Source organism: Eumetopias jubatus, unplaced genomic scaffold, assembly GCF_037043125.1.
Source record: "Eumetopias jubatus isolate StellerSeaLion01/CBP00866 unplaced genomic scaffold, mEumJub1_p1.0 scaffold_4, whole genome shotgun sequence".
NCBI classification, from domain to species: Eukaryota; Metazoa; Chordata; class Mammalia; order Carnivora; family Otariidae; genus Eumetopias; species Eumetopias jubatus.
The window spans coordinates 3,309,288-3,446,070 of NW_028274810.1; the positions used below are offsets into that span (position 1 = coordinate 3,309,288).

At 40.7% G+C, this 136,783-nt stretch overlaps 2 protein-coding genes, 1 non-coding gene and 1 pseudogene across 6 annotated transcripts; all 4 read right to left on the bottom strand.

Moving 5' to 3' along the window:
- Nucleotides 1-3,141: 3,141 nt before the first annotated feature.
- Nucleotides 3,142-3,572, bottom strand: LOC114197357 (translocon-associated protein subunit gamma pseudogene; annotated as a pseudogene).
- Nucleotides 3,573-10,872: 7,300 nt separating this feature from the next.
- PLEKHO1 (pleckstrin homology domain containing O1) lies at nucleotides 10,873-20,044 on the bottom strand. The gene is made up of 6 exons (XM_028088259.2): nucleotides 19,751-20,044; nucleotides 19,031-19,177; nucleotides 14,121-14,261; nucleotides 13,287-13,391; nucleotides 12,814-12,915; nucleotides 10,873-11,701 (listed from the first exon to the last, which is right to left on the bottom strand). Exons 1-6 carry the CDS (start codon nucleotides 19,778-19,780, stop codon nucleotides 10,997-10,999), a joined length of 1,230 nt encoding a protein of 409 aa, XP_027944060.2. The 5' UTR covers nucleotides 19,781-20,044; the 3' UTR covers nucleotides 10,873-10,996.
- A 5,467-nt stretch (nucleotides 20,045-25,511) lies between these two features.
- Nucleotides 25,512-91,643, bottom strand: VPS45 (vacuolar protein sorting 45 homolog). 4 transcript variants are annotated; one of them, XM_028088291.2, is made up of 15 exons: nucleotides 91,443-91,643; nucleotides 90,686-90,820; nucleotides 87,839-87,899; nucleotides 83,174-83,253; nucleotides 81,796-81,864; nucleotides 81,537-81,602; nucleotides 80,983-81,093; nucleotides 76,974-77,108; nucleotides 76,417-76,530; nucleotides 75,855-76,022; nucleotides 67,584-67,742; nucleotides 67,271-67,378; nucleotides 66,341-66,462; nucleotides 53,765-53,896; nucleotides 25,512-25,872 (listed from the first exon to the last, which is right to left on the bottom strand). In XM_028088291.2, the coding sequence occupies exons 1-15, from the start codon at nucleotides 91,533-91,535 to the stop codon at nucleotides 25,785-25,787; spliced, it is 1,641 nt and encodes a 546-aa protein (XP_027944092.1). In that variant the 5' UTR covers nucleotides 91,536-91,643; the 3' UTR covers nucleotides 25,512-25,784. The 4 variants fall into 4 exon arrangements, with proteins under 4 accessions (XP_027944092.1, XP_027944091.1, XP_027944090.1 ...); XM_028088290.2 differs by having other exon boundaries at nucleotides 80,983-81,090; nucleotides 81,537-81,674; XM_028088289.2 differs by having other exon boundaries at nucleotides 81,537-81,674.
- TRNAK-UUU (transfer RNA lysine (anticodon UUU)) lies at nucleotides 34,054-34,126 on the bottom strand. Its single transcript has one exon. It is a non-coding gene; the product is annotated as a tRNA-Lys (tRNA).
- Nucleotides 91,644-136,783: the final 45,140 nt, after the last annotated feature.

The following is a 136,783-nucleotide window of genomic DNA, read 5'->3' on the forward strand; positions in this document are numbered from 1 at the left end:
TGTACGCTTAGTGGGGCTCCACTGCTTCTTCCTCTCCTTCTCCTTCTGACCCTCCCCCCACTCATGCTCTCTCTCAAATAAACAAATAAAATCTTTAAAAAAACCCACCTTTAATTGTAAGTACAGTGCTTTCCTGGGTTCTGTGAGTAGTTCTAGCAAATTATCTTGAGTAGGTAGTGGGATCCCCAAACTTGTCTCTGGTGACTGAAGTGAGGGCAACCTTGTGAGCACTGTGCCTTTCACCTGTGAACTTTGTCCACCTGTGTCACTGGGGTCAGACATCATTGCATCTCCCAAAACCTGATTTTAGATTTAGATTTTGGCACTTTCTAGCTTGGTTACTTCTGTCAGCCTCAGGGATTTTTTTCCCCCTTAATTTGGGGGTCACCCCTGTTCTATTTTCCTTACAGAGTTAATTCTTAATGTGTGTAAAAGAATACGCTACTTAAAAACTGTGATGGGCCATCAAGATATATTAATATGACCACAGTGGACGTAAATGGTGGGGATGAATGTAGCAGAGGCGTGAGTGAGACAGGCAAGACTTCATTCCATCATTCATTACACAAATAATTGTTGTGTTTCTATACTGTCTGCAGAGTGCTAGGGAGATAAGAGTGAAGAGTCAAGGCCCTGCCCCTGTGGGGCCCATATTCTACTCAGGGAGAGAGAGAATGAGAAGGCAAAAGTGGCAAATGATCAGGCTGTGGTCACTGTTGGAAGCAAAGAGTGATATGGCAGGGCGCGCTTCCACTGGAAGAGACAGAGTGACCAGGAAAGAGCTATCAGAGGAGCTGACATTTGAATAAAGATTTTAAGGCAGAGAACTAGAGTGTTTTTTAGGTGGGAGAATAGCAAGGGCAAAGCGCCTGAGGTGGGAAGGAGGTCGGTGTGTTCGAAGAATAGGAGGTAGGTCTTTGTGGCTGGATTGGGAGAACATAAGGTGGGACATATGCACGGGTCAGATGATGAAGGGCCTTATTTTCCAGGAAAAGGAGTTGGGATTTTTATTTTAAGAGTGATGTGAAGCTAAGTCGATTTTAAGTAGGCAAGTTACATGAATTGCTTTAAGAAGACATTCCAGCTGCGGCCTGGGGAAGAGCTGAAGCAGAGAGAGAGGTCATCAGGAGACCATGCAGTTATTCAGGTGAGGGCCTGGCAGAGGACAGATAGAGAAATGGTCGGATACTAGCTATGTGCTTTTGAAGTAGAGCCAGACGCCTTGCAGGTGGATTAGACGGTGGCGCTGGGGAGGACACGAGGAAGAAAGGTGTGTTGGGTCCTCTGGGAAGCAGATGCCAAGGAGTGGGGAGTGTAAGAGGTATCAGAGGTGGGGTATGTCTATGAAAAGAAAGGGGAGAGGAAGCAGGACTGGTCAGGGAGAGCCTCGGTCTGAAATGCAGGTAAAATCTTGGGCAACCCGTTGGGGAACTTCAGGGCAAAGGTGTCTTGGGAGGGGAGGTTCCATTGGGCAGAAATGTCCGGGCCCTAGTGACCCCTCATGTTGCTCTCAGTCATTGGTGGGGGGCTGCCTGGGAGGAGTTTGCCCCGGCTTAAAAACTGAGACAGATCCTGAAGTTTCTACCAGCTGGAGGCTGACAGCTGACTGCATTTCTTACAGCTGATCAGCAAGCTCTCGCCTGAGGACAGATCCAAGCGGGTCACCGCCATGGCTACCAAAGTCCATCCCTTGTATCATGTGGACCCATCCCCCGGACACATGGTGGGGGGGCGGGTAGCCCTTCCAGAGTCCTAGTGAGCTCTCTTCCTAAAGGGACTTAGGAAAGGATGGTCTGTGGATTAACCGCAGGCTATTGCTGCAGCTGGTCTTGGGGCTGCAACTGATAAATGACTGTCTCCCTGCTCCATTATCCACTCCAAATTCCACTGTCCCTCTCTGCCAGAGATTATTCCCACTCTCATCTCTGCTGGCCTTGATGGCTTGCCTGGTGGAGAAACCCAAGCCCTTATTCTTGAGGCGGTCTGAGACCCCAATAACCTCACCCTTCACTGGCTGTCCTGGGCTTGCCATTCACATCACAGTCAGGCAACGGAGTGCCAAGAGGTGCCCATGGGGATCACCCGAGTTCCATACATATTCCTGCCCCATGTGTTTAGTAGCATTCCATCTCGTTTTGCTGGGCAGGCTCAATATCCCTGTCTCAGTCCCCACTCAAAGCCACCACCTTGCGTGTCACCCAGGATATGGGCTAGAGCAGTACTCCTAGGTATCCAACGTATTGTCTCCAGAACAAAGAGGTCCATGAGGTATTGTGCTTCCTTTGTGGATGCAATATGACGCAGTTTGTCTTTTCTTTATAGGAGATGTCCTAGCATGCCTCTGACCTCTGGATCCCCCAAACTATTGCGGGGGAGGTCCCTAGAATCTTCATAGAGCTTATATCACACCCTCTTGAGTGAGTGTGTCTTACCAAGACTTCCAGGGGCCTTCTTGTTCCTTCTCTCCAATCAGCACAATGCCACTGATGCGGTGGATCAATGTGGTGTTCTCCGGGATGTCCGCATGGTCTAGATCTTTTCTGAATGTATCACGACAGAGATTGGGAGAGTTGTTATAGCCTGGGGGAAAAGCCTAATGAATGTTGCTCAGTCCATGTGAATGCTGCTTCTGATCCTCTTTCCTGATTGGGATACAGAAGAATGTGTATGTTACATCGATGGCCACATGTCATGTATTTGAAGTCATATTTATCTGCTGTAGCAATGAGACCACATCCAGTGTGGTGGCCGCAATCAGGGCTTGAATTGAGCTCACTGTAGTCTACCGTCATTCTCCAGGATCCATCTATTTTCTGTAGGAACCGGAGTGGAGAATTAAACAGAGTTATGATAGAGACCACTATCCCTTGAGATCCTTAAGGGTGGTGCTGATTTCTGTCTTCCTTCCAAAATGGGATATACATATATATAATTTTTTAAATTTATTTTTCCCCTTTCAATTCATTTAATTTCAACAATCTGTCAAAAAAGAGCCAATAAGCAAATATTGAATTACGCTTTGTTGAGTTTTTCAAACCCTCCACTGCAGACTATAAAAACGTCTTGTGCGTCTCTCACCCTGATCACCCTGCTACTTTTCCATATTCCACGGGCCACGCATAGATGCAAAGCCGGCACGGTCTACTTGGAGCCAGTAGACAGGAGGACGAGGAGACCTGATGAAACACTTACGGACAAAATATAGTTCACTGTGGGGTTGAAGTTCGTCAATATAAAGAAGGAAGCAACAATGACCAAGACCAGAAATAGGGTGTTGTTATAGAAGATGGAAAGTGTTGTGGCTTCAGAGTCAGCAACTTCCCTCTTCTTCCACAAGATTCTTTCATCTTTTTCCTTTCGAGACATCTTTCTGTTATCAGCTTCAGAAAGTTTTCAAGTCGCTTCTTTGGCAACAGCATCCTCCCTCTTCTGTGCTACTAGATGGGGATGGTGGACATGATGAAGTCGTTCTTGAGGAAGAGCGTGGAGGACTTGGCTGAGAGGTTGCAGCTGAAATCCTGCAGGAGCAGATCCTCCTCAGATTGCTGCTTGGAGCCACCTTTGGGGGCCATGGTGGAGCTCATATTTTAAATTGAAGTGTAGTTGACACAATGTTACATGAGTTTTAGTATACAACATAGTGATGGGACAACTCTGTATGTACGCTGTGCTCACCACAAGGGTAGCTGCCGTCAGTCACCATACAACACTGTTACAATAGCATTGACTAAATTCCCTGCGCTGTACTTTTCACCCCCATGACTTATCCCATAATTGGAAGCCCATACCAACCCCCCCCAAACACACCCCTTCACCCTTTTTGCCCACCCCTCTAACTCTCCTTCTCTCTGGCAACCACCAGTTTGTTTTGGGATATTGTTTTTTATTTACCACATTGCCTTAGAGGTGTGAGAATGGGGAGAGAGGCACAATTTCAGAAGCTTCCCCACTGTGATAGCTCTTATCGCATACACCAATGACCCAACATAGTGACTTTCCCAACAGCCAAAATCAGTTCCAGTTACACATATAGGAATGGGGCAATGACCACCAGGTGGGGCCATGGACCCGTGGAGCATCTTGCGATGGATTTCAGCCAGGACTCCATTTTGATGGGTCAGGAGTCCATCAGTCTAGTCCACCAAGCAGTCCATGTCCACAATGACAATTTCAGGTCTCTGAATATCAGGATCATTTCAGACCCTATGTCATACTGGATACTCCCCCCTCCTCTGGTTCACAGTTGCCCAAGCAAATGGCTGTTCAGGCCCTTTGCCAGAAGGACTGGTGGAATTATTACAATACATACTTGCAGTAGGGTCCTTCTTCCTGGGGACTCATCCACATTTTCATTCAGTAGATTTCAGGTCTGAAAACAATTTCAGATGTAGGAACTGGGCAAGGGATCATGACATTTTTTTAAGTGTCTTTAAAACATTTTATATTTAACTGTGGTTTAAAGACCTATAATAAAACTTATCATCTTACCGATTTTTAAGTGTGCAATTCAGTAGTGTTAAGCATATCCACGATGTTGGGCAGCCCAGCTCTAGAACTTTCTCATCTGGCAATACGGAAACTCTGTACCCATGAAACAACAACTCCCCGTTTCCCCCTGCTCGCCCCCCAGCCCCTGGAAACCACCATTCTACTTTTTGTTTCTATGAATCTGACTACTTTAGATACCTCATGTAAGTGGAATCATACAGTATTTGTTTTTTGTGTGTGTGTCTGGCTTAGTTCACTTAGTAAAATATCCTCAAGGTTCTTGCGTTGGGCTCCACACCGGGCATGGAGCCTGCTTAAAAAATAAAATAAAATGTCCTCAAGGTTCATTCACGTTGTAGTATATGACAGATTTCCTTCCTTTTTAAGGCTGAATACTATTTCATTATATGTATATATAGCACATTTTGTTTATCCATTCATCCTTTGATGAACACCTGAATTACTTCCGTCTCTGGCCCATTGTGACTAATGCTGCTATGGACATGGGTGAGCGGATATGTCTTCAAGATCTTGCTTTCAATTCTTTTGGGGATATGCTAGGAGTGGGATTGCTGGATCATGTGGTAATTCTGTTTTTATTTTTTTGGAGGAACCACCATATTGTTTTCCATAGTGGATGCACCATTTTACATTGTTACCAACAGTGCTCAGGGGTCTCAATTTCTCCACTTTCTTCTAGCTGGAGACTGTTCCATTCTCTTTATTATTTCTCCCTCAACTTTTGCTTGCAAAAGGATTCCATATTGGTATTGTTAGCATTCTGCTTGGAAATCTCCTTAGCCACCTCCAACAAGTTTATTACATTCATTTTCTATTTTCCAAGTACCACAGGTTTCATAAATTATTCCACTGCTATATAGCAAAGACGACCCTTTCCTCTAAGCATCCAATAGCAATTTCCTCCCTGCTCAGCCAGCTGTACTAATAGTCTTCTTGCTGCCTGCCCTTTTTGCCTCTGTCTGCTCCCTGGGCCCAGTGCTAATGCATGTGTTTTTTTAGGTTTTAATTATGGCCATCTTCCACTTCCACGTACCAATTTCTGCTTCAGTATCTACTGCTGAATTGCAAATCACCCCCAAACTTAGTGGCTTAAGACAACAACGATTTATTCATTTCTCACAATTCTGTGGGTTGATCGGACAGTTTGGTCTTCAGGTCTTGCGTGGTGTGCTGTGTTTCGCCATGTTTGTGTGGAGGCTTGGATGTCGGGATGATTCTATGTGGTTTCAGGACCTCTTCCCCACGTGGTCTCACATCTTCAAGAATGCTCGTCCAAGCTTCTTTTATGCAACTGAATTTTAAGAAGCCCAGGCTTCTTACATGCAGTGAGGGAACTGCAAGACCTTTTAGGGCCTAAACTCTGGAACCTACACAATGGCATGTTCTGTTGCTCAAAGCAAGTTACAAGGCAAACCCAGATTCAAGTGGCAGTTGGAGAAAGAGCAACGCCTCTCGAGCAGAGGACCAGTAAACTCACATTGCAAAAGAGCATGGAAGGAGGCTGGTTCGGCAAGGACCATTATTTAAGGATTTTCCACACTTATTTAAGTTCAAGCCGCCTGTTAGGCACTGAAGTAGAGATGTCAAATGGGCACGTGGCTGTGTGTGCCTTGATCTCCGAGGCGGGCTGGGGCCTGGAAAGTGAATTTGGGAGTCATCTACATATAGACATGATGCTTCCGTGAATTGTCCTGCCCACCCGGTTCCTGGTTGCTGTGTAAGTTTGGACTGTGGATGGGGAAGGGTGCGAGCGGAGTGCAGCTCATTGCAGCCAGAGCTGGGCGGGGCGGGGGAGAAACCTTCTGTTCCGGCGGTGGCTCTGCGTCCTCCTCTCCACTCGGGCAGAGAGCACTTCGCTAGGCTTCTCCTTCCCTTCCCACCTCAGTAGAGCCCCCAGTGCTAGGGATGAGGTTAGGAGAGCTTGCCTGCACGCAGAGGACGGAGGGCAGGGAAGCGTTCTACTGCCCTGCTTTGCCACCTACAGAAAGGAACCCGGGAAACTGAGGACCACGTTGCCCTACTCCGTCTCCTTTCTGTTGTGCCGCTTTCCTGCCAGGTGGGAAAGCTGCACGAGGAACCCGATTCTACCCCTCCTGGCTGTTCTTCTCAGCCTTCATCTAGAAGACAGTAATTGGGCGTCATCACAATACTTGGTTAACCCAAACCTGATCACCTTTATTTTACACTTTTCTGTGTTTCTCGGGAAGAAGGGGGCTCTTCGCTCTCACTGTTTTAATATCTGGAAGAAGGGAAAGCAAGAGTGAGGCTGAATCTAGCATTTCTGAAAGAAGGAGGTGATTTCAGAGTTATTCCAAACCAGCTGGAAAGACAGGGGAGACCACCCCAACTTGTCCAAAGCAGGAAGCAAAGAGGAAGAGGGATTAAGAGTTGGAGACTGGGGTGCAGATCAAGATTCTAGTGCTACCCACTCTTTTAGGAGTTACTCTTCTCCGTAATTGTCCCCCAAGAAAGGGAAAACTGCCTTATGTGCCTCGTTCCCATCACTGCACCAACCTCTACCCTCCTGATAACTTAGGAGGAGCTGGGAATCTGTATTCTTTCCAACCTTAACGCCGTTTTCCGCACATTTGTTAACTCTCCAAGATCCTATTTTTAAACTGGGTCTGCTAATTTTTGTATTCTCCCCCTGCCTGCTTCCAGGGCGGGGTTGGGCTGGGGCTGGGGCTGGGCTGGGGCTGGGGTGAGGCATGTACAAGAGTTTCTGGCTCCATCTCTCATTTCCTGAGCTGAGCTGGGTTGTACTAATTGACCTCAAGGGTCTCAGCTGTGCTAAGCTGGGTGTTTGTTAGATCTCGTTAGGCTCGTGATTAGTGCAGAAAATCTAGGTCAGAGGCAACTGGTTGGAGTGATGGTCTCAGGGGGCGTGAATAAAGGCGGGGAATAGCAAACAGGTTCCTGGTTCTGTGGGTGGGGTGAGCCAGGGACAGGGACCGGGGAGACTGGTGTCATACACACAGACGGAGAGACACAGGGTCACGTGCAGAAAGGCGCTCAAACTCTTGGATGCGCGAGTGTGCTGGAGTGTGTGTGTGTGTGTGTGTGTGTTGTATTTGCTCCCGCGTTTACTCGGGTTTCTTTCCAACCTCTCCTTATATGGTGTGGCTCCAGAGCGGGCTGGGGATTGGCTGCTGTGCTTGGGAGACTGGGAGCTTGGAAGAAAGGAGGAAGAGAACTGTACCGAGCAGGGGCTGGGAGTGAGAAGGGGAGGGGGCTGGAGCCGAGCTCCGAGCTTCGAGCTTCGAGGGAGGGCCGTGGAATGGGGCTGGGTCCCCTGCTTGCCTGTGAGGTGTAGAAAAGGGAGAGATTTTGGGGGGATGGTTTTGGTGGAATATACCGGTGACAGAGGGACTGGGAGCTAGGGTCAGAGTTCCAGGCTCAGCAGGGCATGCTCTCCGAAGGACGGAGCAGGAGTTAGAGAAACTTGCGGGGTTCTCCACTTTTCTTCTCGCCCTGAACAGCCTACAGCTCTGCGAAATCGCATGCACAGGAACCCATGAGCTCTGCAGGTCAACACCGCAGACATTTTCCTCCTGTCTCCCAGACGGCTACTTCACAAGCGAGGGCGGGGGAACAGGCAAAGTTGAGGAAAAGGCCACTGAAATGTGAAATGGCATTTAGTTCTTCACCTCTCTCCACTCCTTACCTCGTTTCAACTCTGCGTCCTGGATTTCCCCATCTCCCCATCCTAGGGCCTCCCAAAAGATTCTCCCTTTTCCAGTTCCTTTGTGTAAGAAAGAAATATAGCCCAATTGATGGGAGAGGGAAGGCAAGGAAGAAAAAATACACATCCTGAAGCAGGTCCGCTGGCAACTGTGTGATAAGCGAGTGGGCTCACAGACCCCCTGCCCAATCTACCCACTTCCCAGAACCCAGCAACTGGGAGGGAGTGGAGGCAATATGGCAGGTGAAGAAACTGGGCTGGTAGAATGCGGGGAGAGAGGTCTGGGCGAGGGGAAGCTGGGCTCCCGGTGCTCTCGTCGTCCCGTCCGCCCACCTTCAGGGTCCCAGGGGCAAGGCTGGCTTGGTGCTGACCCCCGCGGCTCCGGAGGACAGGCGATCTGGCGCCCCGCCCCCCGCGCCCCCCATCTCCAGCCGTAGCCCCGTCCCTGGCGCTGCGTGTCCTTGAAGAAAGGGCGCGGGCACTGCGTGGGGCAGGCGGCCTCAGTCCGCTCCCGCACTACAACAAAGTGGCAGCGATCAACCGCGGGCCCGAGGTCCCCTAGAGCCCTCGCTGTCCCCAGGCCAGCGTGGCGTTGTCGTGGGCACAGCCGCCGCAGGCATTTGCTCAGTGTCCGCGGCAGGCATTTCCCTCCGGCCCCTTTGCCCACCCGGCCGCCCAACAGGAACGCTCCATGTTGCAGATGAGCAAACGGGGCAGTCAGAAAGCTGGTGCCTTGCCCGGGGGCCTCATAAGGAAAAAGTCAGAATCTGAACCCAGATCTGTCTGGTTCCCAAGCTGGGCTCCTTTCGCTCCCCTGCGGCCTGGTTCTGGGGCCTGGGCCTTAGTCCCCGCCCCCCCCCGAAGCCCCCCATCTTTCTTTTCTGCTCCCCTCACCTGTCATTCTCCTCCCAGGGCCTCCCTGTGTCCTCTAGCTCCCCTGGCAGCCACAGGGAATTGGCACCTTGGGACAGACACGTTCTTCCGGCTTTTGTCTTTTTCTTCATTATGTGGGAGCAACCAGGAAGAAAAAGAAGAGGGAAAGTGCTGGTAAAATAAAATTAATACGAAGGTGGACACTTCTACAAGGAAATAGTTTAACCTTGATTTTCATGATTGGACAACAAGGGGGTCTACCGAGCATGTGAGTTTAGCAGAGCGAGGCCTGTTGGGAGCATGGCAAGTCTGCAGACCCAGATTTCCTCACCTGCTACCTCAGGAGACCCTGGGCAGGACATTTAGGTGGCGCTCTGGTGTTCTCTCCCTCACTCAAGTAGGATACATACTCCTCGGGGAAGAGACTTGTTTAAAGAACTACAGGCCAGACCTGGGGAAAACCCTTCAGGATCGCATGGTGCAAGAACCTCTCTTCCATAGAGACTGTTTAACTTGGAGACATCCCCCATCGGGCTTACTTGGGATGCGTAAGTAACATCAGAGCAGGAGATTGGGAATTGAAGGGTCTGCGCTTCCCCCAGGGGATTTTCCTTTTCTCCCTCCTTCCGCATCTTCCTGAATGTCACATTGGGGCAGCCTCACCGCCAGCACCAACAGGCCATCTGTCCCCACGTTCTCCCCTTTCACCCCCAAGAGGAGCGCTAGGTCTTGACTCTTGGAAGCAAGAGGAGAACCTAGGGAAGAGGGTCAAGGGGCTAGCAAGGGGTGCATATACTTCCAAGTGGCTTCTAACCCCTTTAGTTGATTCGTGAGGCTCTCTGTCCCCTTCCTGTCAAAACCCACTCAGCTCTCGCCTTCACAACCCTTCTCTGGCCCCTGTCACTGTTGCTAATCTGATCTTAGGAACTTCAGAGGGAAGAAGCAAACAAAACAGAATGAGTGTGTGAAATCCACCGTTGACAAGAATGCAGGGGGGGCCTGGCCAGGAGGGTGGTGGCGTGAGCACAGAGATGTTTTGCTGAAGTCGGGGCCTGATGAGTGTTGGGAGAGAGGTTTGAGGAAGGAGAAGGAGAGGCTACAGGAAACCTAGCTTGGCCAAAAGAGGAACCTGGCCACACGTTTGGTTTTCCCCTCAATCCTGCCCAGCTTGCATTGCAAATCAGTTTCGTTCTTAGTGCGGTTCTTCTGTGGGGTCAGCCGCCCCTAGTTCCCCTGCACTTCCCCCCACCCCCACTGAAGGACCACACCATTCCAACTGTCCAGCACTGGATCTTCGAGTCGGTGTCGGGAAAGGTGGGGAAACGAAGGGAAGACACATGGCAAACAAGATAGCCAGGCAGCTCGGTCTCATTAGAGGGTATGAGTAAGAAGCTGGTGTGTCTGGTGGGATCCCACAAATCCTACTCAGGGCGGGGACAGATGTCACTTCTGTGTGCACAGTTGGCAGTGGCTTCCGTATCCCCAGGGTTAGAGCTGGACAGCTGAAATCTCACCCTCAGATTGAAAACCTGGAATGGGATGGAACAGAAAAAGGCTCCCCCGCACACTTGGCTTATGCACGTCCTTGGGAGCCGCAGAAGGTTCCCTGCCGTGTCTGAGGGGTGGTGTGTGTAAATGGCCAGACTATGCCTTTATTCCCCCCTCTCTTCATCTAGGTGAGAGCTTCTTAATACTGCTGTAGGGGTCACCTCCTCAAATCCGAGGCAACTGAGATGCCAGAGAAACAGCCACAGATAAGGAAGGAAAGGGGGGTAGGGGGAAGGTTGGGCAGCAGCAAGAGCAACGAGTTTGTGGTTTTTTTTTTTTTTTCCTTTTTTTGACTGAGGTAAATAAAAAAGCTTTATCCTGCAACACTTGGAGATAAGAGTCCGTGTACCCCACCCCCCAAGTTCCAGCCGCCATCCCCCTCGTTCACATCAGGCTCTTCCGGTACTGACTGTGCTGAGTGGCTGGTCTGAGGTGGGAGTCGGGGGTCTGCAGGTCCATCTGTCTATACAGGTCCCTCAGCTCCCTGACTTCCTGCAGCACCCTCTTTGCTTGGCTCCAATTCGACGATGCCTCTCCCAGCAGCCGCTCCGTCTCCAGCAGCCGCTGCTCTGACTCAGAATCAGGAGGGGACCCCGGGGGGTCCTTGGCCTTTCGCTTCCCATCTCCCAGTCCCTGAACCTCTGTCAGCAGCTCCTGAGTCTTCTCCAGTTTCCTGGCGACCAGGTCCTGGATCCGGGACAGCTGCCCCGGGTGGGGTGGAATGAGGCCTGGGGGGTCCCCGGCCCGCAGCTGGAGGGTGCAGGCCGGGGCAGCGTCCCGCTGAGACAGGATCTCCTCCAAGGAGGCACAGCGGCCTTTCTCTGCGGGGCTCAGCTTCTTGGGGGCCTGGGGCGTGTAGGTGGCCCCTTTGTCTGGCTTTTCCCAAGCCCGCGGCAGGCCGCTGGCTCGGTCTGAGGAGGGCTGGATGCGGTCTGAGTCTGCTCTCCGCCGGCTGCTGGCCAGATGGGCCACAGACTTATCCAGGTCCACGCGAAAGCTCTCTGCGCAAGAGGCTGGTTCCTCCGGAGAAGGGTCTTCCTCCTGGATCAGGTCCAAAGTCAGCATCCCGTCCGAGGTAGAAGTGGAAGCCTAGGGAAGGAGAGGGCGGGGGTGAAGGGGTGAACTGCCATCAGTAGGCTGTTCAGGAGTGACTGTCTGAAAGAGGCAAACTGGCCTTCTCCCTCCTCCATCCTGACTGAGCCCTTTGACTTTCTTACTGTTTCTTATTCCTTCGATAGTGATTGGAACTTTTCTCTGACTGTTCTGTGATTTAAAGTAACTTCTCCCGCTCATGTCCCATACTCTCCCTTTTACTATAAACCTCCTGAAGAGTGCCTTTTTTCCTCCGTCTTGGGGACTCTAAGCACCAAATGGGGTTTGACACACACAGGATGCTGGGCACAGCGCAACTGCTGTCCTCTTCCGTCTGTGTCCTCCGGACCCTGCACCTCACCAGCCTCTGCCCTTTAGAGCTCAGAACCGTGCGCCTTAGAGTAAAACTTGTGCGATTTCCAGAACACTACCGTAATAAAAAACAACAGAGGTACTATTCAGCACCTCAGGTGTATCGATGTAGGTGCTGTTTCAGTCATTCATTCCTCACAGCAGCCCTTCAAGGCGGGCATGGTGCCTGCCCCCTTTCCTGCTGAAGACGTGCAGCCTCAGGGAGGGAGTCAGGAGAGAGTAAACTGCAAAGCTAGGTTACAACCTGGTTCTGTCTGACTCCAAAGCCTGTGTTCTTTCTACTATACCCGACTGCCTCTCTCTCTCTAGAGACCGAGAGCTCGGACAGTGAGAGGAACCAGCACTTGGTGTGTTGCGGGGTGGGGGGGGGGGGGGGCGTGTCACGGTGATCCTTCCTCCTGGAAGTGACTGCAGGGCCTGATGCCACCGCTGCGCAGTTAACTTCTACTCCGTGGCACAGCACTCACCTCTTCTATGTTCGCTTTCCTTGTGGGTAGATCTCATTTTCCACCAAGAATGATACATTTATTGAGGGCAAGGACTTTTGAACTCATAGTAGGTGCTAAATAAGTATTTCTGATTTGGAGGAATCAGGCAGGGGGACAGGGTGAAGAGACTTCCTGAGCCTTTGACCTTGGTACCACAAATGCCTCTGGTGGGCTGAACACTCTCGTCTGAGACGGACCCACATGGAGTTGGTCCTTGAACAAGTTTTACTTTCTTACAATCTTACGTACCACGGCCATCAGGTGTCCCCGAGTTGGGGGGCGGCGGGAGTGCTGGATTTTTGCCCTGTCTCGAGTGGGGTGCGCCAGATAGCTGTCCTCCTCAACGGTGACCTGTAGAGATGCATTGTGAGTCATGGGCGCTCTTCAGAGAGTGTAACCAACCCAGCATCCCCCGAACATGCCCGGACTGGGAAATAAACCCACCCCATTGACTGGTTCTGAGACAATCCAAGGGCAAGGCCTTTATTGCATGTGCGGGGGCTCCAAGGCTGGCCCCAGGCACCACGAAGCATGGAAAGAGGAGTTGGCGGAAAGACTCAGAAGGAGGGACAATGGGGTTTTCAGAGGGGGCTAAAGAAGCATAGCTCGGGGTGGGGGGGGAGCAGGTTAAGTGGGGTCCACCCCCAAAGCTCCCCCTTTACATGAGTCATGGGTACTGCCTCTGCCCTGGTGCTCCTCCCCTCCACATGAGCCCCCCTGACCTCATCCAAGATACGGTTCTTGGCTCGGGTGATAGCAGAGTTGAGGGCATTGATCCATGATTCCTTCTCTTCTGGACTCACGGCCAGGAAGATCAGGTTGGGAGCCTGTGAGGGGAAGATTCTTGGTTCAGCCAGCGTTTTAGGGTTGGTGCCTCACTAGGAAGGGTGAAGAAATAAGGAATTATCATCTCATTCTCTTAGACCCAGCTCCTAGAAGGAGAGAGATTCTGCTTCCAGAGTCATCCACAACCTAAGGAAACCAGCCTCTAGTCCTAGAAGATGCCACAGCTTAGGGGTTGTTTTAGAAATGACCAAGGAAGAGCTAGGAAGGGTAATGGATATTACTATGTCACTGGAGATAATTATAGGAGGTTTGACAGTTAATAAAGGACAGGTACTAAAATAAAGATCTTTAATGTTTGAGTAAACAGAAAGTGACAGGAACTTCCCTGAGTCCCCTCAGACAAGAGAAATTAGATTCAGAACTTATCAGGGTACGGGGAAAGTGATTTTCTTCCAAGAGATGTATGATGTATGTGTGCCTGTGTGTGTGTGTGTGTGTGTGAGAGAGAGAGAGAGAGAGAGAGAGAGAGAGAGAGAGAGAGAGAGAGAGAGCTGATCTCTGTGGTTGGATAGTTTAAAGGCTGGCTCGCCTGGAGGGAAGGCAATGGCCACAATATTCTCAGGTTATATAACAAAAGCTGTCAGGAGGGCAAGTGTGGGGCCTCTGGGCCCAGAGTGGGGGGAGAACCTGAAGGGCAAGGGTGTTCTCCTCTGCCCCCGACATGCAAGCCGGCCTGGGTTCCAGGGGCCCAGGAGGCAGGAGAAACCTACCGTGTTGCCGGGCTGTTTGGAGTGGGCAAGAGTAAACTTGCTATGATTTTTCTTGCTCCTGCTCTTGGATTTCCGGAGCTCTTCACACTTCTCATAGTCACTCAGGTCAAACACCTCTTGAACATTTTTCTCATCTTTTACCTAGGGGAGGGTTCGAGGTGAGGTGCTGAGGAGAAGACAACTTCATGCCTTCCCCCAGACTGTTAATTTAGGCCGGTTCTGGGAAACAGGATGAGCCTAAGGAGAGGGGAGGGAGCACAGGGTAGGAGAGCTCTCTGACCCAAGGCCCACACAGGCCTGAGAGTGGGCATGGTCCTGGGGCAGCCCTCAAGCCCCGACTCCTCCTGTGGGTTTCCATGTAAACCCCTTATCCCCTTATCCACACTCTCTTCGGCTAAGCTCCTGTTTCCAGAGCCCCAGGATCTCTCTCTTCACTATGACCCCTGTTATGTCCTTCAAAAGACACGGCTTACGTGGTGGCTAATAGGTTAATCCTATCATCCTGCAGAAAGCAAGACCTGGGAGGCTGTTGATCATCCAGAGGGAGGAGATAAAAGCAGGGTCAGCATCACGGGATGTCTCCAGGCAAATGCTACCTCTGGTCTCCCCCATCTTATTAAATGTTTACACTGTTGCTTTATTTTAATTTTAATTGATTAATTTTTTAAAAAAGATTTTATTGGCTAGAGAGAGAGAGAGCACAAGCAGGGGGAGCGGCAGAGGGAGAGGGAGAAGCAGGCATGCAGGCCTCAATCCCAGGGCCCTGGGATCATGACCTGAGCCGAAGACAGACGCTTAACTGACTCCCTACACTGTCGCTTTTTTTTTTTTAAAGGTTTTATTATTATCATTATTTTTTAAAGATTTGTTTATTTGCAGAGAGAGACACAGCGAGAGAGGGAACACAAGCAGGGTGGGTGGGAGAGGGAGAGGCAGGCTTCCCGTGGAGCAGAGAGCCCGATGCGGGGCTTGATCCCAGGACCCTGGGATCATGACCTGAGCCAAAGGCAGACGCTTAACGACGGAGCCACGCAGGTGCTCCAGGTTTTATTATTTTTTTTAAGTAATCTCTACATCCAACATGGGGCTCGAACTCAGAACCCCAAGATCAAGAGTCGCACGCTCCACTGGCTGAGCCAGCCAGGGTTTCTTACCTGACTCCCTCCTCAAATATATATTATTCTAAAAAGAGTCATCGACCTCCTTCATTTCAGGAGCTTCAGCACCACAGAAACAGTAGTCCCCTGTGTTGAGTTTGTTCAGACAAGCTGAAAAATATACCTGTAGTTCTTACCCTACTCCTGCTCTCCGAGCTACTGAGACAACCCGGCCTAGCCCTTGCAGGCTCTGAGAGCCACTTAAATCAACCACCTCTCCCTAGACAAAGATGCGCTTACACTGTCCCTGGAGGACATTTCAGACTTGTATTCTGCTACTTCTTTCCATGGTTCCAATTTTGAGAGCCTAAGTGCCTTCCTGCCTGGAAGTTCTCCTTTGTGTCTAAACTGAGCCCTTCCTGCTCGTGGTGTCTCTCTTGCACCCTGGTTCTACCCTTCGCAGCGTTAGCCAGCATGTGGCCCTTCACCCTCTTGCTGAACGTCTCATCAGAGACCACAATTCTCTCTCCATCCTCTGACCCCAACCTCTGTGGAGTGCCACAAAGCAAATCCCAGTAATACTTCTGCCGAGGTCTCTTGAAAAATCTCTCCGTTGTTTCTCCTCTCCACTAAGGTGTTCCCCACAGGCCTGAGACTCTGAAGCTGTGGCTCACGGATTGTTCTGGCTTACAAGAGGAGAGGAGAGGGACTTAGTCACTGGCCCAGATGAGCAGCCTGTGATTAGAAAGCCCTTTGTCCCTCTACCATTTGAGCCTGGGATCGGAAGACCCTGGGAACGAGCTGCGTGTTTTCCTGGGATGAGAGAGGAAGAGCGCGAGTGCTTGTCAAAACTAAACAAACAGATAAAAGTAGTCTCCTATCTCCCTTGGAAGACACCCACCCTCCCTGATTGGAACTGTTTCTCAAGCGTGAACTAGGAACTGTGTGCACGCAGGTGACTTCATCTATTCCCCTGGTTCTCAGCAGCCTTGAGGTGGGGGAGTGAGTCTCTCTTCCACTCCCCCGCCCACCTCTGGTCTTGCATCTGCCTGTCCTTCAGACTCACCGCTGGGGCCAGGGGGCTGACACAGAGGCGGAGGGCTCATCACACAGCCTCGCTGGGGTCAATGGCTGCTCATACATCTGCCTGTTTGTGTTGGCCTGGAGTGTCTCCCCCATGGCTTTCCCCTTCCAGGGCTCCCCGGCTTGAGGCTAGTAAGTGACCAGAGGCCCGGGAGGCTTGTGGATGGGAGCAGGGAAGGTGTTGGCAAGGGGTATCTGAGAACAATTCCCAGAAATGTGGGGCAGGGAGGGAGGATGATGCATCAGCCCTGCTGTCCTTCTTCCTCAGTCTTGAGACTATCAGCAGCCGCCAGGACTCAGAGAGGGAAGTGCTGGGTGTGTGTACGGAGCCAGGGGAGGAGAGTTACTTGTTCTGTTTTCCTTTCAGGAAGGGAAGGGAAGGGAGAAGGGAAGGAAAGGGAGGGGGGTATTCTGCCTCAGACACGCTGACAAGGAGCTCCAGGAAGGAGACAGTGACAGAGGTTAGGCCGAGGTAGGAGAAAGGACAAGACAAACGGATTCCAGTCCCACGGCAGATGGACAGCTCCGAGACCCTCGTCCCAAAGTCTCACTTATAATTACCCATCTTCCAAAGCTAGCCCTTCCTTTCCCCTGGGCCCACTGAAAGGGATTTTCCCTTGCCAAAAAAGATGCCCTGAACCCAATTTCCTCTACCAGGAGATCTCCCTAAGAGCTAGTTTCTCTTCCTATACATCAGCCCCATGATCATAAGGTGCCCTTTGAGAATGAGGAAAATGATTAATAACAACAAATACAGAAGGATTTCTTTGATGGAGGTGGTGGTGGGAGACCCCCTTTATGAGGAGAGGTAACAAAAAAAGACTGTTGAAAATTCGAGGGGAGAGGGTTAGGGATATTCTTGCATTAACACATAAATTACAAACATTATACTTTGTATTTTGAAAAAAAACCCTTGAATCTATTAGCTCTGGAGCTTGTGGGAAGTGGACAGAATAGAGCCCAGAGTCCTCTGTCAGCTTCACCCTTAGCCCAGGCCTGCCGTAGCATGGAAACGGGCTCCAAAGAAGAGGAGTAACAGTAGGCTTGTCCCCACTTCTCCTGCACCCTTCTCAGCAGGGGGCCCCATGACCAGTCAGATGCTCCTGACTCAGAGGACACCAAGCCTTGGAGGCTGAGGTCATTCGAGCCTTCCCCCTGTCTCTGTACTCCTTCATCCACAAACAGGGAGCAAGCATGCTCTTTCGCTCCCAGACTCTTTTCTTTGGACAAATACAAACAAGAAAAGATGTCTTGTTCCTTCTACCCTTTCCCTGTTCTCATGGTTCCTCTCTGACGTGTGGGAAGTTCTCCCTGATTGCTCACCAGAGTTTCCTGCCATTATGAAGTTCGGGGAAGACAGGAGATACCCTTTGACACTTGCTTATTATTACTATTTTTTAAACTGGAAAGCCAGCAAAATGTGGAAAAACCTTCTACAGGATTTGGGATTGGGTGGAGGTGGCCCTTAAGAAGAAATCCTGCTGTCAAAGTCTTCTCCCACTGCCCTCCATCACCAAGTTCCCAGCTTGGTGTAAACAGTCAGGTCGAAACACCCAAAAGAGGGATGGCTCGGGCCTGGGCACAGCTTAGCTCTCCCCTACTTGCCTAGGTACATGTTCTGTTCAAATGAAGACTTTCTCTAGGACTGCGCATGTGTCTGTTTCAATACCATATAAGGCTTTATTTACCTAAATATAGTCTACTGCAGAAAGCAGAAGAGGTTAGAACTCAGGGTGGACTTCCCAGTTGGGGGGGGGCACAGGATTAGGGGAGGAAGGGCCACCCAACCAGGGGAGCACAGGACAGTGTCCTAGCCTAATGTGGACATTCTCAGAAGTAGGGGACTGGAATGACTTCCAACTCAGGGAAGGCAATGTCAGTTTCTCAGGTGTTACTGATCTCAAGAAATAGAGATAAAAGGGAGAAGAGTGTGGGTTCAGTGATCTGGGCTCAGGTTCTGAATGCCGACTGTGGTTTTCATTTTAACTACCCAGGGACGGACAGGGGTTCCTGACTCCATTTGTCTCCTTTCTGATACAACTGGGGGAAGTTATGAAGAGGGTGGAGAATGAGTTCCTTGCTGCTGCTGCTGCTGCTTCTTTTAATGGAGTGGGAAGCATACAGGTTAGGAACGTTGGCTTCAACAGAAATAACTGCCACTCATAGATACTCTGCCTGAGGTCATATGAGACTGACCCAGGGTTGTGTATGTGTTTTCTGTGACTGGGGCAGCTGCAGTTGTGATATGACCCGCATATGCCCCCCCTGCTAGAGACAGGACCAAGGAGGTTCGCTGGCTGGGGGCAGGGGCACGGGAAGGGGTGAAGAAGAAGCTGAGCAGAGTTTTTCAGCAGCCGTGGCAAAGAAAAAAAAAAAATCCTACCTCCAGTTAGCTGCCAGGATAGGGTAGGGGGCAGCAGGGGACACTCAGAACTTTTGGGACACCTTGGGGGGGGGTCATCGTCGTTGTCAGAAAGGTGTTTGCCAAGAAAAATCATTAAGTAAAATGCCACGCTCGACTTCGATTTCTAACTCGGGTCTTCTGGAGAAAGGGTGACCTTTCTCTGCAGATCTGACAGGGGTAGAGACCAACCGAATTGCTGAACTTGCTTGTGGAACAAAATGGGGTGGGGGTGAGGGAAGCGGGAGGCGGAGGTAGGTGAGTCCCCTGTGGAGGGACAAAACGGGGAATGTGAGGAAGCAGGGACAGCGGAGGCAGAGGGCACCTACCTCCTTCTCAGAGATGTACAGCTGGTCCCCCTTCAGCACCACATAACGGTTTTTCCAAATCTCCCTGAAAATCCCTTTCCCGCAGAATTTCCGGACCCAGCCGACCTTCTCCGGCGGTGCGGACGGCTGGTTGCCATCCTGAAGCCCCTGCCCCAGGGCAAGAGCAGAACCTTCCGGTTAGGTGGCTATCGCCTTCTCCTCGTCTCATTCCGGCCCTCACGACCCCCCTCGGCTCCCCTCTCGCCGGCTTTCCCGTGACCGCCCCCCACCCCCCCCCAGAGGCTGGACTCAGGGCGCCCCGCGTTCGCTCCCCACTCCTCGGAAGGTTTTCACTCCGGGCAACTCTCTACCCCACCGCTGCCCTCCCGCTTCCCCCACATAAACAACTCCAAGTGCGAGAGGAAGGGGCCGGGGCCCGGCCTGGGCGGAGGGTGGCCTCCGGCTGGCCGCCAGGTCCCCCGCCCCCTCCCGCAGCCTCGGTCCCCGCCGCGCCGGGATTAACGGCATTTTATTTTATTTCTCATTGTCTCGGGGCCGCTGCAGCGCGCACGCAGGCGGCGGCCGGCCGCCCGGGGGAGGGGGCGCCGGGGGCCGGCGGAAAGTGAGCCAAGTCCAAGCCCCCGACCCAAGTCCGCACACAAAAGCCCCCCCCCTCGGCGGCGCCGGGGCCGCGGGGCCGGGGTCCTCGGAGCGGCCGGCGGCGGGCGCGGGCGCACTCACCCTCTTGGTGGAATTGTTCTTCTTCATCATTCCGGGTGGGCGCGGGCGCGGGCGCGGGGGGAAGGGGCCGGCTGGCGGAGCTGCCCCCGGCGCCGCCGCCGCCGCTCCTCCCTCCCTCTCCCGGACTCTCCCCTTCTTTGTAGCTCCGGTTACACTAAAGGCCGGCCTCCCTCGCACTCGCACACACACGCACGCCCGCTCCCCGCCCCTCGGCGCCCTCCATCCCGGCGCCCACGCGGCCCGGGCCCCCGCGCGCCCCCGCCGCCAGGTCCCCGGGCCGGCGCGCTGTGGGCGGCCCGGCCCGCGCCCCGCGGTTCCATCCGCCGGCCCGCTGACGTTGCGAGTTCAGAATAAAGGGCGAATCGCGGAGCCGGAGATGGTGCGCTCCCCCACCCCCCTCCTTTGTTTCTGACTCGCTGAGGGTGAAGAAGACAGACCTAAACCCAGCGGGAGAGCGGCTCCCGGGGCGGGGGACGGGGAGGGGGGCTGGTCCGAGGGACCCACGCTCGCACCTGCGGCCGGAGCCGGGGGTGGAGCCCGAGACAGCGACCCGCTGGACCTGCCCAGACAGCCCGCGGAGGCGGCTGGAACGGATAATGGAGAGAGGTCTAGGAAGACCGAGATAACCTAGATCGAGATCGTCTCCCTCCCAAACACAAAAACAAAAACAAGAGCGGGAGGTGGGAGGGCGCCCGCCTTACCGAGAACCGGCATCTGGAATTCACACTCCCTGGGTGGTAGAGATAGTGGCCTGGGTAGGTCAGGTGCTGGGGAAAAGTTTTATGTTCCCAGAGGACTGGGGTACTGGTTGGTGTGTAGGGGCACGCGGGGGGAGTGGAGTGCATAGTAATCCATATTGCTACCAGTTTACAAAGCCTCAGGCCTTCTTTGAGCCTCCTAAGTATGAAGTGGATATACGTATGAGCTCCATTGCACATAGAAGTGAGACTCAGGATGGCCGAGGGATATGCAGACACACACGCTAAGTACTGGCAGGAGTAGATTTCTCTGTCTCCAAAGCCATTGTCCAGAGTACCATGTGGCTTTAAATATAAGCTCCAGGTGAGGCTTAAACTTCCTATTACCTGGGTATCTCTTCCTGCTGCACTGACCTGGAAACATCCCATCCGAATCCAGTGGAGGGAAGGGCTCCATGCCCAGAGGATGCCCTGACTAGGGGAAACCTCTGCTCATGCCTCCCACACCAGATCTGCCTCAGAGCTTACAGACTTATATTAGGAACTTCATTTTTTTCCAGTACAGATTTAAGGGGAGGTGGGGAGTCAGGAAACCCAGGTTTGGGTACTAGTTTCATCATCACGACTTTGTGGCCTTCGGTCAAGTCACTGAATTTCTTTCTTTTTTAAAAAAATTTTAATTTTAGATTTTATTTATTTATTTAAGAGAGATAGGAGCAGAGGGAGAGGGACAAGCAGACTCTGCACTGACCTCAGAGCCCCAGGCGGGTCTCCATCTTACAACCCTGAGATCGTGACCTGAGCAGAAACTAAAGAGTTGGGGGCTTAACCCACTGAGCCACTCAGGCGCCCCAAGTCACTGAATTTCGTTAGAACTCTGTTCCTCAACATATTAACTGGTGAGGGATGAGCTGCCAATTCCCTCAACAAGGAAAGTTAGTGGGATATAGGAGATGACCTGTCGAAGTCCTGTGAAAATCTGCAAGTATTGTCCTCTAGAGCTAATTATTGAACAATAATAAGCTAACAGACACATTGCCTGGCATATGGTAGACATGCAACGACCAAAAAATGAATACAAATCCCTGGCACACAAGAGCAGGGAAAAGGAAGAACTCTTTTTTTCTGGAGATGTCTCAAGATAAAAGAAAGTATTGACCAATTTTGTGGTTTCAGGAATGGGGTGGTCTTGGCTTTTTCTGGCATCTGTCAAATGAAGGAGGGGCTTTTCTCTTTTCCCAGCCACCCCCTTTCCTCCTCATCCAATAATATTCCTCTTAACCTCTTTCCATTTACCACAGTAATTAATGCCTCTATTTTAGACTGATACAGAAATTTATCATTTCAAAATGCTCTTAGATATAATTTCTTTAAATCTTTAGTGCCACCTTGTGAGGTATGTGGAATAAATATTATTCCCATTTGGAAAATGAGTAAACTGCATGGCAACTCAATCGACTTGGCCATGTTTACAAAGTTACTGGCTAACTGGATTAGAATCCAGGTGTTCTGACTCCAGTCTACTGTTTAGGCTTTGTGTACACACACACACACACACACACACACACACACACACACACACGCCCTCACCCACCTCTCCCCTTCCACCATCTCTATTTCTCACTCTCTGTTTAAAAAGTGCTTTAAAAAGAATGAGAAAATCCAGGGTATCTTCATAAGTAAGGAAGCCAAATGTCCCAGTGTACTGGTGAGGAAAAAGTAGCAGGCATGCTCTTTTGAGGGCTTGCTGGCCAGGCAGATGAGAGCAGTTTGGATTTACAGTTTAAACAGATTCTGGCTTATGGGAGACGAGAGATTCATTTGCCCCATCTTCCTTTCTCCTCCTTTCAAAAGTCAACAAATATCTGAGTGTCTGCTGTATGCAAGGTAGTGGGGTCCTTTGTGCTGGAGCTTTGTGGAACATCAGGCAGAGGGACTGCTAAAAAATCAAAACCCTCCAAAGTAATTTTCAGATTCCAGAACAGATGCATGTGGGCTGGAGAACCTTTCCTGCCTATTTGCTCCGTAAGATGTTACATAAATCTCTGGGTTTTTCTTTCACTAACCTGCACTGCTGCACTGTCTCATCTTACTGTCCTGCCCCTATCCCCCTCACCTTGCCTCCCGGGGTCCTGTTACTCACACCTCTTTCCCTGGGCCATCCTCCTCCCGGGCCTATTCCTCGGCTCACTTCTCTCTCACCAGGTGAGTATCATGGCACCTGAATTGGGATTTTGGATTTAGGACTATTTCCAAATTCCAATTCTTAAGTGAGAATTCTCAGAGTGGGAATTTACGGGTGCTTTTACACATTGTCATAGCACTGTCTCCTCAGTGAGCTTGACACCATCGTACACATGAACCACAAAGATGACTCAAGCCAATTTCTCTCTTTGGTGGAGAGAAGATACTGGGAGAACTCGTGATGGGGTTACCTCCCTAATAGCATCACCATAGGTAAGACACACCTGCCAGCAACTTTATTCTTCAACTGTTTTATAAGCTACTCCAAGTAAGGGAGGAAGGAAGGAGCTATCAGCGATAAGGATTGTGAGTTGCTGCTTGCAAGTTTACCATGCAAAAACTGCTGTCCAAACATTTGGTTAGCTAAAAACAGTGCCTCGGCTTTGTAGAATAAATGGGACATTTGACTAGAGCATTTCAATCTGTGGAAGAGAGGTCATTAAAAGCACATGAGACTTCAGGGAAAATGCTGTTTTTAAAGGGTAAAGATAAAGAGCCACTCATAATGTAATCAGTTCTGTAAATCTTAAATAAAAATGTAAGTCTTTGGGGCATCTGGATGGCTCAGTTGGTTAAGCATTGGACTCTTGACTTTGGCTCAGGTCATGATCTCAGGTCGTGAAATAGTGCCCGAGTTGGGCTCTGCGCTGGCTGTGCAGCCTGTTTGGGATTCTCTCCTCCTCCCTCTGCCCCTCCCCGGCAACTCACACGCGTGCATGCACAGTTTCTCTCTCTCTAAAAAAAAATACTTAAAAAATTATTTAAAAATGTATGTAAGTCTCTGATCCTTAATAAAGAAATGCCAACTTCTGGCATCAAACATCTTGAGGATAAGGCTCACTTTTTATTTTTTATTTATTTATTTTTAAAGATTTTATTTATTTATTTGACAGAGAGAGACACAGCGAGAGAAGGAACACAAGCAGGGGGAGTGGGAGAGGGAGAAGCAGGCTTCCCCCGAGCAGGGAGCCCGACACGGAGCCCGATCCCAGGACCTTGGGATCATGACCTGAGCTCAAGGCAGACGCTTAACGACTGAGCCACCCAGGCGCCCCAAGGCTCACTTTTTAGATTTCTTGGTAGTGTTAGTTGAGTAGGCACAATGGAAGCAGGCAAATAATAGGAGGAATGATATGAGAAGTCTCTGTTCCTTTTTTTAAAAAGATTTATTTTACAGAGAGCGAGTGAGGGAGCAGAGGGGGAGGCAGAGAATCTCAAGCAGACTCCCTGATGAGCAGAGAGCCCAAGGCAGGGCTCGATGCCTCCACCCTGAGATCATGACCTGAGCTGAAATCAAGAGTTGGTTGCTTAACCGACTGAGCCACCCAGGCGCCCCGAAAAGTCTCTGTTGTTATTATTCTTATTCCAAAGAGTTATCTTGCCAAGGGGAAGGGAAGCACAGGTAATCCTGCTTGGAGGGAGGTTTCTGTTTATTTGAAAAAACTATGTAACTCATAAAATGCTGCAATTAAAATAATGTGCCCCCAAGTGAAGGCAGTCTTTTTTATTACAAAAAAGGGAGTAATTTGTAAAAATGTACCTAAAAATGACCCACAAAAAAAAAAAGGAATTTAGGTCTTAGCTCTTAGCTAAAATATGGACACAGCCTTAGGGCTTCACATGAGTATGAGTTAAAGAAACAACGGAGAAAAGGGAGAGGGAATGGGGAAAAGGGAGCTGGATAGAATGACCTTTATTTTTTCCCTTATTTCTTGAGCTGCTGATTAGTGCAGTGGGAGGGTCGACAGGAATCTGATCTTTCTGTATAGTGATTTTGTATCCCCAGGTTGGAGACAGGAATCAATCTTATTGTCTATTATTAGTGTTTGCAATGTTCTAAGTGCTTTATATGTATTATCAAATTCTTATAATCCTGTGAGGACGGTACTTTATTACTCTCATTTTTTCAAAAGATTTATTTATTTTAGAGACAGAGTGGGCAAGCAGGGAGAGGGGCAGAGGGAGAGGGATGGAGAGAGAGAGGGAGAGAGAGAGAAGCCGACTCCCCACTGAGCACAGAGCCACATTCAGGGCTCAATCTCATGACCCTGAGATCGTGACCTAAGCTAAAATCGAGTTGGCTGCTTAACTGACTGAGCCACCCAGGTGCTCCTATTACTCTTATTTTACAGATGAGGACACTGAGCCACAAGGAGACTACATGGCATTCCCAAAGCCTGATAACTGTGGCGGATTGGAACTTAGGCTCTCTGAGGCTAGAGAATATTTTATGTTCAACATAAAAATAAGGTTAAAAAATATACAAAGGACTTACGGAGAACCAGGGCAGGATTGCACTGTGGTGTTTTTGCTATGATTTGAGGATGCCAGAACTTCCTGGCATTAGTGACATCACCACTTTCCACCGCTTTCAAGACAATCGAAATTGACACCAGAATTTATCATTTGCCTTGACATACTTTAAATATCCTTTGGATAGAAGCAATGCCTTCTCTATGTTCGGTGTTAAGCCAGCTCATGCCTCGTCTCATGAATTCCCATAAATAGTTATTAACCCCAAAGAAATAAAAACTTGTATCTTTTCACAAAATGGATTTTTATTGTAGTCATCCATGGTTTCTCAGTGCCACAAAAGACAAGACAATGTAGGAACAATTTTGGGATGGTTCTTTACAGAAACATGATGAGTTTTCAAAAAACGAGGTGTGCAGGAATGTGGTTAATGAAAAGTAAAAGGGGTCAAGAGAAGAGAGGATGTGTAGTGTGTGCGTCAAATGATTACTTTTTAAACTCCTCTGAGCTCTGATAACCGTTTTCTCAAGTAAGATCCCAACAGAATTCATCAGAAACTGAAGTGATTGTGCTGTCAAATACAAGGAATACATCTGTTTATTTAATACAGAAACCATGAGAAAAGTGGGTTGGGATGGGCATAGACTTATTCTCAACTCATCACTGGGAGTCTTGGTGTCTGTGCCAACAGTTCAGGAATTAGCAGGCTACTTGGAGATGGGTTATAACGACAAGCACAAAACCCAGGGCTCTTCTCCAACACCTCTGGCCAGCAGGGAAGGCCTGCAGAGAGCCTAGAGGGGAAGTCGCGCCATTCTCTTCACCTCACCATCACCATTTCATCTTCTGCTTGCTGACCTCGATGGAACTTGAGAGCTCTCCCTGCTTCGGCTGTGCAGTCCAGAAGCCAGAACTTCCTCTAGGAAACTAAGCAGTAGATTTGAGGTTACTCAAAGGAAAAAAAAAAAAGCATCTCCAAAAACAGAGTATCTCGCCCATGACATGTAACTGGCTAAAGGATAGCATGATTAGTATGCAAGGAGTACTGGTCTGCTATCTGGGTGCAGAAGAGGGGCATCAGTTGAACACTCAAACATCCGGACTAGAAGGAGCACCCCTTAGTGCTCTTCCCCAGGGTTCTCACTAACCTGGAAGACCTGTTAAGACTGAGTTTCCAGTTTGAAATTTCTAGTTAGGAACCCAGTTTTTTTTTCAATTTTATCTATCTATCCATCTATCATCTATCTATCAAATCTATCTACCTAGAAGGGAGCATAAGTGGTGAGAGGAGTAGAAAGGGAGGTGGAGGGAGGGGGAAAAATCTCAAGCAGACTCCATGCTGAGTGTGGATTCTGATGCGGGGCTGGATCTCACAACCCTGAGATCACGACCTGAGCTGAAATCGAGTCCGACGCTTAACTGACTGAGTCCCCCAGGTGCCCCGGAACCCAGAATTTTTAAGAGCAAGGCTACCATATTAATTGAGAACCGTGTTACATCAGCACCTCTTATTTGACTCTTAAAATGGCCTCAGAACATGGACTGTGCCTCTAGTCTCCTTCGTAGCGAGGGGACTCTGCAAAGTGGCACCAGAGTTGATTTTCTAAAACACAGATGATATCCTATTGCACACTTTCACCTCATCAGCTTTAAAACCTTTCTTTTTAATACCCATCACCAGGCTAACCCATCCCCCCACCCTCCTCCCATCTAGAACCCTCAGTTTGTTTCTCAGAGTCCATAGTCCCCCTCCGATTTCCCCCCCTTCATTTTTCCCTTCCTACATGTACTGCATGGAGCACTGGGTGTTATACCCATGAATCATGAAACACTGCATCAAAAACTAATGATGTAATAATGTATGGTGATTAACATAATAAAATAAAATTAAAAAAACCTTTCTTTTGCTTACAGAACGATGTACAGATTAAAATTCAAGGCCCTTCATAATGTATCCCCATAATAATACTTGTATTTATTTTGTTCTGAGGACTGTTTTAAGCCACATGTGTATGTGTATATGTATGTGTGAAGTAGATGCTATTTTCTCATTTGAGAGATGACGAAACCAAGCTATAGAGGTGAAGTGACTTGCCAAGTTCACCAGAGCCAATAAGTGGCTGAGCTGGGATTCAAACCCAGGCCCTGGAACCTGTGCCCTTGGGCCCCACGCACAGCGCGGCTTGTCCGCCTGGCAGCGTCCAGCCATTTGCTATCCCCTAAACACCTCCTGAGCTTTCCCACCTGTATGCTGTGCTCTTCTGTCTTGTGTCTGAAATGACAGACAGCCCTTCTTTGTCTGATGAAATCCTTTTTATCCTTTAAGGCTGACGATTAAAAGTCACCTTTTCTGTGAAGCCTTCTCAAACTTCTTCAGGCTGCATGGATCCCGCCCATCGCTATAACCCTCACTCTTCTACTGCTATTTGGGCTCCGTGTTGTTATTCACCAGGTACCCTCTCTATTATTGCCACCACACTAGACGGTGAGCTGCTCAGGGCGGGTCTAGGCCTTCTTCAGCTTGGATCTGCAGGGCTTAGCACATAGGCTGATATCTAGTAGGGACCCAGTAACGGTGTACTGAATAAATGAGCTCATCAAGATAGCTACACATGGGGGTGCCTGGGTGGTGCAGTCGGTTAAGCGTCCAACTCTTGGTTTCGTCTCAGGTCATGATCTCGCGGTCATGGGACTGAGCCCTGAGCTGGGCTCTGCGCTCAGCTTGGAGTCTGCTTCAAATTCTCTCTCCCTCTCCCTCTTGCTCACTCTCTCTCTCTCCCTCTCAAATAAAATCTTAAAAAAAAAAAAGACAAAATAGCTACATGTTGGCAAGAGAGCCTTTGCTATGATACAGGCGTCTGGGGGCAGTATGGTAAGCATGCTGCAGTCACTCTCAGGAGACAGATCTGTAGGGAGGGTTGGAGGGATGACCAGGTACCTTATCATTGCCATCGTTTTGTAGTTTTAGACCTGGCAGATTCTGGACTTGGAGGATTTAAATTCCAAACTCCTTTGCAAAAGAAAAAAAATGATGAAGTAGAGGGAAAGGAGTAGAAGCTAAATTTATTTATTCCCCTACTGAAATCCAGGCACCTTTGTCTGGCCTGGGCTTTTGGCCAGTTGGACTGGAGACACTTGGAGGGCAGAAAACAAGTGTCAGGGAATGAGGCAGCATTGCTTTTTTGAAAGATAACACAAGAAGTCTTTGATTAGTGACTTAGAGTAAGAATGAAACAAATGTGCTGGGAAACCCTACAGGAATTTATCAGGTGATCTTTGCTTCACTTCAGACTCTGCAACCAGTGCAAAGGAAAGAAGTAACTTAACTGAAATTATACTTCAAGATCCTCCCCTGTGTATCAACAAGACCCCACATTCTTGACTGCAAAGAGAAAATACTACTTATATTTGCCAAGTCTAATTTTGTTTCCTAGGGCCATTGTGACTTTTAAAAAGGATCTATTTGAGGACTTTGATGAGTCACAGCAGAATGCTTTAAAAATTATGGGCGATGAACATATTGGTATCTATACCCCAAATTTAGACTATGTTTAAAAACAACAACAAAAGAATGACTTTTGTTTCCTAGCTTTTTTTTGCATATAGAGATTTATTTAAATTCAATTAGCCAACATATAGTACATCATTAGTTTTTGACATAGTGTTCACTGATTCATTAGTTGCATATAACAATCAGTGCTCATCACATCACGTGCCCTCCTTAATGCCCATCACCCAGTTACCCCATCCTCCCATCCACCTCCCTTCCACAACCCTCAGTTTGTTTCCCAGAGTCAAGAGTCTCTCATGGTTTGTCTCCCTCTCTGATTTCTTCCCATTCGGTTTTCCCTCCCTTCCCCTATGATCCTCGAATCTAGCTTTGTTTTAAATCAATTTCACTTTAGAAGCAAATTCAAAAATTCCCTTCTCCTGTGATATCATAATCTAATTCAATTCAGCTCAGTTCAATTTAACAGGTGTTTTACTAAGCATTCATTATCAAGTAGGCACTGAGCTAGGTGTACAAAGGAACACTTGTTATGATTCCTACCTTTAAGGGACTCTTAGAGACGGATACACAATCACAACTCAATGTGAGACAACACATAAACAAAGATGGTACCAGGAGCTACCGGAGGGGATTAATGCTACTGCTTGTCTTGGTTTGTGCTGTCATCATTCACAACTTTATGGAGAGAAGCCAGGTGGGCAGAGAAAAAGCCCTGATTTTATTTTATTTTATTAATTTATTTACTTAGAGGTGGGGAGAGGCAGAGGGAAAGGGAGAGAATCTTAAGCGGGTGCCCAACATGGAGCCTGATGTGGGGCTTGATCTCACAACCCTGGAATCATGACCTGAGCCAAAATCGAGTCCACCGCTGCACCAACTGAGCCACCCAGGTGCCCCAAGAGACCTAATTTTAAAAAGTCAACCCCAAGGGTCGCCTGGGGGGCTCAGTCGGTGAAGTGTCTGACTCATGATTTTGGCTCAGGTCATGATCTCATGGGTCATGAGACTGATCCTGGTCTGGCTCCGTGCTCAGTGGGGGAGTCTGTTTGAGATTCTCTCCCCCTCTCTCCCAACTTGCGCCCATATGCGCACACACTCTCTCAAATATATAAATAAATGTTAAAAAAAAAGAGTCAACTTCAAAAACTCTTGTATCATGCATTGGAAAAAGAGTTTGTTCACTTTTCAGTCTTTGGTAAGGAACTGGAAACTAACACTCAAAGGATTTTAGATTGTAATTACTTAAGCAATTGAGTTGAACAACTGTGCTTCTAAACAAAGCTGTATAAGACTATCTCTATCTATCTATCTATCTAACACTTATATCTCCCTTTTTTTCACTCTATTCCACAGATAGAAATTATGAGTTTCTTCATAATAAAAAACCAAAGACACCAAAGGAAGCTAGAATCGAATGTGAAGTGGTAAATGAAACAAAATGAATGGCATTTATAGGAAGCAGGAGCCTAGAAAAAGACTTCCTGGAAAATAATGAGAAAAAAAAAAAACCCAAATATTTGCGTTAATGGAGTAATAATCTTCTAATTACAGCCAAACACTTAGCTGGAGATGCTGCAACACAGGAGTGGGTGAGAGAGAAGGATATGATGGAGCGTTTAACAGCCCAGAGCACTGACAAGCCCTCTCCATGTCCGCTGCTTACAGCTGTCGGCGCTGCTATCATGTCCCCTACCTCTCTGCTTCTGCACACACTATTCCCTCCGTCTGCAAGGCTGCCCCATCCCTCCCGTACTTTATCTGAACTGTGCATCTGTTACAACTCAACTCTCGCGTTATCAATCCTCTAGGAATTCATTTGTCTCTATGTCTTTTTCCACGTAAGCCTATAAGCTTTTTGAGGACACAAGTAATACATGAACACATTCTTTTGGCAAAAGTTTTGAATAGTACGCATAGAGCTCAAGGCTCCCGGACCTTTCTTCTCCCCATTGCTCTTTCCAGAGGTAACAATTTGATTAACAAATATTTATTAACTGCCTACTATGTGCCAGGCACTGCTCTAGAAGCTGTAAATATAGCAATAAGTAAAAAAAAAAATTCTTCCCTCATGGGATTTATATTCCAATGGGAGAAAGGGAAGGTAAATGAAATTAATAAGTGAAAAGTAATAATAACATAACAGTAATAATAATGGTGAGCTCATATCACTGTATGCGAGGTTCTCATGAGATAAAAACTATCCCACGTTACAAAGAAATGGAGGCTCAGAGAAGCCAAGGTCTTACATCTTCAAAGTGACAGAGTCGGGATACAAACCCAGGCATCTGCCTTCAGAGTTTGTTCTCCTAAGCACGATGCAGCATTGCCTCTCTACAGTATGTGAGATGAACAAAGTGCTTTGGAGGAAAATACAGCAGGTTTGAAAAAGAGTTGGAGGTGGTGCTGGTGGTGTGAGATTTTAAATCCTGTGGTCAAGGAAGGCCTCACTGAGAAACTGACATCTGAGCCAAGACCTGAATGAGGCAAGGGAAGGTATCTGGGGGAAGGGCAAGTGCAAAGGGACCAAGGCCGGGTGTGTTCAGGGAACAGAGAGGAGGCTACTGTGGCTGGAGTGAAGTAATTAAGGTATTGGGTAGTGAGATATAAGACTGGAGATGTTAAGGAAGGGGATGGAGGGGAGTAGGAAGATGAGATCACGTGAGGCCTGGTAGCTTATTGTAAGGATTTTGATTTTTACCCTGAGTAAGATGGGTAACCCTGGAGGCTTTTGTGCAGAGATGAGACTTGCCTGAGTGACCTGGGCATGTCGCTATCACTAGACATATCACTAGAGTGACCCAGAGAACAGACTGTAGGGTTAAGGGTTAAGGGTGAGGCAATTGTAACAATCCAGGTGGGAAATGGTGGTGTCATGGATTAGGACAGCAGTAGTGAGAGGTGTCAGATTCTGGACATATTTTGAAGGAAAGGATCGTAAGATTTACTGATGAATCAGGATGCAGGGGAGTCAAGAAAACACCAAGTTTTTGGCCTAAGTAACTAGAAGGATGGATATGCAATTAACTGAGATGGAAAGTCTGAGGGAGGATCGTGTTTAGAAAGGTGTATCAGAAGCTTGGTCTTGATCGTGTTAAATATGGATAATTAGACATTCAAATAGAAGTGTCAAGTAGACAGCTGAATATACAAATCTGGAGTTTGGGGGGGAAGTTCAGACTAGAAACAGTGGTTCTTAATGGGGAGGGGTGTGAGAGAGGAGATGTGATTTTATCCCCACGGGACAGCCGGCAATGTCTGGAAACAGTTTTGGTTGTCGTAACTGGTGAAATGCCACTGGTTTCCACTGTGTAGAAGCCAGGGATGTTGCTGAACATCCTACAATGCACAGGACAGTTCACCGCAACAAAGAATTATCTGGTCCCAAACACTAATAGTGCTGAGGCTGAAAAACTCTGGATGAGAGATATAAATTTAGGAGTCAGTAGCAGACAGATTTTAAAGCCATGAGCCTGGATGAGATTGCCAAGGAAGTGGGTATGGAGAGAGAAGAAGAGAGGTGGTCTAAGGACAGAGTTCCAGGGATTCCCAAAATAGGAGAAATGAACAAAAGTGACAGAGAAGGAATGGCCAGTGAGGTAGGAAGAACAGGAGATTATAGTTTCTGGAAGCTAAGAGATGAAGGTGTTTCCAAGGGAAGAGACTGAACAACTGCATCAAATGTTGCTGACAGGTCAAGTAAAATGAGTGCTAAAAGCTGACTCTGGGGTTAGCCATGTGGAGGTCCCTGGGGACCATAGCAAGAACAATTCCAGAGAGTGATGGGGTGAAAGCCTGAACAGATTGAGGCTTAAAAGAGTCTGTGGGTTCAAGAGAATATGTAAGGAGAGGAATCAGAGACAATGATTAGAAACAGTTCTTCAAGAATTTTTGCCACAAAAGAGAACAGAGAAATGATATGGAACCTGGAAAGAGATAAGAGGCTAATACAGGATTTTTAAAGGCAGGGTTAAAGTCAGTATGTTTCTATGCTTCTATGAATGATCCACTAGCATGAGAAAAACTGATTGAGGAGAGAGGAGTCAATTTGGAGTGATATCCTGGAGGAGGTGAGGGATGAGACCTGGTGCCTACCTGGGGGTGAGCTAGGCTAAGAACACTGGTCCCAGGGGATGGGACAGATGGCAGAGGGGGTGGTGGCAGTGAGAGCATGGGGAGTTCTCTTCTAATGGCTTCTCTTACCAGTTAATGTACATCTTGACTAGTATCTTTTTGATCTGTGTATCTGCAGTAAAAAATAGATGCTGAATTTAGAGTTTGCTGAGTGAATATCTTAATCAGATACGTATTTCTATTTTATTTATTTGAGAGAGAGCGAGAGAGCACGAGTGAGAGAGCACAAGCAGAGGGAGTGGCAGGCAGAGGGAGAGGGAGAGGCAGGGTCCCCACCGAGCAGGGAGCCCGAGGTGGGACACGATCTTGGGACTTCAGGATCATGACCTGAGCCAGACAGATGCTTAATTGACTGAGCCACCCAGGCACCCCCAGATTCATATTTTTTAAAAAAGTTAAGACCTCATCTTAAATGTCACCTGTCATGCTAAACATTTTCTAAATATCCAACAGCAATTTTATCAGGAGCAAAGAAAACCACTGGCATTCAAGCACCGATGTCTGACAAAGATAGGAATCTTATATACAGCTCTTCACTGGATATATGATTTACCCATAAAGAACTTCTCAGTATTTCTCAAATGTGCTGTTCCTCTTTTTTTTTTTTTCTTTTTTAAGTTCCTGTCCTTAACTATGCTGTTTCCTTATCCCTGACTGCTCTTCCTATGGAAATCCAACTTATTCTTTAAGGTCTAGCTCAAATGCTATCTCCTCTGTGAAGTATTTCCTGATTACTTTGCTTGAATTAGTTACTTCTATTTAGGACACATTTTACTTAAGTTACATGCATTAACACTTCTCAAAATAAAAAAAAAATTTATTTAAATTCAATTAATTAACATAGAATGTATTAGTTTCAGAGGTAGAGGTCAGTGATTCATCAGTCTCATATAATACCCAGTGCTCATTACATCACATGCCCTCCTTAATGTCCATCACTCACTTACCCCATCCCCCCATCCCTGCCCCTCCAGCAACCCTCAGTTTGTTTCCTATGATTAAGAGTCTCTTATGGTTTCTCTCCCTCTCTGATTTCATCTTGTTTTATTCTTCCCTCTCTTCCCCTATGATACTCTGTTTTATCTCTTAAATTCCATATATGAGTGAGATCATATAATTGTCTTTCTCTGATTGACTTATTTCGCTTAGCGTAATACCCTCTAGTTCCATCCACGTCGTTGCAAATGGCAAGATTTCATTTTTTGATGGCTGCATAATATTCCATTGTATATACAGACCACATCTTCTTTATCCATTCATCTGTTGATGGACATTTGGGCTCTTTCCACAGTCTGACTATTGTGGATGTTCCTGCTATAAATATTGGGGTGCGGGTGCCCCTTTGGATCACTACATTTTTATCTTTAAGGTAAATACCCAGTAACACTTCACAAATTTTTGTACCCGAAAACCCCTAACAACAGAAAAGAATGAACTTATTATTATTATTTTTTAAGTAGGTTCCATGCCCAATGTGGGGCTTGAACTCACGACCCTGAGATCAAAAGCCACATGCTCTACCAACTAAGCCAGCCAGGCACCCCTGAATTTATTAGTCTCAAGGGTATAGTCCAAATTGGTTTACCACCTTACATCTTTCTTTGAAGTCTGGTATTTTGTTTTTTAAAACTCCATAAAAATTTTGTTATTTTTCATAAAAGGACCTTTTAAATTTTGATATAAGCATATTTTAAGGTACTAATCAGTTATTTAATTCTACCTCTGAACATCTCCCCAAAGTATAAGAAAATGGACTCTCCAAGAAATGTGTCATGTTTATTTTGTGCTTTTTTGTGTCCCTGGGACTAATTATATCCTGATTTGAGAAATACAAAATTTTTTGATCCCCCTCCACTGGACCATATGATCATCAAAGATAAGGACATATTATTTTCTTTGAATTTTAGACGCTGACTTGAATAATACCATGTATAAAGCAGCTACTCAAGAAATATTTTCCCTTGTGCTCCCAAACAATATAATCATAACCTCCGTCAATATCGTGGCTCACATTTCCTCTTGCTGCTCTTTGATAAAAGCAATAACAGTAAACAAGACAAGACTAAACTAAACAAAAAGCCAACAACTTAAGGGTAGATGGACAGGTGAATGGAGAAGTAAACTGTGGTATGTTCACACAATAAAATGTTACATAGCACTGAAAAAGGAGTGAACAAAGGTTATATGGTACAATATAGATGAATCTTAGAAGCAATGTTGAGTGAAAAAAATATGAAACCATTTTTTATAAAGCTCAAAAATAAGCAAAGCTAAATAATGCATTGTTTAGAAATATATAGATAAGCAATAAAAATCTCCCACCAAAGCAAGGGAACTAAACACAAGATGTAGCATAGTGCTTACCTGTTGTAGGGAGGTAAGGGATATAATTGGAGAGGAATACAAACAGATCCATGTTATTGGCAATTTTCTAGTTCTTGGGTTATGTGAAGGATTCAAGGGTGTTCATTATATTATTATACCTTCTAACTTGTATGTTACATATATTTATAAATATAAAAATATGTTAAAATACAATAAAGGGGAAAAAAAGCTGAATGGGTTTCTTTACTGTGGAGTTTCTCAGAATCTTCAACACACTAATGTGAATTCTGACTTTCCAAGAGAAGGATGCAGTATTTTCTAAACTTAGTTGGCTATAGAACCCTTTTTTAAGGCACTACCTATCAACACCCAACAAATATACCAAACACATTTTCTATAGGACAGACCTTAGGAAACACTGAATTAAGACGTAAAATATTTCCTTGATTATAAACCAGTTCCACTGAGGATACTTTGTCCTATGACACTTTCTTACAAACAATGTACTGCCTACTGAAAAATGTAGCTACTCCTTCCCATTTCCCACCTTAGTACTGGACACCTGACTTATAAAAACAAAACAAAACAAAACAAAAAGCCAAGCAAAAGAAAACAAACAAAAAGGAGCCCTTGGCTTTATTTCTTCTCCCACTGAGAAGAAACAGGACAAAAAAGCAAGCAATGGGATTCTGCATGTATCCAGCACTGTGCATGTATCATTCACTGGAGTGCATGTGAGGAGGAAGGGTTACCCTCTTAGTCCACAGGGCACAAGATGGACTCCTCAGGGACAGAACCGCCTGTAATAACACTTACATGGAGGTCTGAAAGGAGGTTATCATCTGAAAACAAAAAGAGCTAGAGATGTATTTTCTCACCACTGGGAACATTCAAGACCACATCAATCTGTCAGAGCCACCACAACTATGGGAGAAGGGTGACCCCCATAAAAAATGCAAGAAACAAAGCCCCCAAATAACCTACCTGTAGCAAGCATAGTTGCTAAAGACTCTGCAGACCTATTAATTACAGAGGTGCTGACTCTGGCAGCCTCAAAGGGGACATCTGAAGTGAGCACAAATGGAACTTGAGCTACTAAAAATTTTTGTCCTCATAGACCACAAGGGTCATCTGGCAACAGGGCTACCTTCATAGTAAATTTCATCACTGCCCCAGTATATTCCTACTTGGGATAATAATATAATTCTGCTCTCGAATTATATTAAAGTGAAGGTTTTCAAAACAAATGATTTGGAAGTACAGGAGATGACAGAGGTGGTGATGATGAATAATATCCAAAGTCCCTTTTGTGTCCCCCAAATACAATAGTAACGGTATCAGCGGCAGCGAGTAACAGAGTGCTTACACTGTGCCAGATTCTCCTCCAAGCATTTTATATATATTCTATTATCCAGTCGTCACAAAAATGATATGAAAGAGCTATTATGACCTCCCTTTTACAGCTGAGAAACTGAGGTGCAAAAAGGTTAAATAGTTTGCATAGTCATACAAGTGGACACATGGCAAAAGTGGGATTTAACAAAGGTAGTCTGGCGCTGGGGCCCATGCTCGTAACTGCTATGCACACTGCCTTTCGAAAGACCAAGGGGTATTATGTCATGTGCAATAGTGAAAGTTTGACTTCTTTGCCGATAGAGCAACAATGTCCACAATAGCCAAAAGAGCCCAGCCAGCTGTCCTTCGACAGATGAATGGATAAAGAAGATGTGGTATATATGCACAATGGAATATTCCTCAGCGACCAAAAAAAAAAAGAGAAATCTTGCCATGTACAACGATATGGATGGAACTAGAGGGTATTATGCTAAGTGAAGTCAGTCAGAGGAGGACAATTATCATATGATCTCACTCATTATGTCGAAGTTAAGAAACAAGACAGAGGATCATAGGGGAAGGAAGGGAAGAATAAAATCAGAGAGGGGGAGAAACTATAAGAGACTTAACTGCAGGAAACAAACTGGGCTGCTGGAGGGGAGGTGGGTGGGGGAATGGGGTAACTGGGTGATGGGCATTAAGGACGGCACGGAATGTAATGAGCACCGGGTGTTATATGCAACTGATGAATCACTAACCTCTACCTCTGAAACTAATAATAATGTTAATTAAGTTTAAATTAAAAAAAAGATATATTAAAAAAAAGACCAAAGGGTACCCAAAGGTGATTTGTAAATCACAGGTCCTATTCAGCCCAGAGGCTCTAATGATAATCCCAGTGAAAGAACAGGTGTCTTGACGGATGCATCATTCGCGGTTGGGGAAGGCAATACAGCTTTGGTGGAGGAATGACAACTCGGGGTTGTGCTGAGGATAACCAACTACCCTTAGCACTTAATAATCCCAATGACATCAGGTCGATGACTTTTAAAAATCTGTAGAACATTTTAGTATTTTATCATAAAAACATAGAAATGTAGATAAAACAGGAAGGAAACAAGTCACTTTTGTGTCACTCCACAGAGTTAGAAATGTTGAACTTTTCCTTCCATTTTCAACCTTTTATTGTTTCATCCAACAAAGCCCGAAACAAATAAGCAAGTATGTATTGGGTCTTACATACCATACAAAAAAGCACGCCCTACAAACTTGTAAGAGACAAGAACATTTTCCTAAAACGCAACATTCTGGCTACAAGAAACAAACTATTTAACCAAGTTTATGCAAAGGAGAAAGGTGTACTGGATGGCACGGGGCTGGGTGTGAGATGGAGCGACCTGGGAAGGGGATGAGTGCTGCTCTGGGACCAGATGGTATCTACCTCTGACTCTCTTGCCCCTGTGTCTCTCTCATTTACTGACAGGGGATACACTCCATCACAACTCTGGTCCCAGCAGGAAAGTAAAGTCCCCCCAGCATCTCTACAGAGACGGTGATGATTCCAACTGTTTCAAAACCGATCCTGAAATGCCCATAAGTGAACAAGAGTGTCCTCTGGATTCCTCTTCCTTTGAAACACAAATTGTTACAGGATCCTAATTTTTTCTAAATAATTCAGAGATCGAACCAACTCGTGGTTACAGGAGAAGGTCCAAGTTTCTAGTGTTACTTGTTTAGGTAGAAATCTATAAAGTACCTATTGATGATATGAATCAGCCCCCTCCCACCTTCAAATTTATTTATAGAAATTCAAAATGCCAACTGTTTTCTAAATCCTAAACTGTGCTCTCTACAGAAAAAACCTGTACTCTCTACATTGTTAGTGACTTACTCTGTCAGGATTATATTATTACCAACACTTAGGCATCATCAACAGCTGCAACTAGTTAATTAAATTAACCATTTTTATTCAAAGAGCAACATTGTCTTAAATCTCATTCTTAATTACATTTCGATGACAAAAATCTTTTTTTAATTTTTATTGTTATGTTAATCACCATACATCATTAGTTTTTGATGTAGTGTTCCATGATTGTTTGTGCATAACACCCAGTGCTCCACACAGAACGTGCCCTCTTTAATACCCATCACCAGGCTAACCCATCCCCCAACCCCCTCCCCTCTAGAAACCTCAGTTTGTTTTTCAGAGTCCATCGTCGATGACAAAAATCTTAAAACAACACTAAATGATTCCTTACTTTTGTACTATTTTTCCCCCTGCTTTGGTTTACAATATTTCTTAGTAGGCAGAAAGTTTCATATATTGTCCATTTGGTAAAAACAAATTTTGCCTACCTTATAAGTGACATTTATAAGCAAGAGATTAAAATAATCATAGCTAGATAAACCTTCTTAAAATATTATTTCAACCGAGTGCTTAGGTGCCCAGACTGGAAACAGACTGAGTTCAAGTCCAGCTTTGTCACTTATTAGCTCTATGACTTTGGACAAGTTTTCACTTCCCTAAAACCTCAATCTCATCTGAAAAATGAAATCAGTGATAATAATAAAAATATCTACTTTGTTGGGTCATCACGAGACTGAAACAAAACTGAATGGGTAAGGCAGTACAATCCAGCAGAAACGTAAAGCAAGTTACAAATGTGAGCTGCTGTGTAATTCTAAATGTTCTACAACTATATTAGAAAGGTAAAAAAGAAAGGCAAAATTAATTTTTTTAAAGATCTTATTTATTTATTTGACAGAGAGAGAGAGATCACAAGTAGGCAGACAGGCAGGCAGAGAGAAGCAGGCTCCCTGGGAAGGAGCCTGATGCGGGGCTTGATCCCAGGATGCTGGGATCATGACCTGAGCCGAAGGCAGATGCTTAACCTACTGAGCCACCCAGGTGCCCCAAGGTAAAATTAATTTTAATAGCATATTTGACTTAACCCATATATCTAAAACATTATCAACTTCTAAAAATTATTAATGAGATATTTTACACTTTTTTTGGTACTAAATCTTTGCGATTGATATATATTTTATACCTGTAGCACACCTCAAATTAGACTAGCCACGTATCAGGTGCTCAATAACTACACGTGACTCGCGGCTACCTTATTGGATAGCACAGGTATAACGTGTTAAAACAGTGTCTAGCACATAGTAGGTACTAAATAAATTTTAGTTCTTGGTATCATCATGACCCCCTTTTAGGAACTGCTATGGATCAGTGTTTCTCCAGGTATGTGACTCATAATGCTAGCTAATATCAGGTGGTTCTAGAGCAATGGTGTTAAAAAACACTGAATTACACAGTGAGAAAACTATTCCTTTTTAAATTACTTTTTCATCTTTCTGACTATATCAAGAAAAAAGTGTCAGTTTGATACTACAGTACTTTTTAAAAATTTTAATTTCTTACTGATATAGAATTTACCAATTTTAAGGGCATCATTTGATGATTTTGACAAATGAATACAATAGTGTAACCATTTCCTTAATCAAGATATAGAACATTTCCATCACCTGAGCCAGGGCTTCTAAAAAATCAGGAAACTCGCACTGCCTCAACAACAACAAGAGCCCTGAAGTCAACCCCATATCTTTGAATACATAAAGTCAAATTGCTTTCCAGAAAAGTTATACCAATTTATACTTCTAGTAGTAATATTTGAGTCTGCCTCACTGCACTTTTATCTTAAGGAAATAGTCAGAGATGGGACAAGGGTTTATCAATATACAAGATGTTTACTGACATCATATTAAACAAAAATGGTAAACAATCTAAATGTCTAACAGTAATGGTTAAAGACACATTTTTTTTTTTTTTTTTGAGAGAGAGAGAGTGTGCACAAGTGAGTGGCGGGGGAGAGGCAGAGGGAGAGAGAGAGAATCCTAAACAAGCTCCATGACCAGGGTGGAGCCCGATGTGGGGCTCAATCTCATGACTCTGAGATCATGACTTGAGCCGAAATCAAGAGTTGGATGCTTAGCCAACTGAGCCACCCGAGGCGCCCCTAAAGACACATTCTTAAAGTTGAAATTATACAGCTATTAAGATTTTAAATAATTTTTAAAAAAGATTTTATTTATTTGACAGAGAGCGAGACAGCGAGAGCAGGAACACAAGCAGAGGAAGTGGGAAAGAGAGAAGCAGGCCTCCTGCTGAGTAGGGAGCCCGACGCAGGGCTCGATTGTGGGACCCTGGGATCATGACCCGAGCTGAAGGCAGATGCTTAATGACTGAGCCACCCAGGTGCCCCTATTTTAAATAATTTTTAATAACATGGGAAAGTATTCTCAATATAATTAAAAGAAAACAAGTAGAAAACTATATAGACAATATGATCCTAATTATGTCAAAAACAAAATAAAACGTGGGGCGCCTGGGTGGCTCAGTTGGTTAAGTGTCCAACTCTTGATCTCAGCTCAGGTCTTGATCTCAGGGTCATGAGTTCAAGCCCTGCATTGGGCTCCGCACTCAGCAAAAAAACATAAAAACCAAACCAAAACAAACACAAAAGAAAAAAAACTTTAGGTAAAGAAAAATAGGAAGGAACATGCCAAAATACTGACAGTGGTTAACTTTAGTTGTACTGTTATGAAAGATTTTTACTTTTTTTTAAAAGATTTTATTTATTTATTCATAAGAGACAGAGAGAGAGGCAGAGGGAGAAGCAGGCTCCCTGCTGAGCAGGGCGCCTGATGCGGGACTCGATCCCAGGACTCTGGGATCATGACCTGAGCCGAAGGCAGACGCTTAACCATCTGAGCCACCCAGGTGCCCAAGATTTTTACTTTAATATTTAATTTTTTTATTATAATGACAATGAATTACTTGGGGGGAGGAAAGCTTGTTTTTCTTCATTTGTCTTTGCTTTCAGAAAATAACTGAAAAACGGGACCATTAATTATTGTGCAGGTATATAGAGAGTTTAATTGAACTCAGGAGTATTACAGAGAACCTACTATGCGTAGTCATTATTATCGGTTCAAAAGGGAATCTGGCAGTAAGAGGACTGTTGATCTGGGGTCACCTTCTAGCAGGGTATGTTTTCCTCCTTGTCAAAATTCTTAAGTAACTAAACTGATAGCACTGGACACTGAAGTGCTCTCTTCACCTAAGTCTAGGTGGGGTTCAGGCAATGGCAGCACTGTTGGCTAATACACCTACCTAGCCTTCCTCTTCGGCCCCACTTCTATCCTGAATTCCGAGAAGACAGAGGGATTTCTTCTACTGGGAGAACAATTCCATCCATACGGATCTGGTTCTTGGCCTCTCAGCTCACATAGCTAACTTAAAGTGTCAATTGCAGCCAGCAGGGACTAGGACTCTTTAATATTGATTGACTTGTGAAGTGATAAGGCAAGCCAGCTCAAATCCCTAACCAAGATGCTCATTTATTTGCAAGGTAGGATCATGTGCATCAGAAACATAACTAGAATAACAGATCAGTCTATTGTAGGTGAATAAATAGTGGGTATTGTTCATTTAAATACACCTAGGAATTTGCATTTTTATAACAACACATGTTTATTTTGAACCTTTAAGATAAATAATACTTCTCTTAAGCATATTAGCTTTGATAGCCAGCATGATCCTGATAAAATATGTCAGGTTACACGATTCTGCTCAAAAACCTACAATACACACAAAAACTAGTACATAAGTGTTTATAGCAGCATTATTTATAACAGCCAAAAGGTGGAAACAGCTCAAATGTCCACCACTGACAAATGGATAAACAAAATATGACATATGCATACAATGAAATGTTTTCAGCATTAAAAAGGAACGATTAAAAAGGATACAGGTTACAACATGGATGAACCTGGAAAACGTTATACTAAGTAAAAGAAACCACTCACAAAAGACTATATTCTATGGTTCCATTTACATGAAAAGTTCAGAACATGGAAATCTATAGAAACAGAAAATAGATTAGTGGTTGCTTAGGCCTGGCGTGAGGGAAATTCCTTCTGAGGTGTTGAAAATATTCTAAAATTGACTGTGGTAATGGTTGCACACATCTGTGAACAAACCCCAAACCAGTGAATTGTATACTTTAAAGGGATGAATTGTTTATAACATAAGTTATATTTCGATAAAACTGTTAAAAAACAAACAGACCCCACACCTGACAATGCTCTCTAACTCATAGTGAAAACCAGTCCTTGCAAGAGTCGACAAGGCTCTCCACTGTGAGGCCCCAGATAACTCTCTCATTGCAGCTCCCTCTCCTTTTCCCAGCCTCTCCGGTCTCCTTACACCTTGTGATTGTGATTGTGCCTTAGGACACGGCTCTGCTGTGCCTGGATGTTCTTCCCTCCATCTGTTTGGTTCGTTTCCTCACCTCCTTCAAGTCCTTCCTCAAATCTCTGAACGAGGCCTTTCCTGACACCCTATTGAGTAGTGTAACTTATCCCCACAGCCCCCATGCAATACCAATTTCCCTTGACTTTGCTCTATTTTCTTCCATAGTATTTATCACCTTCTGAATTACTATAAAGTTTATTTACTAAGTTTGTTTATTTTTGTCTCCCTCTGCATTAAAATGTAAGCTTCACAAGGGTTAGGATCTTTGTTTTATTCACGGAGGTATCCCATGCTCAGTAAATATTTGCTGAATGAGTGAATGAACTATTAACTTTATGCTGCTCTTGTGTGTTCAATATATATTTATTTATGTATTCTAGAACTTGTAACTCCGGCAAAATGACTTCTGACTGTTCCACATAGATGTTGATGAAAATATCTGTTGTGCTATAGAACAACTCATGTCATATATAATTCCTAGAAACTGAAATTTGATGTATTCCTCCCCGCCTCCTCTGCAATTGAGAGGCAGTATGACTAACGAGACAAGTGAAGATGGAAGTTGGGGGCAGGCAAGCACTGAGACCGGAGACCACGGTATGCACACTGCAAACCTGCATGGACCCCAGAAGCACAATGGACTAACCACTTAGGGCAGGTATCTGCTGCATGTGTTCAGAGCCCTACGAAATCCACTACCCAGATCCTTTTTCAGAGCAGGTTTTCTGCCTTCAAAAAACCATGAAAATTATGCCTTCAAAGAGGTCCCTATGATTGGTTAGTATCTTTTTTCCTTTGTGTTTCATTATGTACAAAGGAGAGGGGAGGGCAATACAAAATTCATATTAAACTTCATATGGCTATGGAGAGAAGAAACTATTGACTGTCTCTCTTTATCCAGAAGGCAATTTTATTAAGAATGTTGCTAAGGAGGTAATTAGCTTCTGGAAAATTCCTTGGTGTCTTAGCAGCATATACATGCTTTCTATTTTAAATGGTGTTTAAATCTAAACAAAGATAATTACAGTTACACCTAATCAGAGCAGGCCCTATAGAAACAAATCATATAGCACACTGCAAGGCCTGTAGAACTGTGCTTCTTTGTAACCAGTACTTGAATCACTGAAAAATACTGTCACAAAAAAACTCTTAAAGAAAGAAGACACTTATATGCTACATTAACAAAATGGTAAAAATCCTACGGTCAATCACCTCATGAGATGCAGAAAAAACATTTGACAAAATTCAACAACCATTTTGGATAAAAATTCTCAACAACATTGAGTACAGAGGGAATGTACTTCAATATTATAAAGGTCACCATGACAAGCCCATACCTAACATCATACTCAATGGTGAAAAGCTGAAAGCTTTTCCTCTAAGCTCAGGAACAAGACAAGTATGTCCACTTTCACCACTTTTATTCAACATAGTATTGGAAGTCCCACCCAGAACAATTAAGCAAGGAAAAAAAAGGCATTCAAATTGGAAAGTCAAAAGTAAAACTATTTGCAGATGACATTATATATAGAAAACCATAAAGATTCCACCACAAAAATATTAGAATGAATTCAGTAAAGTTGCAGGATACAAAATCAATATACAGAAATCTACTGCATATCTATACACTAATAATGAACTATCAGAAAGAGAAATTGAGAAAACAACCCCATTTACAATTGCATCAAAAAGAATAAAATGCCTAGGAATAAATTTAAAGAAGGAGGTGAAAAGACCTATACACTGAAAACTATAAGACAATGATGAGAGAAAATGAAGACACAAATAGATGGAAAGATATTCCATGCTCATGGATTAGAAGATTTAGTATTGTTAAAATATCTATACTACCTAAAGCAATCTATAGATTCAATGCAATCCCTATCAAAACTCCAACAGTGGGGCACCTGGGTGGCTCAGTCAGTTAAGCGTCTACCTTCGGCTTGGGTCATGATCTCAGCGTCCTGGGATCGACCCCCACATTGGGTTCCCTGCTCAGCAGGGAGTCTGCTTCTCCCTCTCCCTCTGCCCCTTCCCCTACACATGCTCTTTCAAAGAAACAAAACAAAAACAAAAAACCTCCAATGGCATTTTTCATAGAAATAGAACAAACAATCCTAAAATCTGTATGGAACCGCAAAAGACCCTAATAGCCGAGGCAATCTTGAGAAAGAAAAGAGTTGGAGACATCATGCTCCCTGATTTCAAACTATATTACAAAGCTATAGTAACCAAAACAGTACAGTATTAGCACAAAGACAGATCAGTGGAACAGAAAAGAGATCCCAGAGATAAACTCATGCATAGCCAATTAATTTATGACAAAGGAGGCAAGAATAAACAATGGGGAAAGGCCAGTCTCTACAGTGAATGGTATTAGGAAAACTGGACAGCCACATGCAAAAGAATGAAACTAGACCATTATCTTATACACAAAAATAAACTCAAAATGGATTAAAGACTTGAATGTACGATCTGAAGCCATAAAACTCCTAGAAGAAAACATTAGCAGTAAACTCTGTGACATTGGTCTTGGTGATAATTTTTTGGATTTAATACAAAAAGCAAAGGCAACAAAAGCAAAAATAAACAAGTAGGACTACATTAAGCTAGAAAAGCCTCTGCACAGCAAAGGAAATAATCAACAAAATGAAAAACCTACTAAGTGGGAGAAAATACTTGCAAATCATATATCCAATAAAGGGTTAATATCCAAAATAGATAAAGAACTCATACAACTCGATAGCAAAAAGACCCCAAACAATCCAATTAAAAAATGGGCAGAGGATCTGAATAGACATTTTTCCAAAGAAGACATACAGGAAGCCAACAGGTAGATGAAAAGATGTTCAACATCAGTAGTCATCAGGGAAATGCAAATCAAAACCAGGATGAGCTATCACCTCATACCTGTTAGAATGGCTATTATCAAAAAGACAAGAAATAACAAGTGTTGGCAAGGATGTGGAGAAAAGGGAATTCTTGTGCACTGTTGAGGGAATGGAAATTGGTGCAGCCACTATGGAAAAGAGTATGAAGGTTCCTCAAAAAAATTCAAAATAGAAGTCCATATGATCCAGCAAGTTGACTTCTGGCTATCCAAAGAAAACAAAAACACTAGTTCAAAAAGATATACACACCCCCATGTTCATTGAAGAATTATTTTCAATAGCCAAGATAAGGAAACAACCTAAGAGTCCATCAACAAATAGATGGATAAAGAAAATGTGGTGTGTCAAAGATACAAATGTAGGTATCCGAAGGGGTACATGCACCCCAATGTTTATAGCAGCAATGTCCACAATAGCCAAACTGTGGAAAGAGCCAAGATGTCCATCGACAGATGAATGGATAAAGAAGATGTGGTAGATATACACAATGGAATATTATGCAGCCATCAAAAGGAATGAGATCTTGCCATTTGCAACGACATGGATGGAACTGGAGGGTGTTATGCTGAGTGAAATAAGTCAATCAGAGAAAGACATGTATCATATGACCTCACTGATATGAGGAATTCTTAATCTCAGGAAACAAACTGAGGGTTGCTGGAGTGGTGGGGGGTGGGAGGGATTGGGTGGCTGGGTGATAGACATTGGGGAGGGTATGTGCTATGGTGAGCACTGTGAATTGTACAAGACTGATGAATCATGGATCTGTACTTCTGAAACAAATAATGCAATATATGTTAAGAAAAAAAAAAAGAAGAAGATAGCAGGAGGGGAAGAATGAAGGGGAGTAAGTCGGAGGGGGAGACGATGGACTCTGAAAAACAAACTGAGGGTTCTAGAGGGGAGGGGGTGGGGGGGATGGGACAGCCTGGTGATGGGTATTAAAGAGGGCACATTTTGCGTGGAGCACTGGGTGTTATGCACAAACAATGAATCATGGAACACTACATTAAAAACTAATGATGTAATGTATGGTGATTAACATAACAATAAAAAATTATTAAAAAGAAAATGTGGTGTGTGTGTGTATATATATATATACACACCCACACACACACATGCACACACACATTGAAATAATATTCAGCCATAAAAAAGGTTGGAATCTTGCCATTTGTAGAAACACAGATGGACCTTGAGGGCATTATGTTAAGTGAAATAAATCAGACAGAGAAAGACAAATATTGTATGATCTCACTTATACATGGACTTTATTTTAATTTTTAATTTTTTTAAAGATTTTATTTATTTGACAGAGAGAGACACAGCGAGAGAGGGAACACAAGCAGAGGGAGTGGGAGAGGGAGAAGCACGCTCCCCGCAGAGCAGGGAGCCCGATGTAGGGCTCGATCCCAGGACCCTGGGATCATGACCTGAGCTGAAGGCAGACGCTTAATGACTGAGCCACCCAGGCACCCCTATACATGGACTTTAAAACAAAGCACAACAAAATAAGACAAAACCAAGCTCATAGATACAGAGAACAAACTGGTATTGCCAGAGGCAGAGGGTGGAGGGGTGGGTGAAATAGGTGAAGGGAGTTGAAAGGTGCAAACTTTCATTTATAAAATAATTAAGTCATGGAGATATAATGTAAAGCCTGGCAACTATAGTTAATAATACTGCATTGTATATTTAAAAGTTTTGCTAAGAGAGTAAACCTTAAAGGTTCCCATCACAAGAAAAAAATTTTTGTAACTATATGTGATGATGGATGTTCACTAGATTTAGTGTGGTAATCGTTTTGCAATATATATAAATATCAAATTATTATGCTGTACATCTGAAACTAATATACCTCAATTTAAAAAAAGAAGGTACTTAAGAAAGAGGAGCTTAAGTTCAAATAACTTTGAATGGCAAGTTGAATTCCAGATTCAACTAATGTTTATCTTCTTTTGAAATTTAAGGGACATCTTCAGATACCTTTTGGCTTAAGATGAAGCTTACTTATATACAGGCCCCATTCTTACCAAAAAATTACATTAATTTCTGTAAATATACAAGGGAGAGAAGAAAGAACTGCTTTCTTTTCTTTATTTTTTGTCTACAACTAAGATTTTGTTTCAATATGCAGTAATCTTGATTTTTTTTTAAAGATTTTATATATTTATTTGCTAGAGAGAGAGTGAGCGAGAGCACAAGCAGGGAGAGCTGCAGGCAGAGGGAGAAGCAGACTCCCTGCTGAGCAAGGAGTCTGATGCGGGACTCCATCCCAGGACCCTGGGATCATGACCTGAGCTGAAGGCAGCCGCTTAACCGACTGAGCCACCCAGGCGTCCCTAATCTTGATATATTTTATTTAGTGAAAAAAAAAATTTTTTAAAGTAAACTCTACACCCAACATGGGGCTCAAATGTATGACCCCAAGATCAAGAGTTACATGCTCGGGTGCCTAGGTGGCTCAGTTGGTTGGGCGACTGCCTTCAGCTCAGGTCATGATCCCAGGGTCCTGGGATCGAATCCCCACTTCGGGCTCCCTCCTTCAGCAGGGAGTCTGCTTCTCCCTCTGACCCTCCCCCATCTCATGCTCTCTCTCTCTCATTCTTTCTCTCAAGTAAATAAATAGTCTTTAAAAAAAAAAAAAGGAGTTACATGCTCTACCAATTGAGTGAACCAGGCACCCCCGATCTTGATGTATTTTAGAAATAGAAGGTATCCTAGGATGAAGGTTACTCAAATTGCTACATGAGAGGTAAGGGTACATGTAATTTTCTAGGATGCAAGAGATCAATTTTGACCTATCTGCCATTACATTAAGTATCTTGTCCCAAATCATAAACTAGTAAGTGGTGGTGCTGGGATCTGACTGCAGAATAAACCTGTAGTGATCTCAAGTTTTACTTAAGAAACCAGGGAAATCAAGTGACCTGTATCCCAGAAATATCCTGCAACAGGCATTTCCCACTCTGGAGGGATAGTAGTTTCTTATATCAGCACATCACACTCCCAGCTACAAGACATGATTTTTTTTTCCTGATCCAATATCCCACTAATCCATATCCTTGAAGGGCAGCCCATATCACATTTTACATGATTCCAAGTATTAAAGGAGGACACTCATCACTCACATCTAAAAGTATACTGTTTCCTGATCACCAGTCTCTTAAAATAATACTTCTGTGCTGTAAAGCTCTTGGGGTCAATGCTGTGTGCCACTTACTCCTTTGGACTTTTCCTTAAGAAATAACCCAAATATTTCAGGGGCAACTGGGTGGCTCATTTAGCATCTGCCTTCGGCTCAGGTCATGATCCCAGGGTCCTGGGATCGAGCCCCACATCTGGCTCCTTGCTCAGCAGGGAAGCCTGCTTCTCCCTCTCCCACTCCCTCTGCTTGTGTTCCCTCTCTCACTGTCTCTCTCTCTGTCAAAAAATAAATAAAAATCTTAAAAAAGAAATAACCCACATATTACATAGGGAATTGTACAATAAGCCCCCTGCACAAAAATTAAACCCCAACAATTCACAGAAACAAATTATTAAACGTTCTGTCCCCCAAAACAAGGTTCTTTGTTAGCTCACAGTAGCCCCACTATATCCAGTTATAAAACTGATTTAAAAAAATATTAACCTTTCCACTTACTGACAGTGAGTCTAAGTTTTCAAAATATATTAAGAGTTGTAATATTACTCAATATGCTAGTAATACCCAAGGTCACCCACATTCATCATGAAAATGGAGCCCTTCCACTAAAAGCTGAAGCTAAGTTACTTTCGATTACTTAAACCTTTACAATAACTGATCTCTGAAATACAAATTCCTTTATTATTTTTTTAAAAGATTTTATTTATTTGACAGAGAGAGAGAGAGAGAGAGAGCACAAGCAGGGGGAGCGGCAGAGGGAGAGGACCCTGAGATCATGATCTGAGCTGAAGGCAGATGCTTAATCTACTGAGCGACCCAAGAGCCCCTATTTTTTTTTTTTTACTGATTGTGACAAATTTCACTGTTTACCTATTAGCTAGAGGTTATATCTTTGTAAATATAAATGATAAACACCTGATTTTGGATCATTTATGTAAACTTTAACTAAATATTTTCCAGGTTGGCAATTACCACAGTAACTCCCTCCTTAAAAAGTTTCATTGGGGGCGCCTGGGTGGCTCAGTTGGTTGAGCGACTGCCTTCAGTTCAGGTCATGATCCTGGAGTCCCTGAATTGAGTCCCGCATTGGGCTCCCTGCTTGGCGGGGAGTCTGCTTCGCCCTCTGACCCTCCCCCCTCTCATGTGCTCTCTCTCTCTCTCATTCTCTCTCTCTCAAATAAATAAATAAAATCTTTAAAATAAAATAAAAAGTCTCATTGATTAGGACCAGTGAACAATCCTGCTCAAGATTTTATTTATTTATTTATTTATTTATTTATTTGATAAGACAGAGACACAGCAAGAGCAGGAACACAAGCAGGGGGCGTGGGAGAGGGAGAAGCAGGTTCCCCGCTGAGCAGGGAGCCTGATGTCAGGCTCGAGCCCAGGACCCTGAGATCATGACCTGAGCTGACGGCAGACACTTAATGACTGAGCCACCCAGGTGCCCCCCTACTCAAGATTTTATCAAACTTTCTATTGCTAATGCTGTCAGCTCAAACATAATTCAGGGTACTGCTTAGCATACTGTTAGGTCAGACAAAGAAATACCAAAGCTGGCTAGTTGGAAGAATCTAGTCTAGACCTTTTGCAAAGCAGCCTCACTTTCTTACTTTTACATAAAAGATTATTTAATTGCTCAAGAACCAGAAAGTATTTGGGGTTATAGAATTAATGTGATTAAAGAAAAATGAAGGATTTGAAAACACGAGGAAAGAAGAAATTAACAAAAACATCAGGCAAATTTGAAAAAGGGGCAAAACGAACTTATAGGCATAGAAATATAACCTTTGACGTTAAAAACTGAATGGGCAAATTAAACACAGATGAAGACAGAATTATTGAACTGGAATACTGATCTGAAAAAATTACACAGAAGGCAGCAAGAAAGATACAGATGTATAAACAAGAGGTTAAGAGACAGATGAAGGCCTAACACATATCTCATAGGAGTTCCAAAAGGGGAGAACAGAGGAAACAGAAAAGCAGCAATGTTCAAGGAAATAATGACTGGAAAATTTCCAGTAATTATGCCAAACATGAATTTTCATACCAAGTAGCATAAATAAAAATAAATCCACATTAAGATACATAATACTGAAAGAAGAACACCAAAGACAAAAGATAATCTTAAAAAGAATCAGAGAAGACTATATTACCTATAACCCCAAAAACAATTATATTGAGAGTAGACTTCTTAATAGCAACAATTAAACATAATATTCTATTGCCTTCTAACTTTTAAGTGCTGAGAATAAATTATCAACCTGGATTTCTAAACTTAATTAAGATATTTTTAGGAAAAAAATCAAGTTGACCAGGAGCTGAAAGAACTACTAAAGGATATTTTTAGTAAGAAGAAGATTGGATCAGAAAGAAGGACCAGGGTGAAAAAGTGGGAGGAAGGGAAAAGTGCAAATACATGGGTAAATCTAAACAAATAATGATAACTGAAAATAATAATGATGATTAATGTGGGGATTATAAAAACAAGATGGAACCAAAATGCTGGACAATGACAGCTTGGGACAGTCAGTTGGGAGGAAGCTGATTAGAGATCCTTCACAGGATCCTTCCAAGATCCTTGTAGTATTTGAGAAAGGCAGAAATAGATTACTTTTAACCTGTTTCTTCATTCATCCAACAAGCATCCTTTAAGGGCAAGTAAAGCTAATCTACGGTGATAGAAGTCATAATGGTGATTACTTTGTGGGAGTTGTGACAAGGAGGGGACATGAGGCATAAGGGAGACTTCCAGAGGTGTGGTAACATTCTACTGCTTGGTTTGGGTGGTGGTTGCATTGTTATATGCACTTTGTCATATTTCATTGAGTGGTCTGTTTACTATTTGTATGCTTCTCTGTATGTAATGAAGTATGTAAGTATATGTAATATTTCTATGAATTATAAAAGGAAACTACTGCACAGTTTACTATAAAATAAAATTTTGATAGATTATAAAGCTATAACTTTAAATACAAGTCCTAAAAATGATGGAAAAAATAGAGGTTAGTATTTATATAATTTTGGCTGGGAAAGAACTAATAAGCATGACACCAAAGGCAGAAATCACTGGTAGTTTTGACTACATAAAAGTAAAAAATAAAATATAAAATAAAACCTTTATACAACAAAATACTGTGAATAATGTAAAACAAAAACATCAAACAAGGAAAACTATTTGCAAAAATATGTAACAAGTGGTTAATATCCTTAATTATATAGATATAATTAATAAAAATTACTGGAAAAAAAAGGAATACCCCAATTACAAAATGGGAAAGAATATGAACTGGCAATTCAAAAAGAAATACATAAATAGCCAGTAAGCTTTGGAAACTGACAGAGGGGTGCCTGGGTGGCTCAGCCATTAAACTTCTGCCTTCAGCTCAGGTCATGATCCTGGGGTCCTGGGATTGAGCCCTGCATCGAGCTCCCTGCTCAGCCAAGAGCCTGCTTCTCCCTCTCCCACTCCCACTGCTTGTGTTCCCTCTCTAGTTGTCTCTCTGTCAAATAAATAAATGAAATCTTTAAAAAAAAAAAAAAAAAGAAACTGACAAAGAGTTTCAGTAATTTGCCTAAATTCATAAACAGTAAGAGGGAAAGTCAGGATTCAACCCCAGGTAATCTTACTTTTCAATTAATATTTGTTTAATGAATTAATGTTCAATTAATGTCTGTTTTATGATTATATATTTAACACTAAAAGATGTTTATATTTACATCATAGACTACAAAATTCAGGTCATAAAACAGAACGTAGAAGAGATCCCTTTTCTGCTGATACACTCATATAAATGTTTATACAGGCTTAGAAATAAAAGGTCTGAAAAGATCAAAGTGTAACAGTGGTGAGATTATGGGAGCTTTTTTCTTTCTCTTTATATTTTCTGAATTAAAAGAATTTCAGAATGAATGTGTACTACTTCCATAATAAAGGGGAAAAGTTATGTTAAAAAGCCAAATAATAATACAAATGGAGGGTCGCCTGGGTGGCTCAGATGGTTAAGCGTCTGCCTTCAGTTCAAGTCATGATCCCAGGGTCCTGGGATCGAGCCCCGCGTCGGGCTTCCTGCTCAGCGGGAAGCCTGCTTCTCCCTCTCCCTCTGCCTCTCTCCCTTCTCATGCTCTCTCTCTCTCTATCTCTGTGTCTCAAATGAATAAATAAAATCTTAAAAAAGAATAATACAAAAGGAAAAAGTACACAAACACCTCTAATGACTCCCAATATATCCATATGTATGTACATGGCTCGGCATGGATCTCTCAGGGTCTCTAATCTAAATTCAACTATCATGCCACGCTTCTCCAGTCTCCTCCTGTCTTTCCTACCCTAAGTTTCCAAATTAATCTTCCTAAAATACCGTGACCCTCTTGTAATCTTACTGCTTAAACAACTTTCAATGATTCTTCATTTTCTACACAAGAAAGTGAAGATTCCTCAGCCTGGAATTCAAGGCCTTTCACAATTATGGCCTTCAGTCAACCTTCTCACTTATTATGCACATTCCAGCTGGTTGACTATTTGCTGTTCTTTTTCTATGCTTGTTGTCTACAGCTTCCGTAACTTGTTCATGTGGTTAACTCTGCCTAGTATGTTCTCTCCCTCATGTCCACTTTCTACCCAAGGTTCAGCTTATGCACTATCTTCTCCATGAAACATTTGCTAATTTTTCTTAGTCACTCTGATAATCCATGGCTCTTTAGTCTGTCTCTCTAGGCACTTATTTTTTTATTTTTTATGTTCTATCTTTCCTAATAGACAATGATTTCCTTGAGGTAGGATCTGACTCTTATTCATCTTTGTATTCTTCTTACTAAATACTTATTGAATGAATATAATTAATCAACAAAAAGAGAAAAACTCACAGATTTCAATACCATTATGTTTCAGTATACTCAAAGTGCCAGTGTGTGGCTATAAGATTTCTCCTTTGAACACAGGAAATATAAATTGTTAATGGTACAGGCTGGTCCTTACTCTTCAGGTCTTTGACCTAACTGGCTGATTTATGAAGCTAATGGAGTTAGATCCTTCATCTCTATTACACTGTGAACTGATGCATTTTGGTCTACCAGCAGTTTATTCAGCTTTATAAATTTAAGCTTTACTCTCTAGGAAAGGGAATAGAGTCGTAGGACTGAATGTTCTCCCTTACCTTTTCGTGTTATGCACTGTGGTTCCTCCCAGGACAATCCTCACTCCAGGAGTGGTACGGTTCAGGTTATAAACTGTTAGAGCCTCTTCATAGGTGGCTCCTCCAATTATAAACACAATGATATCCTGAGGTCTGCAATAATGAAGAAAGTTAACATCATAGGATAAGAGGGGAAAAAGGCAAAGATTTGGTGTTACTATTATATGCACAGTTTTAATTTCTAAATCTTTCATTTTTGGTGGAGGAAGCAGAATTAAAGCAGAATAGAATAAAAGGCTTAAAAAAGTTTTAATTATCTGAAATTGGCAGGAAACAGAGCAGGAAATGCTGAATAGTGATTTGCTTTCTGTTTATGAGCGGATGTCTTATAATTTCTGTGCTGTGGATTTCAGAATAGCACAATAGTGTTTGCTGGAACCAAATGTAGAAATATTCTTTTATATTCAAGAGGCTGCAGAGTACTTCACTGTGCCGTGATATCAAGATAGCAGTAATTTATACTTGTACTACACAATTCCTTTTGTATATAAACCCTCTGTCCAATACTTAGTACAGTGTCATTACAATGGCCTCTGTCCAAGGACTTCAAAGTATTTTGGAAAGTACCAGGATATTAGGATGTTCCCAGAAGATGGAAACTAGAAACATTTAATCTTTTCAGTGTAAAAAGAGAATGGGAGCCATACATTAATGGCACTTCTGCGAACTCCACCTCTTCTTAAAATCTTTGTTCTCAAATCCTTTGATAAACCAAGAAAAAAAAAAAAAAACCCTGTGAAAACAAACAACTCTTGAGTATAGTTTTGATACTGGCCATACTGACATATCAGCTCAGTCACTTGCCTCATTTGGGTAGCACTGTGTAGTTTTATTGTGTTCCAATCTTTATCAAAACAGCTTCATAACAGAAGAGCCTCCTATTGGCCCCTTCTGTAGATATCAATAAGAAGGAGACCATATCATTTCAAAACAGTTAGTTTGCCTTGTTTTTCTTTTCTCATGCCACCAAAAGAAGATAAAATTACTTGATCTTAGCAAGCAAGTAATTTTGTTAATGACTTACTGGACATTATTTAAAACTACATCAAGTAGAAGCATCCATTTTGGAGGTTATAGCACAAAACTAAACAGAAACCTCTTTAATAATACAGGCTATGTATAAATCATGGAAACCCCCTCCCCCCGTATATTTCCCTTCTGTTTGCCTCTTCCTAAAACCTTGAAGGAATTAACTGAGAGAGTATTTATTCTTATGGCACTTCATGGAAACAGAATCAGATATTATGGCTAAAATTAAAAATGTTCAGATAATCTCTGAATTTCAGAGATACCCAATAATAGGCTCCCAATGATGAAAAGGTGGTTATTTTGCAATTAATCATGGCATTTCTATGTGAAATGCCTGGGACTTAAAATCATGCTTTAAACACTAAAATTACTTTCTCTGAGAGACAGAGAGAGAGAGACCATGAGCAGGGGCAGGGGGAGGAGGGAGAGAGAGAATCCCAAGCAGGCTCCATGCTCAGCATGGAGCCCAACATGGAGCTGGATCCCACAACCCTGAGATCATGACCTGAGCCGAAATCAAGAGTCGATGCCCAACTGACCAAGCCATCCAGGCACCCCACAAACGTACTTTTTAAGACAAAATAAGCATTTAAGACTACTCACCTGAAACAATGTATTTAGCACGACAATGCTTAAGAGTTACCTACTGTTATATATTCTATAATCATTTTTGCTATTTTTTTTATTTTCTTAAAAAGATTTTATTTATTTATTTGAGAGAGAGTGTGAGCGAGAGAGAACACAAGCAGGGGGAGTGGCAGAGGCAGAGGGAGAAGCAGGCTCCCCACTGAGCAGGGAGCCCAATGTGGGGCTCAATCCCAGGATCCTGGGATCATGACCTGAGCTGAAGGCAGATGCGTAACTGACTGGGCCACCCAGGTGCCCCTATTATTTTGAAATATACTATTTTTGACTAGATCAATGTTTGCATATAATATAAAATACAAAAGGGTACACTATAAAAAAAGTGAGTTTCCCTCCCACCACAGTGCTCTTGCACTTCAGTTTCAATGTAGAGGCAAACACTACTACTTGCCTCTTATGTGTCCTTTCGGAGATATTGTCTATGTGTATATGTAAGTAATTATATGCATAAATACATATTCACACACATATATACACACTACACATATAGGATATATACGTTTAGCACACACACACATACATATACACAAGTAAAAGCATTTTATGTGCACTGTTCTGCTCCTGGTCCTTATCTTGGATCTAGTGTGCATTTTAAATTTTGGTAGATATCACCAAGTTGCTCCACAGATGTCATTCCACCAGTAACTCAGGAAAGTGCCTATTTCTCCCCATTCTTTCAGCACCATGTATTATCAAGGCTTTCGGTCATTTTAAGTTAATTAAGTTGATCACTTGTTCCTCTTTGATATACTTTCTTCATTTGGTTTCCAAGACATCACATTCTTGGTTTTCTTACTTCATTAGTTGCTCTTTTTCAGTGTTCCTTAATGGCTTCACCTTATCTCCCTGACATCTTAATGGTGGAGTCATTGATCTTCCTTTCTTCTTCATCTACACTTACTCCCTAGATCTACTTTGCCTGATGTAGTTACCATCAGCCACATATGGCTATTTAAATTTAAACTAATTAAAATAAAATAATATATTCAGTTCCTCAGTAGAATTAGCCACATTTCAAGTGCTCAATAGTCACATGTGGCTAATGACTGCCTTATAAGATGGCACCAATAGAGCACATTTCCATCATCGTAGAAAGTTCTATTAAACTTATTGATCATCCCTAGATGACCACACCCAAGTTGTATGGTTTTAAATACATCTCTCTGCCAATGACACCCACATCTCTATCTCTAGCCCAGAGAGACCTGTCTCCTAAATGCCACACTTCTACTAGATGTTTAATAAATTTCTCAATTCAAATGTTCAAATTCCTAATCTCCCCCAAGCTTGTTTCACCTATAGTTTTCCTCATCTTAGTTGGTGGCCAGTCTATCTTTTCAGTTGCTTAGGATAAAAACTTTGGAGTCATTCTAATGAAGCAGGTAAGTTAAGACACATAGTGAGAGAAAGAGAGGGAGAAATAAGCAGTGGCCAGACCATGGAAGGCCTTGACTCTTATATTTCATGGGGGATCACTGAATCACTGAAGGGATTTAACAGGTTACCATGATCAAATTTGCTTTTTTGAAGGACAATTTTGGCAGCTGTGTGAGAATGAATTGGGGGATGCAGGTGGGAAAAGATGGAGAACAAAAGGCCACTGCAAGACTTCTAGAAAGATATGATGAAAAATGGGACTAAAGAAATACCAGGAGTGGAGAGGAGGGACTGGCTATAAGAGACAAAAAAAAAAAAGGACTCTTCAGTATTCGGTCAATGGTTAAATATGGAGGATGAGGATAAAGGAACAGTCCACGATAACTTTAAGTTTTCTGGTTTTGGTGACTAGGTATAGTGGTTTCTGTTTGAGAAAAAAAAGCAAGACTGATTTCCTGAAAGACAAAAACATGTGTTGGAGATACCTGTGGAACATCCCAGCAGGGATGTCCACTAAATATATTATCTGGACATTTAGGCCTAATGATTTCCCCGAGTACAGGTGGCAGCTGAAGCCATGGAAATGGATGAGTTCGACCAAGGGAGAGCGTGTAGAGTGAGAAGAGAATCGAAAGACAGAGCTCTGGAGAGTTTTTAACAGCTACAGGACAAGCAGGATGAAGAGCCAGCAAAGGCAACTGAGAAGGAAACTGTCAGAAAGGTAGGAGAACCAGAAGGGAGAGGCCAAGGGCCAAGTGACTTTCAAGAAGAACAGAATGGTTGGTTAATAGTGTGAAACGAACAGTCGGGTAAATAAGGTGAGGACTGAAAGAGACCACTGCGTATGCTGTTGTATATGAATTTGTAAGAAAAGTCTTAGTGTATTATAGTGGAGTAAGAAGCCAGGGTGCATGGATTGAAGAAGACAGTGACTTCATCCAGGAAGCTTGACTGTGAAAGAAAGGAGACAGGTCAGAGGAGAGCCCAGTTTCAAGGGCTTTATACTTATTGCTTGTTTAATAGGAGAAACCCAAGTATGCTTGTAGTCTGTGGGAAAGTAGTTAGATGAGGAGAAGCTGAAAATATAGGAGGCAGGGAGAGAGAGGGAGCAAGCAAATAATCAATACAGGAAGGCTTCAGAAGAGATGGTAGGAGTCTAAAACTAGAGCGTGGACAGAATGATTAGCTCTAAATAGGAAAGAGGATGTATTTCCTTTAGAATGGAGGAAAGACAAAAAGGTAGGTATATGTAAATAAGTTTATAAATATGGGGGCGAGACACTGAGGGAGTTAATGTCTGACAGATTCAATTTTTTTTTTTCTCTAGGAAACACTGCTGTGGGCTGGGGTGGGTTGGGTGATTTGGAGAGAATGGAAAACATTCAAAACTGATGTGGAGAAAGAGACAAAGAGAAAGAACTAAGGATGCATAAAAGTTTGAGTATCTGGGAAGGCCCAACTGAGTTTAGAAACAATGAATTTGCAGTGGCACTAACCTATAATTTGTGTGATTTCCTCTAGTATCACAGAGAAGTAGATACCAGCCTGAAGGCTAAGTTATTAATCCAATATTAATCTAGTGCTTTAGGCTGCAGGGAAAGAGGTTCTTTGTAACTTACAGGAAAGCATTACCTGAATCACTAAAATACTCTACACCATCAAGGTTTCTTTCCTTCAAGTCCTTGCCTCCAGTTACTGGCTAGCTTTCTCTTGCTGTGAAAGGTCATTTGCTTAGGAAACGTTGCATGATTATGATAGTAATATTTTTCTACCAAGTATGATGAACTCTTAATTACTCAAGGACTGACTATTCAGGTAAAATACAGGTTCTCTTCTTTTTCTCCAACTGATAGGTATTGTTTCGGTTCTGACTAATCTTTCTACAGAAGGGGAAAGGGAATAGGAACAGCTAAGACTCAAGTTCAGTTCTTGTCAGACTCTTTAAGGATGGATTTCATAAGGGGATCAACTAAGCTACAGTTGGCTATAATTTTAAATAGCGACATGAGTCTCTGTAACCTTTATCATAGTATTACCCTCATGGATAGATACAATTTCTTTTCAACCAAATTTCAAAGAATGTAAATTTTTAATTCTTCCCACTATATTGGTTCTAGAAGTACCAATGAGCTGAGATAATAATGGCTTTTCAAATACAGTCATAACTGGTTTAATATTCATTAAAGGATGTGAAGAATGAGTTCCGTGGAGAAGAAAAATCCAATGTTGCAAGAATGTGCCATCGAGGAGACAGAAGACATTCTGCCAATTGTTTGGTCTATGTTGTAACTATCTGGGTGTCAGCCTAGGTAGAAACAGGAAAAAAAAAAGCAGTTGCAGTGTTCAGAAGTAATAAAATCTTCAAAGCTGAAATGAAATTCTATTCTCAGAAAATGAGTATTTTTTTTTTTTTACAGGGAGATTCCATATGCAATACTCTTTATGTTGAGGGGCAACCCGAGGCTGACACCCATTATGCAGTTTATCTTGAGTAAATACTCATTAATTGCACAGATTACTTCATTAAGAAGAAGGGAAGGAAGTTTCTCCCTTGCAGGGGTACAGTGACTGATGAGAGGAACCAGACAGTAACATTTTTGAGCTCCTGATCTGGTAAGTCAATTTAAAAAGCAGCTGAACAGACGAATAAGGATCATCCAGGAAAAGAGATGGGGCTTCTCTATAGCTGCCCTCTGCGCATCATCTGCCTCAAGAGTACATCTGTCTCTTGTGGAGAAGGCAACAACTGGGAAGGAATTAACTCAAGCAGACTCCTAGAAGAGCGCAAGAACTCTATCCTTTAGTCTGATAATTTCAGGGTGCCAGAGTATTTTCATATTACTGGAGAGGGAAGAAAATGTCGCAGATGGTAACTGTGGGTGTAGGTTATATTAATATAAGGACAAAACTTAGATACTGGGATAGACTCTTACAGCTTGACTTAATTGTGTACCTAACAAAGATGACTATGTTGCATTTGGTTATGAAAACATTAATAAATGTTTTCCTGAACCTCCTACTACTTACTCAAGCTGGCTTAAGGAGGAACATCGATGGGGAAAAAAATACAACCCTGACATTTTTTCCTTTTCTTTCCTTTCCCTGGTGAATTTTAAAAGTAGATGTTCTGATGAGGCCAATGGCTAAATATACAACAAATCATTTTTATATGATGATTGAAGCTAAGTGGAATACACAAGTTCAATTCTTTGTACACATCTTCCTGTGCTCTGAAATTCACTCCAGCAACCGAAAGCATTCATTAATTCAGGCAGCAAACATTAGACAGAGAAGAGCAGCCAGTTCATGCTGCATATAGATATACAGGACACCCTGAGAACTCAACCAATTTATATCTTATTTTATTATAAAAATAAACATTTTTCACATATAGAATTTCTGGAAATCATTACTTCTATACATGAATAAACTAAGTAGAAAAACTTAAGCTTTTAAGAGGCAATATTTTATCTACTTTGTGGACCATTACACTTATGGCTAAAATTCAAATTTTTGAGTTCTTAGAGATAATAAGGATCTTATGAGCATTTACTGTAGGAAAAAAGGCCAATGGAAAAGGGCTGCTGCCTTTATAGAAACAAAATGAACTGCTGCAACAAGATTCCACCAAATTTATGTAAACGTGAAAAAGTAACTTCCTTTTTGAATTGACTATGGAATGCATGACCAGACAGCTCCATTCTCTCACCAAATGTTTAAGTTGCTTGTTTTTATGAGAGACAAGGAGCAATTCTGGAGTGAGAAAGAAAAATGAGCCCGCTTTTAGCATAGGATATGCGGGAGTCCCATCTGCAGAAGAAAGATCAAAACTGAATTTGTAGATATGGCTATATTGCCAAACAGGTTAACCACATATAATAGCTAAGGGCTAAAACAATTCTACAGGTGTTCCTGATTTCAAAGTTGTATTCTGGCCACGTCTCCTTTGATACTTCCTAATAACAACAAAACCAAGGAATTCTATCACGATGAGACTTAAATTATCACAAAGATGACTAAAATCAATGACTCTTCTCAATGTGATGATCCAAGACAGTGGCCAGAACTGAGAGCGAGGCCAAGTGGATGTAGAGCCAAAATATTACAGAGCATTACTGGCAAACTGTAAAAATCTAAATTTTCTGGTAACATCAACCAAATTTATTCTCTAGTTTAAATTTTCCAACTGTAAATCTTGTCATATCAACTGTTATAGATGCCTACATGAGAAATTTGACACCTGGAAGCCTGGGTGGCTCAGGCATTAAGCGTCTGCCTTTGGGTCAGGTCATGATCCCAGAGTCGTGGGATCGAGTCCCACATCGGGCTCCCTGCTCGGCGGGAAGCCTGTTTCTCCCTCTCCCACTCTCCCTGCTTGTGTTCCCCTTCTCGCTCTCTCTCTGTTAAAAAATAAATAAAAAATCTTTAAGGAAAAAAAAAGAGAAATTTGACACCTACCGAACACCTATTGGTAAAGCACTGTGTTAAATATTGTAAAAAATCCAAATACTAACATAGTTCCTACTTCAAGAAAATGATACTTAATACAATATCAATAGCTAGTGGGAAAGACAGATAGGCATACAACTAACTACTGTCTCAATATCCAGAGGTAACCACACTTAACAACTTTCTTATTCTTTCTGAAGTATGTAGAGTATACATAGATATGTGTGCTTGCATATATATTATATACATACTATGTATAGTTGAGCAGACTTGTTAATATACACATGTGTATATAATAATATTTATGCTTAGATATGGGTTTTTATTTTTTACACAAAAAGGATATTATATTTTAGTATATGTGCTGCCGAAGCGAGCACCACAAGGATATTATAGCATTTTGCTTTTCTATCCAATATATCTTAGAAAGTTTTTATATCACCCCACGAAGAGTTATGCTATTTTTTAAGAATGCATAGCACTGTACTGTAATTTAGGTAACCAGTCCTTTATGGATGGATATTTAGCCTGTTTCTGTTTTGTTTTTTGTTTTTTAATTGTTACAAATAATGTTTCGGTAACTATCCTTGTTTATATGTCTTTTTGTACTTGCACAATATATCTAGACGGCAAACTTTTAGAAGCAGAATGTTCGGTAGGTCTTTTCAAGGCCTCTGCAGTGTACCTGCTGTTAAGCAGGGCCAGAAGGTGGCGTAGGTATCTTCTGTGCCCTGTCCTGTTGTTTCAGAACCAACTTCTCTGCCTTCTTCAATGTCTCCGTTATGTTAGAAGCCCATGATGCGGTTACACTGTTTTCTCCTGACCTCCTTTCCTGGTCACTCTCTTATTCCCTGAAGACTTTAGCTCTGGTTTACTGTCCTCCTTTTCACTGCTGTTCCTTTCAGGATTTTCAGTTACTTTCACATCCATGTGGATTACTCATCTCACATCCTGGTCTTCTCACCCAGGATGATGTGCTCTTCCATCCCTCATAACCAACATCCATGATTATAACCTAAACTCTTTCACTTTAAGTATCTGCATTGTGAAATCTTGCATTCAAGATCTCTTTCTCCAACAACAACCTCCTCAACTTCTAATTAACTTACACTAATACTTCTACTATAATAATTCTTGGACCTCATCAAGACCACTAATTCACTCAACAATACTTTATTTACCATCCAATACCCTCCTTCTGTTTTCAATTCCCCAAATCCAGGTTGGGCCTAGCTGCCAGCCTTATCCTCATTTAATCTAGTACAGCCAAAAGTTGCTGGAGAAAACCACACAACTAGGCTCACGGGCTCTATTTTAAAGGTTTTATTTATTTATTTGGGAGGGGGGAGAGGAAAAGAGAGGGGAGGGGCAGAGGGAGAGGGACAAGCAGACTCCGCACTGAGTGTGGAGCCCACGTGGGGCTTGATCTCAAGATCCTGAGATCATGACCTGAACTGAAATCAAGAGTCTGTCGCTTAACCGACTGAGCCACCAAGGTTTTTAAATTAATGATCATAAAACTCTAATGGGCACTCAGTTTTGCTAGAAGTCCTACTTACATTTCCCTAGTAAATCTGATTCCTGGCCTGCAAGATGACAGTTTCACAATGTTTTCTCTTTTTACCCACTACCTCAGTTGATAACTTGACATCGTATTTTACTGAGAAAACAGAAGCAATCAGCTTCGATGGTCCCATATTCTCACCATCAAAATTGTTAAAAAGAAAAAAGTAGCTCTGTTTCTATCAAAGGCTCCTCTGCTTATGCTCTGGACCCCCTGAAGACTTGTGCAGTTCTTCCTCTTTCTCTTCAGCATTTTTGACTTTTCTTTCTTTAGGGTAATTCTCATTAGATTACAGATACATACATACATACATACATACATCAGATATGCTCTAGAATCTCTTTCCCTTGAGTATACACTCTCTCCTAGCTACCATCCCATTTCTGACACCTTCATACAAAATTTCTTTAAAAGTGTTATATATGGGCTCCTGGGTGGCTCAGTCGTTAAGCATCTGCCTTCAGCTCAGGTCATGATCCCAGGGTCCTGGGGTTGAGTCCCACATCGGGCTCCCTCCTCTGAGGGAAGCTTGCTCTCCCTCTCCCACTCCTGCTGCTTGTGTTTCTGCTCTTGCTATCTCTGTCTCTGTCAAATAAATAAATAAATGAAATCTTAAAAAAAAAGTGTTATATACATTTGTTATCTCTATTTTATTTTATATCCCGTAACCCTAATTTGGTTTCTAATCTCCTGGAAACTGGGAATAGGTCACCAAAGACCTTCGTGTTGCCATATCTGATGGAGTCTTCACTGTTTTCACCTTTACCTCTCAGAAGACTACACTCAGGTTACCACTTGCTTCTTGGTCTGTATGACACTATGCTCTCCTGGTTTTCTATCTTTAAGTCTCCTCCTCCTCAGTCTCCATATCTGGCTCCATGTCTTCCACTCAATCCTGTCCTAGGCTCTCTTCTTTTCTTTCTATGCTCTCTCCCTAAGTGATCTTATATATCTTATATCCCATAGCTTTAAATATCACCAAAATCTTGTTGACTCCCAATTTATTATCCAACATTTCTACTTGGTTATAGGCATCTGCAACTTAACAACTTGATTGCCCCCCACCCCAACCTGAGAGTTATTCTTCACTTCTCTCTTATTCTGTGGTAAGAGGGTAAGAGTAGATAACCTCTTTAGTGGAGTAGATGACTCCATTAAATAAGTCTATTGACTCTTTCTCTCCCAGCCTCCTTATCCAAACCTCTTTCATCCTTTACCCAGACTATTACAACTGCCTCCTAAGTAGTCTCCCTGCTTCTGTTTTTGCCTTCAAATATCCATTCTCAAAAAAAAAAAAAAGAAATCAATTCTCCCTAGAAGATGATCCTTTAATAAGTAATTCAGTTCATGTCACTTACATGCTAAGCTCTTCAATGGTTTCCTTTGACATTTAAAATTTAAAACCCTTCTTAAGACCCTATGTAATCCAGCTCCTACTTATTTTTTCAACTTATTTCCTCCTTACTCACTATGCCCCAACCACACTGGTTTCTTTCCGTTCCATGAACTTACCAAGTTCTCTCTTCAAGGCCTTTGCTCCAGTGTTCCCTCTGCTTGGGATGCTTTTTCTCTTAATTGTTATGTGATTGGCTCTGTCTTGTAATCTTTTTTTTTTAAAGATTATTTATTTATTTGACAGAGAGAGAAAGAGCACAAGCAGGTGGAGTAGCAGGTAGAGGGAGAGGAAGAGAGGCAGGCTCCCCGACGAGCAAGGAGCCGGATGTGGGGCCCGATGCGGGGCTTGATCCCAGGACCCTGGGATCATGACCCGAGCCGCAGGCAGACGCTTAACCAACTAAGCCACCCAGGTGCCCATTCAAAGCTCATTTTAAATAGCATTTCCTCAGAGAGGTTCTCTCCATTTAAAGCAGCCCCCCTCACCTCTCCAAAGTTACTTTGTAGCTTATTACACTATTTATTTCCTCAACAGCACTTATCTCATTCAAATTATATAGTCTTTATTTATTAGCTTACTGTCTCCTTCATGTAAGTTCCTTAAGGGCAGGTAACTTGTCTTTCCTGTTCTATTTCCCCAGCATTTACAACAGTTTTTGACATATTGAAGACACTCAATAAATATTTGTTATATAAAAGGATGCAGCAATAGAATTATTAACTATATTTGTATTTAGGTAATAGTGACAAATGCTAACAGATGCTGACAACTGATAAATGTGCATTTTGTTGGAAAAGCATCATTCTGAGCTTTGTTCAGAAATGAATCACCCAAATTAGAAAGGTTTGCTGTTATGAACTAATCATACACAATATACTTTTCTGGTGGTCTATGGTGTCTCTTTAGCAATAAATAGCTAATTGATTGATAATTCTTATATGAAATTCATAAAAAAGTAATATTTTTACTTTTATCATACTAATTAGAAGGCCATATAATAGAGTTATACTGTTTTTCAAAAAGCCTCTAAGATAGGTAAATAGCTTTAGGCTGGTTTGCATTCTTTCCACTTAGCTGACATTTCTGAAAAGGTCCTTAAACATTTTATCTGAATGAATGTACTGTCTGAATTTAACCCCAGATATTCTGCCTCTCAACCTTGGATTTTTTAAAAGATCTTTCTTTTCTGTTCTGTTACCAAATTACAGAGATTTTTTTTTTAAAGGAACAAAATGGAAAAAAAAATATATTTTATCATATAAAAGAGTCATCTATTTCCTTTCAGAAGTTTATTATATTTATAAAACACTATTCTTCCAAGACTCTTAGGTTATGATTAGCTGAAATAATTGAAGAAGTCTACCAATAGTAACAATTTGCACATCAATCTATCCCATTACATATATTAGGTTCTTTATAATATGTGGTCCCAGTAAAAAATACACAAGAATATAATTTATAACAAAGTATATTTTGTGTATATTTAAAATTTCAGGTTGATCTAAGTAAGCTGATCTGGACGAGTTTTGTTTTTATTAAAACTAACAGACCACTGGATTAAAATGACGATTAATTGCTTCCTTCGGTTAACACCCCAAAAGCAAGCTATCCTTTGCTTCTGTGTAACAAATGGCCTCTGTTAATTAGGTCTCAGTTTCTATGCTGGCCACATTTGGCAAAGTCCAGTCCTCACCAAAAATAGTAACAACCTGCTCTGGATGGCAACCAAGCAGCAAATCTATTTTTGGCATTAATGCTTGAAACTCCAAATGTTAAATGCCATGGAACTGAACCTTAAATGGCATAAGTAAACTCATCTGATACCAAAGGACAAAATACAAGTATACGGGATACTTCAAAACACCTGTTTCTTTATTCCAAAAGAAATAATCTTGCAGGCTTAGTAGGTGAATTTTTATCTAACCCTGACACATGTAAAACCAAAAGAATCTCAGAACTGAAAAAACAGGAGGAGGAGTAGAACAATATCATCTTAGTTGTTGTCTCTTACAACGCTCCACATTTCCTATTTTCTTAGTGTTTCTGGTTTTTATTATTAATATCTTAGTTACCTTACCTGTCTCTGAGTGTGCTGGGGCCTAGATAAGGGTACACGTTTTCCTTAAGCTTTCCTTTGATGAGATGGTCCAGGGTCTCATGTAGGAAAGGTTGATGTTGAGTATACACATTTTCTACTCCCTAAGAGAGGGGAAGATGATTCTTATATCATTTTAGGGGAACTTGCAATATAACAGTTAATGATACTCATCAGAAAAGGACATGCACTCAATAGGGATTTCATGGGAGAGATTCAAATGGGAATTTTCCAGTTAAATAATTTAAAAATTTCTTTTCATTAATTAGAAATGTTCTAATCTCATAAAAATACTTTGTAACTTAAGCCTAGCTATTATAAAAGAATTTCAAAAATGGAATTGCTTAAATCCTTTATCATCTTTTCAGTGATTCTTATCCTTTTGTGAAAATGTTATATGATAGGTAGAGCAAATAAGAGGAAAAGACCACATAGAAAAGGAGTCAAGAAACACTCAGGTAAATGGAAACATTTCAGGAAACATAAGAAAGGCTTGCAGATTAAAACTAATTTTTTTTACCATTTTAAGAAAATAGTAATTTTAAAAGATCTACAGTTGTTTGCTTCACCTTTAATTTCCTTCGAAGAAAAACAACCAAACAAATCTTAATGATAAAGAAATGGAGTAAAACAGCTATAACTAACAGAACTGTCTGTTTTACTCTGGGGTATTTCCTGGAAATTTTCTATTATTCCCTGTTCAGCTGCTCGGTCCAATGCTGATGCTGCTCCCATATAGAAAGCATTTGAAGAAAAAGCTTTTGGGAGATGTCTGCTTTAATTTCATTTAATTGACATAGTACTAAATTAGCAGCAATCCTGAAGTTACTTTGAAGATCTTATTTATTCACTCTCAGCCGCAGGGGCTTCCACTGTTTCTCATTTAGTAAAGTAGAGAGGACATAGCCATACCTTCAATCCTTTGAGGAATTGTTTGGTAATAGCCACAGCATCTTTGGGGCTGAAAAGGTCACTTCCTCTGACCCGTTTACCACCATATTCAACTACTGCAGACACAAGCTATTAGGAAAAAAGAGAACCACCTCTTATTGCTTGGGGATCAGGAAACTCATTTCATAAGAAAATACCTTTATTAAGGAAATGAAGACATGAGAGGACATAATTATACACTTCTGTAAGTAAAAGCAGTATGATTTGTCAGAACTAAGAATATAATAATAGAGTTGCTAGCTGTTTGGTGGGATTAATATATAAATTTGGTTACCTTTCGATACTTCTCAGAAACACCTTTATTCCTGAGGTCCATCATTAGTCCTGGTAGGCTATTGCTGCTGTGTCGCTCATAATGTAGAGCATAAAGCATCACCAGGCGGGCAGCATCAAACTCTGTCACTTTGGGGTTCTGCAGGAGCCTCTTTACATTCTGAAAAAACAAAAAGCTGGTATTTATCTCCCCTTCACCTGAGTGATGTATAAGATCTTAAGTCTAGTGAGTCTAATGAATGGCAGTGATGCATCTGAGTTCATGATTTAAGATTACTATGATGGCAATGTACAGGTTATAGGTTTAGCAATTGTTTCAACTACAGAAAATTAAACGCCTTTGCCTAAGACAAGAATTTCCCATTGCAATTGCTCTAGGACAAAAATGAATTTAACTATGGATAGTTCCTTCTTTCTTTCCTTTGATGAGATGGTCTATGGTCTCATGTGGGAAAGGTTGCAGTTTCCTTGCTGAAACAAGGAACATATACTATTTCCACCATTTCAATCAACACAGCACACGACAGAACTGACCCATTGACTTGTAAAACTATTGCTTAGCGTTAGTGACTGACCAGTGAAATGGAGACAAGTTGGTAGAGTTTTATGTAGGACTGGGCTTAATGTCCAAGAAGCATCAGATGTACCAATATGTTTCTACATGCCTTTCAGAGATATGAGTATGTAAAGCATGTAATCTCTAAATTGAACACTTGTGATCTTAAGAGGGCAGGTACTGACTGCAAAGGAAGCTGGACAAAATCATTTAGGTTTTGTCAATCCTCATATTAAGGAACTTCCCCATAGTACGTATTTATGCTTATTATGCAACAGAACAAGTTAATTCAAGCCAAGAACTACACTGTGATCCCCCTCTAAGCATAAGGCACTATGCCAGGCACTGGAGGGGATACAGAGGTGAGTTAAACACAGTTTCTGTCCTCAGTGAGTTCACAGACAAGGAGGTGAAGGGGAATGAAACAATTACAGCCTATTCTGCTACAAAGCACATTTCTTGAATGCACTTTAACTCTATGAGATCATTAAATATGGGAATGGTGTCAGTTTAACACAGAAGGTATAATGGCTTATATGTAGTTTTTCCAGCATGTTAGTATTAAGAAGGGAATAGGGCCAAGCTTCCTCTTTAAGAGGAAGCTTTAACACTATGTTAAGAAAAGAGGATGTAAATCCTACACAAGAGTTTTCTGCAAGAAGTAGCTGGTTTTGTAGCTTTAAGAGCTGTTGTATTGTCCACTGTATTAAGCAATATGGGGAAAGGGCAAGTGCAAATGAAAAGGATGTGAAGAAATTTCTCTGAGTTAAAAAGCAAACAAAATGACAGCCAAAAACTGACTGATATCCCCATATTGTATTTTTAATTTTGGTGAAACTAATTTATATGAGAAGCAAAAGTTTTTCTGACCTTACATCTTGAAGAATAAAATGTGAGCCCCAAGAATAAGGAAGGCTACAAAGGATGGACTGAGTATATTTCTAGGTACAAATGTCTGTGGAGAGTTAACTGTGCTAATATTTTTATTAGGACTGTCACTATTTTTATTAGGGCTTTGATTATAAAGTTATATAGATTTTTTTTTTTAGTTACGTGGATTTTAAGTGACCTGCTTATAATCCTATTTTCCCATAATACTTGTTTATTTTTAGTACATGATTTTGCAGAACTGGAGGTTTTTCAGGAAAACACATGTGGTATTATAACAGAAACATATGTATGCAAAAAACAAAACAAGAAACAGAAACCGAGAATCAGCACAACGCGGGGAAGGGGACACAGAGTGAAGAAAAGTACATCTGGTTGCTGAGGAATCAAGAAAGACTTCATGAAAAAGGCCCTAAAGCATCAGTAAGTGTTAGAATTAGTCTGGGAGACTAAAGGAGGAGATGCTCTTAACAGGAATATGGAAATCAGAGAAAGAAATGGGTTGAGTTGAAAGACTGGCAAGAGCCTTGGAGGGCACTAGAGTCTGAGGACATACATCCAAATGCAACTTTACAACTTATAAGATACTTTCACATACCTTATCTTTTTAATACTTCACAACAACCAGGTTTAATGTTTAAGAACTCTTCTGTTCACACCAAAGAGGACTATGATGACATGGGGAACCTCCCAGGTGGCTCTCAAGTAGGAAGTTCTCTGGGTAGGATTTCTATTGTTGCTTTTCTGGGTGAATATTTCACTAGCATCATCTTTAAGGAATCAAAAGGGAAGATATTTCTCTTCTTTAGATTTAAACCCTGCAGTCATAAGAATTTCCTTACTTTTTTTCTTTTGCAGTACCCTTTCCACAGTAATCACAGAATACAGACTATTTAGAATACCTGTTCAAATTTGCCACTAGTTTCTACCATAATAAGAATACCCTATTTCCTATGTCTCTCATCAACTTAGCCTAAGTTTAAAACATCCATCTGGGATCTCTGTTGCCACTTTTTTTTATAGGCACAATGTTTCAATTCCTGCCCTTGGGATCACTCTCTTTTTACCTTAAATCTACTCAATTTCTATATTTTCAGCAAATCTGAGATTCTCAAGTAAGTATAAAACCACAAAACTGGTATAGGGACAAAGACTGCCCCAATCAGTTTGTACCCTTCTTACTTGCTCCCTTTCTAACTACTTTCACTTGTATCTTGACTCTTGGCTTTTTCCCATTAAAGAATCCACTTCTCTTCCTTGAGATCTGGTGCTGGTATTTAGAGTCCCTGGCTTGACTCATAGCTCTCCCTTGAGGATGTGGCTCAGATCTGATCCAAGATTACTTTGAGTAGATTACTTTGCTTACTTTTGATCCCTTAGGACCCAACCATGACTCAGGTCATTGTTCCAGCTAGGCTTATCTATTTCCTCATGAAAGGAAACATGTAGGTACAAGCTGAGCTCTTTCTTCTCTTTCAGCTATTTAAGTTTTTGAAGAGGAAGGGCATTTTTGTCTGCCTGGATCCCATGTTATCCTCTGACTTATTATTATTTTTTTAAAAGATTTTATTTATTTGACAGAGAGAGACACAGACAGAGAGGGACTACAAGCAGGGGGAGTGGGAGAGGGAGAAGCAAGCAGGGAGCCCAATGCGGGGCTCGATCCCAGGACCCTGGGATCATGACCTGAGCCAAAGGCAGACGCTTAACGATTGAGCCACCCAGGCGCCCTATCCTCTGACTTAATTTTGAACATTTCACTCATGGCTACTTGACTCATCAACTTGACCAACAGTGGTGTATGTTATATTGAGATTCCAGTGTACTAACCAGAGAAGAGAAAACAATCCGAGCGACTTCTAATTACACAGCAGGTATCTGCTACATGGTGGTATTTATACGTTGGAAATATGAGTGAATTACATAATGAACTTCTGGTTTCTCTTTTCTTATGAAATTTTCCATAAGCCTTGAGACTTTCAAGAGAGAAAAGTATATTTCACATAACAATGGCTGAGTAAAGAGCAAAAGAAAACTACTGTCCTCTTAAGAAGATAGGATTCAAACACAGAATTCACTGAATTCTAATATTCATATATGCCTAATCAAGGAATAGGAAAAGAAAAGCAAAAACACAGTCTCTGAAGGTCAAGTTTCAAAAAGGGGCTAATGTTCACTCAAAAAACATCAATTAAAAAACAATTCTTTTCTGATATTTAAAGATCCTTCCATTGTTTTGGGCAACTTTTCTGTTTTCTTCTACCAAAATTATGATGAAGCAGCACAAGAACAAATTTTTATAATGACTTAGTTATACCACTGTATAAATTACAGATGAAGTCAGCAACTAGAAATAGTCTTTATTTTTTGTTTTAATTTAACTTAAAGAACAGGAACTCTACCTTGTTATCTACTATCATATTAATGTAGTAAAATCATCAATGACTAGCATTAATAATCCAGCAGATTAGAATAATAAGATGAAATTGGCAGAAGCCTTCAACATGCTGATATGATAAAAAAATGAGTCTAACAGTTTGAGAGAACACTGTTGTGGGACTATAAAGAGTTTATCTAGAAAAAATGATAGAAAGTAGGCAGGACCCAATTCCACTGACTAGTAAATACATCTGAGTCAGTATTCTTTTCCTTAATGACTAGTCAACATAAAATTTAGCTTTGCTGTAGGTCTTCTGCTGGTCAACACTGTCTGCACACTGGCTAAATGTTGGTTTAGAGAGAAAATGATCACTTTTATTCTTAATTGGTGAAAGTAAAATTGTCACCTCAATGTGTCCCAAACAATTTTCTTAGGATTTTAATGAGAAGCAAAAAACCCTTCTGAAATCAGGGAGAGAGAGATCTGAGGTGATGAGTAGATTAGAAAACAATATCCTAGATGTCATAGAGAAAACAGAATGTATCATCAAATAATAATATGGATAATGTGACAGTTATTACTTATTGAATGTTTTAAGTACCAGGTACCATATTAAGTGCTTTACATGTACTAGCTTACTACACCCTCACAAAAATCTTTAAGGTAAGTACTGTAATTTTTCCCCATTTTACAGACAAAAAGACTAAGAGTGGTTATAATTTTCAAACCCAAGCCATTAAAGTCCCAAGCTCTTAGCCACTACTCTATACTGCTTCAAATAGAACTCTTCTTAATTTTTCTAAGAAGTATTTATTGAGTCTTTATATCTTTAATAGGATGATTTGAGGCCTTTTACCCAAGGTCAGGAAAGAAGGATATAAAAACAGACTAGTTCTTCCTTCTAAATGAAAAACTATGATATGACACACAAGGGGGAAAACTGCTTACTTTCTGAAGATATTTCTCTTCATGGCATGAAAAAATCTTCCTCACTAATCAAATGAGTCTTTTCCAAGGCTATAGATATGTTTTAATGATAGTACATTGCAGTTTGGTTCTAGTGAAAATTCTTCTAAATCAAATTTTTGTTAGCCTGTAGGATAACTGGTTAGAAGTGGCAGTAAATTTATATAAGTTAATTTTTAGCAATATATGTATTTTTTTCATCATGATATAGTTACTATTCAATAAAGCAAATGCCATCTCTACTCAAAAACCTCAATTCATTATTTCATGACATATTATCATCTAAGGTCAAGCCAAGGAATGCTATAACCATCTAGGGGTCAGGGCCCTGGCATGTACTCATTATCAAACAAAAGCTCCCTTTATAGACTATTTAAATCATGTTGCCAAAGAAATCCTTTATGGTGGGGGAGTCCAAATCAACTGCTCACTGTAAAACCCTAATAACACGGGCAAGAAAACCTTCAGAGGATAACTTTTTAAAATATAAAGTGGATCACAAATGGAATTCATATTTTAAAGTATCTATTTTTTTCTTTTAAAATGAACAAGAAATAAGGTTTCAGGCAAGGAAATTATAGTAACCTTGTCTAACTGCTTTCTGTATGGTAGAGAGATACAAATAAAGATACTAAAACTGGCTAGTGGTTAAGTTTGGTTCTGTTGTTTCAAAGGGAAAAATAAAAGATAAAGAAACAAGGAAATTTACATTTAATTACAGGACAAAATTTTGTTTTTATTTAATAAGAAAAGAAAATTTATTTTCTTGGAAAAAATAAAAAGTTTTCATAGGAATACTTCTATTAGGCCCACAAAACTGCAAACTGTTATTAGTAAGTACTGGTTCAAGTAAGTTGGTCAAATTAAACAGATTGCGATACATCTTTATAAAGGAATACTACTTAGTGATTAAAAAGAATGAGTGTTTAGATTCTGATCTGGAACAGTCTGAGATACACAGTTAAGGGAAAAAGCAAAATGCAGAACTATGTGTACAGTATGTTATCATTTGAATTTAAAAAAGAGAGGAGATACACACACTCACACAAACTTGCGCATATACAGAATAACTGTCAGGATGCATGTGAGACTAGTAACAGACTGAGTTTTTACTACATACCTCTTTCACCAAGAACTTATATCATCTATTTAAGAATTAGAATTCAATACAATTAAAAAAATAATAAAATCAGCCTAAAAGTTCTTTGAAAGAATTTAAGAACACAGGGATAAAATTCAGCGTTGACAGAAGTACTTTTCATAAATATAAAGCAAATAGAATCTTCATGATTTTCAAACTGATGATGTTTTCAGAGGAAATCTTAATAAAGAGTAAAAAGTAACAAATTGTAAATCCCAGTAAAGACCTCGCTATAACTAGAGCAACCACAGGGGGGTGGATTTCTTTGTTTTAGTTGTAGCATATATTTAAAGCATTATGTTTAGAGGAAGGGACCAACATTTACAAACCACCTATCATATGTGAAGCATTTTACATATCTCACTGAATCCTGGTAAAAATCTAGAAGTTCGAAATCTTTATCCCTGAGGTTTGGGCAAAATAAGTAATATTTTCTCAAAAAAACTTTGGTAGGTAGAGACAGAATAAAAGTCAGGACAGTCTGGCTCCAAAGCCTGCGTTGTTTCCATTATACCATGCTGGCTTTATTTTATAAAGTCAAGTCGAATTACAGCAGGGAAAGAAAGAGACTAAGTTGTAGAATATAGGGTCCTACTAATAAGGAAATGCACTTCTTATGGTGAGTGCCTTAGAAATGGCTACCTCCCAAAGGACCCTCATTCCCAAGTGACTTATCGCCAGTGATACCACACTGTCATTTCTCAGGAACCTTGGAATTATCGAATTTGTTCTGTCTTGTTATCCTTATATCCAACCTGTTGCTCAACTGTTTTCTCCCTTTGAACCGTCTCTCAGATTTGCCCTTACTGTACATTTTTAGTACTATCACTGTGAGTCTACTAGCCCAACGTCAGGTTTTTCACCTCCAAAGCATCCTTACTAGATTAAATTTCCTTAAATACTGCTTTCATCATATCAACTTTCTACATACGGCCCTACAATGGATCTCTCTGCTTATCTCAGCAAGTGCAAATTCCTCTTACAAGCTTCTTCATAAACTGGTTCCTGTTTACCAATTCAACTTTATCTCCCATTTCTCTTCCACACCCACTCTCCAACAGGTCACTGTTTATTATTTTCTGCATACTTCTGCCTCTTTGCTTTTGCTGTTTTCCCTGACTGAAATCCTCCCCCAGATTCTATTCATTGTTGATGGTCCATCTTAATATCACCTTCTCTAAGGAACTGTCCCTGATAACCTCAAATCTAATTATAGTCAGAATCACAATTTTAACTTAATTAAATAGTACCTTGAAACACTGCCTAAGTGCTCCTTGTGCTTTAGTGTTGTCCTTTCAACAATGCTGTGAATTTCTTGGGGCCAGAGTCTGATTATGTCCCTTTTCTTCTAAAATACTCTGGTAGCCCTCAACATTTTAAGATTAAAGCCCAATCTCCTTTCAATGGCCATAATCAGGTTCCGGGCTGTCTTTCTGGCTTATCTAAGACCATTCCTCATCTTGTACCCTGCACTAGCTACACTGCATTATTCTCTGTTCCCTTAATTTTTCTCCCTCCACATCTCCATGCCTGCATTCTCTCTGCCAAGAATTTCCCCTCTTCTCTCTGGTTGGTGCACTTCTACTGTTTGGTGCCCTCCTCCTTATTTGTCCAGACCCAAATCTAATGTCATCTTCTTAAGAAGCTTCATCCTTAGGGGAAACAGTTGTCCTTCCTCTGTATTTCCATATCCCTTAGTAAATACCTCTAGTAAATAGCACTTATAGCATGGTAATTCCTGGTTTAAATTTCTTTCTTCCCTTCTACATAGTGTGAGCTCTTTGAGGAAAAGGATGGTATCTCTTTCTTCTTTGTACCTCTGGATCCTTACAGCATAATGTACATGTAAGCAGGCATTTACATGTACATGGAACGAAGAGCAGGTGTTCAATAATAAAAAACTTAAGATAACGCATTTTAATATATATTGTATCTTTAAAACCCTCCTTACAACACTGTGAGACAAATATAATTACACCTATTTTACAGATGAGGAAACGGGCTCAGAAATTAAGCCCACAGCTCCAAGTCACAAAGCCAGTAGGTGGCAAGTGGCTAAAATGCAGATCTTCTGATTTTAGTCTAGTATTCTTCCTACTAGACTAGGATGCCCTCCTAAATACTGTTAACTGTCTGAACCCTTTGCTATTGCACATTATTCTTCTCCTGTGGTTCTTGTATCTATCTTAAATAAAATTAATCTGTGTTCTTGTCTCAACTCCTTGTTAGATTATAAATTCCATGCTGGTGAAGAAGGATTACTTGCCTTTGTATCTCTTGCTCTGCCTGGCACAGTGCCTTACACATAGTAGGTGCTCATCAAATTGGACTGAATAGATACCTGGAGAGCACTAGAATGGTCATTTTGACAGGCCAGTTCTTGCTCAACTTCTGAAACCTCCAGCAGATTCCGCTCACTGACCAACCGAGACAGCTCTCCAACCACTGTCACATGCTTTGATACAGTCCCAGACATCTTCTTAAACTGTGGGTAATTCTCAACAAAAGCCTGCCATGGGAAAAACAGCAATTGGGGTTTATTTCTTGACCGAGGACAGACATGCATGAAGGGAAAAAATAAGCAGGAATTGTTCTGCCCAGACTAAGGCATCTACAACTTTCAATCCCATGGCATTTTGTTTCTGCTTAAAAAGAGAAGAACTGGTACATGTCAGTAGATTGACTTTTTAAATAGTCCAAATGTGACTGAAGAATGGAAAGAAGCACATGGCTTGTTATGAAGTTTTCACTATATTGTTTCCTAAAGAGAAACAGTACAGAAAATTATCTCAAACCAAACAAAATCAAGGCAGAAATCAGACTGAGAATATTCCAGAAATGTTGCTTACATGAATAGTTCCAAAGTCTTGCATGTTAGTCATCCATGAACATGTTCAATTTACCTTCATGTCTGCTATTGATTCTAGTTTTTGCTGTTCTTTTGGTTTCTTCTTCTGAAAGTCTTCCATGAGATTCTTTATATTGCTACCAATCTCAGCAAAGTTCAGGTACATATTCTGTGAAAAAGGAAGTTGGAAACACAGTTCTATCAAAGAGTCTGACTTTCAGACTATTTAAAAGAAGAAGTGAAAAAGAATCCCAAAGGCAGAATTGAAGAGCAAGAAAATTCCATTATAATGACCGAATCTGGACATTGGCCAGGACACTGGTGATGAATACCATTACTATTCTCACAAAGGGCTACAGAAGGGAAGGAAGTAAATAAATTGAGTTCTAATTTTAAAAGTACAAAGCTAAATATGTGATTTCTATGAAAAAAAAAACTGTTAAAGGGTCAGAATCCAAATCGTCTGCCTTCTCTTGAGATGCAGTTTATCTACAGAATGCTCTATCATCCTTTCACATGAAATCCCATAACTATTTTCATTCGAACAAGTCAATACTGGCCTTCTTACATAAAAACAACTAAAAACAATTTTAAAAAATTTTAACCACCTACGTTAGCATAGAATTCATCGTTTTCAGCAGATAGGACCACCTCTCTTAAGTCTTTACTGATCCCCGGCACTCTGGAAAGATCAATCCGATTGTTGTTTATGCCCAGTAGTTCATGGACCATGGCCTGATATGTCCACTAAATGAAGAATTATGACAAAAAAAATTGGTAACTGATAAAACATGGAAATAGTAAATGTTGAGGAAAACAAAAACTGGTAACATTCTTAGCAACTAGTCTTCTTTACATAGAGGTTCTTTATTTAGTTCAAGTTTTATTAATATTTTGTGTTCTACTCAGCATTAAGACTCGTAATTGGTTAAACTAAAAGTCAAAATACTTTTAGATTTTACACTTTTGGAAGAAGGGTAGCAAGATTAATATTCCTGATAGAAAGAAAACAAATTAGGTCTATCATTAGCTACGGTTTTTGCCTGTGAATTCAGAGTATATTTTTGGCTTCACAGATAGGGCTATACTGGTACTGCAGTTACAAGCTGTACCATTTCCTGTACGCTTCTGTGGTTTTCTGCAGCATGAGAAGTGTGTTCTTACAGATCTGAGTGGTGCTATATTTATCCTGGGAACACTAATATTATCAGAAACAGACCTTGTGAGCTGATCAAAACACACATATTCAGAAGCTTTGCCTCTGAATCCATTTTATTTCATATTTTTACTTAATATAAATTGTGAAGAAGGACTGGTTTCTATGCTTCAAAATGTGAACTTATTTGGTGAAAATGGAATGGAGAAACCCCAAGTTTTGCCTTCTCACCATTTATGGAGAATGGGTTCCTTCTAGTCATAGGTCCAATATACAAAACTAAGTATCTTCTAGCATACTATTTTCTAAATCTAGAATCTAAATGCTAGAAATATTTATATACTTTTACTTCATCTTAAGCAATCTAGATTTATTAAGAAAAAACTTAAGGTTATAAAAGAAAGTGCTTCATTTCCTAAAATACTTGCCAAATGAATCTTTAAAAAAGCAAGTTTCAGGGGCACCTGGGTGGCTCATTTGGTTGTCTGATTCTTGGTTTTGGCTTAGTTCATGATCTCATGAGTTGTGAGATCAAGCCCAGAGTCGGGTTGTGCTCAGCAAGGTGTCCCGCTTGAGATTCTCTGTCTTGACCCCTCCCCCTCCCTCTCTTTCTCAAATAAATAAATAAAATCTTAAAAAAAAAAAAAGCAAGTTTCGTGGGGACATGTAAAATAAGTATAACAAAATATTTATGCTTCCATAGACAGCATCCTGTGCATGCTTCTACCATTAGTACTTACTCTGTAATTAAAATGATCAGTTTACTTCTCTCCCCATTGGATCATGAACTCTTTGAGAGCAGAGACTGCATCTTTTAGCCTTTTACCTCTAATACTTTTTTTTTTTTAAGTAGGCTGCATACCCAACGTGTAGCCCAAGACAGGGCTTGAACTCATGACCCTGAGATCAAGACCTGAGCTGAGATCACGAGTCGGACGCTGAACCGACTGAGCCACCCACCAATACTTAACACAATACCTGGCAGGCACATAATAGGTCTTTAATGAAATTAGTTGAATGAATGGTTGTTTTTCTCTGGGTAACAGAATTACAGGCAATCATTTTTCTTTCTACTTTTTTATATTATCAAAACTTCTTTAGTGAATAGATATTACTTTGTATTTTAGGAATATAAGGCTATCCTATTATAGAGAAGCTGCACTCCACAGATTTCTCCTAGCATTAACATGATTATAAGCTGGGAAGAAACTGAAATATAAACTATGTCTTCCCCTACAAATTCAAAGTCACTATTAATAAAGCCTCTACTTTGTGTAAAGTACTGTTCTTTTTTTTTTAAAGACTGTATTGACAGAGAGAGACACAGCGGGAGAGGGAACACAAGCAGGGGGAGTGGGAGAGGGAGAAGCAGGCTTCCCACGGAGCAGGGAGCCCGATGCAGGGGCTCAATCCCAGGACCTTGGGATCATGACCTGAGCCGAAGGCAGACACTTAACAACTGAGCCACCCAGGCACCCCTATAAGGTACCGTTCTTATACTTGCAGAAAAATACAGGTAAGAGAGTCTGCCTTGAAGGACTGTGTGAAAACAATCAAAGGTACAACATGGCAAATGAAGCACAAGACATAAGAGAGATACAAAGTTCTGCAGTAATTTAATGGAAAAAAGAACATGTCTGACTAGAAGAATGAGAGGCTTCAAGATGTTTATAGAGTGTTTTTTTCTTTTTAAGATTTTATTTATTTATTTGACAGTGAGAGCAGGAACACAAGCAGGGGGAGTGGGAGAGGGAGAAGCAGGCCTCCCGCGGAGCAGGGAGCCTGATGTGGGACTCGATCCCAGGACCCTGAGACCATGACCTGAGCCGAAGGCAGACGCTTAACAACTGAGCCACCCAGGCGCCCTAGAGTGGTTTTAAAGGAGAATGTTGATAAGTGAAGACAGGGAGAGAAGTTATTCGAAACATTCCAGCGTTTAGACAGAGGTCACAAGAGGAATAAAATGATGGCCGGAAACCACATGGCATATCTGCACAGTAGTGAGCTGTAGGTTAAGGTTGGGCTCATGTTGTGAAGGCTCTTGGATGCCAAGTTCAGTAGTCTGTATCTAAGCCAGTAGGCAAATGGGAACCAAGGAAGATTTTTTTTTTAAAAGATTTTATTTATTTATTTGACCGAGAGAGACACAGCAAGAGAGGGAACACAAGCAGGGGGAGTGGGAGAGGGAGAAGGAGGCCTCCCGCCAAGCAGGGAGTCCGATGTGGGGCTTGATCCCAGGACCCTGGGATCATGACCTGAGCCTAAGGCAGATGCCCAATGACTGAGCCACCCAGGCGCCCCCCAATAAAGATTTTTAAGTCAGGAGTAGTAAGATCAGAACTGTGCTTTAGGAAAAGTGATTTAACAACATTGTGTCTATGAGATACATCAGAGTAGAAAGAAATTAAAAGAGGGGAATCAAGGCCTTTGTGTTTCAGCCATCTTGGAGGCTGTGGAGGCCTGCTGGGAACAGGACTCCTAAAATGATAAATATGCCTGGAAGGCTGTGGTTCAAGGCCATGTTTTGCTGGCTAAAAGCAGGATCTCCAGAACCAGAGGGAGCACACAGCTCTTCTTAAAATTGAAGGTGTTCATGCTCAAGATGAAACTAAGTTCTATCTAGGCAAGAGATGTGCTCATGTGTACAAAGCAAGGAATAACACGGTGACTCCTGGTGGCAAAATGAACAAAACCAGAGTAATCTGGAGAAGGTAACTCATACTCATAGAAATAGTGGCATGACTCATGCAAATTCTGAAGAAACCTTCCTGCTAAGGCCTCTGAACACAGAAGCCATGTACCCTCAAGGATTTAAACTTATTGAAAAGTAAATAAATAAAAGTGTAGATTTTTTTTTTCTAATTTATTTTTTGACAGAGAGAGAGGGAACACAAGCAGAGGGAGTGGGAGCGGAGAAGCAGGCTTCCCGCAGAGCAGGGAGACCGATGCAGGGCTCGATCCCAGGACCCTGGGATCATGACCTGAGCCGAAGGCAGACGCTTAACAACTGAGCCACCCAGGCACCCCATAAAAGTGTAGATTTGATCTCTTATATAAAAATGAAATAAAAAATTAAAGTGAGGAATTGGCAGATGACTATTTCAGTATTCCTTTAAGAGATTAGGGTCTACACAAAGGTAATGGCAGTAAGAATGGAAAATTGCAAATAGATACTAGAAAAGGAGAAGCTACAGAACCTATAAGTTGCCTTGATCGGGTGAAGGTGGTGGCAGAAGGGAACAGGAAAGATGAGGCAGAAGAAAGAGCCAAAGGAAGACTGGCTGGAAGAATAGAGATACCAAAAACACCAGGAACTACAAGGCAAAAAAACAAAAACAAAAACAAAAAAAACAAGCTGAAAATAAGGAGGCAAATACATGGACCACACTGTTCATTTCCACATCTGCATTTTGATGAATACCACTTGAAATCATGCTTCTATTATGCTAGTAAAGGGTTCTGCACCTGGTTTAGTAACGGGGTGATGGCATCATCGCAACGATCTAAAATAAGCAGCAATGGAGGCACCTCAGTCCGCCGGAATTCAAACAGTTCATATTCTTTAGTTATTACCTGCTGTGGATATGAGAGAAAGATGGTTTGGTCAACCAATTAGTTGCAGACAGAGGTGACATAAACAGAAAATTAATACATAAAAAACACATTTAACAACAATTCTTTGCACCTTCATAAGCCTTCTGAAAAGGATTAAAGGCTTGACAAAGTTTGGTAGCATCCTGTTTAAGAGGTTAGGATTTAAAACTCTATTTTACAAATGGCTTAATTGGATCAAAATAAGTATTTAACTTATTTAGCTTGCAAATGTTTCTTGAGTTAAGCCTAAAAATTTTAGCCCTAATTTGTTGCTTTTGATTTTTTATTACAAAGATCTACCTCTTTGCCAGTAAACCTAACACATCACCTCCTTGGTTATAGAAAAAATATTGCTATAGTTTCTGAAATATGTAAGGAAATGGATGGTCTTGATGCTTTGGAACTGGGGAGAGGGAAAGCCATACCTTAACACATTCTGCAAGTCTTTTTGCTGCTTCTGATGAAAGCTGGTAGCGAATCATGGGACATTTCTTCAGAGATAAAAGGAGAGCTGTCAGTCCTTGAGTTGTTCTGGATAGCTGGGCTGGACCCCAATTTCGACCCTTTTTGTTAAAAATGTATATTCAGAGAAAATATGTGAATTTTTTCTTACAAGTCCCATTACTTGCTGAATTAACTCCCACCTGATAAATAAACTTATTTTTTTATCCTTTCCTTCCATACCTGGCAGCAACCCAAAATATTGAGGGAAAACAAATGTGGATTCACAGCAATATAATCACCATAAAATTCCTGCAATCAAAGCACCAAGATAAGTCAGTCATTTCATAAATTCCAACTGTATCATATAGTAATATTTTCATATGTGATATAATACTATGTGATATAATCAAATTTGAGGAAATGCGGGTGTAAAAGAGATACAAAAATTGATCAATTAATTGAGTAGCAATAGTCAATGTGGAGGAATAAATTATAAAGCAGCAATAATAATAACAGATTGTTTAAAAAACAAAAAGATGTAGAAGTATGTATATTACATTTCTGGAGACCTCTGTGTACACTTATCCATTAGTAAAAATAAGACACTGCTATAGGATATACAATGTTACACACAGATGAAAAAGAACTTTGCTGTCCAGTGTATTTTTTTTTTTTTTTTTGTCCAGTGTATTCTCGTGAGGGAGAATATAATTTAAAATAGGTCATTTTTTGGGCACCTGGGTGGCTCAGTTGTTGGGCATCTGCCTTCGGCTTAGGTCATGATCCCAGGGTCCTGGGATCGAGTCCCACATCGGGCTCCCTGCTCTGCGGGGAGCCTGCTTCTCCCTCTCCCACTCCCCCTGCTTGTGTTCCTGCTCTCGCTATCTCTCTCTGTCAAATAAATGAATAAAATCTTTAAAAATAAATAAATAAAATAAAATAGGTCATTTTTTTTATTATTATTCATTTATCACCTAGCATACCCTTCTGAAAATCCAAAACTTGTTAATTTGCTGCCCCATTCTTCACTTAGGTGATAAATGTATTCAGACATTTGTGATAAATGTATTCAAGAACACTTAAGCGTTTAAGAAGTAAAAGGTAACATGACATGTTCTGATGTGATGTATTATATAGCATGCAGAATATTCAGGAGTTATCAAGTTTTAACCTAACGACAAAAGTCTACTTTTTACCTCCCAGAGCAAGATAATCACAAACAGAACTTTAACAAACCTCATTCACATCCTTTACTTCCTATTCTTTTCCAGTCACACATAGCCCTGTAGATGAACATTCTTATAATGTGGTTCATAAAACTAGCATAGAATATATCTGACTCTGTTCCCAACCCTGTGAAACCCTCCCTACCCATTCAGTAGGATCCAGTACCAGTCCAATCTCCTTATTCCCACTGACTCCTTTAATTCTGTTCCCACCCAATTTGATACCTCTTACAAACTTTTTAAGTATGAGTATAGATAGTTTGGTGGAATGCACATTTATAATGTCTGATCAATAGCCTCCCTTCTTTTGAGACAGTACCTTTCTTATTGTTAGACTCAAATCTTTAAAACGGGCCAATATAGGAGATGTGTTAGAGGACCAATATGTTTACCTGAACCTCAGCCACAACTTCCTGTTCATCAGCTTCAGCTAACGACTTCACATCACTCTTGCTGATCACATTACTGAAATCTGAAACAGACATTATGAGTTGTGGCTGACTCAAAGGAGATCACTTTTGCTGCAATTAGACATAAAAGAGCCTAATGACTAAGCGAAGTTTTGTATACACTGCGGTATATGTCGAAGTCAAACACCTACAAACTGAAATTAGTACAAATATATTTAAATCCATAAATTCATAATAATACTTAAAAAAAAGTTCACCATGTAGGCATTGGAGGATGCCAGGGAACCAAGTCATTATGCTGAAAATAGCAAGTAAAGGGAAAGAAGTGAGTTTTTATTCTTCTATATACAAACTGTACCACAGATAACCAAATAGTAGATGAGAAGAAATTTCTCTTTATGGAAATATTCCAGCTAAAAAACAAAGAAGGAATGATCATGATAGAATTAAAACATCATCATTTTTATCAACCACTAATGTGCGCTGGGGCACAGGGAGAGGCTGAGAGAATCTCAAGCAGACTCCACACTGAGCACAGAGCCTGACGGGGGTGGGGGGACTTGATCCCATGATCCTGAGATCATGACCTGAGCCGAAGTCAGATGCTTAACGGCTGAGCCACCCAGGCGCCCCAAGAAAAATAATTTTTAAGAACAAATTTTTAGTGGGTCACCTGGGTGGCTGAGTCAGTTAAGTGTCTGCCTTTGGCTCAGGTCATGATCCCAGGGGCCTGGGATGGAGGCCCGTATTGGGCTCCCTGCTCAGCGGGGAGCGTGCTTCTCCCTCTCCCTGCTGCTCCCCCTGCTTGTGCATTCGCTCTCTCTCAAATAAATAAATAAAATCTTAAAAAACCAACAACCAAAAACCCCTAAATGTTTTTTTTTAGGGCCCATGTTTCGGTGGTAAAAATATAAAGAAAAAGCAAGTAAAACCAAGAGTCAATGCTTAACTGATTGCACCACCAAGGAGCCCCAGGAAATTTTAAACTACAAAGAATATGTTAAACTACCCTATCGGGATGCAATCATCAAGATGCAGACTGAGAAATTTTAACAAAACGATATAGTTCTTCAATAAATAAATTGCACTGGAGAGAGAGAGAGATTGAGAGAGAGAGAGAGAGAAAACACCTACAGAAGATTAAAGGAACTTAAACAACATATCAATCAGCAGCTTGTGTGGATCTTATTATGATCATTATTCAAATACAAAAACAGTGAGAAAAAAAACAAAACAAAGCCATAACAGAATTTGAAATTTGAACACTGAGTATTTGAAAATAGGAATTATTTTTCATTATTTGGATATGTATAATAATGGTATTTTATTTTTTATAATAATAGTTATTTTATAAAATGTGTCCTTATCTTTTAGAGATGCACACTTAAATATTTAGGGTTGAACTCATATGACGCCTTAGATCTCCTTCAAAATAACACTGGTGGGGGAGTGGGTGGCAGTATAGCTAAAACAAGATAGGCCATGGCAAAGCAACCTTTGCAACTGGGTGATGGGTACACTGGGATTTATGATACTATTTGTATATATTTGAAAACTTCCATAACAGAGGTTTTTGGAGCCTATTAGACAATATATTTAGTAGACATAAAAATACAAAAATAAAATTATAAAAAAATGAGATGAGCAGAAGGAGTGTTTAGTGTTGATATAAATTGTGCTGAAAATTTGTAATGGATAAAATCACTACATACAAACTCATTTAGTTTATTTTAATCAAATAAAATTGTGAAATTGATTGCTTTACCCGAGTTCCAAGAGTCTGTTTTTCCTAGGCTTTAGTGCTACTTTAATATATATCATTTTTTTCTTCTACTTCATAGAATCACAGTGCAAATCAAACAACCTTTAGAACCAGAAGAATAGACATTAGATTATTGGTTACTAATCTCAACTGCTGCCTCAAAGAACTCTCTTTAGAGGAAAAAGGAGTCTTTCATCTCATGACCTACTCAATTTTTAAATGAGAGACTCAGCATAAGAAGTGATTCCATTATATGTCTACTTAAATTCGACAGCACAGGGAATCTCTCATATATTCCTACACACACACATATGTATGTCACTAAGTAAAAGTTTCTACACTTTCCTAAGTACCTAACTTGTGATCAGACTAAAAATACTGTAATGACTACACACTTATCAGAATGGCTAAAACAAAAAATAAGGGCAACACCAAATTCTCATAAGGATACAAAGAAACTGGATCACCTGTACAATGCTAGTGGAAAGTAAAATGGTATGGTCACTCTAGAAAACATTTAGCAGTTTCTTGAAACACTAAACATGGAACTACCATATGACCCAGCAATTGCTCTCCTGGACATTATTTACTACAGAGAAATAAAGGCTCATGTTCACACGAAAACTTACACACAAATGTTTATAACAGCTTTATTTGTAGTGGCCAAAACTGAAAATAACTCAGATATCTTCCAATGGGTAGTTAAACAAATTGTGGTATATCCATAACATGGAATGCTACTCAGTAATAAAAAGGAATGAACTACTGATACATGCCACAACCTGGATGAATCTCTAAAGAATGCTGAGTGAAAAAAGCCAATCCCAATGGGTTATATACTGTATAATTCCGTTTATGTAACATTCTTGAAATGACAAAATTATAGAAATAGAGGACAGATTAGTGGTTGCCAGAGGTTAATAAGGGGGTTGGGTGGGAGGGAAGTGGATCTGGTATAAAAGGGCAATATGTGAGATCCTTATGGAGATGAAAATGTTTTGTATCCTAACTGTATCAGTGTCAATATACTGGATGTGGTATTAGTTATGTGAGATGCTACACTGGGGGAAATGGGTTTAAGAATAAATGGGATCTCTGTATTCTTTCTTTTTTTTTTTAAAGATTTTATTTACAGAAAGAGAGAATGTCCAAGCAGGGGAAGAAGCAGGCAGAGGGAGAGGGAGAAGCAGGTTCCCCACTGAGCAGGGAGCCCGATGCGGGGCTCGATCCCAGGACCCTGGGATGATGACCTGAGCTGAAGGCAGACACCCAACCATCTGAGCCACCCAGGCGCCCCATCTCTGTATTATTTCTTACAAGTATATGTGAATCTACAATTGTCTCAAAATAAAAAGTTAAATTATAAAAGAAAGCCTGTGACTATAGCCAAAAGGAAAAAAACCCAAACAAAATAAATAAAATTGCCAATTTTTACCTCTTAAGGTTGTTGTAAGGGCTAAATGAAATAATATATGAGAAAGTTCTTTATAAAATACCTTATCACAAATGTTAATTTTTGGTACCATTATTTAATTGTAGCATATAGTGTAGAAAAGTATGCATATCTTGGAGTATAATCTAAACCCTAAAACTCCAAAGCCTTCAAAGTAAGCTTTAAAATTTCACAAATGCCCTACATACTGAGAGTTAAGGTTTGTCCTTGGTTTTGGAAATGGCACCAAATAAACTAGACTTACTAATCCCATAAAGATCAATAATGACATCTAGAGGAGAATGGATGTAACTTCCAAAGCAGAATGTATTACATCAAAAACCGGGGAGGCTGCTTCTCCCTCTGACCTTCTCCCCTCTCATGCTGTTTCTCTCTCTCTCTCTCTAATAAATAAATAAAATCTTTAAAAAAAAAGGTCATATAAAATGTATAGTAACCACAAACCTAGTTTATTTCCAGAACTCTGCCCTCCCCCACCCCCCAAAAAAGTTATGTACATAAGAGATACCTACTGGATGACTTGTACTTTCAAGCATTACATAAAGTAGCAAAGAGAAATGGAATGTTTTCCTCTGGTATGTAAAGTAAATCTCTGCTTTTCCCACAAACTCAAGCATATCCTCCTCCAAGTAAAGAAATCAGCTTCCATGCTTCAGTTCATAAAAGTATAAAATAGGAATAAGTATACACCTTTTGTTTTGCACAGGTGGGATGTGAAATTTGGCTACTTGTATATTTTTGACTTATAAAGAATCTTGACAGGCAAAGTAAAACTTAAAAAGTAATTTTTACCTAATCCATCAATGATATAGAAAACCCCACTTAGCTCTCTAAAATAGAACACTGCTTGGTCATAAGACTTTTTTTTTTAAGATTTATTTATTTATTTATTTGACAGAGAGAGACACAGCGAGAGAGGGAACACAAACAGGGGGAGTGGGAGAGGCAGAAGCAGAAGCAGGCTTCCCACAGAGCAGGGAGCCTGATGCGGGGCTCAATCCCAGGACCCTGGGACCAAGCTGAAGGCAGACGCTTAACGACTGAGCCACCCAGGCGCCCCTGATCATAAGACTTTTAATACTTTGAAAGGACATAAAAAAATCAGACCCGTATAGTGACTGATTCAGTTAACTTATTGACGATATGAAGTGTCCAAGAGAACAAACTAGCTAGGGGCACCTGGGTGGCTCAGTTGTTAAGTGTCTGCCTTCGGTTCAGGTCATGGTCCCAGGGTCCTGGGATCAAGCCCCGCATCAGGCTCCCTGCTCCACGGGAAGCCTGCTTCTCCCTCTTCCACTTCTCCTGCTTGTGCTCCCTCTCTTGCTGTGTCTCTCTCTGTCAAATAAATAAATAAAATCTTCAAAAAAAAAAAAAAAGAACAAACTAGCTAGGATACAGTTACATGATGGAATAAGTGAAATAATATACTTACAAATAAAATATATACTGTATTTTGGTCTCCGGAGCTCCTGAATCAGATAATCCACATTCTCCTAGAAAGGAAACAACAAACAAATAATACGTGAGAATTGTTTAAGTGAAAAAATAATAAATACCGTTAATTGATTTATCTAAGTATTTACTGAGAGTCCACTGAGTGCTGAGGTCTAGATTTAAGTGTATGTTGTAGGGATGAGGGCTGGAGGTGAAAAAGAGATACGTTAAATATAATGATCAGGAATCATCTATAATATTAATGAGCTGCATTACCTTGGCCAAATTAAGATTTTAAAAATATTAAAAATACAAATGTTGAAGTACAACATAAAACTGATAATAATTCTGCAAATTTGCCTCAAGCTGCTTATCTATAAATTATTCATCTAATCAAAATTCTTAGATAGAATATCAAAATGTATCTAGTTCTTTAAAAACCAACATTCAAGAAAAAATACACTTAATTGTATTCACTTTGGCTTTTAACTTACTGGTACCTAAGACTGCACAACGGTAATGCTTGTAAAGTATTTGCAAACAGCAGGCTAAGACCTTTCATATAATTACATTATTTAAAAACAAAATATGGGGGCGCCTGGGTGGCTCACTCAGTTAAGCATCTGGCTCAGGTCACGATCTCATGGGTCATGGGATCAAGTCCAGGGTCAGGCTCCACACTCAGTGGGGAGTGTGCTTGGGATTCTCTTTCTCCCTCTCCCTTTGCCCCTCCCCCCACTCACACTTTCTCTCTCAAATAAATAAATCTTAAAAAAATAAAAATGAAATATGAAATTTAGAAGTAAAAAAGGTTGATTTTTATATGGTCAAAACATAAGAATTTCAATTACATAAGATCATAATGCAGGTTTTATCTATTTTTGATACTATTAACACATAGTTAAATTTCAATATGAATTTGGTCCCAAGTGTAAACATGATATGAAATACAGTTTTGAACATTTAAAAAAACATACATTTCCTTAAAGAACTAAAAATAATATAAGCAATGCATATTACTTGTTAAATGGGAAAAAAGTTTTTAAAATTGTCATTTAGATTAAAAAATATATTAAAATTAACTTTACAACATAATCTTAAAGAAAAACCATTTTTTTAAAGATTTATTTATTTATTTATTTGACAGCGAGAGAGACAGCAAGAGAGGGAACACAAGCAAGGGGAGTGTGAGAGGGAGAAGGAGGCTTCCCGCTGAGCAGGGAGCCCGATGCAGGGTTCAATCCCAGGACCCTGGGATCATGACCTGAGCCGAAGGCAGACGCTGAATGGCTGAGCCACCCAGGAGCCCCAAGAAAAATCATTTTTAAGAACACATTATATACATATATACATATATATATATATATATAAAGAAGTTCTCTAATTTCTCTAATGAAAATTATTAGGAAATGATGGACTAGATGATCTCCAAGATCCCTCTCAGCACCAAACTTTCGTGAGCTACAAATGTGAAAAACTGGAAATGACTATAACACAGTATTAATGTATTCATTAATTCAGGAACTATTTATTGAGGTCCACCACGTAGCAGGCACTGGAGACATAATAGTGTGAAAAAACAGATACCATCTCTACTTTCATGGAGCTTACTGCTGGTAGTTGAGACAGATATTAATCAAACCATATAAAACTTCAACTACAACAAGCAAAAGGTAGAAGAAGGTGGTGCTGTAAGTGCTTATAAGAGGGGGGTTTGACTTGGACAGCAAAACCAGGGAAGATTTGCAGGAGGAAGTAAAGAAGTTCCAAGCAGAGGGAAGTGCCTGTGCAAAGGTCCTGTGGTATGATGGAACAAAGTGAACTGAAAGATTAATGTGGCTAAGAGCAAAAGGGGGAATGGTCTGAAATAAGGCCATAGAACAAACAATGAATCATGGAACACTACATCAAAAACTAATGATGTAATGTATGGTGATTAACATAATAAAAAATTATTTAAAAAAAAAAGAAAGAAGGCCATAGGAATGACAGGAACTAGACCACACAGAACCACAATTAAGGAGTTTTGCCTTTAGCATAAAAACAATGAGAAGTCATTGAAGGATTTCAAGTGGAGGTGACATGATCAGATTTGTATTTTAGAAAATACATAATATACAAGCATGATAAAAGAGTGCATTGGAGTTGAAGATCATGAATATAAAGAGAATATACAAAATAAGGCTGAAATAGTATAGGAGTTTTATAGGAGGACTCAAGCTAGATTTAGAAAATGATGGATGAAAATGGACAGAAGGCTAAAGAACCTTTAATTAGGGGAAGAGAATGAATAGAGAAGAGGAATGAGCATGTAGAGGGATGATAAAAAGGCACAGTTGGCAATAGTGGAGAAGGAGAGATTGGACATAGGAGGCTGGATACATAAGGGCAGACTAAACCAGTTAAAGGAGGGATTTAAGGACTGGGCTACTAAAGATTGATTTAATCATGGAAGTAAAATTGAGCCATTATATGTTCTTGTGCATAAATATGAATAAAATGATACAGACTCAAGATATTGGTGTACATGCATAAGTATATAAGATTAAGCAGCAATGGTGTTCAGTGTGATAGGTACGGATGTTAATCCAGGAATTAAGTGATGTGGGTCTCTGCTAGGATAGTTAGTGGTTTGGGAAGTATCTGGGAACCTAAAAGGCATCTTGAAGAAAAAACTGTAAGGAGTAAACTGAGATGTGGAAAGCAGGAGAATCAAGGTTATAACTCTGATGAACCAGGTTAATTATGATGCCATAAATGATAATACAAATTTATTTTGCTTTCTTAATGCTTTCATATCAGAGTGTTCTGTATTTGCCTGGGCAAATGACAACTCAGTACGTACCTTCGTAGGACGAAGAAAACAAATTGCTTTCAGGTGTTTCATGATCTCTCGATTTTGAGAATCAATGCGTTCAAAAAGGTACACTTCCTTCTGAAGAATCTCTGATTGTGTGTATACCATACTCACTATGCCAGTCTGTAAAGAAAAAGATTTAAATAATATTATGCTAGTCAAAAATAATATAAACAAGCAGCAACAACTAAGACTTAAATTTTTTTCATTAATACTTAGCTGGATAACGTAAATATTAACATATGTAACATTTACTGAGCATCCAGAACATGTAGGTAATGTACCAGGATGAAAAACATGTTCTCTCTGAACAGACAATCCATAAATTTCAAAAAGAATTTTTTTCCATCACCTTGTTTTTTTTAAATAATTCTGTGACCAACAAATAATAATCTGTCATCTCAGCTTGAGCACTAACAGCTTTATTTTAAAAACACAACGGTGACTGGAAATAAAAGTCTTCCAAATGTTCTGTCTCACATATTATTTCTTGGCAAAGGCGTTTAGAAAAGGACTTCTGATTCCAGTAAATTGTTCCGGGTAGAAGAAAGCTCTGGTGGTAGTCAGAGCCATTTGCACTGAAAACCTGCTAGACAAGCTTTATACCACCTCTCAGTTCCACACAGAACTGACCCTCGCTTCAAAATCTTTAACTAAATACTAAATCTTACAGCGGACTGGGAGTAGCTATTATAAGGGAGGGAGAATTCCCTCACAAACAAATACTGAGCAAAAGCAAACTCACCGTCTCTTTATCCATGAGGAGTACTTTCATACCCGGTCCGCTGTCCTCTATCATTTTGGAAACGTACTGTTTCACAGCAAAAACCACGTTCATGGTGGCGAATTGACAAGTTAACCCTACAGCCCTTCCCGCCCCCTTTTTTTTTGCTAAATTAACCCCCGGCCTTTGGGCCGGGTCTCAGCGGCTTCCTCCCCGCCGGGCTTTGGCTTCCGGAAGTCCGGGCAGCTCCTACGGTGCTGGGAGTTGTAGTTCCGCTGCGCGGAGCGGGCGACCGAGCCTCCCGGCTGAATGGAAAAGTCTGGCTGAGACCCGACCCCCCCCCCCCACCGGGTCGCAACGGTCGGAAGTGATTCTCTACCCACCTCCAGTGGGGAGGTGTTTGAGGCCTGGACTCAGACCCCGGCGGGCCGTGGGTCCTGGGTGCCCCGGCTGCCCCCGAAAGCCTCTCCTGCTGGCTAGGGGAGAGAGTAGCGTCTCGCCGCGTGGAGGAACTTGGCATAAGGCTGGCTTGGAGGCAAGAACCGCAGAGTGTAGCCGTGGTCACTATTGCCATTAACACTTTCTTGGGTGGCAAGTGAAGGATTAAGGGAAGAGAGCTGGCGTGATGGCTCCCGGCCGCTCGGGAAGGTATTTGTTAAGAAATGGCCGACATTCGTCCTCCCCCGCTTCATCGTGTCATTGACAAGGCGAGGACAGTACTCCTGCAAAGTGAGGCCCGAATTGGTTTTCTGAATGCCCTTGAGGGATGTTTTGGGAGCGGCCTCAGATCCGCTCCCCGGGAGGGCGGGGAGCTGAGTCGGCAGCGGGGACTCGCAGGGCGCGTGAGGGACCCCGGGTTTGGCGCCCCGGGCGACTGGACTCCGCGGGCTCCCGCTGAGCGGTTACGAGGGACCCGCGGCGCTGAAACTTTGGGCAGGAGCCCAGTTTAGTCAGAAATGGGTAGGGGGCACGTATCCGGTGGGGCTAAAGCAAAGCAGCGTGGGGATTTTAAGGGAAAACTCACAAATTTTGATTTAAGAAACAACAAAAATTTAGCCAGAAAATGAGTCTTAAAACCATCAACTTCTAAATGTCTGCATTTGTGTTTAATACCCCGAAGGTCTTCTCTCCTTTATGCCATTTCTCGAAAAGGAGGGGAAATGTTAGTTTTCCCACACCTTTACGTTAGGGAATTGAAAAATCAGGAAGATAATAAGAAACAGCTGCAAGAAATCAGCAACTATAATTGCTTGGAAATACTTCCACTAAAATAGTGACCAGTGTTTGTTGGGGTCACTTTAATCAATAGGTTCAAAATTACCAAATCATTCCTTCGTTATATTTTAAGAAGTACACAATTAAAACTAGACCCAGAGCACGTTAACATTAATCTGGCTATTAAGATTACTTTATAAAACTTTATATACAATTATCAGATCCTTTAAGGGAGCTCAGAAGCCACTTGAAATACCGTAGATTTTTGTCACCTCTGAAATTGTGAGGAATGTGTTTATTTTCTTTTCAACTTTCTACCTTGTAAATAAAACTTCCCATTGGGCTTTTTATCAATTTTTGAATTATGTTTTGAAAGAAAAGTTATATTAAAATGAAAATGTGAACTTTAAATGGGTACACATGAGAAAAATCTAATGTATATAAAATTCTATTATTAAAATGTTACTTAAATTTTAAAATATATTAATATATTTAAAATACATTAGTTTAAAATATAGAAAACAACGAACCAGTGAAATACCTGCAAATCCTGTAAGTTACCAATATTTGAAAATTCACCTCCACTCTCCTGTGACACTTGGTTGTTATCTTTTACCTATAATTTAGACCTCAGTATAAGATTGTTTTCCACTTTATGCATTTTTTAGAAAAAACAAGGAAAGTCTTTTCTATGAAATTTGGGTTTTTTTAGACAGTAATCAATATGTAAATAATACTTTTATTTATAGTTGGACAATTATAACATTTTAGAGGAGAAGGAAAATGTCTATTTTGACAAGGCTTAGTAATTCATTCCATTGCCCATGAAGTTCCATTGATGTCAGTGGCAGTGATATTTTGTACGTTGATAAGATGCAGAATGTAAACATTGTGTACAAAATAGTTATAATTTAAAGAATGCTGTGATAGTCCTAAAGTTTGCAAGCCTGTTGTGAGAATTAAATGAAATATTGTGCAGAAAAAATGTGCCTGGCACATACTAAGTGCTCAGTAAATAGCAACCTTATTTGTTTATTTTTAAAGATTTTATTTATTTGAGTGAGAGAGAGCACGAGTGGGCTAGGAGTGGGGGAGGGAGAAGCAGGCTCCCAGCTGAGCAGGGATCCCACCTCAAGGGCTCTCTCTCAGGACCCTAGGATCATGACCTGAGCCAAAGGCCCACGCTTGAACCAACTGAGCCACCCTGGTGCCCCTCCGCTTTAATTATTTAAAATCAAAAGGTACGGAAATCTGGGTGGCTCAGTCGGTTAAGCGTCTGCCTTCGGCTCAGGTCATGATCTCGGAGTCCTGGAATCAAGTCCCATGTCCAGCTCCTCGCTCAGCGGGGAGCCTGCTTCTCCCTCTGTCTGCCGCTCGCCCTGCTTGAGCATGCTCTTTCTCTCCGGCAAATAAATAAATAAAATCTTTTTTAAAAAATCAAAAGGTAGATATATCTTTTAGCTTATTTTTTACATACGACATTTTATTCCTCTTTGACAAGAAAATCTTAAAATATAATCAATTTCAGAATCTGTACAGTTTCTGAATATTTCTATAATATGTTTATCTTGCATTACTATATAATAATAGAAGTGTCGATGGGAAGAATTGGGCTGCTCCTTCATAATTTGTAAACCATACATTTTTCACAGAGGTAAAACTTAGGAAAAATATGCTTCAAGTTCCTTCAGAGACCCAACCTCAAATCAAACAGTTTGTTAAACTTTTGTCACAGTTGGTGGTTTAATACTGAACTTTCTGGTAGCAAAAATAATGAATTGCTTTAAACCATTAAGTAAAAAGTATTTGCATGAAGGGTTCTGTTTGCACATTCAGTAGTTTGGGTGGTTTCATCTTTCTGATGGTGATACTAACTTTGATCACTTGGTTAGGTGGTGTCTGTGGGTTTCTCCACTGTAAAATTATTTTTCTCCTTGTAATTAATATATGAGAATAGATAAAGGGGATTAAGAGGTGAAAACTTCCAGTTATAAAATAAACAAGTCACGGAGATGAAAAGTATAGCATAAAGAATGTAGTCAACAGTATCGTAATAATGTTATATGGTGACCGACGGTGATTCTTAACCGTTATGAGGGTTGAGCGGTGATTCTTACTGTTATGAGGGTTGAGGAATGTATAGAATTGTTGAATCAATATGTTGTACACCTGAAACTAATGCAACATTGTATGTTAATTATACTTCAATGAAAAAATGTATACCTAAAGCAAAAATAAATAAAAATATCACAGGGAGAGATTCCGTGATGTGCTGCAAATGTCCTATTTCTTCATCGTAGTTGTTATACCTACTAATTTTAACTGGAATCCATTGATGGGTCTTGCCTGCAACCATTGGTGTTTACCTGATGGTAATTATTTTTCTCATTTCTTCTGCAGTTATTGTTTGGAATTCCTCTGTAAAAAAGAGCTGTACTCTCCCCCCCTTTTTTAATTTATTCAATCATTTGTTTATGTCAGACTCATGGATATTTAAGAAAATTACTTTTAAGTAGTAGGATATGTAGAGGTTAAGAGTGCAGGCTCTGAAATCAGGCAACCTGATCTGGATTCTGCTGAATCCTAGCTGCAGGACTTTGGCAAGTTACATAACCACTTAGTGCCTCAGTTTCCTCATTTGTAGATGGAGAAAATAACACCTACCTCGGGCTGGGATGAGCATTGAGATAATACATGTAGTTGTTAGCCTAGCTTTAGTTACTTTTTCTTCGTGAATATTTTTAATGGTTGTAAGTTTTACTGCTTATAGGTTTCCCCACCTACAAACTGAGTATAAAATACTCAGGGTCCTGGGATCGAGCCCCGCATCGGGCTCCCTGCTCATCCGGGAGCCAGCTTCTCCCTCTGCCTCTGCCACTCCCCCTGCTTGTGATCTCTCTCTCTCTCTAAAATAAATAAAATCTTTAAAAAAAATTACTTGACACACAGATGGTAGCTGTGCTTGTGGTGAGCATAGCATAAGGTATTAGACATGTTGATTCACTATGTTGTTCACCTGAAAATGTAACGTGTGTCAACGATACTCCCATTAAAAAAAAAAAAAGGGAAGGAAGAACAGAGAAGAAAGAAATGAAGGTAAAATAGCAATGAACAAACAAATACATTTTCATGTGCTTGCCTCCCTGAGAAATTGTTAAATTTCACTTCTTAAAATGAATTCAGAATTGTAATGTTAATGAGATGCGTAAGTTCTTATTTCAAAAAAAAGATTGAATTAGAATTTTGCTAAGATCTCTTTTATGATCATAATGCTGTTCTTGAGTTTCTGTGTTAGAAACATAAATGACCATGAAATGTGATGAAATTATTTTTAACATTTAGATGTTTCAAGAGAATAGGCAAGCCATGTTAAGTAAGTATCAGAAAATACATGTTCTTATAAATCCTTAAATTTCTTAGTGGTAAAGGAATTTTAATTATATTTTTATATTGAAATAATTCCTTTAGAAATGGCTCATTAATGAGTTGATCAAGCATTTGATCAGGATTACTTGTTTTTCTTCACTAGAAAGAATAGTGTTGAAAAAATAAGATACAAGATATTTTGTTTATACATCTATTTGAAACAAATTTAATGTAGGAGTTTATTCAGGATTTCTCTTAATATATTTTTAAAAATTTTTGTTTATTGGTGGGGGGGGCAAGGAGCAGAGGGAGAGGGACAATCTGACTCCACGCTGAGCCCGGAGCCCAACTCAGGGCTCAATCCCATGACCCTGAGATCATGACCTGAGCCCTAATCAAGAGCCCAACGGTCAACTGACTGAGCCACCCAGGTGCCCTGTATCATAATAATATTAATAAATAAAAGCAATCACCTTTTACTGAGCTTTTACTATGTGCAGAGTCCTTTACAAATATCTCAGCTTTTGCAACTTTCCTTTGAGGTATTGTCTCTATGTTACAGAGAAACTGAGGTTCAGAGAAGTTGAATAACTTCTCTAAGGTGACACAGTAGCAAGTTGAGAGAAGCATACCTTTTTTTTTTAAAGATTTATTTATTTGAGAGAGAGAGAATGAGAGAGAGCACGAGAGGGAAGAGGGTCAGAGGGAGAAGCAGACTCCCTGCCGAGCAGGGAGCCCGATGTGGGACTCGATCCCGGGACTCCAGGATCATGACCCAAGCCAAAGGCAGTCGCTTAACCAACTGAGTCACCCAGGTGCCCCAGAAGCATACCTTTTTTTTTTTAAGTTTTGTTTTATTCAAGTAATCTCTACATCCCACGTAGGGCTTGAACTCACAACCCTGAGATCAAGAGTTTCATGCTCTTCTGACTGAGCCAGTCCGAAACCCCTAGAGAAGCATATCTTTTTCAGTGGGCATTTTACCACGTTTCTTTGTACATTTCCTTTGTGTACATCCATTTTTAAGGAAGTGGATTGTCATTTCTTTGAGGAGAGAGGTTGTTTTTTTTTTCCTATCCTTTTTCACCTGCAGTCCTGTACACATAAGATACCCACTGAATATTTAATGTTGGTGATACTCATTACTGGGCTAACTTCTACAATGGCATGTTAGGTAAAGTTAGTGTAGAGTTTTACATGGACAGTACAAAGAGATCAAAATACAGATCCAGATGATGTATGCCAATAATTTTATTGAATGATATGGAATAAATTCTGGGAAAAATATCATGGGTTTTCTTTCCAGATTCCCAGGGAAATTACAGGGATGTAGACTTAACTGTTCTGGTGCTCTAGTAACAAATGATATGACTTTTGTTTTTTTTTCTATCTGCTGGCAGTGATTAGAGAGAATTAACTTCATAAAATTGTTGGTTAATTATTTACCTGGGAAAGCATCAGCTTTCAAAAAGCATTTAATTCAGCTTTGAATTTTTTCAGCACTCAGACAGAGGGCGCCCTTGAACCACCATGAAGCTATCAATAACTAAAGAGGCTCTTTTAAGTTAGATGCTGGCCCACTAACGGTTACATGATTGAGGGAAAATGTATTGTTTTTGTCAAAATAGATTAGAAGATGCCTTAATGTTGAGTTTAATCTGGTTTTGGCTTTAATTCTTATTGAATTGTTGCATAAATTGACTGCTTTCCAATTTTTTCATTTCTTAAGACACTAGACAAAAGCTGTAAGGTTCAAACCAATAAGCATTCCATTTGGGAGATTTGTTTGATAAATATAATGTCACATCGAAAATTTGAAGGGTGGAAATCTGATTATAACTTATATTCATGTCTGATTGCAGTTGACAATAGGTCTGCCAATATGAACATGTATGTGTTAGACGATGTGCTGAGTACTTTCCTGTGCCTTATTCATACAAACAAGTCAATGACATAAGTAGTGCTGTTACCTTCTTTTTATTTATTTATTTATTTATTTATTTATTTATTTATTTTTAAAGATTTTATTTATTTATCTGACAGAGAGATAGAGCACAAGTAGGCAGAGTGGCAGGCAGAGAGAGAGGGAGAAGCAGGCTCTCCGCTAAGAAGGGAGCCGGATGTGGGGCTCGATCCCAGGACCCTGGGATCATGAACTGAGCTGAAGGCAGATGCTCAACCGACTGAGCCACGCAGGCGCCCCTATTACCTTCTTTTTAAAAAGGAGAAAATTGAAGCCTAGGGAGATTAAGAAGATTTCCACTAATAAGTGACAAAACTGGGATTCAAATCTGGAGGTGTGAACACCAGAATCCATACTTCTAGCCAGAATGCTATACCAAAATGACAGTTTCCTCTGTTCGTGGCACAAAATATACAATTAATGGTGAAGGCGCCTGGGTGGCTCAGTTGGTTAAGCGACTGCCTTCGGCTCAGGTCATGATCCTGGAGTCCCGCATCGGGCTCCCTGCTCGGCGGGGAGTCTGCTTCTCCCTCTGACCCTCTTCCCTTTCGTGCTTTCTATCTCTCATTCTCTCTCTCTCTGAAATAAATAAATAAAATTTTTAAAAAAATGGTGAAATTGGGTTTTTTTCTCTTTAATTTCCCAGTTATTATTGAAAGAATACAGCAACATTCAGACTCACCATGGCTTAATTTAGGAATAATTTTGGGAAATTAGACTTTATTTCCTCGCGATGTAGTAATTTAAATTCAGATGCTAAAGACCGATCAACTCCTAGTCAGAGGAACACTCAAGTTTGCCATGATAGAATGAAAAGAATACTGAATTGAGAGCCAGGTAATGTGATTTTTAGTATATTTTACTACTAATATCTGAGTGAGCTTCAGAAATGATTTAAACTCACTAGACCTCTGTCTTTCAAAAGAAGGGAATGAACTAGAAAACTTCAGTTCATAAATCTGTGAGTTTTAGAGTTTGCAGACGGAAATCATTCTCTTTGTTTTGTATCTGCATACTGTACGTGTCTTGTTCCATTTCTGGGAGCAGTATATTCATATAAATCGAATAATGTCATGCATCTACTTTAGCACTGGTATGAAGTCCCCCTCCCCCACAAAGGTGCATCTATGGAAGCACCTAGTTCTCAACCCTGGTTACTGGAGAGTTTGTGTAGGGTATTCGTTCTTTCAACCAGCATTTTCTGAACACCTACTATGTGCTAGCTATGAAATTTAGCATTGAACAAACAGACAAAATGCCTAACCTCATGAAGTTTACAATCTTAGGATAATCAGACAAAGAAAATAAGTAAAATTTATGGTAATTAGATGATGATAAATTCTATAGAGAAAAACAAGACAGGTTTAAAAAAGGGACATGGTGGGTATAGGGATGTGAGGATTTGCAGTTATAAATAGGATGGTTAGGGAATCATTCACTGAAAAGTAGTCATTGAACAAAAACCTGAAGGAGGTGAAAGGAATAACCTATGTGGTCTCTAAAGAAACTTCCAATGAAAAGGAAGAGCAATTGCAAAACCCCTGAGGTAGGAGTGGCCTGTTCATCAAAGCGGAAAATGGCCAGTGTAGCTGGAGCTGAGACAGTGAGGGGCAAAGATAGATAATGGGGAAGAGTGTGTGCAGGACCCTATTGTCAGGGCATCGACTTTTATTTTGAATGAGATGGAACTCACTAGAGGGCTTTGAGGAGAGGATCAATTTGGCTGTTGGGTTGAGAATAAACTGCAGAGGGCAAAGGTAAAAAGCAGGGAGAGTAGCGAGGAGCATATACAATAATCCAGGAGATCAATAGGAGGTCTGAGCCAGGGAGATGGAGATAGTGAGGGAGTGGTTGGATCCCAGAGATCGTGACAGGATTAGCTGATGGTTTGAATAAAGGATATCTGAGAGAGGAGTCCCAGGAAGATGCCAGGTTTTTAGCCTGAACAACTAGAAGGATGGAAGTGCCATTAACAGGAAAAGCAGCCTTTGCCCCTTCATTTCCACTGTTACCACATCACACATGTGCCACACATCTAAAATGCTGCAATGGCCAACTTTTAGCTTCTTTCTTCTCCAATCCATCCTGTGTGCTATAGGAATTAAGAACAGGTTGTTTAGATTGGGGGAAAAATGAAGGCTAGATCAATATTCAAAAGGTAAACATACTTTGCATTTATTGTTTTCTTTAAATTTAATTTTCTTTTATTATGTCAGTCACCATACAGTACATCATTAGTTTTTGATGTATTGTTCCATGATTCATTGTTTGCCTGTAATACCCAGTGCTCCATGCAATACATGGTCTCCTTAATACCCATCACTGGCTAACCCATCCCCCCACCCCCTCCCCTCTAAAACCCTCAGTTTATTTCTCAGAGTTCATAGTCTCTCATGGTTCGTCTTCCCCTCTGATTTCTACCCCCACTTCATTTTTCCCTTCCTTCTCCTAATGTCCTCCATGCTATTCCCTATGTTCCACAAATAAGTGAAACCATATGATAATTGACTTTCTCTGCTTGACTTATTTCACTTAGCATAATCTCCTCCAGTCCCATCCGTGTTGATGTAAAAGTTGGGTATTCATCCTTTCTGATGGCTGAGTAATATTCCATTGTATACATGGACCACATCTTCTTTATCCATTCATCTGTTGAAGGGCATCTCAGCTCTTTCCACAGTCTGGCTATTGTGGACATTGCTGATATGAACATTGGGTGCATATGGCCCTTCTTTTCACTACATCTGTGTCTTTGGGGTAAATACCCAGTAGTGCAATTGCTGGGTCATAGGGTAACTCTATTTTTAAATTTTTGAGGAAACTCCACACTGTTTTCCAAAGTGGCTGTACCAACTTGCATTCCCACCAACAGTGTAAGAGGGTTCCCCTTTCTCCACAACCTCTCCAACGTTTGTTGTTTCTTGCCTTGGCAATTTTTACCATTCTAACTGGTGTAAGGTGGTATCTCAATGTGGTTTTGATTTGAATTTCCCTGATGGCTAATGATGATGAACATTTTTTCATGTGTCTGTTAGCCATTTGTTTGTCTTTTGAGAACTGTCTGTTCATGTCTTCTGCCCATTTTTGACTTGATTATTTGTTTTTTGGGTATTGAGTTTGAGTTCTTTATAGATCTTGGATATCAGCCCTTTGTCTGTAGTGTTATTTGCAAATATCTTCTCCCATTCCCTGGGTTGCCTCTTTGTTTTGTTGACTGTTTCCTTTGCTGTGCAGAAGCTTTTTATCTTGATGAAGTCCCAAAAGTTCATTTTTGCTTTTGTTTCACTTGCCTTTGGAGATGTATCTTGAAAGAAGTTGCTGTGGCTGATGTCAAAGAGGTTACTTGTGTTTATTGTTTTTCCATAATAGGGATTTGCCTTTGTATTGGATCATTTTTGAAGTTGTTTTTAATGGTTCAATAAACTCAGAGTAGAAATACAAGCAATATAATTATTCCCTCTGCTTTAATAGAAATGCTTTTGTAATTGTGTTAATTATATTACCTTATATCTCTTTGTAATTGATGTTTATACCTTCTGTAAAATAACTATAAAGCCTTTTTGTTCACATTTTTATATTCTTGAGGACTTGCTGTAGGATTGCAGGAAGTTTAAAAGCTGGCAGTGGAGTGGATCTGTATTATTAGTCTGATCTTAATGTTGTAACATACTGATTATGCAAGATATATAATTAGTTTGCTTTTGTTATTTAACATATGCAGGATTGTAACAACACAAACTGGAGATATAAGGTACAAGAAGAAAGCACTTAAATTACTATCTGATCAAAACATTTAATTCTAAGTCTCCAAAGGCAAGGGAAACAAAGGCAAAAAGGAACTATTGGGACTTCATCAAGATAAAAAGCTTCTGCACAGGAAAGGAAACAGTGCACAAACCCAAAAGACAACTGACAGAATGGGAGAAGATATTTGCAAATGTCTTATCAGATAAAGGGCTAGTATTCAAGATATAAAGAACTTATCCAACTCAACACCCAAAGAACAAATAATCCAATCAAGAAACGGGGAGAAGACATGAACAGATATTTCTCCAAAGAAGACATACAAATGGCCAATAGACACATGAAAAAATGTTCCACATCACTTGCCATCAGGGAAATACAAATCAAATCCTCAATGAGATACCACCTCACACCAGTCAGAATGGCTAAAATCAACAAGTCAGGAAACGACAGACGTTGGCGGGGATGTAGAGAAAGGGGAACCCTCCTACACTGTTGGTGGGAATGCAAGCTGGTGCAACCCCTCTGGAAAACAGTATGGAGATTCCTCAAAAAATTGAAAATAGAGCTACTCTATGACCCAGCAATGTACTACTGGGTATTTACCCCAAAGATAGTGATCTGAAGGAGCAACTGCACCCCAGTGTTTATAGCAGCAATGTTCACAATAGTCTAACTATGGAAAGAGCCCAGATGTCCATCAACAGATGAATGGATAAAGAAGATGTGACATACTACTCAGCCATCAAAAAAAAAAAGAAAAAGAAAAAGAAAATCTTACCATTTGCAATGACATGGATGGACCTAGAGGGTATTATGCTAAGTGAAATAAGTCAGTCAGAGAAAGACAATTATATGATCTCACTCATATGTGGAATTTAAGAAACAAAACAGAGGATCATAGGGGAAGAGAGGAAAAAATAAAATAAGACGAAATCAGAGAGGGAGAGAAACCATAAGAGACTCTTAATCATAGGAAATAAACAGGGCTGCTGGAGGGGAGGAGGGTGGGGAATGGGTAACTGGGTGATGGACATTAAGGAGGGCATGTGATGTAATGAGTATAAGACTGATGGATCACTGACCTCTATCTCTGAAACCAGTAATACATTATATGTTAATTAATTGAATTAAAAAAATAAAACATTTAATTCTAATATTAGCAGAATTCTCTAGAAAATTTACAATGCAATGCTTTTTTGTCTCCTTTCCCCTAAAATTTCGCTCAACTTTGGTATGTGTCTGTTGAATAATATTTCTAATTTTGAGAAGTTAGTTTAAAAACAAATAAAGTATTAACTTTTTTTCAAGGAGAATTTGAAATCTGAATCTAAAAATCCTTGATGTTATTACTGATCTTCCTTGGCACTGCTGGATAATTTTCTGTTTAGGGATCTTGGCTACAACTACTACATAAATATAGTAATATATAATTTATCTATTTTGATACTGAGTTTCTTTCTTTTTTAAAATCAATTTAAAGGCACACAATGGAAGAACCATTTTCACAGGCTAATACATCTTGTCTCTGCTTCAAATTCTGTTTGTTTGTTTGTTTGTTTATTTAAAGTTTTATTTAAGTAATCTCTACACCCAACATGGGGCTCAAACTCACTACCCTGATATCAAGAGTTGCAAGCTCTTTTTTTTTTTAAAGACTTATTTATTTATTTGAGAGAGAGAATGAGATAGAGAGAGAGCACATGAGAGGGGGGAGGGTCAGAGCGAGAAGCAGACTCCCTGCTGAGCAGGGAGCCCTATGCGGGACTCGATCCTGGGACTCCAGGATCATGACCTGAGCCGAAGGCAGTCGCTTAACCAACTGAGCCACCCAGGCGCCCAAGAGTTGCAAGCTCTTCTGACTCAGCCAGCCAGGTGCCCAGTCTGCTTCAAATTTTAAACTCGCATTTTTTCGCCTTTATGAAGACGGAAGGAGTAGATGAGTTATTTTATAGACAGATTGTAATATTGGGTTCTTATAAGTAATTTTCTTTGCCACATATCCTTGACTTTCAGGTAAGCAATGAATGAGTTTATTTGGTCACTGCACACCTGATTTTGATAAATTTTGTGTTTTTAACTCTTAGAATGGGATTAGCCATCACACATATGTACAGAAATTGATCTAAATTAAACCTTTAACAACTCTCAAACTGGAAAAAATATAATTGTGCGATTTCAGACCAATTTTTGTATACGTTGTATTAAACTACCAAGTGTATCTGGATCCTTCACTATGAAGAAACAGGCTTCCTGTATCATCTGGAAATGTTTAATGATTATAACTCTTATTGAGCTCATGAACCTAAAATTAGAGAATCTGAAGAATCCTAAGAGGTGGAAGTGAATGTAGAAATCATCTGGTCTGATGTAAGAGTCTCTCTTCATCTCTGGCACAAAGTCATTTATTATCTGCTTAGATATGTCCAAAAAGGAGTGAACTCACTAATTCATAAGAAAGCTATTCCATTTTTGAAGAGTTCAAACTGTTAAAAATCTATTCCTTGTCTTAGAGCCAAGATCTGTCTCCATCTAATTTTTACCCTTTGGACTTACCCTTTAAAAGCTATATGGAGGGGTGCCTGGGTGACTCAGTCGGTTAAGTGGCCAGTGGCCAACTCTTGATTTCGGCTTGGGTCATGATCTCAGGGGATGGAGCCCTGCAACGGGCTCCACACTCAGTGGAGAGTCTGTTTGAGGATTCTGTCTCTCCTTCTCCCTCTGCCCCTGCCCCTGCTCTCTCTCTCTAAAATAAATAAAAAGATCTTTAAAAAAGATAATAAAAGCTGTATGAAATACATTTAAAGTATCTTTCATAGGAGCAGCATCTCTTGTGTTCTTCCCACCAAGTCTTTTTTCTAGCTTTAAACATCCTAGGTTTGTTCAATATTCTTTATATGACATGGTTCTTAAGGCCTTCCTACCTAGCTGACCTGCTCTGAACTTACTGAAGCTTGCCAGGTATTCATGTAGAGCAATAGTTGCTCAATTTTAGTTGTGCTAGAATAGATGCACTTGGGATGCTTGTTAAAAATGGAGATTCTGACTTCATAGATCTGAGATGGGGCTCTGGAAACTTTACTTTTAATTAGTATCATAAAGTAATTCTGAGGCAAAAGACCTCTGGACCTCCTTTGAGAAATGTTGTTTCAAAATGTAGTACTAACATCTCTGAATTCCTTCCCCAAAGGCCTCAGCTGGTGAGAAAGACAAATGTGTAAAATGACCCTTACAAGCCAGGGCAGGGTGAAATGAATGTGAGGTCCACAGGCTGGAGAGATGCTGATCTTTAGGCCAACAGATGGGGCAGGTCTTGGGAATAGTTTGCCCCAAAGTGGGGGAATGGTTCTCTGGGTGAAAATTAGTGTGAGGGGAGGGGTGGTAGGATTTATATATACATACATACACACACACACATATATATGTGTATATATATATATATATATACTGCCAAAAAGAAGTAGCTAAAAAACAACACCCCACAATACTATCTGCTTGTAAGGTAAACAGAACTCTTATGATAAATAACTTTTGGGTTGAAAGAAAATAAAAATTGAAATGAAAGACAACATGGAGAATATTACATAGCAGAGCCTACAGCATATGTAAAGTAGTATTAAAAAGAAAACATACAGCTTTAGAAATACACTTAGAAAACATGAAATATCGATGTTAATCAATAAACCAAACATTGAACTCAATAAGCTAGACAAAGAACATCAACAACAAACCTAAAAAAGCAGAGTGATGGAAGGAAAAGAGATAATGAAGTCGAAAACAATCAAAAGTATACTTGATCCGTGTACCCAAACTGATTCTTGGCAAGACCAACAAAATAGACAAACCTTGGGCAAGTCTCATGAAAAGAGAAAAACAGATGGAGGAGAGAAAATACCAAAAAAACAACATTGGTGATGGAAAGGGGACATAATCATGGAAATAGTGAAGACTTAAAAAGCATAAGAATTTACTGTGTACGCTTTAGAGCAATACATTTTAAAATCTAAGTGAAACAGGAATTTCTAGGGAAATACAAGCCAAAAGTAACCCAGAAAAGCGGTAGAGAATCTTATAGCCCAATAACCATAGAAGCAGTTAGAAAGTAAAAGAAATGTATTTAAAATAAGAATAGTGAAAGGAATAGTAAAATAATGTACTTAAAATAGGAATAGTAAAAGAAATGTATTTAAAAGGAAAAGAGCACAATGATGTGAATATACTTTATTGAACTGTACATTTAAAGATGGCTAAGGGGACGCCTGGGTGGCTCAGTCGTTAAGCGTCTGCCTTCGGCTCAGGTCATGATCCCGGGGTCCTGGGATCGAGTCCCACATCGGGCTCCTTGCTCAGTGAGGAGCCTGCTTCTCCCTCTCCCTCTACTGCTCCCCCTGCTTGTGCTCGCTCTCTCTCTCTCTGACAAATAAATAAATAAAAATCTTAAAAAAAAATAAAGATGGTTAAGATGGTAAAATTTATTTATGTATTTTTTACCTCAACTGAAAAAAATGTTTAAAGGAGAAGAAAAGACCCCAGCTCTCAGTGATTTTATGGGCAGGTTATAGAAAAGCCTTAAGAAAGAGATTAATTCATTTGTTACTTACACATTCCTATAGCATGGAAAATGAGGAAAAACTTGCAATGTATTTCTATAAGGTTAACTTAACCAAGACAAAGAAAGGAAAAAATATAGCACAAAAAAGGAAAACTCACATCAATCTCACTTATGAATATAAATATAAAAATACTAAATTAAATATTAGCAATTTAAATTCAGCAGTGGATTAAAAGGAAAATAGATCATAGACATCTGCTAGACCATAAGCTCCATGAGGAATCATTGCCGGTTCCCTAATACATGCCAAGTGCTTGGCATGTATTAGGTACATACATTTTTGTCAAATTGAATGAGTCGGATTAACCAAACAGGTTTAATTCCAGGAATGCAATGTGCAATGTGTGGTTGACATTAGGGAATATGTTTATTATGCCGGAAGAATAAAGAATAAAAAGATAATCTTATAAGATGTTGAAAATTTTTTTGATAAATCTCAACTCCCATTCCCGATAAAAGTTGTTCTAACCTAGGGAAAGGAAATTGCCTTAATTGAGGGCCATCTGTTAAAAACATAATTAAACTTCACACTTTATTATGAAACTTTAAAAGCCTTTCCATGAATAAAACAAGAATGGTTGCTATACCTGCTGCTATTCAATGGTGTTCTAGAGGTCTTAGCCAATGTAAAAAAAAAAAAAAAGGAAATAAGTACTAGAAAAGAGGAGACAAAAATCATTATATGCAGGCAATATGATTGCCTATTTAGATTATGTAAGGCAACTAATGAAACACTAATTAGAATTAATAAGAGAGTGCAAAAAATGGCTCCATATAAGATAAACAAATCAACATCTTCCTGTATGCTAGCAATAACTAATGAAAAAAATGTAATGGAAAAAAATTCCATTGATAAGAATAACAAGACTATAAACCCAACAAGAAATATCTGACTTGTATTAAAAATACTGTAAATATTTTGTGAAAGACAGTTTAAGACATTTTGAATAAATGGTGGTGGAAAATAACCAAAATATATCAGTGATAACGAAAATCAAAATAAATGAGTTAAACTCATGTGTTTGAAAACATCTTATTTTCTTTTACTTTCTTTTTTTTAAGATTTTATTTATTTGTCAGAGAGAGAGAGACAGTGAGAGAGAAATAGCACAAGCAGGCGGAGCAGCAGGCCGAGGGAGAGGCATGCTCCTTGCCAAGCAGAGAGCCCGATGTGGGACTTGATCCCAGGATCCTGGGATCATGATCTGAGCCGAAGGCAGACGCTTAACCGACTGAGCCATCCAGCCATCCCTAAAACATGTTATTTTCATATTATATTATTAAAATATGTTTAAAAATATTAATTACGAGATTTTTTAAAAGAGCTATATGATGTTTACAGTACAAATATAAAGATTTAAAAAAATAACGGGGCGCCTGGGTGGCTCAGTTGGTTAGGCGACTGCCTTCGGCTCAGGTCATGATCCTGGAGTCCCGGGATCGAGTCCCGCATCGGGCTCCCTGCTCAGCGGGGAGTCTGCTTCTCCCTCTGACCCTCTTCCCTCTCGTGCTCTCTATCTCGCATTCTCTCTCTCTCAAATAAATAAATAAAATCTTTAAAAAAAAATAACAAAGAATGTTTCAAAGTAAAACTATAGGAATTAAAAGTTATACAGCACGGGCGCTTGCGTGGCTCAATCGTTAAGCGTCTGCCTTTGGCTCAGGTCATGATCCCAAAGTTGTGGGATCGAGCCCCACATCGAGCTCCCTGCTCGGTGGGAAGCCTGCTTCTCCCTCTCCCACTACCCCTGCTTGTGTTCCCTCTCTATCTCTCTCAAATAAATAAAATCTTAATAAAATGAAATAAAATCCCATCTACAACAAAAGCCCCATAAGCAGAGGAAAAACGGCCACATACTAGAAGACCCTTGCTAGGGGTATGTTTGGGGGTTGTGTGTATGAGTTTACATCTGAAAGGGTTAGTATCTAGGATACCTAACTAAAGTACCTTGTAAAACAGTTGAAATTTAAAATGGATAAATGTGTAGAATCTTCTGCTTAGTTTAGTTGGCTCAGGATGGGGAATACCTGATTTATGAGCAATACTTAGATAAAGACCATGGGCTTAACTATCAGGCAATAATTAGATCTGGCTTACAAAAGAGAAGCAGATGCCAGCTTCAATCATAGTACGAGAAGAACACTGTCCAGAACTCTATTTTGTCCAGACTATCTATACCCAGCATGTTGAGTTTTTCATAATTAGCAAATATTCAAGTAATTTTTTAACTGAAAAAAGGAAAATGTATGATGAGGTTTGAAATTGGAGTGATAACGTGTCAAGTCTGCTAAAATAGATATTTATTATCCAACTTCCACATTTTTGTTGCTGTTATCTTTTCTCCCATTTTATTTGTTCTTGGAGGAATATGCTTTTATTGTCACTTCAGTGGAGTTTACACAAGGTAAATACTTGTGTTCAATCCACCATCTATAAACAGTCTTTTTCTTCAGATTAAGGGATGAGCAATAAGATAAGCAACTTTTTTTTTAAGATTTTATTTATTTATTTGAGAGAGAGAGAATGAGAGAGAGCACGAGAGGGAAGAGGGTCAGAGGGAGAAGCAGACTCCCCGCCGAGCAGGGAGCCCGATGTGGGACTCGATCCAGGGACTCCAGGATCATGACCTGAGCCGAAGGCAGTCACTTAACCAACTGAGCCACCCAGGCGCCCCTAAGATAAGCAAGTTTTATTAAAAAAAAAGAGGGAGTGGCATTTTGTGCTACTTCTTGAATATTTTGAGATCTATCAGGGACAGCTAACATGCTTTCTTAGAAACTGATCTGCAATATTATTTTCATTACATAAAATGTTGAGCTGACTGGGCTATATCTGACCTAATTTTTGCTAGCCCATATTTTCTCATATATGCTTGAAAATAGCCATAACTAAAGAAAATCTTTTATTTAAAAATTAACTATTATATTTTGTGTCTATAGGAGGTATACGAGCAATAGAAAAGCAGTTTGCTCTTATTTTTAAAGGCCTGGACAGCCGTGTTTAAGTTGCTTCTGTTTAAATCTTATGTGATGAATAATTCAATTCTAGGAAGGAATTAAAGACATATGAGCTCAAATTCTTCAGTTTTGTGGGTATCGTTAAATTGTTGTGGGACAAACGTTTGTTAAGTAAGATGAGTTCATGACTTTAATCAATATGAAAATCACCAAAGCATATCTTAATTTTATACTTTTTCTTTCTGGATTCATTCCCTTGCGGATCATTCCATTAAAACAGTTTTTCTTATATTCACCACAGCTTTATTTATGATCAACACAAAAATGATTGATTACATAATGATGGCTTTATTCCTTTGAATGTTGAACAGTCACAAAAATCATAATGATGACCATAGTTACACGGTAAAGTCTCGCAAGAGAACAATAGATGAGCAAGAATCAGACAAAGATATTTCATGAGGGAGGCAGTGTGATGTCATAGAAAGACACCAACTATGAGCCCAAAGCAACCGAGGTCTCAATCTCAGGTTTACTACTACACCAGTTGTGTGGCTTGACTTTCTAGACTTCAGTGTCCCCATCTGTCCAATGGGTATATTGTTAGCTGCTCTGCAAGTTTGTTGTGAAGATGTGAATTAAACCCATACCTAGCACAGTCCTTGGCACACAGTGGTAATGTTAATTGAGCACCTACCACAATGGCAGCCATAAACCAGACTTAAACCTCAAAGGAAGATAGAAATATACACATATGATAGCCCAATGCTAAGGGTATAGTTGGCATGATGTTTTTCTCTTTTCTAGAAACTGGACCCACGGCAGCTGACTGTTCTGTGTTAGAGGATAATAGATGTTCTAAATGTCACTGTATTTTGCAAGTGAGGGTGCCCATGTCACTCACACTTGCACCCTGTATTCTTCTTTCTGAGGCTCAGGCTTCAGAGATTCAGGCTGCCTTTTTCTCCCTGGAGGCTCAATCCCTCCCAAGTCTAGCTCTGGACTGGAATACTCTGTCCCCCCATTGCTCATTCCTCCCAGGCCTTTTTCATTTTAAGGATGCTATTATAAACCACTTTGGGGAGTTACAAAAAACAAGCACTGAGAAATTACAAAGCACACGAAGATCTTAGAGGAGTGGCTTTGACATGGTAACTCAAAGGTAAAGCTTCCCGTTGTAAGCAGAATAATGCCACCCTCCCGAAAGATGTCCACATTAGGATTAGGATCCTTAGAACCTGTGAATATGTCATGTTAGATGGCAAAGGAAAATTAAGGTTGCTGATCAGCTGACTCTGAGGTATAAAAGAGTACTGGTGACCACAGTCAATAATACTGTGTTATATATTTGAAAGTTCCTAAGAGAGTAGATCTTAAAATTTCTTATTACACGAAAAAAATGTAACTATGTGAGGTGATGGATGTTAACTAAACTTATTAGTTGACATATTGTGTAATCATTTTACAATGTATATGTATATCAAATCATTATTTTCTACACCTTAAACTAATACATTATATGTCAACTACATCTCAATAAAATTGGAAAAAGTAAAAATAAAATTTTTATAGTTAAAAAGAGATAGCAAGAATACTATCTAGGTAGGCCCAATGTAATCACAAGTGTCCTTAAAATTGGATAAAAGAGGTAGAAGAGAGGATCAGAGAAAGATATGACAATGTAAGCAGGGTCAGAGAGTTGCCTAAAACAATATTCTGGTATTAGAAAAAAGTGGCTTTTTATTTATTTTTTATTTTTTATTTTTTATTTTTTTAAAGATTTATTTATTTATTTGAGAGAGAGAGAATGAGAGCGGTAGAGAGCACGAGAGGGAAGAGGGTCAGAGGGAGAGGCAGACTCCCTGCCGAGCAGGGAGCCCGATGTGGGACTCGATCCCGGGACTCCAGGATCATGACCTGAGCCGAAGGCAGTCGCTTAACCAACTGAGCCACCCAGGCGCCCAAAAAATGGCTTTTTAAAGAAAAGATTTCAGCTGTTAGAAAAGATTTTAGGAATGATTCTGATGAAATATTTCTTTTTTTTTTTTTAAAGATTCCATTCATTTATTTGACAGAGAGAGACACAGCGAGAGAGGGAAAACAAGCAGGGGGAGTGGGAGAAGGAGAAACAGGCCTCCCGCCAAGCAGGAGCCCAATCCGGGGCTCGATCCCAGGACCCTGGGGATCATGACCTGAGCCAAAGGCAGACGCTTAACGACTGAGCCACCCAGGCGCCCCTCTGATGAAATATTTCTGATGAAATAACCAAGAAGTATGTGCTGAGTTAGTGTGTGATTTCTTAACCAAAATACTTTAGAACTAAGCGGTAAAGAGAGTAATGGTCCCTGAGACCCTTTAAGGGGAGTTGCAAAGTTAAAAATTATTTAAAAATTTTTTTTAGACAGGATACGCCTTCTCCCCTCCCCCAGGCCCACTGATATTACACTGATGGTGCAAAAGCAATGGTAGGTAAAACTGCTAGTCCCTTAACACAAATTAAGCAGTGGCACCAAACTATACTATTCAATGGTCACTGTATTCTTCACTGCCATCCACTTGTAAAAAGAAAGGGAGAGGGGAAAGAGAAAAAAGAAGGAAGAAAGGAAAGAAAGGAGAAAAGGAAAGAAAGGAGGAGAGAAAAAAAGAAGGGAGGAAGGAAGGAAGGAAGGAAGGAAGGAAAACAGAAAGACCAGTTTCACTTAAGACTGATCTTGATGAAGCAGAAGAAGTTATTTTAATAAATGTTGATACCTGGGTAGGTGTGTTTTTGACATTCTGGGGGATGAAATAAGAACACATAAACTCTTCTGCTATACACCAAAGTGTGATGGTTGTCCTGTGGAAAAACATTTGTGCAGTTGCTTGAATTGTGACCTGAACCAGCTACTTTTTTGGCCACTGATGCCATTTTTACTTGAAAGAACGACTATCGATGAATCTATGGTTGAGACAGGTATATGGTGGATGTTTTCTTGAAAAGGAACAAAGTGAACCTGCCACTTCAAGGTTAACAACTGACCAAATCTGTTGCCAATGATAAAATCTGGGCTTTTGAACAAATGTAGGAGTTTTGGAAAAATTGTACTGTCATTGTGAATTTGACAGCTTCCTAATACTTAAAGATTTTCTAATCAGATCATATTCATAAATATAATATCTTGCTATTATACAATGAAATGTGTTAACATTTGGAAGATCTGCATAATTCAGCGACCCAATATTTTTGAAGAGATCAATGCATGATGTTACAAAATAAGCATGAGTAAAAAATCTATTCAAAGAACAAGGTGGACTAATTTTTTTTAAAGATTTATTTGTTCATTTTAGAGAGAGAGAGAGAGAGAAAGCAGGGGGAGGAATAGAGGGGAAAGGGGAGAATCCTTGATCTGACTCCCCGATAAGCGGGGAGCCCAAGGCGGGGCTTGATCCTGGGACCCTGAGATCATGACCTGAGCTGAAATCAAGAGTTGGATGCTTAACTGACTGAGCCACCCAGGTGCCCCTGGACTAATGGGTTTTAATGTAACCATATGAAAAGTTCATTGATATGCTTTCAGATTCCACATTGCAACTAACCTTTTATTTTTTATTTATTTATCTTTTTATACAGTAACTTTATTTTTTCTCTTTTTTTAATTATTATGTTCCATTAGCCAGCATATAGTACATCATTAGTTTTTGATGTAGTGTTCGGCGATTCATTAGTTTCATATAACACCCAGTGCTCATCACCACACGTGCCCTCCTTAATACCCATCACACAGTCACCCCATCCTCCCACCCCCCCTTCTGTAAACCTCAGTTTGGTTCCTGGAGTCCACTACTACTTCCTAGGATGCTGGGTGGCTCAGTTGATTAAGCGTCTGCCTTCAACTTAGGTCATTATCCCAGGGTTCTGGGATCAGCCCCCCCCCCCTGCCAGGGGCTTCCTACTCAGTGGGGAGTCTGCTTCTCCCTCCTCCCGCCCCCATGCTTTCTCTTACTCTCTCTCTCAAATAAATAAATAAAATCTTAAAAAAAACAAAAAACAAAAAACCCCCCTACTACTTGTTAAGTTTTGGGTTAGTGTCAAAGAAGAATAGCCACAATTATTTGAAAAGGCCATTAAAATAGTCCTCCTCTTTCTAACTACATATCTTTGTGAGGCTGGAGGCTGGATTTTCTTCAAATATTTCAACCGTTTCAAAGAATATATCACAACAAATTGATTGCAGAAGCATATATGACAGAAAATCCAGCTATCTACTCTTAAGCCATATATTAAAGAGATTTGCCAAAATGTAAAATAATGCCATCCCCTTCCAAATTTTTTTTGAAAATATAATTATTTTTCTTAAAATGTTATCTATGTTAACATATAATGAATTTATTTTTAAATGAATTAATAGATAGTTTTAGAATATCTCAGTTTTGGGGCGCTCAGTGGGGAGTCTGCTTGAGGATTCTCTCTCTCCCTCTGCCCACTCACACTCGTACTCTCTCTCAAGTAAATTAATCTTAAAAAATAAAATATCTCAGTTTTAATTTTTAATATGGTAAATATCAATAGGTATTACCCTCCCAGTCAAAACTCTTTGAGGTTCTCAATAATTTTTTAATGTAAAGGGGTCCTGAGACCAAAAAGATTGAGAGCCACCAGAACAGATGCTTTTATTGCATGTTGATCTTATGATGAAAGTTGCTAAAATAAGTTATGCTGTGAATCTTATTAATACGTTAAATCATGTTGACATTTTTTAAAGGCAGTTAAGTAAATATAAAACAATAAAACTGCAGTGTTTAATATATACTATTTCCGACAGGTCAAAGCCTACGTTTGTACTTATATTTTTGGCCTGCTCAAATACCATAACAACCCCATAAAACTTATATAAAAACTCAAGAACTTGGGGCACCTGGGTGGCTCAGTCGTTAAGTGTCTGCCTTCGGCTCAGGTCATGATCCCAGGGTCCTGGGATCAAGCCCCGCATCGGGCTCCCTGCTCAGCGGGAAGCCTGCTTCTCCCTCTCCCACTCCTCCTGCTTGTGTTCCCTCTCTCTGCTGTGTCTCTCTCTGTCAAATAAATAAATAAAATCTTTAAAAAAAAAACCCAAAAAACAAAACAAAACAAAAAACCTCAAGAACTTGCATTCAAGCACTGGAAAACAGATTTCTAGATTATTCTGACAGAGTCCAATTATGCTAAAAGCCAGAGGGATGAGCCACTTCAAATGTTTGCAGAAATGATTTCTTTTTTTAAAGTAGCTCTGTCAGCTGCAGAACAGAAAAAGAACAAACTTGCTGAATGAGGATGGGTTGGAGCAGGCCAGAACTCCTGTCTTAATTCTGTAATTGGCATTCTGGTTGCAGCTAGGAGAAGCCTAAGTGTGCGGGAGATCTATAGGGCTTTCATCTACATCAAACTCAAAGCGCTTATGTGAGTCATTTTTAAGTTCTAACTGCAAGTATGGTATGGATTATGACTTTAATGGATAGCAATGGACCTGTGAGATTTCGTGTTATTATACTTCAACGGACTGCTTCAATTACCTAATCTATGGATTGATCGTGATACCTCTTCATCAAATCCCACAGACATATTATCATCAGCACCAAACTGTGTATATGAAAGCCTTTTGAGAAATGAACAGTGTTAAATGAAAGATTTATTATTAATAATAATAATATGCTTAGAGACATTTTAGTATTGTGGTTTTGGACTTAGACTAGTCAAGCCTTAAATTCTGGCTTTGCCACTGATGATCGTGTAACTTTAAACAAGTTCCTTTAACCTACGTGACCCTCAGTCTTGTTTATTATAATACGCAGCAGATGACAGTTCCTGCAGTTATCATCAACTACAATAATAATTATACCAATGTTAATTTTATACCTTAATGATAGGGGTTAGCAGAGACTAAAGCTATCTCATATCTTATTCTGTTATTTACCATGAGCAAGTTCTTTGAGGCATAGAGTCACTTGGGTAATATTGGATATCATTTGAGGACATAGCTAGGATTCCTATCTTCCCCCAACTATTTCACTTACTTGTCCAGATAGCAGGGAAAATAATGAAGCCTGATGGCTGAAGGAAAAAATATTTTGTCCTCAAAAAGGCCATATTTGAAAGATGCATATTATTGATTAGTAGACCTTTTCTGGGCAAAAGGTGATAATACCAGTATCCATAACTGTTCAAGGAAATGAGGCGGTGGAAATGAAAAATAGTACAATATTTTGTCAGGCAATTTAGTAATATGTATAAAGATCTTAAAAATATTCAAACTTTGACCCAGCATTCCTATCTCTCGGAAATTTTTTTAAGGAAAAGAGACCAAGATGTATAAGAACTATTTGTATTTTTTTAAAGATTTTATTTATTTATTCGACAGAGAGAGACACAGCAAGAGAGGGAACACAGGCAGGGGGAGTGGGAGAGGGAGCAGCAGGCTTCCCGCCGAGCAGGGAGCCCGACGTGGGGCTCGATCCCAGGACCCTTGGGATCATGACCTGAGCCGAAGGTAGACGCTTAACGACTGAGCCACCCAGGTGCCCCAAGAAAAATTTGTATTTATGGATGTTCTTCACAGCATTATTTATAATACTGAGATAGAAACAACAAGTTAAATGTGTAATAATAGAAATTACTTAAGTAAAATATAGCCTAGTCATAGAATGAAAGAATATGTAACTACTAAAAGTCATATTGGGGGTAAAAATCTCAAATGCCTTCAGGTGCTTAGCCAGCAAACCAAATATGCAATGTACCTGAGTATAAGATACTAGTGAGTGGTCTGTGTTAAACTGGAGAGTCCATGCTCCACTTGAAGGCACCAAAATTCAAATTATAAAACAACGCTATTCTGGTCAACAAAAGGCAAAATCTGAATTCTGCACACAGGTTTAAAAGCTTGAAACAGCTACTGATGGAGAATATTAAAATGTGGGAAAATATACATGGTATCCTTTTTAATTTTCTTCCTTCCTTCCTTCCTCCCTCCCTCCCTCCCTCCCTTCCTCCCTCCCTGCCTCCCTTTCTTCCTTCCTTCCTCCTATTAAATAGACTCCATGCCCAGGGTGAAGCCCAACGCAGGGCTTGAACTCACAACCCTGAGATCAAGACCTGAGCTGAGATCACAAGTAGGACACTTAACCGACTGAGCCATCCAGGTGCCCCTACATGCTATACTTTTAAGTGCCAAAAGCAAATAAGAAAAGTACAGGTAAAGGATGATTTCAATATTTTTTTTAAGGTATTCGTGTTTATAGACATATCCTTTTCCTCTCTGTCAGTTGGTCTGTCTGACCTGTGTGGGAGTATATTTGTCAAAACAGTAGTAGCAAACACTTACATAGACCTTACTACGTGCCAGGGATTATTTTAAGCACCTTACATATGTTGACTCATTTAATCCTCAGAGCAATAATAGATACTATCACTACCCCCATTTTACAGATGCTAAAGCTGAGGCACAGAGAGGTTAAGTAATCTGTCCAAGGTCACACAGTTCAAAAGTAGCAGAGGTGTGATTCAAACTGAGGCAATAGAGTCATGCATGCTATATTAAAACCAAAAAGGTTTGACTTGTTTGAGGGTTTTTTTTTGGTGTAGCTTTTATTTTCTTTATGTCTTTTTGGTGGTTAAAATTTTTTTATAATGAGGGGCACCTGGGTGGCTCAGTCAGTTAAGCATCTGCCTTCAGCTCAGGTTATGATCCCAGGGTCCTAGGATCGAGCCCTACATCAGGCTCCTTGCTCAGCGGGGAGCCTGCTTCTCCCTCTCGCTCTGCCTGCTGCTCCCCCTGCTTGTGCTCTCTCTCTGTCAAATAAATAAATAAAATATTAAAAAAAATTTTTTTTCTAAAATGAGCATGTATCTTATAATCAGAAAAAGCACCATGTTTTATGAAAAGTGCACATTTATTGCCTAAGCTTGTGCTCCCTTTGGCTTCTCCAATTACTGTTCTCTATTAATGAAAATTAGTTTGTCTGATTTGCTACCTGAGACCTTAGGCCCTGAGGAAATAAAAAATAGGACAGGTACATTTTATGGAGGTGGAAGGAAGAGCATGTCAGTAACAGGCTCTGTGGGACAGCGGAAGAGCGTTGAGCCAGAAACAGCAAGACTAGGTTAATGAGCGCAATGAGGGTGGCTATCACCACAGACAAGTATTGTCTGGACATGGCCCTATACCTCGTTTAAAATATGATAATATTATTTAATATATTACTTTCATTGTCACATAACTTTTTAAAAATTTATTAACAAATATTCATTAGATTCCTCCTTGCTAGGCACAAATGTGCAATGAAAAGTCATATAAGGAACCTGTAACTTAGGAAGATATGAAACTACTAGAATATGATCATTATCAGTAAAAAGATACTGTGTACCTTGAGAAGTCAAAGTGGGGAGAGCTTAATTATTTTTTCCAGCTTTATTGAGCTATAATTGATATATAACATTGTGCAAATTTAAGGTATACAAGGTGATGATCTGATACACATATATGTTGCAAAATGTTTACCACAGTAAGGTTAGTTAACAGCTCCCTCATCTCACATAATCACCGTTTGTGCGTATGGTAAGAATATTGAAAATCTACTCTCTTGACAACTTTCAACTATATAATACAGTATTGGTTTTTTTTTTTTTAAGATTTTATTTGTTTAGGGCGCCTGGGTGGCTCGGTTGGTTAAGCGACTGCCTTCGGCTCAGGTCATGATCCTGGAGTCCCGGAATCGAGTCCCGCATCGGGCTCCCTCCTCGGCAGGGAGTCTGCTTCTCTCTCTGACCCTCTTCCCTCTCGTGCTCTCTATCTCTCATTCTCTCTCTCTCAAATAAATAAATAAAATCTTAAAAAAAAAGATTTTATTTGTTTATTTGAGAGAGAGAGAGAGACAGAGCACTAGTGGGGGGTGGCAGTGGGGGGGGCAACAGCAGAGGGAGAAGCCGGCTCCCCGCTGAGCAGGGAGCCCAACGTGGGCTCGATCCTGGGACTCCAGGATCATGACCTGAGTGGAAGGTAGACGCTTAACTGACTGAGCCACCAGGCGCCCCAATATAATACAGTATTGTTGACTATAGTCACCATGCTATACATTAGATCCCCCAGGGGAACTTCATTTATCCCAAAAGTCTTTGACCCTCTGCCAGGTGTTAAACACTATTCTAAGTACTGGGAAGATAGCAAATGATGAGACAAACACAATTCCCTGACCTCAGAGTGTTTATGTCCCAACATTGAAGACAGAGAAGTAATTATAACATAGTCTCGAGTAAAGGAAGAAAAGAGTAAAAGAAAAAGAAAGAAAATGCCCCAGCTCACATTATAATCTGGCAAAGCCAGGATACATAAAAAGGTACTAATTAGCCCCACAAAAGAATATTATAGGTCATTCTTAACTAATGAACACATGTGTAAAATCTGAAATATTAGCAAATTAAATCAGTAGTGTATTCAAAGACTCATCATGACCAATGAAATGTATTCCAGGTTTATAGAATGGTTTGATATTAGAAAGTCTATACATAGAATTCAATAGATTAATATACTAAAGAGGGAAAGATCATTTTAAGAGACGGATAAAAAGGACTTGATAAAATGCAATGTCATTCTTGAATAAATAATAAAAATCCTTAGCAAAAAAGAAATAGAGAGGAAATTTCTTAACTTGATAAAGAGTTCTTAATGTAGAAGCAGACATTATACTTAATGGTACAACTTTAGAAGAATTTCCGGACAGGGGAATTCATCACCACTATTCAACATTTATTAGAAGTCCAACTGATGCAGTAATGTGAGAACAATAAGAGATATACAGACTGGAAAAAGAGAATTGTCTTTATCTGAAGATGACCTGATGATCCACATAGAAAAGAAAACAAATGGGCAAACCATTGAAACCAATCAGAGCAGGCTGACAAGATCAACATACAAAAATAATGTTTCTCTATACCAGTAGTAACCACTTTGAAAATGAAATAGTATGGGCGCCTGGGTGGCTCAGTTGGTTAAGCAACTGCCTTCGGCTCAGGTCATGATCCTGGAGTCCTGGGATCGAGTCCCACATTAGGCTCCCCGCTCAGCGGGGAGTCTGCTTCTCCCTCTGACCCTCTTCCCTCTCGTGCTCTCTATCTCTCATTCTCTCTCTCTCAAATAAATAAATAAAATCTTTAAAAAAAAAAAAGAAAATGAAATAGTAAAAAAATTCCTTTCCCACCAGACATAAAGTATAATATAATAATCTAATCCAATAGTCTAAATCTACATAATCTAATAATTAAATGAGCAGTAACCACTATGTTCACTTAAAAAAACTACATAAATTAACAATAGTTAAGAATTACAAGGGTGACAATTACAGATGCTGCAAATATTGGTGGCCTTTTGCTAGAGCAGTTCCCACAACCGGGTGGGAATGGAAGCCAAATTTAAGTGGGTTGCAGGGTGAGTGGAAGTTGAGGAAGTGGAGACAAGAAATGGGGTGTACACTTTGAGAAGCTTGGCTGTGAAGGAGACGCAGGGTCCAGTGAATGTTTTGTGAGGTTGGTTTTGGTTTTGTTTGCTTTTAGATGAGGGTGATACGGGCTGCATGGAGGGATCCAGGAAAGACAGAGAAATGAAAAGTATAGAAGACAGAAGAGAAACGGAATACTAATAGTAAAAGTTCCCTGAGGAGTCAGCAGGGGATGGGACTTTGTACAATAACAGGGGCAGGGATTAGGGGGATTAACCTTGAACAGAAGGGGCATTTCCTCTAAGCCCAGAGGGAAAGGGTTTTAACCAGAAACTTCTGGAAGATGAGGATGGATTCAGCTGTACGTAAGTTTGTAGGTGCAGGGTCCGGAGTTGAGGGAAATGCCTTCCGCTCACACCAAGGCCTCAGTTTTCTCTGTGAAGTGGGCAGTTTGGTCATCTGAGAAGGAGCAAGGTGATGGTTATAAAAGGAAGATGGTGGTGAGTGTTGGGCATAGAGACTGAAGGAATCAGAGAAGCTTTCTAACTTTAAGTTGATATTTAAATTTTTATATTGGCATGGTCCACAGGCGTAATTTTCTCCCATTGTGCTTAGAATGTAGTGGCAAGGAAACTAGCTTTTAGGGATTACATACAAAATAAAAATAAGAGGGCGCTAGTGCACCAACAGCTTCATTATGGGACCCAGTCTCCCTGGAAAGAAAGTGTTGCCGAGAAAAGTCAGATGGACTCAGAGGAAATGAAGACATCTAGAACGTGAGGCGGTTCTGATGGCAAAGGACAGGTGTGGAGAGTACAGGGCTGATATAGCTGGAGGGATAGATTGTTGCAGGCTGTGGATTACTAGACTTTAAGACCTCAGAGATGACAATGTGGTGTAGTAAAAAGAGCACTGGCTTTGGAGAACCCGTTGCAGCGTCCTTGCTATATGGTTGAGGATAAGTTACTTAAATCTCTCTGATCCCTGTTTCATTATATGAAAAATGGGAAGCCAGGAGAATGCTACCACCAAATTGCTTGTCCCCAGAGACTATGGAGCCTGAAAGAATGAACAACCTCTGCTGCAGGCAGCTGCAAATAAATATGTTCCTAGATTTGCTGTGTGTTCAACTACTGAAACTTCTGGAATCTTTAGTAAGTTCATTCATAAGCTATTGGTAGTACAAATCGAAAGCAACCTTGAGGGACGCCTAGGTGGCTCAGTCGGTTAAGCATCTGCCTTCAGCTCAGGTCATGATCCCAGGGTCTTGGGATCAGGCCCACGTTGGACTACTTGCTCAGAAGAGAGTCAGCTTCTCTCTCTCCCTCTGCCCCTCCCCCTGCTAATTCTCTCTCTCTCTCTCTCAAATAAATAATTAAAATCTTAAAAAAAAAAATAAAGCAACCCTGAGGGGCGCCTGGGTGGCTCAGTCGGTTAAGCGTCTGCCTTTGGCTCAGGTCATGATCCCAGGGTCCTGGGATCGAGCCCCGCATCGGGCTCCCTGCTCCACGGGAAGCCTGCTTCTCCCTCTCCCTCTGCCCCTGCTGCTCCCCCTGCTTGTGCTCTCTCTCTGTCGGATGAATAAATAAAATCTTAAAAAAAAAATAAAACAATTAACTCTTTGGGGCAAAATGGTTGTGTATAGCTAATTTAGTGAAAACATGAATATTTTTGAATATTACCTGCTACCTGATAAATTAATAGATTTTTCCCATCTCAAGGAATTCAGTGTCAAGCTATGGTTTTGTGATTTGGACATTGACATATTAGTTTGGCTACTTCAGAAAGCTTTTTTTTTTTTTTTTTAGATTTTATTAAGATTTATCATGACCTGAGCTGAAGACAGATACTTAACCGACTGAGCCACCCAGGCGTCCTGCTTTTTCTTTCCATACAGGAAATTGTATGGAAATGTGTCTGGGAAGTTCTTTTGGTCTTAGCTAATTAATCATCTTAATAATTTGAACTCACCAAAGTAGTTGAAGAAGTTTCTTTACTTTTCGACTTGAATTTCCCGTGATAGAATAGAATAGCATAGAATTTATCTATTTCATAAGGAAGTAATAAAGAAAAGAAATATTTCCAATGTGGAATTTTAAGAGAACGCACTTTTTCTTGGCATTTATCCTTTTATCACTAAAGGATACAGTAGAGTAGCCAACTAGCCAATTATTATAAGGAATCTTCTGTGATAAATGAGGTTGGAAATGTTGAGCTGATCACTCTACTTTTGTGCTATGGCTTACCTATTCATGTATCTATGGTATTATAATTATTTATTTCCTCTCTGCCTCCCCTTCAGAGGACGAACACCTTAAAGTTAGGGATAATGACCTAATCTTGTACCCCCAGAACCTAGCTAATGGGGTGCCTATCACATATAGAAGGCACTCAGTATGATACAATACATTTGATTTGTAATACAACATATTTGGTTTGCTTATCTGAAGCCTGAAAGTTAAAGATTATTTAAAGCAGGAGCACATCACACGATTAATGGCATACACTGGTTATGCACATAGTATAGCTTTGTCTAGAAATTTAAAAAAATTAGTATCTTTAAATAAATTACAAGTATTAATATACTTCTGATTGCAAATTATAGAAATCCCAATGGAATGAACTTAAGCAAAAAAGGGGGATGTATTGCGAAACTACAGAAAGGGTGGGAGTAAAGTGTTCTCATAGATAGATGACCAGCTCCAAGAGCTTTGGGATCATGTGGAATCTCCTCATTTCTTTCTCATCACTTCTCATCTCTGCTTCTCTCTCTTAGCTTTAATCTTTTAAGTTACTGTCAACATATTTCAACCATAGCCTTAAGTAGCCCCGAGCTTATACCCTCAGGACCTCATAGCCTCAGAAAAATCCAGTCAGAAAATCCCAGGGAGGGGCTCTGACAGGTCAAATTTGGGTTATGTGTCATCTTTGCACTCATCACGGAGGTCAAGGTGGATGAGATGTTATGTTTGAAACAATCTGGGTCAGGAGCTCATCTCTGTGACCAAGGAAGTGGAATACTGTTATTTGCATGTCTCTCCAAAATCACAGGGTTGCAGTAGGAAAGAGAAATGTCTCCGAAGAAAACAAGTACTGTTATAGTCAGACAAAACAACAAATATTCATTGCACGGCTGATAATCTATATTGCTAGCTTTCTTCTACTATTGCTTCTGCCCTCTTCCTTAGTAAAATAATCTCATTTTAATTTGGCAAATCGCCACAGAATAAATCATATATTTATAAGCTTTCTTTGCAGTGGGGTGTGGTCATGTGACCAAATTCTGACCAATGATGAGAAACAGAAATGTTGTGTGCAACTTCAAGGAGGGGTTCTAAAAGGAGGGAACAGGTACTTCTTCATTCCCTCCACCTCCCTTTGAAGAACACTGGAAGCAGTACCAGTTCTCACTCAAAGCCACTCAGAGCTTCAGAGCTCTCCAGATCCCTTTGCAGCCCTATAAATAGACTCTCCCAGCTTTTCTTCCCCTATACTGTTTTGCCCCAAGTATGAACACAAGCTCTTGACCACATCTCCTTCTCCAACCATATAATTCTTTTTGAGAGAGAGAGAGAGAGAGAGAGAGAGAAAGCGCGTGTGTGTGCAGGCGTGAGGGCGCGAGTGGTGGGGGAGGGGCAGAAAGAGAGGAAGAGAGAGAATCTTAAGCAGGCTCCACACCAAGCCTGGAGCCCAACCCGGGGCTTGATCTCAGGACCCTGGATGCTTAACTGACTGAGGTACCAGGTGCCCGGTCCAACCATATAATTTTTACGGAGGCTTCCATGTTCTTATATAACTCTATTTCTCTGGCCACAGTTGTTGGTCTAGGGCTGGACAACTGACCTAAACGTAATAATTCTCCATTCCCCACACCAGACATAATTCACTGGTCTGGCAATGGTCACTTGACCAATATGGTCCAATCAGAGCCCTTCCTCCAGATTTTTAACTTGGACATGGAAAGCTGGTCTCAGGTGCTCTCTGGGGGAGAGCATTGTGAGATGTGAGGCTCTGGAGTTATTACCTCTGTGTGAAAGAAGCCAGTCTGTAGTGGGTGAGAATAAAGCTCAAATGTGGGAAGAAGTCATGATGAAGCCTGGAAAGAATTCTGGAAATATTTCAGTCCTTGGTTTCAGTTAGTCACTTCTTCATGAGGTCACTCATATGTAGAGATTTCCCTCATTTATAGAAATTTGTTCTCAAATATCTATATATATGTCTTTACAATTCTTGTCATATAATATCATTCAGGCTAACTCCTAAAAGATCAAGAATAATTTTTCTAGCTTTTGTGAAGAGCATGGAAAACAGCATATAGATCAATGTCTCTAACCTCTTTAGTGTTCTTCATCAAGCCATCTGTTCCTAGGCTTTATCACCTTGTACTCAAATCCCTTATCCTCTTTATTGTTCTCTTCCTATTTAAGCTAATGTCCCCTCATAAGCCTGTGAGATCCTTTATTCCCCAAAGTGCAGAGGCAATAATCAGGGACAAGCTCCTGCCAGAAAGACCGTTACCTCAGGCATTATAATTTGCCCTGGTCTCATCCTTAACAACAAAAGTGAAAATGGCTCTATTTGAAGGGGCTCAGGTGCTTAGAAAAGCTAAGCAGGTACTAGATTTAACTTGTAGAATGGAATATTTATTCCATTGCTCGCAAAGTGCTTTTGTTAATATGCTACATAATGGTGCTCCATTGAGAAATAATTGCCTTTCATATCCCTGGCACTGAGCACTAACTGATGTGTCAAAGCTAGGAAGGAATAGAAACTACTATAACATTGTGTGTCAACCACACTTCAGTTAAAAAAAGTTAGGAAGGAATAGTATTGGCCTCAGCTAAAGAAGTTAAATTCTGTCTTCACTCACTAACACGTGTAGGAAAAAGTAGGAAATGTTGATGTCACTCGGTCAGGTTACTATACCTTTTCATATTTAAAGTCAATACTTCCTGATTGTGCTTTCAGAACAGAGACCAGGAAAGAGGAGTTTCTCTGTCTTTTCTAGGTCCCCACTGCCGGCTATCATTTAATTGTGGTAAATCTCTTGCCACAACAATGGCCAACAATAAAATCTTATTAGACGCTAATGTTCTTAGCTGTGGCTTCTGTTCCCACAGCTGCTGCTACTGATGAAAATGTTCTGGTCTTTCAGAGAAGAGACTCCTGACTCTTTAGTAACAGGCCACCTTGAGGTGTTTCTTTTTTCTTTTGGGTTCTTAAAAGTATATACCATTGGACATAAGATGAATCTAGTGAGATACCAGAGAGCTGAGTAAAACTGAGGGTAAATGGAGAGTGACTCCTAACTGACTTGCCCAGAGGATAGATTCTCCCATCTGCCGTTAGTGGTTTGCAGAGTCTGTTTTAGAGCCCTGGTGATAAGATGTCATTATATGGCCTGTGGTGTCTCTTTCTGCCCACAAGTCTACTGTCTGCATTTCCATGAGCTTTGTCTGAGGTGATGTACTGTGGCTGGTCTGAGAACCACGTGAGGTACGTGCTCTGCTCATGGGAGCCCATATGGATGCAGCTCTTCTAGACCATCTTCGTTACCAAGGGCGGAGCTCTTCCCTCAGCTAGATCAGTTAGGTGCCTTTCATACTCAGGCATGCGACTTGATAGCATTTGTCACAGGTGAAGACTGTGGACTAACCCTGACTCATTACTTTCATTCTGAGTTCCAGACTCAGGCTGGGAAGCAAAAAGAGTAATTGAGGGGGTGGGGGTAGGGGGAGAGAGAAAGCCTAGATTTTTCTTCATTTTTGAATAAGAAACTGTTGTTGCTAAATGACTGGGTTAGATGGTGTATTTTGGTGGCAAGAGAAAGGTCTAGAGAAATCACTCTGTCTGTAATGTTGGTGAATTATAAATGTCCACATTCACACCTTTCTCTCCCTTCTGCCTCTCTTGGAGAAAAGCTGAGTTTGCTGACAATATGCCTATTTTAATAAATCTTACATATTTTGCATATAAATATTATCGACTAATTAATAGATTGCTTTCATCATCTGAAAAGTATTCATTGAGCGCCAGAGTCTGAATTCCACCAGGCTGGTGCCATCATGTGCTCTTTTCACTAAACCTGACCTGGGCTTAGCCCATGTTTGCTTATCCCATGAAAGGGAGCTCTGGGATTCAGTAAACTCAGTACAATGATTAAGGCAGGTATGAGGTGAAAGGGTCCAGTGCTACAGAATGAAATAGACTGGGCTCCTGACCTCTGATGTCCTGTCCTGACCTCTATTTTTGGCTCTGATTTTGACCCTCAGACTTAATGACAAGAGTTTGCTTCTCTAGATTAATACTTAACTCCTGCCACACTTCTCCAAATAGAGTTTTACACTCACCCTCTGGCTTCATTCCCTGCCCACTGCCGTGAGTAAATACCTTACTCAGGTCCTCCCTGCCCCTAGGACCCTGCCTGAGCCCGGCCTGCCTTCCTCCTCACCACCCTTGGAAAAAAATCAGACACTGAAAGCCTTCACAATACACTACTTGATACAGTAAAATGGAACATGTTTCCTATTAAAGTATATGACCCAAAGGGGGAACAGGAATCTGAGTTACTTAAAAAAAATTGTTAGGTTTTTTTTTTCCTTTTGAGAGAAAGGAATATAGGAGTCAGTTCATTTGCTATTGAATAAAAAAATCTTTTAAACTATGTACTTGGGGCGCCTAGGTGGCTCAGTTGGTTAAGCATCCCACTCTTGATTTCAGCTCTGGTCATGATCTCAGGGTCCTGGGATTGAGCCTCTGACAGGCTCGGCACTCAGCCGGGAGTCTGCCTGAGGATTCTCTCTCTACCTCTGCTCCTCCCACTGTGCGCGCACGTGTTTTCTCTCTCTCTCTCAAATAAATAAATAAATCTTAAAAAATATGAACTATGTACTTAAAAACTATATTAATTTTGATTTATTAGGAGGCCTGCTAATGGAAGTGGGAGGAGGGAGATTGAGGCCACGCTGGGGAGAAGAGGTGGAAGGAGCGGCCCCAGCAGACACCAGAGCTCCGCCAGATAAGGCAACTAGAGGCCAGGAGCCACACCCTTGTTGGAATCTAGGAAATCAAGTGCCGATAATTATTTTGTTACACCAAGCATTTTTAGGAAAAGTGTGATCTTTAGATACAGATAATTATTTGATAGGGGTCTACTTGGTTTTAGAGAAAACTTTGCAGGTAAATCAGTAGCTCTAAATAAAAATCTAGGTTTGTAGTCAAGGCTTTTAATGAATAGCGGAGAAGAATATTTTTCTTTTTTTTTAATTTGATGGTCAAATTGAGTTTATTAAGTGGTTCATGAATTGGGCAACATCCCATCTAGTAAGTAGAGGGGAGCTCCCACATATTTTTCCTTAAATATATAGTTCTCTAATTCCAAGTCCTTTTTATTTTAAATAGGCCCACCTCTGACATTTGTGGGGCTAGGGGCAAGAGTATAAATAGAGACCCCATATACCGTATGTCTAAATATTTAAAAGCTAACAAGTTGTTAGATAAAATATGTTTTATCCTGCCTTGACAAATATATTTACCTAATAACTTGGAAGGCCAGGTTCAAATTTAGAATTATTGGACTCCTGGGGTTGCAGCCTGGAATATGGCAGTGTGGGGTGAGCCGGCCCATTGCTGATAATGTTCACCCTCGGGAATCCAGACCCAGGGAAGAGGCCCTGGAAGCTGGCTCAGAATATTTGGACCGGGAATTCCAGACTCCCAGGTATCCAGAGGGTGCTCTAGAAAGGGTTCCTGGCCTCCGGATGTGCCTGTCTCCAGATTCTATAGACTTCTCATCCTATGGGGAGTGATATGGCCAGAAGAAGGTCAGAATGGTACCTTTTCAAGTTCATGGCTCAGAGTAGAGAGGCCCCTTGTATGAGCCTGAAGGGGTATGATTTGTCACCTGGGAATCACCCTTTGTAATTTCTACTTTACTACTAATCCCCTGTCCTTGTCTTTTGCCTCTTCTCTGGTTTATTGTCTCCACTCCGAACACACAGAAGCTGCCTGTTGTTCTGCTCGGATATTAGTTTTACTAAATAGGACACAAGGATGGTGTCTTCCATTATTTCTCTCTTTGATTCCAATTCCCTCTCCTAATTATCTGGGACCTTTCTTATTAGCAAAGTTTACCCATGGGAGGCCTGTCACAGAAGAAAGAGTGTGGGTAGCAATAAGTCTTGGGAAGAGAATTTTTACAGTGTTTTCTTTTTACTAAGGAGAAGGCCTTCGGAACTGTTCTCAGGGTTTGTGGCAGATTCCACCCCTTGGGTCGGGGGGCAGTGGTCCCAGCAGCATTCCCACTTGAAGGGAAAACACTGCTGGCCACAGCTGGGGGACCAGAAACTGCATGAGGGACCAGGTCTCTGAGCAGACCATTTTAAATGAAAGGAAAATGAAAAATGAATATCAACACCATCATCACATAAGTATTTATTTGGTGGGCACAGAGCACCACACAGGGCCCCTGTCAAACTCACAAGGAGAGAGAGTAAAAAGGGAATACATACCTCTCATCAAATTGTAACCCATGATGGTGTGAAGGTTCTGGTGAGATTCAAAAGAAACTGCCTGAAGCCCATTCTCCTGCAGGGTTAAGAGCCCCCTCCTCCCCTCCAGGGATTCTGGGGGGTGGGGGGTGGGGAAGGGGAAAGGCGCTGTGCTTTTCCTTGTTACTGATTGGTTCAATGGGTGTATCATTTCATGGTCCATACTGTGCAGTTGCTCTTTTGCATCACATTGCCCCAAGATGTAAAACAACTTCTTTCATTTTCCCCAGAAGATACTCTTCAGGTAGGATATTACCATATGTGTTAGGCCTTGCTGAAGGCTTGGAGGCAATGGGGAAGTTTTGTATTGCTGTATTGCTTGGTCCTTTCTTTCCTGTTAAAGACTCCTCATTTTCCTGACCATGGGGCTTCCCTTTTATAATTTGATTTTCCTTATTTTATTACAGCCAAGGACACATTAACGTGTCCTTCTGAATTATGGATTATCTGTTTCAGTTCCCATCCTGAGACTCAGAAGAACTGACAGATGTTTGCAATGGCCACCACTCCCTTCTTCCAGTTCTGAGAGGGAAAGGAGAAAGGGAGAGGAATGTTTTCTTCTATGAATTATATCATCTCCTTTAAAAGGCAGCATCTATAGTCAGTTTTGGTTTTAAATGACAATATTTTCTTTCTCAGTTTACACAGTGGTCCCAAAGAAATCTACAATCTCTCTAAATTCTTTTATTTATTTATTTATTCATGAGAGACAGAGGGAGGGAGAGAGAGAGAGAGAAGCAGAGGGAGAAGTAGGCTCCCAAAGAGCAGGGAGCCCGATGCGGGACTCGATCCCAGGACCCTGGGATCATGACCTGAGCCAAAGGCAGACGCCTAACCATCTGAGCCACCCAGGCGTCCTAATCTCTCTAAATTCTTTTAATCCCTCAGGGATGTTTAGTACCAACCACATTTAAAATAATAGTAATATTTATTATTATAAGTGTATTATAATAAATGTAATCATAATTATAATATTTTATTTCATATGATCAGGTACTTATAACGGTAATAATTATTACAATAATTATTATTATTGGCAGTAGATAAATTTCTCTTCAAGGACAATTGAAGGCTTTTGAGCAGGGGAATGACCAGACCCTAGTTTTATTTATTTTTTATTTTTTAAGATTTTTATTTATTTATTTGAGAGAGAGAACACAAGCAGGTGGAATGGCAGAAGGAGAGGGAGAAGCAGGCTCCCTGCTTAACAGGGATCCCCATGCGGGGCTCGATCCCAGGACCCTGGGATCACGACCTGAGCCGAAGGCAGACGCCCAACCAACTGAGCCACCCAGGCACCCCTTATTTTGTTTTTTAAAGTAGGTTCCACACCAATGTGAAGCCCAACTCACGACCCCGAGATCAAGACTTGAGCTTAACCACTTGAGCTGCCCAGGTGCCCCAACTAGACCTTAGTTTAGGCAAGGCATGAAGGGTTGTAAGAGAAGAGAGAGATTAAAGGCAAGAGAACAGTTGTGGAGTTATTTTACAGTAGTTTAGGTCAGAGGTAATGAGCTAAGATTGTGGTTGTGGAGAAAAGATCTAACGACTCAACATAGAGGTATTGACAATGGATTCAGACATTAAAAAACAACAACAACAACAAAAAACCCCAAACAACTAGCCTAGGTTTAAGCAGGGACACTAGTAATAAATCGAATCTGCAGTGTAATCTAACAGTAGTTTTGTGTTTGTCCAGTGGCAAGGATACCACTTGGAATAGGCCAGAGCAACACCAACTCACTGGGTTGTGCTTCCGTGGTAAGTAATGGTCATTGGCTCTTTCTGAACGTTAGAAGCTGTTTGCTGCCTAAAGGCCTGTAAATACTATTCATCTAGAGAAGGAGGGGAGGAGGAAACTAAAGATCAAAAGGAAAGTCTTGTAGGAAGTAGGAAATCAATGACAAAGTGTACTGTGTTGGTAGCAATAATCAGCCCTTTCAGCTTCTTTCAGGAATGAATGTCTGTAGTCAAAGGCCACATTGTCTTTTTATAGTCTACATCACCTTCCATCTTCCTTCCTGGATAAGGTGAAGGACATGTGTCCAGCAGAGAAGGATTTGGATTACTGAGGCTTATTCTTGCTCATGAAAGCTCCCTAAGGGTGGTGATTGTATCTTTGTATGCCTTATGCATGGTGAGCACTTAAAAATATCAACAGAGTTCACTGAATTGTATTAATTCCCGTTTTGTTGAGCTTTTGTTGCTCCTGTAGAGGATCTAGACAAGGAGGCAAGCGGTCTGGTGCTATATTCAGTATCATTTACTGGCAACTAAGAGCAGAGCTGTCAACTGTGTGTGATCTTCGGCCCAGGGGAGGGGTAGAAGGGCACCACCTGCGGGGAGCTAGCCCACTTAAAAATTGTGGCAGGGCCAGCATCCCTGATTAGCGCTTGTGACCTTCGTCTAACTGGGTCTCATTATTCAGTCCTTCAGTTTGCTTTCCTTTCTCTTCCCCTAGTCAATGCTTTCTTTTTAAATGTCCCTCAGGTCTTACACTTTTCTTTTAGGTGTTCCTATAGTACTTTACTCATCCATAGATCCCTCCCTAGTTCTTGGTCTTGTTCTATCAATTTCTTCTGACCTTAGGATCTCATCTTTTCTTCAATTGGGAAGGTTCCCTAACACACTAGGGTAAGGTAACCTAAGTCATGGTGACATTTTTCAATTCCAGATTATTTTCCAGCTGAAAAAACTATCATCTGTTTACTTCTTTCTGAGGAGTTGCTATGATGAGCAGGCTTGTCCAAGACCATAAGTAATGTGGGAATTAATGCTGATCATTTCAGTAACCTGGAAAGCGATAGACAGAGGGCACATCACTGAGAAAGATTCTAGTAGATGACAGTTAGACATAGTCTCTCGATCCCAGAGCTCTCTAACGCAGGGGAAAAAAGCATATATTTATAATTTAGAAAACATTCTTAGTGTGCAGTACCTATAGAGCTCAATGTGCACCATTAGTCACATAAAAAGGGGCAGTTTGGTATAGTTTCACATCTTCTATCGCCTGAATGTTCTGTCAGTTTCCAGTAGCCTGAATTTGGCCTGCCTCCCAGTGCTGACCTAGTCAGGGGACACACTGACTTAGTCACTCCATTGCCCAGCCTCTCCTCACTGCCTCAGCCAATGTTTTGGCAGTCTAATTATTTGCTTTTCCTCCAAAGCTGGGGGTGTGTCACCTGTGAGGTAGAGATGAAGCTGACCCACCTGGCTGGCATTCCAATCAGGTAAGGTTGCACTTACTGTCTTCAAAGCCTCAGGAACAGGCTTCTCTTCCTTACCTACCTGTTGCTAGGCCTCTGATGGCCAAAGAAGCCCATTCTTACATCCTCAGGGGATTTGTCAGGGCCAGAATAGGAACACGCCCATTCTTGCCAAGAGCCCTTTAGATAATGTCCTAACACAGCTCTCCGGGGAACTGGCACTTGGCAATAATTGAGAGCTGATAAGTCCTATTTACAACAAAGTACCTCCCGTGATCTTTAGTGCTCATAGGGCCTGGCAGCAGGGACTGTCTACCAGAGTTCCCCTAATGTCTAATGCTAGGAACCCTTTAGAAGCTGCAGGAACAAAAACAGTGTCAACTGAACTCTTCTCTCTTGCTGTTTTATTATTCCTAGTTTTTTTTCATTAGTTGATTAAATAGTTGACTTATTAGAAAGTACCTGTGAAAAACAATTCAAGGCAACTGTCAGATTCCAATTGGTAAAGACATTCATAGTTTGGGATTTCATAGGAAGTCAAAAGGAGATGATACAGGTTGGGCCTTGAACTCTAGGGAGAAAATTAATGGCCAGAGGAGAGAAAGCTGGTGGTAGCATGGTGGTGTGCTCTTACTGGCTGGCTAGTGCTGATTGCACATCTCCTTTCCAACTCCATGTTCAGTGACATCACATTAGTGGCATGAAACTGTTAGGGATAGGCATATTTATACCATGGAAATTGGCAAATGCTAAAACTTGGGATTTTTTCCTCCTGGAAAGCTGGTTGTTAGTATTTACCAGCACACGACTGATGGTAAAGGATGTAGAACACAAATGTAGAGATGGAAATGGGCAAGCCATATTCTGGAGTTAGGACTAGGCTGGGGTCAGATTGTACAGGATCTTACAGGGCAGACTAAGGAATTTTGACTTTATCCTATAGCTATTGACAAGCTGTTGATGGGTTTTTATTAGTTGAGATGCTTTTGGTTACAGATAACAGAAAAACTAAATTCAAAATGGCTTAAGCAATAAGGAAGACGTATTATGTCATATAATAAGAATTCCAAGGAAGACTCCTCAGGGTTGGCTAATTCAGCAGTTCACCCAAGACCCGGATTCTTTTCATCTTTTTGCTCGGCCATCCTTAGTATGTCAGCTTGTCCCTTGACCAGCACAGCAGTTCCAGATCCAAAAACAGTCAGCAGCAGCAGAGAGTTTTTCTTATTTCTCTGTGTCTCTTTGTAAGAGCAAGGAAGTCAAGCACATTTTCTTGAATCTCACATTGGTCAGAACTTTATCACATGCCTAAACCAAGCACTGACAAGGGGAATGTAACCTCATAATTAGCTTGGATCTGTCAGTGTTTCACCCATCTCCTTCCCACGCAGTTTCTACCCCTCCACTGGAGCCAATCTCTTTTTTAGCCCATAGTTACGTACAGAAGGGTGGTTACTTGAACATAATCAGGGTTCTATAAACAAGGAGGAAAAAGGGGGATGGACATTGGTTAAGTAAACAACATGATTTTGCAGCTCTTGAAAAGAGAGAAAATATCAATGAAATATTTTAAGAAGCATAATCTTGCAATGGTACACAGATAGTGGGCCTATGAATACAGAGACCCAGTTATACTATTATAAGTCTGGATGTGACTCTTTTTTAAAACTAGACTCCACACCCAGCATGGAGCCCAACCTGGGGCTTGAAGATATAAACCTGAGCTTAGATCAAGAGTTGGATGCTCGGGCGCCTGGGTGGCTCCGTTGGTTAGGCGGGTGCCTTCGGCTCAGGTCATGATCCTGGAGTCCCGGGATCGAGTCCCGCATCGGGCTCCCTGCTCAGTGGGGAGTCTGCTTCTCCCTCTGACCCTCTTCCCTCTCGTGCTCTCTATCTCTCATTCTCTCTCTCTCTCAAATAAATAAATAAAATCTTTAAAAAAAAAAAAAGAGTTGGATGCTCAACTGACTGAGCCACCCAGGTACCCTTGGATGTGACTCTACTAAAAGAGTCTGATATGTGCTACCAAACAGTTCTCAACTGTTTGTTGAGTCAATATGTGCTATTGACAGTTCTCAACTGTCAATTCACCCATTCATTCAATATTTAATAAATGGCTACCACGGGTCAAGCATTGTGTTAGGTACTAGAGATAAAATGGTGAACTTATGAAGCTTCACAATCTAATGGATGAAGCAAATATCAATAAAATAATCCAGAAGTAAATGTAAATTTATAACTTGGTTAAGTGTTACAAAGGAACTCAGGATATTTACTTTCTCTTTTTAAAATTGAGGTGAAATTCAGAGTGAAATGCATAGCTCTTAAGTCTACAATTTGAGGTACATGTGTAACAGCTACCCCATCAAGATATAGAACATTTCCATCACCCTAGAAATTTCTTCATGCCCTCTTTCAATTCAATCCCCACTTCCCCCCAGCCCCCGCCATAGGCAACCATGGTTTAATTTCTATGTTCGAGATTACTTTTGCCTCTTCTCAGATTTCATATCAGTGGCTTCTTTTGCTCAATGAATGATTTTGAGATTTATCCATGTTGTGTTTAAAGGGAGTTCATTTTTAAAACTTGCGTCCCATTGTTTGATCAATTTATTTGTCTATTTTTCTGCTGGTACATTTGGGATGCTTTCAGTTTGGGTCTATTGTGAATAAAACAGTTTTTGAATATTCATGCATAGCTTTTTGTGGACATGTGTTTTCATTTCCACTGGATAAATACCCAGGAGTGGAATTGCCGGGTAATAGGGTAGAAATATGTTTAGCTTTAAAAGAACCAGGTATGTTAGAACTAATAAAGGAATTCAGTAAAGTTGTAAGATACAAAATAAATATACAAAAATCTGTTGCATTTCTATACACTATAAACTATCAGAAAGAGAAATTAAGAAAATTCCATTTACAATTGCATCAAAAAGAATAAAATGCTAGGAATAAATTTAATCAAGGAGGTGAAAGACCTGTACATTGAAAACTGTAAGACATCAATGAAAGAAATTGAAGGAGACACAAAAAGCTATTCCATGCTCATGGAGCAGAATTAATATTATTAAAATATCTATACTATCCCCAGCAATCTATAGATTCAATGCAATCCCTATCAAAACTCTGATGGCACTTTTCATAGAAATAGAACAAACAATCCTAAAATTTGTATGGAACCACAAAAGACCCTGAGGAGTTAAAGCAATCTTGAGAAAGAACAATGCTAGAGGAATCATGCTCCCTGACTTCAGACTATATTACAAAACTATTGTAATCAAAACAGTAAGATATTGACATAAAAAGAGACACATAGATCAGTGGAACAGAATAGTGAGCCCAGAAAGATGCCCACACATTTATGGTCAATGAATATATGACAAAGGAGGCAAGAATATGCAATGGGGGCAAGGACAGTCTCTTCAATAAATGTTGGGAAAGCTGGACAGCCACATGAAAAAGGATGAAACTAGACCACAATACACAAAATATCTTACACCATACACAAAAATAAACCCAAATGGATTGAGGACTTGAATTTAAGACCTGAAACCATAAAACTCCTACAAGAAAACATAGGTGATAAGCTCCTTGACATCAGTCTTAATGATTTTTTGGCTCTGACTCCAAAAGTAAAGGCATTAAAAGCAAAAATAAACAAGTGGGACTACATCAAACTAAAAACTTCTGCAAAGCAAAGGAAATCAAAATCATCTATCCAATAAGGGGTTAATGTCCAAAATACATAAAGAACTTATACAATTCAATAGCAAAAAACCAATCTGATTGATAAATGGGCAGAGGATTTGAACAGACATTTTTTCCAAAGAAGACATGCAGATGGCCAACAGACACATGAATAATTGCTCATCGTCAGTAATCATGAGGGAAATGCAAATCCAAACCATAGTGAGCTATCCCCTCACACATGTTAGAATGGTTATCAGCAAAAAGAAGAAATAACAAGTGCTGGCGAGAATGTGGAGAAAAGGGAACCCTTGTGCACTGTTGGTGGGAATTTGAATTAGTGGAGCCAGTATGGAAAACAGGATAGAGGTTCTTTAAAGAATTATAAATATTTATCTATTTCTATATATGATGATCCAGCAATTCTAGTTTTGGGTATTTACCTGAAGAAAATGAAAACACTAATTCAAAAAGATATATGCACCCCATGTTAACTGCAGCATTATTTACCATAGCCAAGACATGGTAACAACCTAAGTGTCCATTGATAGATGAATGGATAAAGAAATTGCAGTGTACATATATATGTGTGTGTGTGTATGTGTATACACACAAACATGTTTTATATATATAACATATATATATTGGAACATTACTCAGCCATCAAAACATGCAATCTTGCCATTTGTGACAACATAGACGGAATTTGAGGGCATTATGCTAAGTGAAATAAGTCAAAGACAAATATTGTATGATTTCACTTATATGTGAAATCTAAAAACAAAACAAACCCAAACAAAACAAAACAAAGAAACAAAAAAGCTGAACTCATAGACACAGAGAACAGATTGCTGGTTGCCAGAGGAAAGGAGTGTGTGGGGGGACACAGGGGTGAAGGGGGTCAAAAGATACAAACTTGCAGTTATAAAATAAGTAAGTCCTGGGGATATAATGCAAAGCATAGCAACTACAGTTAATAACACTGCATTGCATATTTGAAAGTTGCTAAGAGAGTAAGTCTTAAAAGTTCTCATCACAAGAAAAAAATCGTAACTATGGTAATGGATGTCTACTAGACTTATTGTGGTGATCATTTCACAACATACGCAAATATTGAATCATTATGCTGTACAACTGAAGCTGATAGAATGTTGTATGACAATCTTATACCTAAAAAAGAAAAAGAACTGTGGATATTTACTTATTTATTATTAAAGATTTATTTGTTTATTTGAGAGAGAGAGCGAGAGCATCAGCAGGGAGAGGGGCAGAAACAGAGGAAGAAGAAGAGAATCTCAAGCAGACTCTCCACTGAGCAGAGCCGGATGTGGGGCTCGATCCCACAACCCCGAGATCATGACCTGAGCCAAAATTCCAAGCTGATGCTCAACCAGTTGAGCCACCCAGGTGCCCCACACCCTGTATATTTAAAAAATATTTAGGGGCACCTGGGTAGCTCAATCAGTTAAGCGGCTGCCTCCAGCTCAGGTCATGATCTCAGGGTTCTGGGATCAAGCCCGGTATTGTGCTCCCTGCTCATTGTGGAGCCTGCTTCTCCCTCTCCCTCTGCCTGCCGCTCTGCCTGTCTGTGCTCTCTCTGTGTCTCTGTCAAATAAATA

Excerpts from the sequence above, each read along its gene's own strand:
- PLEKHO1 (XM_028088259.2), bottom strand. The coding sequence starts at position 19,780 with ATGATGAAGAAGAACAATTCCACCAAGAGG. Across the intron at positions 14,262-19,030 it reads TGTACATCTCTGAGAAGGAG|GTAAAAGATGAGAAAAATGT; the intron begins GTAGGTGCCCTC and ends ACCCTCCCCTAG. Across the intron at positions 11,702-12,813 it reads GGGGACACCTGATGGCCGTG|GCTTCCACTTCTACCTCGGA; the intron begins GTACGTAAGATT and ends CTCCTTCCCTAG.
- VPS45 (XM_028088289.2), bottom strand. The coding sequence starts at position 91,535 with ATGAACGTGGTTTTTGCTGTGAAACAGTACGTTTCCAAAATGATAGAG. Across the intron at positions 67,743-75,854 it reads ACCATTCTAGTGCTCTCCAG|AATGTAAAGAGGCTCCTGCA; the intron begins GTATCTATTCAG and ends TTGTTTTTTCAG. Across the intron at positions 25,873-53,764 it reads ACAGTGCATAACACGAAAAG|TTTCCTAGAGGAAGTTCTGG; the intron begins GTAAGGGAGAAC and ends TCTACTGCTTAG.